At 36.3% G+C, this 144179-nt stretch overlaps 1 pseudogene; it reads left to right on the forward strand.

Annotated features, from left to right (window-relative positions):
• Positions 1-21487: 21487 nt before the first annotated feature.
• LOC116902768 lies at positions 21488-22552 on the forward strand (annotated as a pseudogene).
• Positions 22553-144179: the final 121627 nt, after the last annotated feature.

A 144179-nucleotide genomic window follows, 5' to 3' on the forward strand; every position in this document is an offset into this window, starting at 1 on the left:
TCTGTCGTTCGCTTTTGTCATGATAGCCATTTTTACAATATTAATCATACCACCCATGAGCTTCTGAGTTCTTTACTTCTTCTGAGATATTCTTTAACTTCTTTCTTTGGAGACTTCAATTTCTTGTCATACAGATTTTTCACTTGCTTGTTTAGAGTCACACTGGGCTATTTTATATTATTTATGTCTATTGTGAAGAGTATCCTTTACCTAATTTATTTCTCAGCCTGTTTATCCTTTGAATGGAAGACGAGTTATTTGTTTGAGATAATTTGGTATCTACCACTTTGCTGAAGTTATTTATCAGGTTAAGTGGTTTTCTGGTGGAACGTTTGGGGTCACTTAAGTATACTATCATATCTTCTGCAAATAGAGATATTTTGACTTCTTCATTTCCAATTTATATCCCTTTTTCTCTTTTGTTGTCTGATTCCTCTGGCTAGGATTTGAGTATGATATTGAATAAGCAGGGAGAAAGTGAGCAGCCTCATCTAGTCTGTGATTTTAGTGGGATTTCTTCAAGTTGTTCTCCATTTAGTTTGATGTCAGCTATAGATTTGCTGTACATTGCTTTTACTATGTTTAGGTATGGGTCTTGAATTCTTGATCTTTCCAAGATTTTTAACATGAAGGGGTGCTGAATTTTGTCAAATGCTTTCTCAGCATCTAATGAGATGATCACATGTTTTTTTCCCCTTTAAGTTTGTTTATTGAACTATCCCGGCATCCCTGGAATGAAGCCTACTTCATCATGATGGATGATTGTTTTGATGAGTTCTCAGATTCAGTTTGCAAGATTTTTACTGAATAATTTTGTGATGATATTCTTAAGGGAAACTGCTCTGAAGTTTTCTTTCTTTGCGTGGTTTAGGAATAAGTGTAATTGTGGCTTCATAGAAGAAATGGGTAATGTTCTTTCTGTTTCTATTTGTGGAATAGTTTGCATAGGACTGGTTTTAGGTTTGCTATGAAGGTCCAATAGAATTCTCCACTAAAGACATCTGATCCTGTGCTTTTTTTTTTTTTTTTTTTTTTTGGTTGGTTGGTTGGAAGACTTTTAACGACTGCTTCTATTTCTTTAAGAGTTATGGGACTGTTTAAATGGTTTATTTGATCCTGATTTAAATTTAGCAACTTGTATCTGTCCAAAAAATTGTCCATTTCCTCCAGAGTTTCCAGTTTTGTTGAATATAGGCTTTTGTAGTAGGATCTCATGATTTTTTTAATGTCCTCAGATTCTGTTGTTATGTCTCCCTTTTCATTTCTGATTTTGTTAATTTGGATACACTCTCTTTGCCTTCTGCTTAGTCTAGCTAAGGGTTTATTTATCTTCTTGATTTTCTCAAAAAACCTGCTCCTGATTTTGTTGATACTTTGTATAGTTCTTTTTGTTTGAACTTCATTGATTTCAGTCCTGAATTTGATTATTTCCTCCCTTCTACTCCTCTTGGGTGTACTTGACTCTTTCTGTTCTAGTGCTTTTACGTGTGCTGTCAAACTGTTAAAGTATGGTCTCTCCAGCTTCTTTTTGGAGGCACTCAGAGCTATGAGTTTTCTTCTTGGTACTGCTTTCATTGTGTCCTATATGTTTGGGTATGTTTTGCCTTTGTATTCATTAAATTCTAAAAAGCTTTAATTTCTTAATTTCTTCATTGACCAAGTTATCATTGAGTAGAGTGTTGTTCAATTTCCACGTGCATATGGGATTTTTATCATTTTGGTTATTATTGAAGAACAACCTTAGTCGGCGGTCATCTGATAGGATGCATGAGTTTATTTCAGTATTCTTGTATCTGATGAGGTCTGTTTTCTGACTGATTTTATGGTCAATTTTGGACAAGTTACCATGAGGTGCTGAGAGGAAGGTACATTCTTTTGTTTTAGGATGAACTGTTCAATAGTTATCTGTTAAATCTACATTGTTCATAACTTCTGTTATTTTCTCTGTGCCTCTGTTTAGTTTCTATTTCCATGATGTGTCTGTTGCTGAGAGTTCGATACTGAAGTCTCCCACTATTATAGTGTGAGGTCTAATGTTTGCTGTGAGCTTTAGTAAATTTCCTTTATGAATGTACTTGCCCTTGAATTTAGAGAATAGATATCAGCATTGAGAGTTCATCTTGGTGGATTTTCCCATTGATGAATACAAAGTGTTTTTCCTTATCTTTGTTTTTTGATTACTTTTGGTTGATAGATGATTTTATTAGATATTACAATGGCTATTCCAGGTTTTCACTTGGAAAGCTGTTTTCCAGCCTTTTTACTCTGAGATAGTGTCTATCTTTGTCACTGAAGTATGTTCCCTGAATGCAGCAAAAATCTGGGTCCTCTTTAAATATCCAGTCTGGTAGTCTCTGTCTTTTTATTGGAGAATTGAGCCCATTGATGTTAAGAGATATTACAGAATATTGATTTTTACTTACTGTATTTTTGTTTTTCCAGGTGGAATTATATTTATGTGGCTCTTTTCTTTTGGGTTTGTTGCAGAAGATTACTTTCTTGCTTTTTCTTAGGAGTAGTTTCGCTCATGTTGAATTTTTCCATCTAGTATCCTTTGTAGGGCTGGATATGTGAAAAGATATTGTGTAAATTTGGTTTTGTCATGGAATATCTTAGTTTCTCCATCTATGTTAATTGAGTGTTTTGCTGGATATAATAGCCTGTGCTGGCAATTGTTTTTTCATAGTGTCTGTATCTTCCCAGGATCTTCTGGCTTTCATAGTCTTTGGTGAGACAGCTAATATAATTCTGATAGGTCTGCCTTTATATGTTACTTGACCTTTTTCCTTACTGCTCTTAATATTCTTTGTTTGTTTCGTGCATTTAGTGTTTTGAATATTATGTGACAGGAGGTATTTCTCTTCTGGTCCAATCTATTTGGAGTTCTGTGGGATTCTTGTATGTTTATCAGCATCTCTTTTTTAGGTTAGGGAAGTATTCTTCTATAATTTTTTGATGATATTCATTGGCTCTTTAGTTAGGAATCTTCCTTCTCTTCTATACCTATTATCCTTAGCTTTTATCTTCTCATTGTGTCCTGGATTTCCTGGATGTTTTGGGCTAGGTGCTTTTTGTGTTTTTACATATGTTTTTTGATGGTTGTGTTGTTTTCTATGGTATCTTCTGTCTATGGGAATCTTTCTTCTATCTCTTGTATTCTGATGGTTATGCTTGAGTCTAGACTCCTGATCTCTTTCCTAGGTTTTCTATCTCCAGGGTTGTTTGTTTTTGTGCTTTATTTATTGTTTCTATTTCCATTTTTAGATCCTGTATGGTTTTGTTCAATTCCTCCATCTATTTGATTGTCTTTTCCTATAATGGTTTAAGAGATTTTTGTATTTCCTCTTTAAGACCTTCTACTTGTTTACATGTGTTGTCCTGTATTTCTTTAAAGGAGTTATTCATGTCCTTCTTAACATTGTCTATCATCATCATGAGATATGATTTTAAATCCAATCTTACTTTTCCGGTGTTTTGGGATATCCAGTAGTTTCTTTGTTGGGAGAACAGGGCTCTGATGTTGCCAAGTAGTCTTGGTTTCTGTTGTATAGTTTCCTGGGCTTTCTTCTCGCCATCAGGTTGTCTCTGTTGTTACCTGGTCTTGCTGTCTCTGACAGTGGCTTTACCCTGCTGTAAGCCTGTGGGTCTGCACTCCTGTAGTCTGGTTTACTCCTAGTAGGATCTGAGTACAGAGATCTATGTCACAGAGTAAGCTTTGAGCATAGGTGGGAGCAGGAAATATCCCGTTCCAGTCTGCTCCTTGTTTCCTGTGTTTAGAGGGCTCCAGGAAGGGTCTTCTTGGGTCAGGAAGGTGAGCAGGAGTGGTGGTCTCCCCTGAGCTCTCAGAATTGTCCACATTTCTGAGAGTCCAACTCTCTTCTCCAAGGGGTCTGAATATCTGTGGAACCCGGTCATCTTTGGGTGCAGGAAGAAACGAAAGGATCCTGTCCCAGACTGCTCCTGGGTACACGTGGCCTGAATGCACCAAGTGGATTCCTTGGAGCAGAAGTGGTAGCCTTACCTCTGCTCTCAGTTGTGTCAGTGCTCCTGGAGACTGGCTTTCAGCTCCGGGCGCAGGCAGAGACTGGAAGTATCCTCTGCCTGACTGCTGCTAGGTTCCTGTGTCCAGAGATCTCCAGGCAGATTCCCCTTGTACCAGGAATGTGAGCACTTAGGATTGATTCCCCATAGCTCTCAGGATTGTCCACATTTCTGAGAGTCCAGCTCTCTCCCCCACAAGATTTGGGTACAGAGAACTTTGGGACCGGGTCAGCTCCGGGGACAAGCAGAAACCTGAAGCTATTTACTCTTTAGGACTCATTGACATAAATACAGATGGAAAACTTTAAGTCATGCTTAAGAAGACACCATAGGTAACTCTAAATGTTCCTGCCTATCACTTACATATTCACCTGGTTTTACAGAACACACATAAATCCAGTGAATCATGAAGGGGCAGAAGTATGACCCAATTCCAACTAGAACACAAAAATAGCAAAATGTTACCAGAATGAATCTTCCTGTGAAGAAAAACTTCAGCTAGCTTACTTGAGTTTGTGATCACTGCTGTCTAGCTTTCTCCTCATGGTGTTTAAACAACTGACAGTGAGCAGGGTAAAGAAGTGGAGACAGAGTTGTCTCACAGTTTCCAGGTACCCTTCCTTCACAACTTTAAGAAGCTGGGTCATGCAAATACTCAGGAAACTGAGGACTATGAAAGCTGATATTCAGATAGTTTTTTTTTTTTATTCAGTCAATGACTGCAACTCAGGAGATGGTGACACTCACATTCCTAATTGCTCTTCCCTACGCTATAAACCCATCTAGATAGAGTCTCTGACACACCTTAAGCTGTTTCCTTAGTTATCCTAAACATACCAGAGGGATTAAAGCTGTATTCCTGAAGTTTTAAGTGACCCATATTTTATTAAATGTCAATGATTTTTCTTTTAATTGGTAAATAAATAATGTCAGGTACTTGTAGTGTAAAAGTAATCAAATATAGACAAAGCTCTCCAAATACAGAGTGTTTATTAAGATTTTAGTTTTCTGAATGTCATGTGGCAAATAATTAATAATTAAGATGCAGCCACAGTTGTTGGAAAATGCATAACATTAGGGAGAAAACATGTATGGAAGTATAAACATATTCAACACAATTAAATTGAAATTTGACAGAGTATTTCTGAACACTGATGGTTTATAAATGTTATACTTTACTTTTTATTTTGTAATTACTTTTTAATCCACTAAGATCATTTACTGTTACCTATACACACATGGACATGAAATCATTAAGGAGATGCAAGGACCAGAAGTGCAGGCATCCTGAGATGGCAGGACAGACTGCCACTTCTGCACACATCTGCCAACATCCCTGGTCCAAGGGGAAACTGCACAATGCCTCTGGACACAGGAATAAGGGAACAGTCAGCCGCTGGTACCTGCGGTCTAGTCTGAGCCAAGGAGAGAACTGAACCAGCCAAACAGCTCCCTGAACCCAAATCCCGTGGGGGAGAGAGCTGGATCCTCAGAAGTGTGGACACCCCTGAGAAGTCAGAGGAGACTACCTTCTGCCCAATATTTCAGACCCAAGAGGGAATTGCCTAGTGCCAACTGTGTCCCCTGGGTGCAAGGACCTAGGAGCAATCAGGGACAGGACCCTTCTGATTCCTGCCCATGACTAGAACTGAAAGACAGTCACCAGGAGTGCCTATGCACCTGAAATAAGAGCACCTGTTCTCAGGAAAGGCTGAAAGAAAACAGGAAAACAGTTCTACAGGAGTGCTGACACAGAGGCCTACAGGAGGGTCAAGTCATTCTCAGAAACAGCAAGACAAGCAAACACCAGAGAAAATCCAATGGCTAGAGGCAAGCACAGGAACCTAAGCAACAGAAACCATGACAACTTGGCATCATCAGAGCCCAGTTCTCCCACCAAAGAAAGTACTGGATATCCAAACACACTGCAAAAGCAAGATTTATATTTAAAAATCACATTTTATGATAAAGATGGAGGACTTTAAGAAGGATATAAAGGACTCCCTGAAAGAAATGCAAGAAAACACAAGTAAAAAAAAATAGACGCCCTTAAAGAGGTAAAAAAAAAAAAAATTCCTGAAAGAACTACAGGAAAACAGAAACAAACAGGTGAAAGAATTGAACAAAACTTGAACAAAACTGTTCAGGATTCAAAAATGGAAATAGAAAAAATAAAGAAAGCACAAAAGGAGACAACACTGGATATAGGAAACCTAAGAAAGAGACAAGGAGTTGTGGATACAAGCATCACCAATAGAAAACAAGAGACAGAAGAGAGAATCTCAGGGGCAGAAGATACCATAAAAAACATTGACACAAAAGTCAAAGATAATGATAAACGGAAAAAGTTCCTAGCTCAAATCATCCAGGAAATCCAGGACACACTGAAGAGATCAAACCTAAGGATAATAGGGATAGAAGAAAGTGAAGACTCACAACTTAAAGGGTCAGTAAATATATTTAACAAAATTATAGAAGAAAACTTCCCTAATCTAAGGAAAGGGATGCCCATAAACATACAAGAAGCCTACAGAATTCCAAATAGATTGGACCAGAAGAAATATTCCTCCTGTCACATAATAGTTAAAACACCAAATGTACAAAACAAAGAAAGAATATTAAAAGTGGTAAGGGAAAAAGGTCAAGTGACATATAAAGGCAGACTTATAAGAATTCCACCAGACTTCTCACCAGAGGATCCTGGACAGATGTCATACAGACCCTAAGAGAACACAAATGCCAGCCCAAGTTACTGTATCCAGCAAAACTCTCAATTAACATAGATGGAGAAACTAAGATATTCCATGATAAAACCAAATTTACACAATATCTTTCCACATATCCAGCCCTACAAAGGACAGTGGAGGGAAACTCCAACACAAGGAGAGAAACTGCACCATACAGAAAGCAAGAGTATAATCTCCTTGCAATGAAAGCAAAAGAGAGACACAGAAACATAATTCTACCTCTAAGAATGAAAATAACAGGAAGTAACAATCACTATTCTTTACTATCTCTCAAAATCAGTGGACTCAATTCCCAAATAAAAAGAAATAGACTAACAGAGGACCCAGCATTTTGCTGTATTCAGGCGACAGATCGTAGAGACAAAGACAGACACTACCTCACTGTAAACGACTGGAAAAAAAATCTAAGCAAATGGACTGAAGAAATAAGCTGGAGTCACCATTCTAATATTGAATAAAATTGACTTTCAACCAAAAGCCATTAAAAAAGTTAAGAAAGGACACTTCATATTCATCAAAGGGAAAATCCACCAAGATGAACTCTTAATCCTAAATATCTATGCTCCTGTGAAAGGGCACCTACATTCATAAAAGAAACCTTACTAAAGCTCAAAGCATACATTGCACCTCATACAATAATAGTATGAGATTTCAACAACCCACTCTCATCAATGGACAGATCATGGAAACAGAAATTAAACAGAGACATAGAAAAGCTAACATAATTTATGAAACGAATGGATTTAACAGGTATTACTAGAACATCCCAACCTAAAACAAAAGGTTATAATTTCTCCTCAGCACCTCATGGTACCTTCTCAAAAATTGACCATAATATGGTCACAAAACAGACCTCAATGGATTAGGAAGATAGAAATAATCCCATGCATCCTATCAGATCACCATGGACTAAGACTGGTCTTCGATAACAATAATAACAACAGAAAGCCCACATATACATGCAAAATGAACAAACTCTACTCAATGACAACTTGGTCATGGAAGAAATAAAGATCGAAATTAAAGACTTCTTAGAATTAAATGAAAATGAAGATACAACATACCCAAACTTATGGGACACAATGAAAGCAGTGCTAAGAGGAAAACTCATAGCTCTGAGTGCCTGCAAAAACATTCAGTATAGAGCATATGTCAGCAGCTTGAAAGCACACCTAAAATCTCTAACAAAAGAAGTAAATAAATGCAAGAGGAGTAGAAGGCAGGAATTAATCAAACTTGGGACTGAAATCAACTAAGTAGAAATGAAAAGGACTATACAAAGAATCAACAAAACCAAGAGCTGGTTCTTTGAGAAATCAATAAGATAGATAAACCCTTAGCCAGACTAACCAGAGGACAGAGAGTATGTATTCAAATTAACAATATCAGAAATGAAAAGGGAGACATAACAACAAAATCTGAGGACATTAAAAAAATCATCGGATCTTACTAAAAAAGACTATATTCAACAAAATGGAAAATATGGAGGAAATGGAAAATTTTCTAGATAGATACCAGGTACCAAAGTTAAAACAGGAACAAATAAACCATCTAACAAACCCATAACTCCTAAAGAAATAGAAGCAGTTATTAAAAGTCTCCCAACCAAGAAGAGCCCAGGACCAGATGAGTTTAGTGCAGAATTCTATCAGACTTTCATAGAAGAGATCATACCCATGCTGTCCAAACTATTCCACAAAATAGAAAAAGACAGAGCACTACCAAATTCCTTCTATGAAGCCACAAATACTCTTATACAGAAAGGACGCAAAGACCCAACAAAGAAAGATAACTTCAGACCAATTTCCCCTATGAATATTGATGCAAAAATACTCAATACAATTCTTGCAAACGGAATCCAAAAACACATCAAATAATCATCCATCATGATCAAGTAGGCTTCATCCCAGGGATGCAGGGATCATTTAATATACAGAAATCTATCAACGCAATCCACTATATAAACAAACAAAAAAATAAGAACCACATAATCATTTCATTAGATGCTGGGAAAGCATTTGACAAAATTCAACACCCCTTAATGATAAAAGTCCTGGAAAGATCAGGAATTCAGGGCCCTTATCTAAATATAGTAAAAGCAATATACAGCAAACCAGTAGCTAACATCAAACTAAATGGAGAGAAACTTGAAACAAGCCCATTAAAATCAGGGACAAGACAAGGCTGCCCACTCTCTCCCTACTCATTAAATATAGTTCTTGAAGTTCTAGCCAGAGCAATCAAACAATAAAAGGAGATCAAAGGGATACAGATTGGAAAAGAAGAATCACTATTTGCAGATGATATGATAGTATACTTAAGTGACCCCAAAAGTTCCACCACAGAACCACTTGACCTGATAAAAAACTCCAGCAGTCTCAGGATACAAAATTAACTCAAACAAATCAATATCTTTTCTGTACTCGAAGTATAAACAGGATGAGAAAGAAATTAAGGAAATGACACCCTTCACAATAGTCCCAATTAATATAAAATTCTTGGTGTGACTTTAATCAAGCAAGTGAAAGATCTGTATGACAAGAACTTCAAGTCTCTAAGGAAAGAAATTGAAGAAAATATCAGAAGATGGAAAGATTTCCCATTCTCATGGATTGGCAAGATTAATAGAGTAAAAATGGTCATTTTGCCATAAGCAATATATATTTCAATACAATCCCCATCAAAATTCCTACTCAATTCTTTATAGAGATAGAAAGAGCAATTTGCAAATTCATTGGGAATAACAAAAACCCCAGAATCGCGAAAACTACACTCAACAATAAAAGAACTTCGGGGGAATCACCATCCCTGATATCAAACAGTATTTCAGAGCAATAGTTTTAAAAAAATGTTTGGTATTGGTACAGAGACAGGCAGATGGATCAGTGGAACAGAATTGAAAACCCAGCAATGAATCCACACACTTATGGTCACTTAATATTCAACAAAGCATCTAAAACCATCCAACGGAAGAAAGATAGCATTTTCCACAAATGGTGCTGATTCAACTGGATGTCAGCAAAAAGATCCATTCTTATCACCCTGTACAAAGCTTAAGTCCAAGTGCATCAAGGACCTCCACATCAAACCGGATACACTCAAACTAATAGAAGAAAGAGAAGGGAAAAGTTTCCAACATATGTGCACTGGGGAAAATTTCCTAAACAAAACACCAAAGGTTTATACTCTAATATCTAAAATTGACAAATGGGACCTCATTAAACTGCAAAGCTTCTGTAAGGCCAAGGACACTGTTGTTAGGATAAATCAGCAACCAACAGATTGGGAAAAGATCTTTACCAATCCTACAACTGATTGAGGGCTAATATCCAAAATATGTAAAGAACTCAAAAAGTTAGACCCCAGAGAACCAAATAACCCCATTAAAAATGGGTACAGGGCTAAACAAAGCATTCTCAGCTGAGGAATATTGAATGGCCGAAAAAGCACCTAAAGAAATGATCAAAAACCATAGTCATCAGGGAAATGCAAATCAAAACAACCCTGAGATTCCACCTCACATCAGTCAGAGTGTCTAAGATAAAATAACCCAGGTTACAGCATATGCTGGTGAGGATGTGGAGAAAGAGGAACACTCCTCCATTGTTGGTGGGATTGCAAACTGGTACAACCACTCTGGAAAGCAGTCTGGAAGTTCCTCAGAAAATTGGACATTCCACTACCTGAGGACCCAGCTATATCTCTCCTGGGCATATGCCCAAAAGATGCTCCAACATACAACAAAACACATGCTCCACTATGTTCATAGCAGCCTTATTTATAATAAGCAGAAACTAGAAGGAAGCCAGATGCCCTTCAAGAGAGGAATGGATTCAAAAAATATGGTACATCTACACAATGGAGTTCTACTCAGCTATCTAAAACAATGACTTCATGAAATTCATAGGCAAATGGAATGAACTAGAAAATATCTTCCTGAGTGAGGTAATCCAGTCATAGAAAAACACACTTGGTATGGACTCATTGATAAGTGGATATTAGCCCAAATGCTCAAATCATCCAAGATGCAATCCACAGACCACAGCAAGCTCCAGAGTAAGGATGACCAAAATACAGATGCTCTCACTCCTTCTTAAAAGGGAAAAATAAATATCCATAGGAGGAGATATGGAACGAAAGTTTAGAGCAGCGACTGAAGGAAGAGCCGTTCAAAGCCTGCCCCACATGTGTCCCACATATACAGCCACCAAAACTAGATAAGATTGATAAAGCTAAAAGTGCATGCTAAAAGGTACTGGATATAGATCTATCCTAAGACAAACATCCAGAGCATGTCCAATACAGTGGTCAATGCTAGGAACAAATCACTGAACTGAGAACAGGAGTCTGATTAGGGGAATTAGAGGAAGGATTGAAAGAACTGAAGGGGCTTGCAATCCCATAAGAACAACAATGCCAACCAACCAGAGCTTCCAGGGATTAAATCACTCCTGAAAGACTATACATGGACTGACCCAGGGCTCCAACTGCATATGTAGCAGAGAATAGTCATGTTGTGGTCCCAATGGAAGGAGAAGCCCTTGGTCCTGCCAAGGTTGAACCCCCAGAGCTGGCGAATGTCTGGGGGCAGTGGTAAGGAATGTGGATGGGGAGAACACCCGTATTGGGGAGATGGTGGGGATGCGGGCTTATGGACAGGAAAACGGGAAAGGGAATATTATTTGAAATGTAAGTAAAGATACATATCTAATAAAAATATTTTAAAAAGGGAAGATACAAGGAACTTACTAGAGGCTCTAATTCTAAAGACAAGTGACTCTTTTTTTTTTATTAACTTGAATCTTTCTTATATACATTTGAGTGTTATTCCCTTTCCCGGTTTCGGGCAAACATCCCCTCCCCCTCCCTTCCTTATGGGTGTTCCCCTCCCACCCTCCCCCATTGCCGCCCTCCCCAAGTGACTCTTAATTTCTCATTTACCATCAGTTCTGTATCTCTTCAGTTAGATGTGTCTTAAGCAAGCCCTGTCATCTCCATGATAGAATGTTGGCATTGTGCCTGACAGGCCAGTAAGAGAGCATCTCCTTGCTCCTATAACATCGTGGTAAGGTAACTAAGAATGTGAGTTCTTGTGTGAAGCAAGTTAATCTACAAGATAGCATTTCTCAGTAGACGTTCCTGTATTCCAGTTCCTATATTTCCTTCCACCCCTTCAGCCATGATGATCTCTGAACCTTGAGAGGAATGAAAGAATTCGTGATGATATCCCATCTGAAGTAGAGAACTCGCATTTCCTGATTCTGACCACTTTGAATAGTAATGTGCCTCTGCAGTAGCAACAGCCCTCTACTGAAAAAAAGCTTCTCGGGTTAAAGTTAGAAGTCTGTAGAAATAAGCATACACGTTTAGATGATGCTTTGACGACTTGAACATTTAGTTGATCAACATCAGTAAGATTTCCCCTAGGGTCAATATTTTTTAAGTCATGTATTACTACCAGGCTTGAAACACAAGGCATGAATTTCCCTATGGGAATCAGGCCTAATTACCCTGATAAACCGTCTTGCTACTATTGTACCTGTTGGCATTGTGCCTGACAGGCCAGTAAGAGAGCATGCAGCATCCAGATCTGGTTAATACAATTGATGTCTTTTCTCCAATAGCAGCATGTAGGTACCATTTAGCATTATGAAGCTGGCAAGGAAGAAGAACAACCAACAATTAGGCAAAAAGGAATAAGCACCTTCCCCTTTTCATATAGGGTCTTTTGATATAACATAGAATAGCCATGAACTCATGGAAATTTTATCTAAGCTTCAGGATTTTAGGACTATTGGAATAGAGAAGAACAGTAATTTCTCTGTAGTCGCTTCAGTTCAATTTGTTAAGTTCAGATGCAGAGCAGAGAGCATCAGAACAGGGAGGAGGCAGTTTTACCATGACAGTTTCACAGAGACAGGTTGCTGGTAAAGAGAGAACACGAAAAAGAATGAGAAAGAGCCAAAAGATTATAACATATTGCCAGAGTTAGTTTGAGTGCAAGCAAAGCAATTCAGTCAGAAACTGGAAGAAGCCTGTTTGAATAGATCATCTTGGAGAGGAGACTGACCCACACAGCTGAGTTGAACCAGCCATCCAGCACTGAGAAAGAGCCTGAAAGGGAGAGCTTATTCAGCAATAAGTCCCATAGACTTATACATTCTAGGCCTAGATTATCAGATTAGATTTTTGGCGGCTAGAAGCTTCCAGGCCTAGGCCTAAGAATAATTTGGTAGAAATACACTGGGATCAGCTCAAGCTATGTACTCATAAAGACTGTGTATGGCTCTCATCTAACCCTTTCTTCTGTGAAAATAAAAATAAACATTTACACATATCCTACTTACAATATTCTTTTAAAATATATGTAAATATATTAAAATGTATTTGTCTGAGGGAATCAAAGTTATTTGTATCTGAAAAAGCTAGGAAAGGAGGTAGGTTCTACTAGAACTAAAATTACATATAATTGTAAGTTGCCTGATTTAAGTGCTAGGAATTAAATGCGGTCCTCTAGAAGAGCAGAAATTAATCATAACCACCTCCCCATCTACCTAGAACCATCTTAGAGAGGTTTTTGATTAAAGAAATAATTCAATGATGGCACAGAGGACTAAATAATTCTGTATGGAGACTTGGAGAATTCGTAAGTCATTGTCATGCTATGTGCACACTGTTCACGTGCATCACACTTAACATCCTGTAATGAACATTTTCTCAAGAAAGGAGACCTTTCATTTCGAGCACATTTCCAAGCACTTTCTACCTAATATATTATTCATCATCACATTACCTTGAGAACATTGTTTACTCATTTGCAAAATTTCTTTCACCAAAGGAGATTAAGAAGATATTCAAAGCTCATCCATGCTTCTTCAATAGAGAGAACACATGCTAAAATACATTATACTGCAGTATACTGAGCAGGCAATGAAATACAATGCTTGCAGTATACCGAGCAGGCAAGGAAATACAATGTTTGCAGTATACCTAGCAGGCAATGAAATAGTGCCTATTGATTTTTAAATTATTTCTTTTATTTTTGGGATTAGAGTATTATATTAATCTTACTTACTTTCCTCTAACCCAAACCTCTCATGTAATCCTCCCTGTTTTCAGCTCTTTTTCAAACCCATGGCCTTTTTATATTACTTGTTATCAGCAATTAATAATTAATTTTATTAATTATTCTAAATTTTTATTTGTAATAAAACCTTTTTAAATTGAAAATAAAAACACATATTCGACAAAGAAACCTTTAAGAAGGCTATCCAAGCTCAAGACACATGAGGGGCAACACCAAGTTCTGGTTATGTGCATATAATAATAATGCACGTAGCATGAAGCTGGCATAATATGAATATATATGTGTGTGTGTGTGTGTGTGTGTCTGTATGTTTGTGTGTCTTTCTCTCTGTGTGTGTGTGTGTGTGTATGTGTGTGTGTGTGTGTGTGTGTAAACTACAAAATGCTCCTTTCTATATGATTTCAGGGATGCAAGTACAAAGACCAGAAGAGGGTATCAAATCTGGAAATGGAGCTTCAAGTCCTTGTGAGCTCTCCAAAGTGAGTGCTAGAATCTTAATGCAGTATTACTGTAGGAAGAGTCATTTCTCCTTCAACGATGACATTCTGATACTTACATTTCTAATATTGTGGATACTTTCTACTCTTTTCCTATTTTCATAGATTATCTCTAACTATAAAATCAGACATATATGTAGTTAATTAAAAATGTGGTATTTAGACTAGAGAGATATATCCTTCATTAAAACCAATTATTGTTCTTTGAGAAAATTCACCTTTGAGTCCCAGCACTTTTGACTCACCACCTTTGCCAACTCCAGTTTTAGGGGATTCAGTGCCCTTGTCTAGTCTCTATGAGCACCAGGCATGCAGTATTATAAAGAAATACATGCAGGCCAAAGAATAATGCACATAAGTACATAATTTTAAAGTTATGCTTTCATCTATAAAAGTCATGAACTTATACTACCTTTGTTAATTTTGCATGTAATTAGCATTTTTGTGGGTGCAGAGTACTTTATGATATTCAAGAGAGTAGGGCTCCCTATGCCCCTCCTATTATTTTGGGGTTCTGGAAAGGAAACTGAGGGAGATGTTCACTGTCAAGAACTAAGTTGCAACAGGAACTAGCCAGCAGTTGAGGGCCTCTCTCTTGCCCATATGTCCTGTGGTGTGTGGCCCAGGGCTTACTCCTTGGAGGCCGTGTAGCCCTTGGGGTTTACAATCTTTTTGCTGTAGGTGCATTCATTGTCATACCAGGAAATAAGTTTTGCAAAGTTATCATTGAGAGAAATGCCAAAGTTTTCATGTTTGACCTCAGCCAGGGGTCTAATTACTTGGACGTGTTGAAAATGTTGCTGACGATTTTGAATGATTTGTCATACTTCTCATGCTTCACGTCCACCAAAAACATTAGGGTACCAGCAGAAGGGGCCAAGATGATAATTCTTTTGGCCTCATGCTTCAAGAGAGCCCCTGCCTTCTCCACTGTGGTGAAGACACCAGTAGACTTTACAATATACTCAGCACCAGCCTCCCCCTATTGGGTTTTAGAGGGATTTCCCTACAGGAAGACAGTAATGTCTTTCCTGGTGATGAAAAACTGCACATCTTCAGCATTGACTGTGCCATTGAGCTTGCCATGGGTAGGAGCATTCAGAAACATGTATACCAAGTAGTTGAGATCAATGAAGGGGTCATTGATGGCAACAATCTCCACTTTGCCAGATACAGATGAGCTGGCAGTTGTTTTAACCACAAACTTGCACACAATATGGACAAATCTATTCACTCCAACCTTCACCATCATGTCTAAGGGACAAGGCTGGCACTGCATCAGAAGATGGCAGCTGTCCCTGAAACAGGACACAACTCACTTTCATTTGAACTTTGCATGACACTTCAGTACAGGGAATCTGAATGTACCAACATGTACACAAGGTTTCACAAATCACAAATACTATGGTTTGGTTACAGAAGTAGTTTTCATTTAAAAATATTTGTTTTGCTTCATTATTAAAGACATGCTTGTTTTTACTGTATGTCAGATATCTGAGTTTTTTCTATTTTTTTTATTTTACTTATTTATATTTACTTTCAACATCCCACTCACTAGTAGCTGATATATTCATTTGACTTCTTTTCCTAACCTGAGGGTTTAAATTCTCAGAATTGTGACTTGGGAGATTACACAGTAGGTAAGAACACGTTTTGCCCTTGCAGATGATCCAGGTTCAGATTCCAGCACATGATGGCTCTCTACCATCCAGCCTTGATATGTGTCTTGTTTTGTTTGATTTTCTTTGTGTGTGTGTGTGTGTGTGTGTGTGTGTGTGTGTGTGTGTGTGTGTGTAAAAATAAAGATAATGGATTTTAAAAAAGAAAAGAAGGCATGGGCCGAATTTCAGGAATAAGAAGGAGAAAAAGAAAATGATGTAAATTAACACGCACATATGAAATGTCCAAAAACAAATAAGTTTTAAAAGATGTAAATTTGTACCCTTGACACTATGGAGTCTACTTTCCCCTTCTGTCATCTTGGCATAATATTTTTAAGCTTACATTTCATCTCCTTTGCTCCTTTACTGATTCATGATTTCAAAACTTTACCTTTATAATCTTCTGTGTACATCGTATTTCAAAATGCCATGCTCTGTTTGTAATCCAGTGTTTAAAACTTCACAGAGAATAAGATTGTAGACAAAGTAACAGTATGTTAGCAATGATACATTGCTTGATTTATTTAGAAATAAGCATATGGATCTATTACCATATTAATTTTAGATATAAAATATTATGACAAAGCAATAGATATCTCTAGCACATTTATCTGCAATAAATTTTAACTACTAGTTGGCTTGTGAATTTTAATTATACACAGATATCAAATTCAAAGATGCGAAGTTATATTAAATGATAAAATGTTCATTTTTGCTTTTAATTTTAAACTTATTTACTATATAAATTTTGTCATAATTTTCTTACTTAATATCGCTGTTAAAAAATAAAGAATACAGGCCTGAAAGATGACTCAGTGGTTAAGAGTAGTGACTGCTCTTCCTGAGACCCATTTCAATTTCCAGCAACCACATGGCAGCATACAGCTGTCTTTAACTGAAGAACACAACATGCTAATACGGACATACAGGTTAGTAAAAAACACTAATGGACATGAAATTTTAAAAAATATAAAACAAAGAAAGAATACTAAAGGACATAGGACAAGGACATAGGACACAGTTTTCTTGTATTTTTATTGATATAATCAAAATCAAATTGATATCATCTTTACTATTTAGAAATTATTTTCTCCTTTTTATTGAAGTCTTTTCTTTTGTCTTACCATATAAATTTGGTAATGAGTTATAATATATAACTCACTATATTGTTGTATAATTAATATATATATAATGTAATAATTATGTAATATTATATAATTATTATAATGATAATATCTCAAATAAACTTTGTTTTGTACATAATAAAATTATGGCAAAATAAGTCTTTCAAGACATGTTATAGAACTTTTAGTGCAAAAATATCCATAGTAATATTTCTATCAAATTAAAATGAACATCGTGGGTAATGTTGATTTTGTTCTTTTTAAATTTTTTTGTGCATGAGTAATTTTCCAGCTTAAATGTATGTATAATATGTACACATTTGATGCAAACAGAGTTAAGAAAAGGGCAGCAGAGCCCTTGAAACTGGAGTTACAGGTAGATGTGAGTCATCATGTGGATGCTGGACTTGAATAGGCAGTGGTTTGAACCAATGAGCCATCTCTACCACCCCTAAACATTATTTGTTTTTGTTTTTTAAATTCTAAATAATTTATGATGACTTTTATTTTTGAAATTATATTATTATGTCACTTCCACTCCTTTCTTTCTTCAATACCTCCTACATACCCCTGCTCTCTTTTACGTTTGCATATATCTAATAATGTTCAAAATTTCAAAAGTCGGTATATTTAAACTAAAAATTATGTGAGGGAGAGATTTTGCCTGAATGGCCCTTATTGATTGCTAGCTATTAAGGGAAATAATGGCATTTATATAATTACAGTGGAGTTTGTTCCGTGACTCATGAGAAAGCACATTCTGTTGTATTTGGATAAAACATTCTGTAAATAGCTGATAGAACTATTTGATTTATGACATTGTTTAACTAAAGCACATCTTAACAATTTTTTTTTTGTTTTGTTTTTTTTATTATTATTAACTTGAGTATTTCTTATATACATTTCGAGTGTTATTCCCTTTCCCGGTTTCCGGGCAACATGACTTTAAAAATGGAATGTTGAATCTATACACTCTCATTGTGTAAGGGTCAACATGTGATTTAAATTTTAGTAGTATTTCTTTGATGAGCCTGAGTTCCCTCAAGTTTGGTGAATAGATGTAATAAATTGCAATGTACTCTTGGTAGATGTTTTCTTTGAAGAGTATTTGGTGTCCTGTCCAATCTCTTCTGATTATCTTTGTTTGAACTTTATTCTGTCAGATATTAAAGTGGTTACACAGGCTTGCTTCTCAGGTCCATTTTCTTGGAATATTATTTTCTCTCCTTTTACCTTACAGTGATATCTATTTTGACAGTGAGGTGTGTTTCTTGGATGCATTATGTTTTCACATTCATTGTGTTAGTTTAAATTATTATTATTTTTTTTTGGTGAGGGGAGTTGAGACTATTGAAGTTGAGAGTTATCAATGAGGTTTTTTTCTTTCTGTTATTTAGTTTTGGTAGCATGACTTTATTTATTCTCCCTTCTTTTGATGTACTAATCTGGGATTATTTATTCCTGGTCTCTCTTAGGTATAGGTAATCTCTTTAGGTTGAATATTTTGTTCTAGTGCCATGTTTTTCTACTATTGTGATTTAAAGTTTTTCCAAGTAGTCTGGCCTATTGAATGTGGGCTCTTAGAATTTTAAAAGATATATATATATATATATATATATATATATTACATATTTTATATAGTTTAAAAGTTTTACATATTTTATATAGTTTTATATAGTTTTAAAAGGTATATATATACCTTTTAAAACCTTATATATAGTATCTATTACTTATACCCTGTCTTTGATGATTGAGATTCCTTACTTATTCTCTCTTTTCTTTGCTGATAAGGTATTTCTTTTATTGTCTAAAGTTTCTGTTTGTTTTGGTTTTCATTTTAGAGTTCATAACCCTTTTATTTCCAGTTTCATATGAGTTTGAGATTTCTTTAGTGATTCTAATTCTACTTTTATGCTTTTGATTGTTTTCCTCATTGCATTCCATTGTTTGTGTTCTCACAAATTTTATTAAGGGTTTTGTTTATAACCTCTTAATGGTTTTGAACATTTTTATAAAAAACTCTTTTGAAATCTTTGTCTAGTGCCTCAGCTGCATTGAATATCTCAGGGCCTAGTGTTATATGGTTGATGGCTTCTGGTGAAGTATTAATGATCATGTGTTACACTGGGGACTAGTTATCTAAGTTGGAGATGATTGTAACTCTCAGCGTTGATATCTGGTCTTTTTCAGCATGTTGTTTCCTTCTTTCCTTTCCATTTCCCTGTCTAGATTGCTAAAAAGTGTAGTGGCTGGGTTTTGCCTGATGGATAGTATTTCTGACTCCCTGCTAGGTAGGGTAACTAGAGGTCCCAGGTAGAAATATGTTTCTAGATATTAGAGGCTGCAAGGAAGAATAGGGATGCTCTTGAGTACGGTGTGGCCAGAAGGATCCACTGTGAAAGGGAAGCTAGGTGTACCATGAGGTTAGGAGGAGTTACCAGTGGAAGCAGAGAGGAAATCTCAGATTCAGAATTTGGTCTTCCACAGTTTTCAGGTGAGAATTGGATTTGGAAATCCATGGAAAAAAAGGAATGAGTATAACACGGTACTTTTGATTTGACTTTGCATCTGAAAAGGTGAGACGTTGTGTCTAAGAAGCTGTGTCATTTTCTACAGCACTGGTGCTTCTGATCTCAAAACAGTAGATGTTATAAGAAATTAAATTTTTTCTTGACATTTTATTCCAGAATGCAAGATACTACTGGAATTTTAAAAAAGTATTTAGTAATATTTGATGGGAGGTACCCTTACAGGAAGACTTCCAAACTCTGTTCACTCTTTCATTTTCTTGAGATGTAGTTTTCTGTATAAAAATGTTTTATGTAACATTAAATCAAGGTGCTTGCTTGCCTCAACCTCTCAGGGTCACAGGCAGCTGATGGATCTTTGTGAAAAATACAGTAAGAGGCTATTTGGTTTTTTGTCCCCTCATTTTTTGTGCTGTCTTCTGTGGCAAGAACAACCAAAACATAAAGGCTTCATGCATTTGAGTTTTAGACTTAGCCTCAAATATAACAGTAATACTGGAAATCTCCTGAGCAGGAAAATGATAAAGGAAGAAAAGTTGCTATATCATCTTGATACAAAACTTTCTCACTTTCTCTATTTTTCTTTTTAGGAATAACTCTTCATTCTCATTTGAAAGCACTACTAGAAGTAGGCAGCATCCCAACTAGCCAATTAGTATAGAAGATTAATGTGAAAAATGCAAAAGAAATAAAATGGAACATAGTGTGTCGCTGTCCAAAAAGGACTCTGCTTATTTTGTTCCAAGAGATTAATGGTTTTTTATCATGGTACTTATTGAGTGTTTAAAGAATTAAGATTAAGCATTACAATTTCACACTCACAAGTGCATAAACAAAAAATAAAACATCTTAATTTTTATGAAAAATGTCATGCAAGATATTCCAGGATAAATATAGTGAGGAACATAACATATTTACAATGAAATTGGGAAATAGTTAAAAATTTTAGTGTTACTTAATAAGCATCCTCTGCCTTACTCTCTTTCCTTCTCTCTCTCTTTTTTTTTACTCACTACATATAAAATCCAGAGTAAGCACCAAAGACAATATCTATTTGCTATTGATTTCTTGCTTTTTTCCAAGACTTCGTGTTCATGTTTGTTTTTCCATTAACACTTAGTTCATTATTAAGTGACTGATTTTTCTCTTTATTTTATGTTTAACTTTCATATAGTCTAGACCTAAAATTCAGAAGAAGAAAAGATAGCGTGTATATCTCCATGTTAGTTATTTCCAGGCTATTTTGCACGAAAATTCCCAGTAAGTAAGTAGTCTGAATATGTTTCATATTCCAGTATAATTGCTTTGTATTTAATTAATTATGTATGTAATTAATTTAATATGATGCAGGAATTATTTATATTTTCTATATGATGAAGAACAAATAGCAGTTAAAATAGATTTATTTTACTCTTACTCCAGATTCTCAGATTCTTGAAAATTCTTTGTCTTTTATTGGTGTTTTAAATTAGGATTTAAATAATCATTCTTACTGATGTGTCAATGATGTTAAAGCTACACATTTCTAATATATATATATATATACATATATACATATGTGTGTATGTATGTATGTATATATGCACACATTTTGAAAGGAACACCTGAAAAATATCCAGATGTCATGTATTTCTGTCCCTTAGCTAAGATTAAGTTGTCTCATACTGTCAACCTAAAGGAATGAATGTATAGGTGAAACTGGAGTCTGTGGACTCTGCACTGGCTGCTGAGCTATCAGCCCAGCAGGCTCCTAGCATGGTCTGATGCAAACACTGGCTGTGAGATAGGTTTGAAAGTCCAAGATGAATAGTCAGGGTCCTTGGGGCATTAGCCCCTTTCAGAAAATGGTGTCCTCAGGACCTGGGATTGTAGTGAAAGTCTGATTTCAATCTCAGAAAACCATGGTAGCCAGAGAATTGACACCTCCCTCCAGATTCTGGAGTCTCTCCTACACCAAGTAACCCTTGACTCTACAATCCAGAGGGAAGTGACTCTTATACTACAGTGGTGTCATGAAGTCCCTGTACCTGTGCCCAAATGGACTCGCTGTGACCCTTTGTTTCAGGATCCCATACTATTCCCTGACACCTTGGATGCCTTTGTTAAGATTGTGAGGCATGAAGGCAATAGGACCCTGTGGAGCATCCTCCCAGCCACCGTGGTGATGACTATGCCAGCTACCTCCATCTACTTCACTGCTATGGCCAACTCAAGATCTTCTCATGTGATCAATCCTTGACCTCTGACCTCTACTCATCCATGGTGGCTGATGTCCTCACCCACATGGACAATGTATGTCAGTTGCCAGCTCCTTAAAGCTTGTGCCGACCAAAGTGCCTGCTCCAATATGACATTCCATGAACTAGCTACCTGCATTCAGCTTCAGTGGCTCAGGGGAACTAAAGCTCACTGCTATTAGGCTGGGGTCCCACAGCTCTTTGAGATTTACCCTTCTCATCTGTGTACTGTTTCAAATATGAGCTGGTGAAGAAAAGGCTGAATGGGCTAAAACCAAAAGGACAGATATCTGTATGTGTCAGCTTTGTGGCTGGTGTCAATTCAGAAATGGTGCCTGTCACTCTTACCCTATACTTTGATGTGGTGAAGACAGAGCTACAAATGTCACTGGGAACAGTGGAGGCTATGAGAGTAAAACCACCAAGAGATGACTCCACCTGGCTCCTGCTTCAGAGAATCTAGGCTAAATCTGGTACCAAGGGACTCTGAAGTATTCCTCCCAAGGATCATCAAAGCTGTGCCCTTCTGCACCGTCCTGCACCATCCTGTGCCATCATGATCAGTACTTACATGAGTTTGACAAAAGTTTCTTTCAGAGGCTCAACCGGGGGCAGTCTCTGGGCCACTGAAAGTTGAGGAGCAAAGGGCTTTTACACTGGTAGGAAGAGAGGACTGAGCCAACATCCCCTGCCCTCTCAACCCAGTCACCCAGGCTGTCCTCCCATTCAGGTTCCTGCTGTTCCCCTTCCCAGGATCCTCACTCTCTCACTATCAAGTTCAAGATCAAATCTGAAGATTGCTCCTGCTTTATATCCCCTTTAAGGTTGTTATAGCTTGGCCCCAAAGAATCAAGATCTCAGACCAGGCATTATTTCTAGACCTGTTTATTCCCTATCTAAAGATGATGACCTTAAGGAACAAAGGAAAGAACAGAGCAAGACAGACAGAAATACAGACAGAAAGACAGAAGAAAGAAAAAATAAGGAAGGAAGGAAGGAAAGAAAGAGAGAAAGAAAGAAAAAGAAAGAAAGAAAGAAAGGAAGGAAGAAAGGTATGTAAACATCATTCCCAAAGGCCTCACCTTTACCTATGATACAATGTTATCTTGCTTGACCTGAAAATAATATCCCAATATACTTCCCCCTGCTAACATTTACTTATCCCTAACACTGATGATGCTACTTCGTTTGTGTAATGAGAACTTTGTTGGAGAAAGATTCTGCAAGATCAATATTAACTTTTATCATGAGCAACACACTGTGTTTTCTTTTCTTGCCATTTACTTTTGGTTTAGTTATGAACTAAATGCCTGAGTGAAATCAAAGAATCTATTGAACTCACAGTGAAATCATAGCACCTGGGTGAAAATAAACTGATCTTTGTGGATGTACATCAAAGCCTAGCAGAGACACTGATGCTTCAAGCATGGTATGTCTTTCAGAATGATAATCCAATAGCATCACTTTTAAATTTTATTCTTTTACGTTGTGTGATTCTCACCATTACTTTGTTAAGAGTTGAGCTCTTTAGTTCATCTTGTAGGAATAAATGTGCTTAAAGTAGGAAGTGGTCAAGCCCTGCATATTGTTACTTCATCTTCAATTAGGTCTAAAGAGAAGCAAATCCCAAAAAAGCACGCTGTTCCATGACTGTAATGACAAACACTTTCATTTTCTGTTTTCTTTTTTACAGAGGTTCATTACATATCCCCAGGTTGGCATTGAACTCATTCTTTATGTTTTGCCTTTGTTGTTGAAGTACTGTGAGTACAGAATTATGGACAGCATGCTTGCCTACCACACCTTTATCTATCATTGTCTTTCACATGGTGACACAGTGGCTTTGTATCACCCAAACTGGTTTAATATCTTGAACATGGTACCTCTTCTCAAAAACTTCACATGTAGTTTTGAAATACTTTTGAAATACTCCTGTTTCTTTATTTTCTTGACTTAGTCTTTGTTATTCTTGGTGTCTATCTAATGTCTTCATTTCCGTGGGGAGCTCATTCTTCCTCTTTTAATTCCCTGGTAAGGATTTCCTAGCAAGTCAATTTTGGATCTTCTTTCGAAGTCCTTACAATAACTTCAAAATGTTTCCAACATAATTAAAGGAATAGGATTTATAAAATGTCAATTACCTCCATTTCTTCACTATCTTTAAAAATTGTAACACAGTGTGATATAACTAAATGTGTGACTTACTTTCTGATAAATCCTCAACATATACAGTAAATAAGTTAAAGTCTTTAATGTTCACACATGACTTAACACGATATACCATGCCTACCTCACCTGTTCTACATAATTATACTAGGGTCACTTTTAAGCTTGACAACAATATTTATAAATAGTAAAATTTGTCTCACCATCTGTCTTAGTTTGGATTGTACTGTTGTGAACAGACAACATGACCAAGGCAAGTCTTATAAAGGACAACATTTAATTGGGGCTGGCTTATAGGTTGAGAGGTTCAGTCCATTATTATCAAAGTGGCACATGGCAGCATCTAGGCAGGCATTGTACAGGAGGAGCTGATAGATTTACATCTTGTTCTTTAGGCTGCCAGCAGAATACTCATTTCCAGGCAACTAGGATGAGGGTGTTAAAACCCACACCACATCTACTCCAACAAGGCCACACCTATTCCAACAGGGCCACACCTTCCAATAGTGCCAGTCCTTGGGCTGAGCATATACAAACCATCACATCATTTCATTTAGATATGATTGTGGAACTTCATAAATTATAGAGTAAAACGGCTATTTGGTTTCTATTAGAAAGCCTGTCAAGTTGCATGACCTTGAGTCTCTAGGAAGCCTGACATTTTTGTGTCTATCTTTCATGGTAAAAAGTGGAAGAATCATTTGAATTTTGAAGGGCTAAATTGATATATATATATATATATATATATAAATTTATATATAGATAGATAGATAGATAGATAGATAGATAGATAGATAGATAGATAGCATGGCATATATGTGATAGAACAAAACAATTCCAAAAATGGTTAAATGGGACTCTTTCAGTAGTTAAAAGCATTTGCTGTTCTCGCAGTATATCAGCATCTTGCAGAACAATGCACAGAGTAACCCACAAGCATTTGTAACTCATTATCCAGCACATCTATTAATTTCTTCTGCTTGTTCATGCAACAAGAATGTGATGCATCTGTATACATATAAACAAAACACTCACATATGTAAGTAAAATAATTGTCTTTGAAAAATGTGATACATTATTGTACCTTTGATTTCTGCTATAACACTGAAAGGGTAGTATAATTAACTACATTTTCATACTATAACTTATGTACTGGAAAAATAAATGTATAAACTAATAAATTGTATAATTGTAGCAAATTATGCACATATTGTGATTCTGGAACATATGCTTCATAAATATTACATTCATATTGATACTCAAAACTTTTATACAAAAAAGCTAACTACTATTGGTGTAAATATATAGGCTGTTCTGGTGTGATTAAAAAATACTGTCCAGAGAATCAAGTAACCTGGTGCTGACCATGGAGGCTAATGGAGAATCATTGGCCAACCAGAGAACATGAACAAGATGGATCTAGGACCTATGTATCTATGTAGTATTTGTGCAGCTGGGACTCTATGTGAGAATCCTACAAGGGAAGATACAGACCATGGAAGATGGCTCTGCTCTATCCTTCCTCATTTCATGTGCAGCAGTGCCTGGACATCCCAAGGGAAGAAGCATAAACTGGAAACACAAATATTCAGCAATAAATAATGATTCTGCCTGGAAAAACAAAACATTTAGCAAAATAAACAAACATTAGAGCCATATATGATTCTAGGTAAATATGAACAAAGATTAAAATGAGAGTATGACAGTTTGTTCCTTGACATTTTATATTATACTAAACACACATTATCAACATTTAAGAAGTTAATTGGATGATACAAATCTAAAACAATGTTACCCATAACTAAGTATCATTAAGTGGTGCATGGCTTCATGTTATATATGGTTTTATGGGTTTTTTAAAATATGTGCATATACACACAATGATAAACTTTAAGACCTGAAAGTTAACTTGGTCTTTTCAGCTGTTCTACTCTAGAGCAACATTGAAAAAGAAGTTTGCATTTATGCAACTGGATGTACTAAAGAAAGTAAGTTTAATTTTATTTTTAAACAACATTCCTGCTCCAATAATAAATTTTAATTTCACAGTAATTTTGTGTTCATGCCACTAAAGCTGTCTCAGAATGTGTGTGTGTGTGTGTTTATTACCACCTGTGACCTCTCTCTCTCTCTCTCTCTCTCTCTCTCTCTCTCTCTCTCTCTCTGTCTCTCTCTCTCTCTCTCTGTCTCTCTCTCCTCTCCCTACCGCTCCCTCTCCCTCTTCTCTGCCTCTTAGAATGCATAGGAACTGCTTTTATTCAAGCTTCCCCCAGTGGTCAGAGCCAATCTCTCAACCATCACAGCTCTGGCTATGCATCACTAAGACTGCTCAGGCATTTCTGAACAGCTGAATCTTGGTACTTAAAATACACATATTCACAATACTTGACAAACGGTGATGTGCTTCATACAGAACGTGTTAGCATCTACAAATCTGAGCAGAGCAAAACAAACCCTCCACCAGCCCCTTCTTTCTGTTACCTGGAAACCCAACACAGACAGTCTCTGTGGCCTTCAACTCATTTCCTGTGCCCTCTACTGTCTGAGCATTAGGATGGCCTAAAGAAGCAGGTTACAGACTATGGCTTGGACATCACTCTGGGTGCTGACATCAGTCAACAATAAGGCCAGCTTCCCACTTTGCTTAATAAAGAAACTTGAGAGGGTCTCATGGGATCATCAATTAATTAAAAATAGGTTTTTCTTTGGGGAAAGCATATTCTAGATTGCTTTTGATACAAATGTTAATTCTAAATGTTTTGATACAAATTAACAAGCCAACATTGCCTAACCTTTAAATCAAGGACCATCTAAATGTGCGATTTAATCTGCAGTGAGCTTTCAGGTGGAAGTAACCTTATCATCCCATTACTAGGCCAGTTTATGAACACCACTCAGTTTTTGCCCAAGGCATTTAAAAGTGATATAAACTTTTATGTTGTCCCTCTGGTTTCATAGACAACAAACACAAAAGTATAGGTTTCATAAAAATTATAATAAGAATATTACCATATATATATAATACCAAGACTTCCAAAGATAAAACCTTAGTATGTTCCACTGGTCTGTTTTGCGTTACAGTACTGAATATTCTCATGGTTTATTTTCTTACTTTTGTTTCTAGAATGTTTCATACCAATATGCAATTGAATTTTAAAAGTCTCACTATGGATACATACATTTACTGCTTTTTTCTTTTGTCTCTTAGTTTTATTACTTACTTTATTGTTCATTTCATGGTAGAAAAAGATAAATGTGTCAAATTCTACACAAATTTCTAATTTCTAGTCTTAGGTCAATGATTAGAGTGAGGCATCCTCTGTAAAATCTCCTAGGACTTTTTAAATTTGAAGTATAACACTATAAAAGATTTAACTTGAAGAAAATGAATAGACAATTAAAGAGACTCATTTTAGTACTAAGTGTAAAAATCTCTCCATTCAAATGTGTGTTGCCAATAAATTATCAGTTTTTCAGAACCTGTTCAACCATCTGAAGCTAAATTTGAGTCATTGAATGTGCCATACATTACAAAATTTTGTGTGATTGCTTATTTCTCATGTATGATAAGCGAAAACTCTAGTGAGGTTCAACCGATAGGAAATAGTAGTTGATATGGATGTCCCTTCCTAGCATATCAGTGTCCTCTGCATAAAGTCACATATGTCACAGCACATGAAATAGAGATACAGAGAGCCAAATATACTATGTAGATCTCTACACAGTAGAGCGTTTGAACACAATCACCGTGTTGTCTGTTTCTTGCTCAGGTTTATACATGGAGTGTAATTTCAAAGAGGGTCTTATTGTCTTTAAATATTTATTATTCAATATTATCTTTACTGCTTAGTGAACCACTATTTATGACACTTTTTGCAACAAATTTTGGTTTTTATTTTATTTAACAAATTGAAGTATAACAAGGTAACATAGAAACCATCACATTGAATTTGGACAAGGCAAACCAACAGAAGGGAAAAAGCCCCAAGAGAATGCACAAACATTAGAGAACTAATTTATTACATCTTCAATATTCCCATTAATATACTAAACTGAGAGCTATAGTAAAGAAGCAGGAAACACTGGGAAGACTTGTGTGGGTACTCTGCTTGCTGCTTAACACAAGCTTTGCTCCATTACTTGAGACAGCATTTCTTGCTGGTGTCTTCTGACATGGCTCTAACTCTTCTTCTGCCTCTCCTTCAACAGGGTTCCCTGAGCAGGAGGGGAGGGATTTGATGAAAACTTCGCAATTAGATCTATATGCTCCAACTTCTGTTCCTTATGTTCTCTTCTGTTCTCTTAACACCTCTCTCTCTCTCTCTCTCTCTCTCTCTCTCTCTCTCTCTCTTTCTCTCTCTCCCTCTCTGATGGTCTGCCTGTTCTCAGTTGCCACAGGATCAAACTTCTCTGTTGAAGCTGAATAAGGCAATCATCTATGAGTGTAGCAAAGTACCATGAGGACTCATTTTATTGCTATAGGCTTTTTGTTTATTTGTTTATTTGCTTTGTTCTTATTGTCCTTTATATTTTAGATTTGTGATATTTTGTTTTACCCTAGGTCTCTGAGCTATCTATTCTCTGATTCTTGATCACAGAAGGAGTTTAAGGTATGAGTTCTGTTTCATAGAGTGTGCTTTAAATTTAATAAGGCATTGATTATTTACTCTTACAAGATTTGTGCGAACATTGGCCTAGTGTATTTTTCAGGGAGGACATATTGTAAATTAGTCTTTGTGGCTGGGTTAGTTATTATATTTCTGCCTTGGTAGTCTACAGAATGCCTTCCATACACTTTAGAACATTAGTGTGAGGGTTCTGAGTATGCATCAACTCATCTTCTTCACTGTTGAAGTGTTGTATAGGTACTGCCTTCAACATTGAAATCCTGCCTGTCAGTTTGTAAAGAGCAACATCAAGTTTTGGCAATATTCTTGTTTCTTTGGGAATTTTATGGGGCCTCTTTGGCCAACAAACCAATTTGGGATAACAATATTATTTTAATAAAATGTTGTATTCTCACAAAAATTAATTGAAGAAAAAGTAGAGAAGAATCTTGAACACATAGGCACTGGAGAATTTCCTGAACAAAACATCAATGGCTTATGCTCTAAGATCAAGAACCAAAAAATGGGATCTCATAAAACTACAAAGCTTCTGTAAGGCAAAGGACACTGTGGTTAAGACAAAACGGCAACAAACAGAATGGGAAAAGCTCTTTACCAATCCTACAACTGATAGAGGCTTGTATCCAAAATATACAAAGAACTCATGAAGTTTGACTGCAGGGAGACAAATAACCCTATTAAAAATGGGGTTCAGAGCTAAACAAAGAATTCACAGGTAAGGGATGCCAAATGGCTGAGAAGCACCTAAAGAAATGTTCAACATCTTTAGTCATAAGGGAAATGCAAATCAAAACATCCCTGAGATTCCACCTCACACCGGTCAGAATGGCTAAGATCAAAATCTCCAGCGACAACAGATGCTGCCTAGGATGTGGAGAAAGAGGAACACTCCTCCATTGTTGGTGGGATTGCAGACTGGTACAACCATAAGGGAAATCAGTCTGGAGGATCTTCAGAAAATTGGACATTGCACTACCTGAGGACCCAGCATTCCTCTCTTGGGCATATACCCAAAAGATGCTCCAACATGTAACAAAGACACATGCTCCACTATGTTCACAGCAGCCTTATTTATAATATCCAGAAGCTGGAAAGAACCCAGATACCCTCCAACAGAGGAATGAATACAGAAAATGTGATATGTCTACACAATGGAATACTACTCAGCTATCAAAAACAATGACTTTATGAAATTCATAAGCAAATGGATGGAACTGGAAAATATCATCCTGAGTAAGGTAACCCAATCACAGAAAAATGCACATGGTATGCAATCATTGATAAGTGGATATTAGCTCAAATGCTCAAATTACCTTAGATGCACAGAACACATGAAACTCAAGAAGGATGACCAAAATGCAGATGCTTCACTCCTTCTTTAAAAGGGGAACAAGAATATCCTTGGGAGGGGATAGGAAGGCAAAGTTTAGGGCAGAGGCTGAAGGAAAGCCCATTCAGAGCCTGCCCCACATGTGGCCCATACATATACAGCCACCAAACTAGATAAGATGGATTAAGCAAAGAAGTGCAGGCTGACAGGAACCAGATATAGATCTCTCCTGAGAGACAGCCAGAATATGCCAAATACATAGGAGAATGCCAGCAGCAAACCACTGAACTGAGAATGGGATCCCTGTTGAATCAGAGAAAGGACTAAAAGAGCTGAAGGGGTTTGAGATCTCATATGAACAACCATGCCAACCAACCAGAGCTTCCAGGGACTAAGCCACTACCCAAAGACTATACATGGACTGACCCTGGGCTCCAACTACATAGCTCGCAATGAATAGCCTAGTAAGGGCACCAGTGGAAGGGGAAGCCCTTGGTTCTGCGAAGGCTGGACCCCCAGTGAATGGGATTCTTGAGGGGAGGCCGATAATGGAGGGAGGATAGGGAGGTGAACACCCATATAGAAGGGGAGTGGGAGGGGCTAGGGGGATGTTGGCATGGAAACCGGTAAAGGGAATAACATATGAAATGTAAGTAATAAATACCCAATTTAATAAAGATGGGGAAAAAAGTTTAAAAAAATGTTGTATTCTGGTAGTCAATGTAATATGTATGTGTGATATTTTATGGATTTGTATGATTTTTAATGTTACTATATTAACAGCACAGTCTTAAATTTTGCTAGATATTGTTTTCTTTTGGAGTTAGGTGCCTATGCTCTGAAATTTTTAGTATGCTTTTCCAAAGTGTGATGTTTTTCAATAGCTTATGAGAATATAGTAGAAATACCTTTGATTCAGTTATCAGCAATTTATGAATAATAAAATAATTTGCTTTAAATGATAAATTACTCTGTATATTTGTGTGATGAGTTAATGCTCTTTATGAAATATGTAAAAGAACATAATAATAGTTTTTACATATATGGCCAAAATACTAAATTATAGCTCTACCATTGGCTCAGTATTTTATTTGTGCAATGTTACAACACCGAATTTAACATGCTTTATAGATATTATATTTTGTCTTTCAGTAAAATGAATCTTTTTATTATTTTACATCTTTAATCATTTAAGCAGTACTTATTTGATGTTTAGAGATAAAAATTCATCAACAGTGGTATTTATTTGTGCAATACGTCCACAATTAGTAAACATCTACCCTGATTCATGAATACTTTTGTTTTTCTGTTTTCTGTTTGACTTTTGTTTTGTTTATTAAGAGAGAATTTCTCTTTGTAGAGCAGGCCAGCCTTAAAGTCATGATGCACTTGCCTATATCTATAGCTGGGATAAAGATATGTGCCATCTGCACCACCCTCACAAATCTTTTTGAAGTACTCATGATCATCAGTGAGTAATCTAGAACTTACACATATTTTCAGTGACTTACAATATTTTAAAATATTTATCTTGGGTTGTTTCAATGAAATATATATATATATATATATATATATATATTACATATAGATTGAATATGCCTTTGTATGTCTTTATAATTTAATGTTTTCTAGAGAGCAAATTAATTACATGTTTTGCCAAGAACAAGAACAATGCTTTGGAAATAAGTCAATGACTCATGTCTGTTTAAAAGTTTAGTTTTAAGATGTATTTGTAACTTTTTCATTGCTGTGACACAATATGTGACAAAACTATTTAAGGAAGGAGGAATGAAGAAAAAGAAGAAGGTAGGAAGGAAGGAGGGAAGGAAGGAAGGAATAAAGTAGGAAAGAGTGAAATGGAAACTTAAGGATTCTTTGGAAAGTCAGTTGTGTTGGATGGTGTTTTGCTGAGGCAAACATGGGAAAGAGTATTTTCCTGAGTGGACAGAGATGAAAGGCTAAAGCATACTCATGAAGGAACATTTCACTGAAGCAGACACAGGAGAAAGCATGTTCTGTTAAAGCAAAAACATGCGATGAGGCTTTCTTTGCTACTGACACACATGAATTGGTCCTTCTTACATTCCATGATAAAGCTCTATTAGTCGAGACTCCGTAAAGAGAAATGTACCAAAAACATCCAGGTGGTGCAGGAAGCTCAAGAAGAAGGATGGCCAAAATTGGATGCTCCCACTCCTTCTTAAAAGGGGAAAATATCCATAGGAGAGAATATGGAAGCCAAGTTTAGAGCAGTGAATCAAGGTAAGACCATTCAGAGCCTGCCCCACATGTGGCCCATATATATACAGCCACCAAAACTAGATAAGATTGATGAAGTTAAAAACTGCATGCTGAAAGGGACTGGATATAGATTTCTCCTGAGAGACACATCCAGAGCATGTCCAATACAGAGGTCAATGCTAGCAGCAAACCACTGAGCTGAGAACAGGACCCCATTGCAGGGAATTAGAGGAAGTATTGAAGGAGTTGAAGGAGCTTGCAACCCCATAAAAACAATGATAACCAACCGGAGCTTCCAGGGGCTAAACCACCGAAAGATTATACATGGACTGAATCAGGGCTCCAACTGCATATGTAGCAAATAGCTTTGTTGGGGCACCAGTGGAAGGGGAAGTCCTTGTTCCTGTTAAGGTTGGACTCCCAGTGCAGTGGTATAGGGGGTACAGTAAGGTGATGTATGGGGGGAATACCCATATGGGGAAAGGGGAGATATGGGGATGAGGGATTATGGACAGGAAACCAGGAAAGAGAATAACATTTGAAATGTAAGTAAAGAAATATATTTAATAAAAAATTTAAAAAAATTCAGGTGGTGTGCTGCAGTTTCTTGTTGCATCCTCATATTTGGGCTGATTGGCAGAATGATGCTAGCTGAGACAGAGGCACATGCTAAACTAATTTCTTCCTTCCATCTTACTGAGGCAAGTCATATGCTGAGGCAAAACACATGCTGACTGAAGACCCATGGAAGGACTTGACAGGACAGTGATGGAGGCCGAGCTTGGTTTGCCTACAGAGTTAGGTGTGCAATGCTTATTGGTCTTTCATCTTTGCTAATCTTCACTTTGCTGAGAGAGGCATAGCCTAGAATGTTCCTGGCATTCCTGTTGGCCCTGGTTACTCCTGCTGACTTGTGCTAATTTGGCTGAGGCTTTGCTGTCTCTGTTAGGTAAGGACATCACTGCTGATTTGTGTTTGCTATTGCAACTATTCCACACAAGACTGCTATAAAATGTTTTTGAGTAGATCAAGCTGCTAACACTGGCTCCTGTGAACTGAACTGTCAATTCCCAGACAACACAGATGAGAATTGCTGCAAAGAACCTGTCTAAACAGGTCCATTTTCTCAGTATCCGTTCCTTTCCAGTACCTCTGGTGGGTGGTGGGCTACAAGAGGGGGAGAGGTGGTTAAGGTGTTTAGGAAACATCATTAAAAGTAGACTTTGAAAGAAATAAAGTTAAAAAGGGAGAAGGAAGGAGGGGAAGGAGGAAAGAAGGAAGGGGGAAGGGAAGAAGGGAGGGAGAGAAGAAAGTAGGCAGAAGGAAGGAGGGAAGAAGAGAGGGAAGGAGGAAGGGAGAGAGCGTGGAAGAAAGGAGGGAAGTGAAAAGGGAAGGAAAGAATAAAGAAAGGAAGGAAAATGCATAAGGTAAGGAAAGAAGAAAGAAGGAAGGAGGACAGAACGAGGAATGGAAGGAAGGAAGAAGCAAGGTAGGCAGGAGAAATAAGGAAAGAAGGAAAGATGGAAAGAAGAAATTATTTTAGCTTACTGATTGAGGCTATAGTACACTGTGGTCATGAAGATAAGATAATGAAGAACACTTAGCTATGGTGGCAGGAAAATGAAACAGTTGGTCACATTATGTTCAGATTTAGGAAGCAGAAAACAAGGAATATTGATGTTCATATTTCTCTTTCTTTTTAAATATATATGTATGTACATATATACATATACATACATATACATACATATACATACATATACATACATATACATACATATACATACATATACGTACATATACATACATATACATACATATACATACATATACATACATATACATACATATACATACATATACATACATATACATACATATACATACATATACATACATATATATACATACATATATACAGTCTGTGAGCTCAGTTTCTGGCATGATTCTCTCCATGTCCTAGATGTGTTTTCCTTCATCAGTGAAACTTCTGGGAATATGCTCAAACAGACAGAAACTGTAACTTTTATGAGACTGGAAACTCAGTCAAGTTAATCATGTAGTTCATGTAAGTAGAACGGAAGTATAAATCAACTATGCTTCATTGAAACCTATACTAAAATTACTCAAGATGAAAACCCTCTTTCTATAAATGTCTCTAGATAACTGTGTAAAAGGAAGAATAATTTATATGAAGTAATAATGGTTTTGCCAAAAGAAAAACTTATCAAGACCATCTGAGACCTATGAGGGAGGAAAATGCAATTTCAAACTAAAAATACTCTCATATGTTGGAAGGGACCACTCCATAGCTAGGAGTTATATTCTTCATGCTAGAGACAGTAGAGTCATCGGGGATAATTAAGGGAGAAATGCCACCAATGATGTTTCAAAGTAACCTGTAAGACATGGTAATTCTCAGTTCATAGTCGGTTAATGACACAAGCATGGAGGTCCTGATTAAGACTGTGCAATGGAAAGTCCTGGCCTGTAATATAACAGTAGATGCAAGTATGTAAAACTAAATAAAGGTGAGAAATACTGATGGAGGATTTTCTGAGATAGGAAAGCTTTCACATAGCACGCTTTGAATGAAAACCAGTTGAGCTGAACTTAGGACACAGTAATTAATTTAATTCCATTTTATTGCCAATAAATGAGAAGTGAGTGAGTGTGTGTGTGTGTTTGTGTGTGTGTGTGTCTGTGTGTGTGTCTGTGTGTTTACAAATTAGGGCTGAGCAGTTTACCAGTGTTTGCCCAGTAGAGTTTAAAAATATTTCTAAAATACTAAATAAATAAATGTGTTTTGAAAGCTTCTGATACATTTAGGAGTAACCGAAATTTATATGAAATATTTGGGCAAAGTTATTCAAATGTACAGATAACAAGTATTCTAAGATTCCTGTGAAGAAGGAAACCATGGATTAAGACTTTTTCTGATAAAGGCTCTCAAAGGATGGGAAATATTTTATGGTCACTTTGGTATTTTTTTACCAGAAATATAGGGAAAACTAAAACTCTCATCAGGGAAATTTGTAACAAATATTATGCCCTCTGACTCATCTGATTCCACTTGCTCTTCGAGAGTAAAGAAATAATTGGATTTATATTCATGTTTAATTTATTTTATAATGACCTAAATTGCTGTATTCATTAAATTTTATTATAAATTACATTTACTTTCTTGAGGTAGTAAAAATATAAGGGCTTTCTTTACTTCCCTTTCTTATGGACAGATACAGATCATTAAAGCACTAGATTCTACCATGCACATGAAAGTGTGTCCCAAACCAGACAATCACAATAAAATAGGCATATGATTTATAGTTTAGTTCAATGACAAGGGAGTAATTTGTCTTCTATTCTGGAAAAAAATGTAAAACCGATTCTAACCCCAATTAGAACTCTTGTGTCCTGAACTCTATCAGTTATGTTAATTGTGTCTGGCATCATACCTGTGCACAGACTTGTATGTTGTCCACTTATTAAGCTACATGTACTCATCCTTACACTTTATATTAGTATCATAGAATATAATCACTGCATCATAAATACAAGGATTATCATTTCACGAATAAATTGCCACCTAGATCTGTTTCATACATTGAAATCAGGGTACATATATTTCTTCCCTTCTGCTGTTTGAATAAAACATGTTATTAATGACTATATACTTAGGGAAACTGGATGAAAGTAGTAAATTTGAAACATCTAACACATACCAAGGACATTTACTGGAATAGTCCAAACTCAATATAAGCTATCTATATGCACTTAGATCAAAAGTGAACAGAGCTCAAGCAAAGGAATTCAGGCGATAAAAGACAGAGAAGTTCAAACCTTTAATGAGAAGTTGCAGAAGCTATAGCTGTAGATTATAATATTTATTTGTTAAGGGATAGTAGAGAACAAAGACCACACCTTGGGTATATTTGTAAGTTTCAAAACAGAAAACAGTGTTCTAGATTCACACCCAGCAATACAGCATGTAATAACATAGCACTTAATGTCAGTCGTCTTTCATTATTACAAATTTCCATGTGAGTTAAAATAATTTAACATATCTAAATTAATTACTGGATGAGTCAATAGACAGTTACCTAAGGCACTTACATTAACTGTATTTGGAACTACTATAATCTAAGGTGAAAATTATTAGAGCCTTTGTCCTTTTATTTCAATTATTGAGAGGTAACTTCAAACAACAATCCTTTATTTCTAAAAACAGAGTATAATTTCAGTATATCTATTTGCCCCATATAAATCATTTCTGTATCTCTAGTTTTGCTTTATGTTTACTTATTTAAATTTATTTTCTCTCCACATATCCTTGAACTCTGTGTGTGTGTTTGTGTGTGTGTGTGTGTGTGTGTGTGTGTGTGTGTGTGTGTGTGTGTGATTATGTGTAACAATTCATGCCACAGTGAGCATGTAGATGTCAGAGAGCAACGTTCTGGAATTGGCTTTTCCCATCTATCATTTGATATCTAGTGATTGAAATTAGGTCATCAGATGTGCTGATGAACAACCTCCATACTGAACAGTCATGACACCCCAGTATTTACAATGTTAATGATAAATCTTTCATCTTAATGTATACAGACATTCTAATCATTACTTGATTAGTTAATCACTCTAGGATCTGGGTGTTAAATCAAGGATTATCGGAATTAATTAACCCTTCAATTTCTCTTAAAGACATTTGTATTAAAAGAAGAATGAAACATGTTCAAAGATGCTAGTTTCCCATAAAAATATTTTTCTACTTTATCATATGAATAAAATACACCCAGATAGCAAAAGCTATTTTCTGCAGAAAAAAAAGCATTCAGGTTAATTAGTCATTTTTAGATCATCCTGTAAAAAACTAACACAAGCAAGAGTAGAGGCAGAATAAACAATTAAATATACAGGACCATCATAATATGTGTAGCTATTGAAATATATGCATTTATCTTATGTTGTCTTTGTATATTTGGCTGTGTTATACAGTAAGACGTAAAGAACAGCTAGTTCCTCTTTGATATTTGAGGGATCTCTCTGGGTTGATGCTTATCCCCAAAACACAAACCAGACCAACCCATCAGACATACAAACAATATACCTCCCCCAGACAAAGAATGAGACACAATCATGTTCAAGACTGCTGAAGGAGGATGCTAGAGTGATGGTACCATGTCTCTCCATCACATCTGCAGCTGCAGCCTACGAATTCACATTATGCTTTAGTCAGGACTTAGTGAATGCAATAACAAACATATTGCTTCTTTTACTCAAACAAAATGAACTCTGTGGCTCTTCAACTACACTCAGTGGTTGTCTGGATACGATTATGCATAAACTTGTTTTGTGTAACTCTGGATTGCCATGTGATTGTCTAAAAGAAGCAAATGTACTTTTTGTGGTTTTGTGTCAATGTGAGGGTTTCTGAAGTGTGAAAAATATGTGTAAACAAATGTGGTATGCACCAGTAATATTGAGAAATCCTAATAACTAGTGGAGCATGTGACTTTAGAGGAGCCCCTTTTCTCTACACAGAGAAGTAGCAACATTTAAGACAGAGAATACCCTTTGGTTTAGGTACCATGATGAAACTGATATGAGAAATTCACCATAATCAGAAACATACATTTTGCTGCCAAATGCCAATGGTAGGAGGGGGTCCTGGGAGATGGCACAGCAGTTCAAAGTTCTTACTGTTCCTGCAGAACAACCTGGCTGTGTCCCCTGCCCTCATCCAACAGTTTACAAACACTCTAGCTGCCTTCTCAGCTCTCTGTGGGGCACTGCATGCACATAGTGCACATGCATATTTGACAACACATATGACATAAAAATATTTGTATTTAAAATATTAATTTTTATTTTATGATATAATCCTATATGAATATTTTAGCTGATCAGTTTCTCTCCTGTATTACTATTTTCGATTATCAATTTCTGTCCTACATTATCCTTGCTGATACAGTTATCTCTGGGAAACCATTTTGAAGTGCTTTTTACTTTGGCTATGAAGCAGTCAGACTTGTTTAGTATGAAAGTGTTGCCAACAGATACTAGACTTTGTACATTTGAATTAATTCAGGCTGAAAACAAGTTAAATACTGCATGTTCACTGCACTAACCACATTTAGAATACCCAGTAGACATATATACTACTTGTAGAGCAGCATTTGTATAGGGTTTAGCTATAGACTACCTCTATCACTAGGAAGAGAGAACACAGAGTATGACTTGGAGCCTTTTCAAGCTTTCATCACATTTTCCTTCAGATGGATTCATCCGTCTCCCTTCTCCGGGAGTAGTTAAACTTAATCACAGGAAGAGCTCCAGCTCTCTTAAGCATCTTAAATCTCTTCGGCTGTCTCTGCATTTTTATTCCTTTTTATCTAAAACCAATTGCAGTTGTCACTGGCTCATTTTATACCCCACTAATAGCCAGACCCTCTGGAATTCACTAATGCTGTTACACACCAATCGATAACAATTAGCTGCCACCACTTCAACTCGATCCCTGCCTGGTTCCAGAATTAGCAGCGCGACACCCTTGATTTAATTGAGAAGTACACTGATATCTGAAGCTTCTCAAACCAAATTGATGTAGACTTTTAAAATGACATCAAGACACTCATCCGTGTATCCCAGCCTCCAGAAACTGGATTCAATTAGTGGGCTAGAGTGAATTCAGCAAGCCAGTCAGCATCAGCACCTGATCTTGACATTCCCAATTTTGTTTTATGTTTCACTGCAAAGTGTTCTAAGGTTTCTGATTGTCCAGAGACAAAAGAATATATTCTGTTCTAAAAGACTAGTTCGCCTCAGCTTGATGTTCATACATTATTCTCCACTTGCCTTTGAAATGAATTCTTCATTTCATTATGACATTATTACCCAAAGACCTATTTGCTGTTGATATAGCCACTGATGTTGCCTTAATAAGGACCTTTTGATCTCATGTATCTGCATTTTTCCGCTTAAAGCTCATCCTCATCATCCTCACAAGTACTTTTCACCCCACTTGGACCGTTTTCTTCAGAAGTATTACTGGCACACCACTTGCTTTCTTCCTGGTAGTCCCATTTCATAACTCAACAGCAAACTGTTAAAGAGCCTATTGTGTATCATTCCCTTACCTAAGTGCTCAGGAAATATCTATCTATAAATTACACAATTAATCCGTGCCCATGGAGCCTGCATTTTAAGAGAATTTAATGCACTTTAGCCAATTCATTATCAGGTCCTCCAATCCAGGGGCTATCTATTGCTTGCATTCCCATTAGCTTTTCTCTCAGGTCCCAAAATATGTCCTGAAGTTCAGTAATGCATTAGTGAAAAGCTTGGATGAAATACTTTTTGTGGTATACTGATAAACATTATCAAATCATCTATTTTTTTTCATCTTATTAGGTTTCAAAAATATTTCTAGTTAATGATTCCATGCAAATATCTACTGGGCACATGAGATTTCTAATTTCACCATCGTGTCTAAATTGCCCTTTATTTTTTCTGCCATAAAAATAATTAAATAAATAAATAAATAGCAGATAATTATCAATTAAGGACATGTACTTGCTATTGTCCTTCTGTTTTGTCACCAGTTAAGTCAATGCTGTTCAGTGTTAAACTAGTCCACGTTCCAAAAGAGAACTGTCAGGTTATTTGACATAAAAAGGGAAAACTTCCTCTAACCAGCTGGCTGACTCTGATAAATGACTGCCTTACTCAGAAGTCATTTCCTTGTTGAATTTGTCTTATCTCAAGTCACAGATGAGTGAACCCATTCTCATGGAACACCAAATACGATTCTGATTCATACTATATTTGTGTATTATCTTAAGAAAATGGCCATGCCAAAAATACATGAGAAGCCTTAATTCATTCTTACATTGTAGCAATGTGAAGCATAAGAAGATGTAACGTTTTTCTTTACATGTGAAAGTGACAACTTTACAGATTATAAACTCCATTTCCCCCTCTCTCCTCTTCTTTTTAACACCCTTGCTCTTTTTCTTACAAATCACTGAGAAAAGCAGTCTTGAATATTCCTAACTCAACTGGGAATGCTGGGAGCTGTGCAAGTTGCATCTGGGACTACTGAGAACTCTGACTTTCTTCAAGTATCTTAAATTTTGTAACTTGTTTTTTAAAGGACCACTTTTAAAAATCCACCATGTATTTCATATTTCTACATTAACTATAATTAAAGGCATGCAACTTATTTATAGCTCATGTAAAGTCTTTGGGCAACTCAACATTTTTCTTGTATGAAAATGAAAATAGGAGATTTCATTCTAAAAAGTAATGACATTAATAAGTGTATGTGTGTGTGTGTGTGTGTGTGTGTGTGTGTGTGTGTGTGTGTGTGTGTGTTATTCAACTTCAGTGTACAATTTGATACCACTAGGAAGAAGAAACCTCAACTGAAGAATTGCCTAAAGAGAAATGGACTTTGGCTTTGCCTAATGGGGCATTTTCTTGATAACTAATATAGTAGGACCATGACTACTGGGAATACAACCATCATTAGTCAGAAGTTTTATAAGAAAAGTACCTCAAAGTATACCAAGTGAATGAAGCCATGAAGTCACATTTCTCCATGCTTTCTGTTTCAGTTTATGTGTTCAGGTTCCTGTCCTAAAATTCTGGCTTTCCTCTATGATCATGGCTTATAAGAGGAAATACTTTTGTTTGTTTTGTTTGTTTTGTTTTGTTTTGTTTGTGTATTCTTCTCTCAATGGCTCTGGGTCATGGGATTTATCACAACATCAGAAAAGAAAATAGGATTATTTGAAAATAAAAATTTGTGAAGATAACAAGTATTCAATTGATTACACCCATATTGGTTTAAAGGAGTCTATTATATCTTGTGTAAATCACTTTTACACAAAGGATACATTGTCCAAATTTCTTCTGCACACATAAATCATGCTAATTTTTTAGAAGGTTTTCAATGCTTCCTGCTTTATAATATTTCATTTTCTATTTTAATTGGTTACTTTATTCATTTACACTTCAGATGATATCCCCCTTCCCGGTTTCCCCTCCACAACCCCCCTATCCTATACCACCTCCCCCCTGCTTCTGTGAGGGTGCTCCCCACCAATTCCAGCCTCACTGCCTTAGTATTCCCTAAGCTGATGCAATGAGCCTTCACCAGACCAAGGGCCTCCCTTCCCACTGATGCCAGATAAGGCCATCTTCTGGCACTCATGCAGCTGTTGGCATGGGCCCCTCAATGAGTACTCTTTGGTTTGTGGTTTAGTCCTTGGGAGCTCTGGGGTGTTTGGTTTATTGATATTGTTATTCTTCCTATGGGGTTGCAAATACCTTCAGCTCCTTCAGTCCTTTCTCTAACTCCTCAAATGGGGTCACCTGCTCAGTCTGATGATTGGCTGCAAGCATCCTCAACTATATTGGTCAGGCTCTGCAGAGCCTCTCAGGAAACAGCTATATCAGGCTCCTATCAGCAAGCACTTCCTGGCATCAGCAATACTGTTCCGGTTAGGTGGCTACATTTTCTTATCAACAGACTCTCACAGTATAACTTCCCCAGTATCAGAAGTATAAATGCATTTGCCTTTGAAAAACTCCCTTAGCATTAAAACAAAGAGATGCATAAAAACTCAATCTGAAAATGAAGTTCAAAACTGTAGGTGTAGAGTTTATCCTATAGAGGGAGCAGATGGCTGCTCAAAGCAGTTTTAATATGACCCAGTAGTCAAGTCACACCCAATATTTTCTTTCAAAAGAGACAAGGCCACATATATCAAGAATGCCTTGAAAAGCAGGGACCACCTCTACACTGTTAATCTCATTTGTTCATTGTATCTACAATATAAATATTCTTCACTGAAATTCCTAATTCACAGAGGAAATTGTCTATTTATGAGTTATAGCTCTCTCGGGGAAAATAGATAAAAGGCTGACAGCTGAGACAGTGGAGGTCAGCAGATTGTCCTTTAAATTGAATTTCATAAGGCATTTGAAGAAAAAAATGGGTCCCCAAATACAATGGAAAAACAAACAAAAATGAAACAAAACGAAACAAATAAAAGCATATGATCTATGTCTTGAGCTCTTTTTGTGAATTTTAAACTTCTTGAGAGCCCGTTAATGGAAAACAGGAGCCATGAAAGAGATAGAAACTTTGTAAGATTAGTTCAAGGGAAACAGAGACAATTCATCCTGTTACCTGGATAATGTAACCTTCCTTCTTACGACGTCTATCAATAAATTTTAGCATGTCCTGGGAGTAGATCATCTGAGGAGAGTTCTGTACTATCCATCATTTATCTTGTTTCCTCCATTCTGTGAGATGGTCAATACGATACCATGATGTTTTCAGTCATGAACCTGAAGAGTGTAAAGTTGCAAATTTTGTTCCCAGTGAACCAGAGGAGAGGATTCAGTGCAGAGATGATGACTTCTGTTTCTTTGTTTTAGAGCCTAGATTTTATCCATCACTCTCTAACGTACCTAGAGCTATACCTAGTTCAGCAATTACACAGGATTTGAATGCCCTCTGAGACATTTGCTTGTTTGCTCTTCATGCTTTTTCTTCACAAGTTATCAGTCTAAAAACTGGGGAATATTGAACAAAATTAAGGCATCATACAAAAGTCTATTTCTGTTGTCTTACTCAATTGTGTTGTGGGAGAATATGTGAAAATTCTTCACAATTACTTATTATATCTTTATAATACATTTTTAGTTACTCTAGTTAGTGAACTAAATTACTCACAAAGGGGCAACAGCTGCATTAATCTTTCAGAAAAGTTCCAGATAACTGGAATGGAGTTAGAATTATCTTGGACTATCTGTGTCTCCATGAATTGTTATTTATTGATGTTGGTTTCAGCTCATTAATAATAAACCCAGACTCATCAATAATGCATCAGCATTGCATTAAGGATAGACATCATAGCACTACCTTTGATATAATTTGACCAAGAGCAAACATTCAATTCTCTACCTTGCTCTCTCTCCCTTTGTCTTTTATTCTTCCTTTCTATTTTTTGTATGATTCTATGCCTTGATGAAGGCTGACTTGTGAATCTCTCCCTTTTCCTTGTCTATGTTTGAGTTGTCTGTTTTGTTTAGGTGTGTCTGTCCATTGCACCTCTCCCTAACAAAAGTCTTAATTTCTCTGTCACTAAATGGGAAGGAATGAGAGATACTTTGCAGAAACTGTTAACAGAGTTTTACAAGGGATTTTGTCACCAATTCCAACAGACTTTATTTGACCCAGATGACACAGTATAACAAACACCACTGTTTATTAAGTGATATTTGCATGTTGCTTTCAGTACTTATGGTGGATTTTATTTGTAAGTTTAATTTCAGCCTATTTTCTGTTCTAGCAAATGATTACTATAACACAGGTACTTACTCTTGGGTTAAGGGCCTAGAAAAGTACATAATTTAAGATTATATATTTATGTTAGCTTAGGATATCAAAGTTGATTACATGGAAAATTCAAGGAATGTAAGGTTGATTATTAAGCTGTTCACTTAGGTGTGGGTGGAAGAAATGGGTTGATTAATAGTAAAATATTTTCTTAAGTCTCAAGTGACTCCATCATAGTCTATCACCTCTGACTGTGACATACAGCGAAAGGTCACCTCTTTCTTACTCTTATCTCGAATCTGGTACTTCCTAGTGGCTATTACCAGTTCCCAACCCCCTTCTGCTACATATTTCTACTGAAATTCCTGATCTTTTGTACTTCCCTCCTGTACCTTCCAATACCTGTTCCTGTCCCTCTTTTCTCCTTTCCAGGTCCCCCCTCCCTCTAGCTCCTGTGGTTATTTTGTTCCCTATTCCATGTAGGGCTGAAGCATCTATACTTTGATCTTCTTCTTCTTGAACTGCATGTGATTTTTGGGTTGTATGTGGGTACTCTAAGCTTTTGGTATAAAATTCACTTATCAGTGGGTACATACCATGTGTGTTCTTTTATGTCTGGGTTGTCTCACTCAGAATGATATTTTCTAGTTCCATCATGGTTTGACTAAGAATTTCATGTAGCCATTGTTTTTAATATCTATGTAGTACTCCTTTGTGAAAATACACCACAGTTTCAGTATCCATTATTTTTTGAGAGAAAATTGGATTGTTTCCATCTTCTAGCTATTATAAATAAGTCTGCTGTAATCATAGTGGAGCACATGTCTTTGTTATATTATTGAGCATACAAATTGGTTTAATATACGGAAAACCATCAATGTAATCCACTACATAAACCAACTGAAAAAAATTACAACTTTTTACAAAATTTATCAGCATATCCACCACAACTTGTTTGAAAGTCCCACATAAAATGTAAGTTAATGTTATACTAAGTTTAATTTTTATTACAGATTTCTTATTCTACTATGATTCATGCTTCACAGTTTAAATGTCTGAAGCAAACAAGATAAACAACAGTAAAGGAGAAAAGGTTTTAATTCCCATGTGTAGATTTCCATTCATGATGAGTGGGTAATGGTGTTTTCAGTCTGTGGTAAGGCAGAGTGTTCTGATGGTGATTTCTGAATGTAGAGAAACTGCTAACAGCTGTGAAGCAACGAGAAAGGAGTAGGAGGCTGGGAAACTGGTTGTTCCTCTAAGGACTGCCTTCAGTGTCACATGATCTAAAGGCACCCTCCATTTGCAATGTGCCAAAAAATTAAAAATGAAAACCATGCTTTTATAGCTGAGCCACTGTATGATACTTAACAGCCAACCTGCAACAAGAATCTATTCTGCTGTTTAAAATACAAGAAATGTGTGCATTCATAAAATCTCTTTCAGTTTATACTACATTTCCTAAATTCTCAGAAACACTTTGTTTTTTTGGATAAATGGGAGCACTCATTAACACAACTCAAAACGATGTGCCAGATGCTTCTGTTTGTAGATTTTGAATCTCACAGTTGTATTCTCCTTAATTCTACAGGATAATGTTTTCATTCATTGATACCCTAAGTTAAAAACAAACTACATTTTTAAAACAATAACTTATTTTGATGTAGTATCTTCAAGATTTTGATATCTCACTTAGAGGCAATTATGTCCATACATTTATTAAGTTAAGGAAATTTGCAATTCACTCAGATAAATCTAATCTGCAAAAGCCTCCATTATTAACCCCACCTCATGGGAGGTCACTTAGGTCTCAACTATTAGCTACTCTGATAATTTTAGAGATTCTCACTTCTTCTTTAATGCATTTTCTTAGGTATAGGAATGTGTGCAGCTGGTTCAGTCCTCCTATCCTTAAAATAAAGTCAGTTCAAACACAGATAATCACATTCTTATGATGAAGACTTGGAGACAAAAGTGACTTGTGGAATATATCTTTTTAGATCAGCTGTTTAATGAATAAATGAATAATATTTCTTATTTTTGAAAGAACAAATGAATGAGATAAATTTGAAATGTCAGTGAAAAGTTCAAATATATTTATATTACCTAATTGCAATTACTGGTTATCCTAATATTTATTTCAAGGATGTGTAGAGACTGGTGTGAAAATATGTGAATCAACAAGCATGATAGAAGGATAGAGCAGAGGTGACTATTATTAGCAAACATTCTGTAAAACTAAGAAAACATTAAAAACACAGACTACAATATAAAAGAAAGTCGCAAGAAAACTTCCAGTCACAAAATTTGCCAGATAGATTGCATTCTGGGAAAATTTACATCTTTGCTTTTAAACAAATGGTCATGAACTACAAATATACATATTTATGCAATCTATATATATATATAATCATAACTTAAGCACAAAGTTAAGTAGATTGATTATACAATAGACATTTGACTTTTTTATATGACTTAAATTTCAAAATGAGATGAGTGGGCAGCCCCATCCTCAACCAGGTGCCTTGCCTAACTTCTGGATATGGTCTCTACAGGTTCTCCATTTGTTGGGCATTTTAGCTAATTTCTTTCCCATTGGTTGCTGGTTGCCTCTTGCTTTCCTGGTGTCTGGGACTTTCTGGTAGCTACCCCCTGTTCCCCACCCCCATTGCTACATACCTCTGTTCGATTTCCTGACCCTCTGTATATCACCCCTTCTCTTCCCATAACTGAAACTTCCCTCCCTTTTCCCCTCCCCTTCCTTTGTTTCTTCCCAACCCCTCCCACCATCTACCTTCTGTGAGTATTTTGTTACCCCTTCTAAGAAGTAGAAATGCTTGCAGCCAACCATTGGACTGAATACTGGGACCCTAATGAAGGAGTTAGAAAAAGGATTGAAGGTGCTGAAGGGGTTTGCAACCCCATAGGAAGAACAACAATATCAATAATGCCTTATTTGGCATCAACGGGAGGGAAGGTCCTTGTTTTTGTGAAGACTTGATACCCAGTGTAGGGGAATGCCAAGGCAGTGAGGTGTGAGTGGGTGGGTGGGGGAGCACCCTCATAAAAGCAAGAAGATGGGGGATGGGGTAGGGAGTTTGTAGAGGGGAAACCTGGAAAGGGGATAACATTTGAAATGAAAATAAATAAAATTTCCAATTAAAACAAAATTTTAAAGTAAGACATAAAAGATTGGAACAAATTCTCCATGAGAACAAAGGAAATTGGTGTCGATTAACACTGTTTACTCAAGTATCACCTAGAAATGAAGCACTTTATATTTTAGAATCCAAATTCTTCTATTATAAGCATGAATTTACATCTAGGTAGTCCCATCCATGTAAATATTGGATGATTTTACTCACAAAAGGTCCTCAAGATTTCTTAAATATCATTTATTGTTTAGTGCTGTGTGCCTCTGTTTGCTTGTATGTGTTGTGTGACTCTGTGTGTGTGTGTGTGTGTGTGTGTGCATGTGTGCATGCGCGCATGCTCTCAAATGTACATATGTGCCCCTGCCCACATATGGCATATGTCATATTTGGAGAAAAGATGATGAATTTTGAGAGTTGGTTCAGACCTTCAAACGTAAGTCTGTTTGTCTCTGTGTATATCAGGCCTATGAGTTTCCGGTTGGCTGTGACTCTCACCTGTCCATAGGAGACCTAAATTTACAAATGTTTGCCACCACATCCATATATTTTCATAATATCTAGATATTAAACTGAAGAATTGAGCAACTAGAGCTGGTGTGTTACTGCATGCTATCCTCTGCCAAATAAATTTAATTTTTTTTTACCAGATTTGACAGTGTTGTATCATCTATTTCCTATTATTTTTACAAATGCAATTCCAGGAAGCAATTACATTAACTTAATTATATTAATACTATACAGCTCAAATAATTAGAGGAAAACAAATAAGAAAATGGATTATGTTGTGTCCCATTAGATCAAGAAGTTAATATGTATTGCTTTGTCCTATTTTTAACAAACAATAATAAATTACATGGAATAAATCTTTATATTAGAAAGCATCTCTAGTTTGTACTTAATTATGCTTTGTTTTGTCATAATGACTTCTTTGTTAATATACATAAAGCTATATTTTCCATTATGGTTTAATTATATTCTTATTAAAAGAAAAGAATTACAAGAAACCCTGCCTTAAACACAGGAGTATCATCTGCATAACCATTCATATTATACAATAATATATAAAAATCTGATTAACAAATGTCTTGAGACTTATTTTATTCTACACAACCAGAATTATTATAAATGCAATATATGTAAATAGTCTACTATAAATGTTTTCTGTGATAAATACAGGATTGAATTCAAAATCTCAGTATCTACCTTATCTGCAACCATGAATATTTTCTTTTTTTTTTTTTTTATTAACTTGAGTATTTCTTATATACATTTTGAATGTTATTCCTTTCGGTTTTCGGCAAACATCCCCTCCCCTCCCTTCCTTATGGGTGTTTCCCCTCCCAACCCTCCCCCTTGCTGCCCTCTCCCCAACAGTCTAGTTCACTGGGGTTCAGTCTTAGCAGGACCCAGGGCTTCCCCTTCCACTGGTGCTCTTACTAGGATATTCATTGCTACCTATGAGGTCAGAGTCCAGGGTCAGTCCATGTATAGTCTTTAGGTAGTGGCTTAGTCCCTGGAAGCTCTGGTTGATTTTTTGGCATTGCTGTACATATGGGGTCCCTGAGCTCCTTCAGCTCTTCCAGTTCTTTCTCTGATTCCTTCAACAGGGGTCCCGTTCTCAGTTCAGTGGTTTCCTGCTGGCATCGCCTCTGTATTTGCTGTATTCTGGCTGTGTCTCTCATGGCGATCTGCACTCACATTTTGATCATCCGTCTTGAGTTTCATTTGTTCTAGGCATCTAGGGTAACTCAAGCATTTGGGCTAATAGCCACTTATCAATAGAGTACATACCATGTATGTCTTTCTGTGATTGGTTAGCTCACTCAGGATGATATTTTCCAGTTCAACCATTTGCCTACAATTTCCAAAAGTCATTGTTTTTGATAGCTGAGTAATATTCCATTGTGTAGATGTACCACATTTTCTGTATCCATTCCTCTGTTGAAGGGCATCTGGGTTCTTTCCAGCTTCTGGCTATTATAAATAAGGCTACGATGAACATAGTGGAACGTGTCTTTTTATATGTTGGGGCATCTTTGGGTATATGCCCAAGAGAGGTATAGCTGGATCCTCAGGCAGTTCAATGTCCAATTTTCTGAGAAACCTCAGACTGATTTCCAGAATGGTTGTAGCAGTCTGCAACCCCCCAACAATGGAGGTGTTTCCTTTCTCCATCCTCGCCAGCATTTGCTGTCACCTGAGTTTTTGATCTTGCCCATGAATATTTTCTAAGATTGTACTTCCACATTCTTTTCTAAATGTAACTTGAATATAGCATATAACCATTTAGAATGCATCCTCTTTAAACTTATAGATTGTAGTATTAATCTACAATGTTTTTTAATTTCATCTACATTGAAAGAAATTATTTCTTCTAGTTTGCATGGTTTTGCTATTTGAAAATATAGAATATTGATGTGTGGGTTTACATGTCTGTGTGGTCATGTCAGATTATATTGACAAAATTCAATATCTCTTAGGATGACTAAAAATGTGTAAATAGAATCTATCAACTAAATATAATTCAACCACACATATAATACCATATATGTGATAATATTACTAAGGACATTATAAAGATAAGATTATATTGCTTTCAGGGATACAATGCTCCAAAGAGAAGGCATGAGGCAAGTATAGCAATATGTACCACACATATAAAAATTGATTGACAGAAATATTATCTAAGTGATCCTGGTTAGGCTACAAATTAACAGTCTTTGTCAAAGTCATGGAATTAAAATTATTTTAGTAGTCTAAAGAAATGAATAGACTATATTATTGTCTGACAGAGGAAAGAGCAAAAAAATATTATTTCATTAACATAAAACAATGACTCGATGTGTAAGACATAAAGGAAAAAGGATTTGAAGAACATCAATGTATAGAATTTTGATGAATACCAAAAATGTTAGGGGTTGGGGATTTAGCTCAGTGGTAAAGCGCTTGCCTAGCTAGCGCAAGGCCCTGGGTTCGGTCCCCAGCTCCGAAAAAAAAGAAAAAAAATGTTAAAATTTTTATTAGTTGATGGTAAATTCAATTTAGAATCAATATAAATACTCATTAGATTTTTAAGTTATCCCATTTGAAAGTTAAACACTGTGACTGAGATTCAAAGCAGAACATTTTATATTGAGTGCAGTTAACATATTACTTAATGGATATTGGACTCTCCTCTGCTAATGTGTGACTTCTCTGAATTCCAACATTCTTTCCTGGATAAAAGAAGGATGCTCACAAGATTCACTGAGGCAAGGGAACATGAGCCTCAGAAAAATCATAAAAATTATAAGCCTCCCAAAAGACGCCCTTGAGGTCACAGTTTTAGTAAACAAAATTTTCACAGAGATGGCCCCCTGCCTCAGCAAACTCTCTGCATGTTGTATTTGAAGCTCCAACCATGCAGCTTTCATGGGTTTTTACCTATGCTTGATTGGGTTTCTTGGCACTGTATTTACCTTCCTAACGCCCGCACAACTGTAACTAGCTCTGCCCTCATGAGCTTATCCTTATTAAACATATTGGATAACCCAGTAAAAATTAAAGTAAATTCTTTGGGTTGTCATTCTTACCCCATTTAGAGTACATAGAAATTATTCTTGTCTTCAAACAAGTCACAAATTACTAAACTTCTTTTAATGATGTCAGGTTATTCAAGATCTGAATGCTAAAGAGAAGAAAGAAAAATGAATGGGAATTAGGATATTGAATTATGTTGATATGCTAATATTTCTCCACTACAAAGCACCACTGCTGACCTGGTAACCAAGGAAGCTAAGTGATTAAAGGAACATGGTGTATACACCATGAATATACTGGATAGAGTGGAACAATATGAAATTTTATCTTAATAATCAGAGTGGCATGTAATTTAAAATATATGTATTAGTGTTAGTAGAATTTTCCATTTAATATTTTCACACTGCAGGATTTTTATACAAGATAGAAAAGCTCTTAGAGATGAGAAAATTATTGTACTTCAGTCTGTAATTATAGTTTACTCCTACATTTGATTAAGGTGTTATTTTCTTAAACATAGATTAATGATCAATAGAATCCTTTTTTCTTCTTCTCAAAAAGTAAGAGATTATTATATACATAACTCAGTTTCATGACTATATTTAATGGTATATTGATTAGAAATTCAAATGTACATTCTCTTTATATATATATATATATATATATATATTCAGATGAACATAGGTTGCTATCTTTAGACATGCCAGAAGAGAGTATCAGATTCCATTACAGATGGTTATGAGTCACCGTGTGGTTGCCGGGAATTGAACTCAGGACCTTTGGAAGAGCAGTCAGGGTTCTCTTCTACTAAATAATCTCTCGAGTACCCATCAAATGTACATTCTCATACCATATCAGTGTCTTAGTTCTATTGCTGTGACTGAACACTATGACCAAGACAACTTTGTAAAGCTAATATATTTAGTTGGTGGTCTACCTAACAGTTTTAAAGGGTAAATCTGTGACCATCCTGGTGCAGTGTAACACCAGGCAGTCAGGCATGGTGCTATAGCAGTAGCTGAAGTCTTACTTCTGATGTGCAAGACGGAAACAGGGAGACAAGAAGCACTAGATGTCCTGGAGTATGATTCATGACCTGTAAAACATGCCTCCCACCCCCGTGCCACATCTTCTCCAACAAGGTTACATCTCTGAATTTTTTCTAAACAGTCCACCAACTTTGAATCACACATTCAGACATATGAACATATGTGGGACTGTCTGATTCAGACCATCAAAATCTTCCAGTATACAATGAATCCACTGAGCCAGACTGAAGCAATCAAACAACTGTGTCTTGTGGAATAAAATTGCTGCATTACACAGGACTAGTCCAGACACTTTGTGTTATAATACAGTACATCCTTTGGTTTTCAAACCTTTTGATAAACTTTAAATTATTAAACCCTTTGATTCTCTCTTTAAATTCTTTAAGTTCATATTTGAAAACAGGTATATGTTTTCATTAACACCTATGGTTATCCCATAAAGCTAAGTTCCTTTGGAAGATACTTTAAAAATAAAGTGTAGGAATCACAAAGAAAGATACCCCCAATTTCATTAGATATATTTTATTTACATTTCAAATTATTCCCTTTCCCAGTTTCCTATCCATAAGCTCCCCATCCCCTCCCCCTCCCCATACAGGTGCCCCCCTCCATCCACCCTCTTACTGCCCCCCCAGGAATTCCTCTGCACTGGGGGGTCCAACCTTGGCAGGACCAAGGGCTTCCTCTTCCACTGGTGTCCCAACAAGGCTATTCTCTGCTGTATATGCAGTTGGATCCCTGGGTCAGTCCATGTATAGTCTTAGGTAGTGGTTGAGTCCCTGGAAGCTCTGGTTGGCATTGTTGTTCTTATGGGGATGCAAGCCCCTTCAGCTCTTTCAATACTTCCTCTAATTCCCCCCAAGGGGGTCCTGTTCTCAGTTTAGTGGTTTGCTGCTAGCATTGACCTCTGTATTGGACATGCTCTGAATGTGTCTCTCAGGAGAGATCTATATCCGGTCACTTTCAGCATGCACTTTTTAGCTTCATCAATCTTATCTAGTTTTGGTGGCTGTATGTCGGGGACCAGATGTCCAAACTAAGCAAAACTAGAGCCCTGCCCTGAGCAGATTCCTGAGAAGGGCTTGACCTTTTCAAAGAACTTGTCCCCAGAAGACTGTTGCCTCCTTGTCTAAGGAGAATGTCTTGTGGTTTAGAGATTCACCTTATGTCCTTAGGCACTTCCCAGTACTCCCCAGCCCTAAGCTTCAGTTCCTGTTTCAATTCCTGCTTCAGAGCTCTCAATAAACAGACCTTGACAAGGACATTGCTTGGTCTCGCTCCTCTTTCTCACCCATTCTCCCACATGTATGGGTCCCCCTCGACCCCCACAAATAACTGGGTGCCCGCTGGCAGGGGCAGCTGTATATATGTGCGTTACATGATGTGGGGCAGGCTCTGAATGGCTGTTCCTTCAGTCCTCTAAACTCCTCTAAATTTTGCTTCCATATCCCCTTCTATGGATATTTTTTCCCTTTTAAAAAGGAGTGGGAGAATCCGCATTTTGGTCATCTTTATTCTAGAACTTCCTGTGGTCTGCGGATTGCATATTGGGTAATTTGAACTTTTGAGCTAATATCCACTTATCAATAATTGCATACCAAGTGTTTTTTTTTTTTCTGTGATTGGGTTACCTCACTCAGGATATTTTCTAGTTCCATCCATTTGCTTATGAATTTCATGAAGTTATTGATTTTGATAGCTGAATAGTATTCCATTGTGTAGATGTACCATATTTTTTTTTAATCCATTCCTCTGTTGAAGGGCATCTGGGTTCTTTCAAGCTTCTGGCTATTATAAATTAGGCTGCTCTGAACATATTGGAGCATGTGTCTTTGTTGTATGTTGGAGCATCTTTTGGGAGAGGAATAGCTGTGTCCTCAGGTAGTGGATGTCCAGTTTTCTGAGGAACCTCCAGACTGATTTCCAGAATGGTTGTACCAGTCTGCAATCCCACCAACAATGGAGGAGTGTTCCTCTTTCTCCACATCCTTGCCAGCATCTGCTGTCACCTGAGTTTTTGATCTTAGCCATTCTGACTGGTGTGAGGTGGAATCCCAAGGGTTGTTTGATTTGCATTTCCCTGATGACTAAGGATGTTGAACATTTCTTTAGGTGCTTTTGTCCAATCAATATTCCTCAGTTGAGAATGTTTTGTTTAGCTCTGTACCCCATTTTTAATAGGGTTATTTACAGTACATCTTAAGGATGCAATTTCCAGCTATGAAGTTAAATGTGGTCACATAAGTAGAGCAAGTTAATCAAAGTGTGAGGAAAGATGGCATAAGCTCTTTTATATCAAAGTATTTTTGAATTGTCAATCCTTTGTCACTATTTCTTTCTCTGCTCATGTAAAAATGACAATTACCACAGAGATTGTGATGCAGCAAATGACTTTGAAGATTAAATGGACATTGTCTATGAAGAGCTTAAAACATAACAGTTATTTAATTATTTTTATTTTAGTACAATCAATATATGTGTTTTGATTCTTTAATGCAACAAAATCAGTTCTGTTAGACATTGCTGGACTTTGGATGGGAATATTCCCAGTAGGCTGCTGTATTTTAATACCTTTCTACTGCGTGCAATTTTGTTTGAGGAATTATAAGAAGTACAACATTGTCATAGTTAGGGTTTCTATTTCTGTGTACAAACACAATGACAGCAGCAATTCTTGTAAAGAGAAATATTTATTTGGGAGCTGGCTTACAAGCCCAAGGTTTTAGTCCATTATTGTGGTGAAATTGAGAAAAATGCAGACAAACATGGTTCTGGATAGGGGCTTAGTGTTCTACATTTGGGTCCTCTGGCATTAGGAAGGAAGAATGAACCATTAGGCCTGGCTTGATCTTCTGAAAACTCAGTGCCCAATTCCCAGTAATTCACTTTCTCCAACAAAGCCTCACCTACAGAAAGCAAGTCATACATCCTAAGACTGTCACAACCTATAATTGTATGGGAGACATTTTCATGCAAACCAACACAAGTCTAGACTGATGAAGCATAGGATGTAAAGTTTTACTCACTGTTTTTTCTCTTTTCTTCTTCCCTTCAGGTTCTTGCTTCTGAAGCCATGCCTGGGACTTCCTGCTATGTCACCTTGTCAGGATGTATCCATCACTCTGAGACGGTAAGATGTAATAATCTCTATTAAATTGCTTTAGATCTTGTTTTTTCACATTATCAGAAGAATACCTAATAAATGTGTTAATAAATACAATGCCTTCTAGTGAAATATTTTAACCTCAGTCTACATGAACAGTGGTGGCCATTCCAGAACATAATAGAACTGAGAAATTTATACCTCTTAGTAAAGCCATATACTTCATAATTCCAAACCATAAAACATAGCTCAGGTACTATTTTAACAGATGTGTTTCATCATGTCTGGTTCTAATAGTATCTTTTCCAGTACCCACAAATGAAGCATGTTAATCGTGTTTATGCTTTTATCAAGCTAAGTAAAATATGTATATTAAATCATTTTGTTAATGAATTATTAATATCCACAAAACATTTGAGAATACAGAGCCATTTCCTACACAGATATTTTTAATGTGTTCATCTCTGGCATGATAGGTCCCAATTTTGATTGTCAATGTATTAGTAAAGAATATTGGATGCTTTGGAATGGTTGAGATTGTTAACAAAAATGTCTTTTTATAGATACTCCAATGACATATCAAAATTATGAATGTAAGAAAAGTTGCCTTTGTGCCTTCAACTACATATTCTTCTATTTCTTTGTTCTGCTTTAACTTTCTGATTATTTCTACTTAGTAAGCCTTTACAGCTGCTAGGCCATATAATTAGTTCATGCATAAAGCAAGAATAATTTAATTTTATTACTAACTCAATATGCCAAAACATTTTTGTTCTCTAGTGAAGTTAGGATCAAAGAATGAAATTAAAACCAATAGGATCTTATCAACGAATTCTTCTGAATAATTAAGAGAAATGTCTGTATTGTTTCTTGAATGGAGGTGGGTTCTGGGGCCTCTCTGACTAAAATTTCCTGGGGAGGAAAATAATTTAGCATACAAAGGAATGAAATATAATTTTCAAAAAGGATATTAAAATGGGAACCACAAATTCATAATATTTATGCATACTGGGACTGGATCTATGGAAATCAAGAATTCGTAAATGTGAGTTATCATACAGGAGGAGGCTTACAAGGCTCTACCACATACCAATAATATATTGGGAACCAACACACTCTGGATGAAGAAAATGTATATAATTTAGACGTAAATACACTAGTGAACTTTCTAAGATATGATAGCTAAATCTAAATTTAAGATTACAGAAGGTGCTAGATAAAGTCTGTCCTACACTATTATCCAATCTAGTAAAAGAGGAACCGAAACTTATTTGAGAGGAGATAAAGTAGTAGAGGTTGGAAGAAATTTTAGAGATTGAGGGAAGAGTGACAAGAAGATATAATCCATATGTATGAAATCTTAAAAATTTGCCAATAAATAGGATTATGAATAAATATCATTATCCATTATAATAAAAATTACATAAATAGTATTTTTATTTTATTTTGTGCTATATCATAAGTAATAATTATTAAAAATTTTAAATTCTGTTTTCATTTTTTATTCTTTGACTACTTTATACATGCATAAAACTGTTTTAGTCACTCTCCTTCCCTATTCCCCTCTTTTAGTCTTCTTCCCACTCCATTTGAAGCTCTTCCAATTGCTCCCTGCTGCTCATTTTGTGTATGACAGAGATGAATTAAAGATGATCAGAAGAACATAAGAAAATAAATGAACAATTTAATAGTAACTACACCACTGAATAACATGACATATTTTACCCTAGTGTTAACTGCCAATAGCAAATATTTATTAATGACTTTTTACAATGTACTTTAATAAGTGTACATTATTCATAAAATATTACTGTATTATTAAGTAATGAGCTAGTAGTATAGAATACCCATGATACAACTCATAGACCATATGAAGTTTAACAAGAAGGAAGGGCCAAGTGAAGATGCTTTGTTGACACTTACAAGGGGGAACAAAATAATCCTGGGAAGCAGAGGGAGGGAGGGAACTGGGTGGTAGAGGAGAAGAAGAGGGGAAAATGGGATCAGAATCAGGGAGAGAAACCAAGAGGGAGACAGGGGAGAAGCCCAGAGGGCCATGTGAATGGATGGAAATATGCAACTGCAGGGATTACAAGATGTGGAAACCTCTAGAAAGTCCCAGAAATCTGAGATTTGAGAGGCTCCCAGGACTCAATGAGGATGATCTTAGCCAAAATGCCCAACAGCGGGCAGATGAAACCCGAAGAGACCATGTCCAGCAGATAACAAGGCACCCAGTGGAAAGATAGGCTTACCCACCCAAATTCAAAATCGTTGACCTAGAATTGTTCATGTATGACAAAAATGCAGGGACAAAATGGAGTACAGTCTGAAGGAAAGGCCATCCAGTGACTGGCCCAACTTGGGATCCATCCCATGCACAGATGCCAAACCCTGAGAGTATTACTGATGTTGTGCTTGTAGCAGTAGCCTTGAGCTGATTCGTGGCCCCACACACATATATAACAGAGGACTGCTTGTCTCGCCTCAGTATAAGAGCAGTACCTAATCCTGTAGAGACTTGGTGCCTTATAAATGGGGGATGCTCTGGGGAGAGTTGTTAGGTGAGTGGGTGGGTGGGGCAACACCCTCTTCAAGGCAAAGGGAAGGGGGAAAAGGGTGAAGAACTCTGGAATAGGGGAACCAGGAAAGGGAGGCAACATTTAAAATGTAAATAAATAAAAGAATTTAATTAAAAATAAAAAATAAAAATAAGTAAATAACAATATAATAGAAAACAGCGAGAGCCTAAGTCTTCTCACCGTATCGACAGACTACCTTAAGAATTTGGGGGGTTGGGGATTTAGCTCAGTGGTAGAGAGCTTGCCTAGCAAGTGCAAGGCCCTGGGTTCGGTCCCCAGCTCCAAAAAAAAGAAAAAAAAAGAATTTGGAAGTTATATTACTGTTTGAAGCTAGGGTCTCAGATATGCTAGGCAACTGGTCCTTCGTCCAGTGATCTGTGGCTTTACCCTTGACTTGTGGTCTTCAGTACAACTAGGTGTATTAAAGGTAATTTCACAATTAAGTTGGAGTATTAATAATCTTTAGCATAGCATTCTCACTGTATATTTTTATGGCTAGATAATGTTCAGAAAAACAAATATCTCCATTGTGCTATAATAATCTATAGTGTTCAGTGAAATAACATTACCTATGAGATTTTATTATAATATAAACATAATAAGATGTAGCATTATCTAGGTGTGAAGTTATCAATCCTAATCATACTTGTATGAATACAGCTCTCCTCTGGTTACAAAAAAAAATCTCCCACAAATATATTTTTTCAGATTGTTTCCCAATTATAAAAGAACACAGAATTGTATGTAAAACATCCACAAAATCTCTATTTAAAATTTGCAACAGATTACAGATATGTACAAAGAATCTCAATGACTAAGGGGAGGAGAAGTGAATTTAAGAGTAAATAATGAGCAAGGAAGAGTCCACAATGTACGAAGTTTACACAGTAATGTAAATAAAGATGCTAATTACATATACATTATAATATTTTATTTATGGTAATTTGAAATTCACAAAATGGTATTTTAGTAATGTGAAAATTTGGGGCTTGAATTTATAGATTGTAAAATCACAAGAGTGATTGTAAAATAGATATAACCTTCTCCAACTTTTCTAATTATAGCACCTGCCCTAGCACGGAAAATTGATTTAAAAAAAAAAAAAGAGGCAAGTAGTTTTGAGATTATTAAATTCATATGTGAATAAATAAGATGATACATTACCTGTAGGACTGTGGGTTGGAAGAAAGATATATAGAGAGAACATATCATTACACAGAGTGAAGAGGAAGGATAAAGACTGAAAAATGCCCTGTGGGATGTGTCCCAAGCTGCCGAGTGAAGGCACACAGGAAATCGGCACATGTAGCTGAATGTATCAGTCTTCAATACATGATATGTCACAATTTCAGTGGAAAAATTATAAGAGAATCACCGGGAAGAAAAGTACGAATCCCTAAATAGCTTAAACTGAATCTGGTTTGAGGGAACATATTACTCAATGATTACAGTTAACAATGGTTAAAATTGAAAATTTTATTTTTTTTAAATTATTTAAAAATCATTAAAAAATTAAATATTTTTTTCAATTGTGTCCCAGTAGGTGTACTAACCATACTTAAGGGCAAGCCCCATGCCAAACACTAGATAGCCGACAAAAAATGAACTCAATAGTATTTGTGTAAACTTTTCCTTTTGTGTTTGTTTTGTTTGGATTTTTTTTCTTATTGGTGTTTCTCTATTATGTCATAGTCCCTGATTTTGTGACTTCTTGATTATTTGTTTATTTTTTTGCATGTGGTTCATGTTGTTTTTCCCTCAATTTTAATTTGAATTTTTACAAGAAACATTACTCGTATAAGTCAGCAATTGACCTACTTTTATGAATATTAATGAAAACTGTGTATGAGTTCACTAAATTCTTAGTTTGATGTTAACATAGCCATCTGACATCTCCAAACATGTATTCACCAAAATTGAATATTCTGTAGGAAGGAGATGGCAACTGAGACTGGCCATTGGGATGAAGCATAAAGGCGAATGAATGTAGCTTAAGTGCAGACAACGTGGTTTCAACACTTAATGACTGAGATGGGAAAATAACAATAAAGACTCATCAAAGTAATTTACTGAGTACAGAGAAAAAATGCCTGTCAATTTCATTTTTGTCCTTTTAATTATCTAAGGTTTGTTTTAGGACTAGATTATCTTTCATAATTTAATCAGCCATTATGCCATTGTAAGTTGGGCACCAATGGAGGGAGAAGCCCTTGGTCTTGCCAAGGTTGGACCCCCAGTGTAGGGGAATGTTGGGGGGTATAGAAGAAGGGGCTGGGGATGGGATAGGGGGCTTATGTCTGGAAAACTGGGAAAGGGAATAACATTTGAAATGTAAATTTAAAAAATCCAATAAAATAAATAAATAAATTGGGCATGGTTCATCTACATGAAGAATTAAAAATTTGAAAATCAGAACAATTTACAAGTGAAAATGTGCACAAAAATATTTCCGTCCAATGTTTGAACTTAGTGATTTACTTTCCTAAGAAACCAGCCATCTTTTAAGAGAATCTGAAATGTTTCTAATTTCTTATCAAGTTGTTCTTTAGATCTGCCAAATCAATTTGACATTTCTGCAGCTTTTCTAAAATAAATGTGATTAGCTGTGAGTATCTGCCTGAGGGCGTCACTGGGGGAGACATCACTCCAGAGAACAGCTTTTGGATCTATTTATTCGCACCATAGATAATTACAAGTTATGCCCTTAAAACAATATTTTCTTTCCAAAAGATAATTCAGTAGAAAACGGTTGCCAGATCTTTCTGAATTTATAGTAGCAGCAATGAACTTTGTTTTCCAAATCAAGCAGAGTTAGCAGGAAACAGCACCTAGCTTCATTGTACCTGCTGTATCTGTTGATACTTTTAAATGAGATGAAATGTCAAGAAGCCACTGCAAACCCCCATGTTTGTTTGTTTGTTTGTTTGTTTGTTTGTTTAATTTAATTTAAGGTTTTTTTACACTCCAGATTTTATTCCCCTCCCGGCCCACTCTCCTGTTCCACATTCCATACCTACCCACCCGACCCCCAGCCCCCGCCTCCATGAAGATGTCCCCACACTAATCTATACCCCCTCCCCACCAGACCTCTAAACATCCTGGTGCCTCCAGACGCTTGAACGTTAGGTGCATCTTCTGACTGAACCCAGACCTGAGAGTCCACTGCTGTGCATGTGTTGCGGGCCTCATATCAGCTGGTGTATGCTGCCTGGTTGGTGATCCAGCGTCTGAGTGTCCAGGTTAAACTGAGACTGCTGGTCATACTAAAGGGTCGTCCTCCTCCTCAGCCTCCTCCACCTTTTCCCTAATTCAACCACAAGGGTTAGCCACTTCTGTTCATTGGTTGGGTGTAAATATCTGCTTGTTTGCAGATCCCCATGTTTTTTTTTTAGCTGATGAATATCATAGATGTAACAGAGAAGGACTAGGACATAATTAACCTTTTGCTTTCTCTTTAGTAGGATTGAAATGAACAAAGTTAATATCTATAAACTTCACTTTTCTTACATTTTAACATGAGCAGACAAGAGTGTTTTACAAAAACTGAGTTTATTGTCCCAATAATCAAGTATATAAATCACTTTCTAAGTTTAAAATTGTATGTTAAGAATTAAGTTTTTAAAAAGAAATGATGAATGAGAATTTTGATGATTTCAAGGGCTTGATCATGCTTTGTTTAGATTGAGAGGATTCTATCAGTGTCTGCCTACCCATGATCAGGCTGTAGAACCATGTAGCACAGTGACCCAAGTTTGAGAGAGGGCAGATATCTTTCAATCTTATGACACTTAACGAAGTATATTGAAGGGCTAATTCTTATTCATTTGTTGCTGAGAGAGTACATTAGCTGTTCTCTAATGAAATGTCTTTGAAACTACACAGTCTGGTTTTTCTTTCTGCAATTTCTATGCATCTGGGGTCAGGGACAACTGCTTTTTCTTCTGGATCTGCAAATAGCTTGCCTCCAAAACTCTAGCTCTGTTTAGGACTTTGACTTTTGTATAAGGGTCTTTTATGTACAAATGACTCATACTATGCTGTAATGTAAAAATAATATAAGTATAGTATAAGGGTATAAGTAAAATAAGAAATGTGTGTTCATCAGGATTAGCTCTGGTTATCTATGTTTCAATTTTCTATAATTTTCCCTTTCCACCTATGGATTCTTTACTGTAATTCTTTATTACCTTCAAAAATAAAAAAAATGCTTTGAAAACACAAAAATAATTATGTCTCAAATAATGAATTTATTAAGATTGACATGAACAGACATGAGCTGATTCAATGATAGACATTCTTTCAATAACAGAATTCTGTATATATGTATATATGTAACTATGTATATAACAACAATAATTACAGGGGACAAAGAACAAAGTAAAGGTTTCTTCCAAAGTTGGCTGAGTAAATAGCCTTTCTGCTCTGCCACTGACTACAGTGTAGCATCTTTGTCCTTGTCTCCCCATAAACTCATGTTTTCGTTACTCATTGCTTCCAAATGCCAGGGATGGCTTATACATAGGATCCTGGTGGCCAGATCACCAGTGCTTCCTTGCTTCTTGGGTTCTAGTCACAGAGTAAGTTGAGTAACCTCACTGAAATTTCTCGCTTTGTTTTCAGACTGACCGGCTTTTCATATTTGAGTCCAAAGTATATGTTCATAATCTAAGCAATTGAATAGAAAAATGTTCCATATTAGATTGTTTCTCTAGAAATCAAGTGTTCCAAAACTTTCATTTCTCTCCTGAAAATACAGCATGCTGGTGCTCTGCATTTCACTGTTACGGTAGTTTATATCTTTTCTTTCATGACTAGTCAGTAGCAAATATTTATGGGTCTTTGAATTACAAATGCCTTCTTACTTTCCAATAAGTGAAGTTTTTCATTTTAATAAGTGAATTTAATAATTCATCTAATAAGGACAATTTGAGATTATTTAAGAGTAATAAGCTATAGAAAGTATCATTTTTATAGACAGAAAACTGTGAACAAAAATGCACATTAATCAATAAAAAGCATACAAGTAACATACAGATGAATCATGTTCCATATATGCATTTATAAATCTCTCTCTCTCTCTTTCTCTCTCTCTCTCTCTGTGTGTGTGTGTGTGTGTATGTGTGTGTGTGTGTGTGTGTGTGTGTAACAACAGTGAAATAGGAAACATGGTTTGAATGACAGCAGAGAGTATATGGGAGCATTTAGAGCAAGTAAATAGAAGGGGAAATTTTGTAATTCTATTACAACCTCAAAAAATAAAAGAAATAATTAAAAAGAAATCAGCTAGAGATTTTAAAATCCTTATATTTACAGATAATCTGGATGAAAAAATGACACCACAACACTATTAGATATGTTAGAGGAGTCTTATTGTAGGTATGAGGGAGACCACAGGGAGAGGTGTCTGGTAGAGTCTAGTATAGATGCCAGACTGAACTGGGCTATATGGGGACACAGGAAAGGAAAGAGAAGAGAGGCAGAAGTCAAGAGACATGGAAGTAGGGACCAAGGGTGTCAGCAGCCCAGCACCCAATGGAGTTCAGAGTCCTGCAAAGCCAAACTGAAAGGGTTTTATAGGGGGGAAATACTGGTGCACAGAATTCCATCCACCCCAATCCCTTGGGTATAGAGTTTAGGGTAAGGTGTCAGGGTATGGGTAGCAAGATGACTCTATAACAGGGTAACAAGGGAGATTGGCTGCCAGAAATTGTTTGGTGTCTAAAGTAGTTAACCATTTGTCCTGGGTTTCTTTGAGACCTAACAGAATTATTGATTATTATTTCTTCTTTATATAATAAAATATCTACAGTAAAAGTACTTAATAGGTGATACAAATACATAAAATGAATGAATATTAAATGTGCATTATATTTAGATTTTTTTTCTTATTAACTGATTCTTTCTATGCAGGTCTGGCTGGATCTGGAACTCTGTGTGTAGTTCAGGCAGACCTGAAACTCATAGAGATCCACCTGTCTTTTTTTCCTAAGTACTAGGGCTAAAGGATGCTTCACCAACACCTGGCTAATATATTTACAATATCTTGCAGTCTTATTTCACTGGAAAATGAGTTTTTCAGTATTAATATATTCAAATGGTAGCCTTACTTACATTGCTAACTGTCATACTGATTACATATAATCACACCTGAATTACCCAAGAGTCTTTGTTCAATAGCGATAGAAATTATAGCAATTAACTTTTTTAAGTTCAAGGCTGAAACTGAAGCCACGCAACGGAATAGGGCCAAACAGTGAAAATGACATGTCACCTCGAGCAAAGAAAACCTAGCAGCAGAAACAGTGTTACCCATGAGACTTTATGAGTTTCAGTAATTACACACTTTAATTCAGACATGCTATTCTGAGCAATAAATTCCCAAGCATAAACCTTTTATTATGTTTCTTCATACACATAATCCAATAGGGCTGCATTGATATTTGTGAGAAATAATTATAATCTTGAAAAATTACTGGATATTGTTCACCTTTCGATCTGAGTTGCTGGTCATGAAATAAATGATGAAAAAGTTTTTGTAGATTTTTTTATTTTTATTTTTAAATTTTATTTACAGGAATTTAAATAACTAACATAAGTAACCAAATAGGGGAGACTGCCTGACTCAAGTGACAGCCAAGAAGTTACTCTGGGCTATGTGAATGCTGCTGTAATAGAGACCTGGGTAACACCTCCTGATCTACTTAGTACCAGTTCTTATGTAAGACTGATTTTTGGCAACTGATCACTGTGGCCAAAGTATTTAATCCTAGAACTCAGACAAAGTTCTGAAGACAGAATGAACTAGAAAAGGAGAAAGAGTCAGAGAGTTGGAACATATTTCCATAAATAGTATTTGGCTAGGCCGAACAATTCAGTCAAAGGCCAAAAGACACTCCATTGAATCCGTCAGAATAATGGGAATTTTAGATTATACAGAGGCCTGAAGCTTCCAGGCCAAAACATGGGAGACGTAGGAAGAGTTAGATCAGAGAAGGAAATGCTCAGGGCTCAGGCCAAGCTGTCTTTCCACAGCAGGGGTATGGTTCACATCTCATCACTTCATCTGAGGAATTAAAAGTGACATGTACATTTATGCTGATATTCAAATAAATAAAGGTCTTAAGTCTTAAGGTATATAGATTCCCAACTTTCTTTGGAACCAAAATATTGATTTCAAAAGTGGTTGTATAAGTTTGCACACCCATCAGCAACTGAGAAGTCTCCACAACATTGCCACCATGAGGTGGCACTTGTGTAACTGATCTTAGCATTCTGACTCATATAAGGTGGAATCTCAAAATAGTTTTGATTTACTAAAGGTGTTGAGCATTTATTTGTTTCTGAGCTATTTGAGTTTCCCTTTTAGAGAATTTTCTGTTTAGATATATAACCCCCCTTTAATTGGATTATGTAATTTTTGATATCGGTGTCTTTTTGTTTATTCTTTTATTCTTTATATATTTTTGATATTAGTGTTCTATTGAATGTGGAGTTGGTAAAAATCTTTTCTCATTTTGTTGGCTGATGTTTTGTTGGTTGATGACTTTTTAATTTCATTAGGTCCCTATTATTTATTGTTGACCTTAATCATTCTGCTATTGGATTTCTTTTCAGAAAAGTATTTTCCTGTGTCAGTTGGTCCAAGACCTCATTTTTCTTCTATTAGATTCAGAGTATGTGGTTTTATGTTTAGATCTTTAATGCTCTTGACTTTGGCTTTTGTGCAAGGTGGTAAATATGATCATATTTTCATTCTTTTGCATAATTACATCTAGTTAGACCCACAACATTTGTTGAAGATGCTGTCATTTTCCAGTATGTGTTTCTGGATTCTTTATTAAAAATGAGATGTTCTTAGGTTTGTGGATTTATGTCTGGGTTTCAATTCCATTGATCAATGTGTCTGTTTTTATGCCAATACCAGGATTGTTTCTTTTCTTTTTTTAAATTATTGTATCTCTATACTACATTTACAAAATGGAGTAATACTCAGCTGTTATAAAAGTGGCATCATAGAATTTACAGACAAATGGATTGAATTGAAAAAAATATCATCCCAAGTGAGGTAAAACCAGATCCAGAAAAACAAATACATTATGTACTGTGTATTTTCTAATAAATGGATATTAACCATTAGGTATACCCAAGATGTACTCCAGAGGCCTAGAGTAACCTAGAGAAAGAAGGCACTAGAGAGGATACATGGACCCTCTTAAGAAGGGGAAATAGATTTTCTGGTGGAATAGAGGTTGGATGACTTTGTAGTGCTGAATGGGAGGGAGGGAGAGAGTGCAGAAACAGCTGGAATTGAGTGACATGTGAAATGCAGTACAGGAAAGGAATTTATGACAATGATCCCAGTGAATCCTCCTAGTAATGGAGGCTAACGTATTTGAACTGGCCATCTCATGAAGCCAGAAAAGATTTCCTGTGGTGGGGTCTAGGTTTCATATGTTTGAGTTTGTGGTAGGGTTCTTGTAGTCCAAATGATCCTGGCTGATGATAGGTCAGAACATTGCTCTCTGCCAACTCAGCTTGTAGAGGGGTTCTGAGAGAAGTGGTGTCTGGGAGAGCAGCAAGAGAAGGACTCAAAGTCAAATCATGGATCAAAGCTGGCAACCTGTGCTTTACTTGATACAGCTTTTCCAGTCTGCTTCTCTCTATGTTCTGGTTTCTCTCTGAAGATTTCTCTTTCTCTCTCTCTCTCTCTCTCTCTCTCTCTCTCTATATATATATATATATATATATGTATTCATCGACATACTCCACTATTTAAGCAATCAAAGAAAAAAAACACATATTCATCTCATAAGGTGCTGAGAAAGCATCTGACAAAATTCAACACCACTTCATAATAAAAGTCTTGGAAAAATCAGGAATTCAAGGCCAATAATTAAACATAGTAAAAACAATATACAGCAAACCAGTAGCTATTGATCTGATGTCTGTAACAAGATTCTACCCTATGTTCGATAACCTCCAGACTACCGGAAGAGGAATGTGGACAGTCATAGAAACCTTTCTCCTACATCTGTCCTTCCTGCAAGATGTGCTGGGTGTACTAGTGGTATCGAACTTGTGAGATATTGGCCTACAAATATCTGATTCAAGTTAAGGCCCACAAGATTCAGCCCCTTCCCAACACTTCTTGTATAGCCAGGAACTGAAGTCTGAATAGCCTAGAGACTTAGGATAAAAAGAGAAAAAACAATCAATAAATTATTTCTTAATCATTATTTTCTATCCTCATAGAGGAATGCATAGCCCAATTGGCTTCAGAGAGACTTCCTCCAGTAGCAGATGGAAGTGGATGCAAAGACCCACACCAGGACATTATTGGAGGGTGCGGATCCAGTCCCTGTCCTTGGATATCCTGTGTAAGGGGGTGGAGATGATTGTAGATGCCAGATGCCAGAGGGGAAGTAGAATTCCAGAGGAACATGGACCATTGAATCAACTAAGCAGTGCATATATGAACGGATTCATGTAGACTGCAGTGGCAAAGATGAGCCCTGAAAGTGTTTATACCAGGTCCTCTCTACATGTTATAGCTGTTAGCTTGGTGTTTGTGTGGCACTCCTAATCATGGGAGCAGGTTTATCTTTGTCTTCTTTACCAGCTCTTGGGATTTTTTACCATTGTGCGGTTGCCATATCCAGCCTTGGTGTGATGGCTTTAGTCTTGCCTTACTGTAATTTGTTGTGTTCTATTTGGTTACTGTCTCTTGGTAGCCCTTGTTTTGAAGGAAGACAAAAGGGAGGAATTTATCTGGGGCTGAGGGGAGATGAGGAAAGAAAGTAGGAAGGAGTGAAGTTAAACTATGATCTGGATATCTTGCATGAGAGAAGATTCTATTTTCGATCTAAATGAATAAATGAATACATGAATGAATGAATAGATAAATAAATACATATAAATAAAATGACCTTTTTTTGCCACCTTTTTTTAGCAGTTGTCTTTTTAGCCACATCCTTAACTGGTGATCAGTATAACAAGAGAACATTGTATGCAAATTCAACTTGTCATTACATCTCTAGTGGTACAGTGAGAGAAATTAATTTTAAATACCAAATTATATTTGTCTCTTATAAGGTATACCTAATGGTCCCAATTTCGCTGCCTTATTATAATCTTCAACTAACTTGCAGAAATTCTGGAGGTGAGTTTATAAACTATCAAGGTACAACTCTCTAAATCTGTCTTTGCTTTTCCAGTCTAAAAATCAGTTACACACACACATACACACACACACACACACACACACACACACACACACACACACAAACACACACACACAAACGTGTTAAAAGTAAATGTTTCTTCCCTATTTTTTTCGCTTTCCTATTTTTTCTCTTTCCCTTCCATCTCTTTAGATGTTCCCAAGCCCATTGATGTTTTTTTCCATTCTTTCTTTCTAACCCAGGTTAGCCTCACTTTTGCTAAATAATTCGACCTGGTATCAAATTAATAATCCTTCTTCTTAGCTGGAATATGTCATTCTGTCAAGAATAAAATTTCTTAACAATAGCTTATCTGATGATCTCCATTTGATATTGATGACCATTTTTAGAAGTCTTACGTTAATGGTAATAATATGTTAAAGTCAATATCATAATTTTCACTTTTAAGTGTTTTTTCTTTTTTCTTTCTTGTTTTTTTTTTTTTTTTCAGAGCTGAGGACCAACCCAGGGCCTTGTGCTTTACTAGACAAGCACTATACCACTGAGCTAAATCTCCAACTGCTCTAAGTGTTTTTATATTCTATCTTTATAATATCCTTTATTTCGATTTTAATTTTAAATATGTTTGTGTTACGTATATGAGAATTTTGTCTCTATTGCATATGTACCCAACTTGAAACTTGAGGCACAAAGAAGTCACAAGAAGGTATCAGATCTCTCAAATTAGAGTACAGATAGTTGTGAACTCCATGTAGATGCTGTGAACTGCAACCCGGACCTCTGAACGAGCAGCAAGTGTTCTTAACTACTGGTTTATCTCACCAGTTCTTTCCTTTTTATTTCAATGTATTTGATGTTTATTATATTTATATAAAGTTTTACGTTAGTCACTTTTCTCAGTTAAAGCACCTGCTAAGCTAATCATCTTTGAATCACATAAACATACAACAGTCCTGCTTCTGACCACTTTACTTAACCTTTGGGATTTTAAATTGCAATGCATTGCAAAAAAAATAGCAAATGAAATTTTCTAGAACATTTTATTTGTCTATATAACCACACTTAATTAAGTGCCTCTTTTTCTTCAAAGATAGAAACTGGTAAAATTATCTTTCAACTCCTAAAATTCATTCCTAGATAGCACAGATATTTTAGACCACTGGAGACTTCTGAACACAATGCATGTTCATACTCACCTGATCCTTTTGCAGAACCACACTACTGGTGTAAATCTGATATAACCCCCAGTCCTACTACACTTTTTTTTTTTTGCTAACATTGTGCCTTTAGGTTATGAACTGACCCACAAATGCAAATTAAGACATACTGTAATGAGATATAGTTTCAAGTCTCTTTTTTTTCTTTCTTTCTTCTAAACCTATCTTTTTTAAAAGCTCTAATGACAAACACCATTAAGGAGGGCAATTGGGTTCAAGTGGAGATCATGTTCTCAATTAGAAACTTTTTTTAAGCTTCCCAATATTCTTACACCGAGTGTTTTATTAAAGGGGTAATTTTAGTTTTAATGGCTGAAATATTTCTGGGTTTCTAGAGCATACTGAGTCCTTAAGAGCTCCTTGGAGAGGATAAGTGACCTTTATCATCAAAGCACTAAGTGAGAACACCGTTGGCATAGCTGTATTATCATAAAGCAAATTTAGAAGCCAGATTTATAAAAGGGCGTGAAATTGGCCTAATGGAAAAGGCCAAGAGTGAATCCTTGTGGAATTTTCCTGTGTGTTGAAATGAATGCAGATCATCTGGAGTGAGTCCAAGTTTGTTGTAGAGAAATATGCACCAAATGAAGCATGGAGTTATGAAAATGGGACATTATTCTGAAGGCCTCTTGCTACCTATATATAGTCTGTGGCTTAAAATCACAAGCAAACGTGATGGCACAAGAGTGGCTAATTCCACTTTATACATTTCCTAATCCTTATGCAGTGACCAATAAATGTAATGCAATACAATTGGTTATAGAGCAAACAATTTAAATCACTTCCTTGTAGATATCAGGCACTAAGCTATATAAAATCAGGATAATTCCCTTGTTAGAACTGAATTGTCATTTCACTGACTTTATATATAAAAATACATATAAAGATAAGACAGTACACAAGTCAATAGTATAACAGTTGCCTTAATACTGACAGGTAAGATTCTGCTAATTTATGTAGATTTTTCATAACAACTATAATGTTGTATTGTACATACACATTCACACACACACATACACAATTAAAGGTTCATGGTTTGACTCAATCTGTATTGTTGTGTTTATTGGGATAGTATTTTGTGAATAGTAAACAATTATCATTTATCCCAAACTTCTCTTTCTTTCTTTCTTTCTTTCTTTCTTTCTTTCTTTCTTTCTTTCTTTCTTTCTTTCTTTCTTTCTGTCTTCTTAATTTTTCCTTGCTCAGTGGATTCTTTTGAAACACTGTCTTAGCATAGTGACTGGCCTCAAAATCCTGCCTTCCAATGACAGAGAATGCAGACATGTCCTGCCATGCTCATTTAAGAGTATATAGTTCACATTAAGAATTCTATAAATCCAGGTAAAACATTTATTTCCATAATACAAAAATAAATATTTATAGGAATAAAAAAAGAATTCTATAAAGTTTGATTGAATTAAAATTAGCAGTTCATATAAGTGTGTGTGTGTGTGGGGGGTGGTGTGTTGGAATACTCAAGTAACTCATTCGTATATTAAAACTGTATTACTCTTTTAAAAAGTAAAAAAGTAAAGAAATAAATAGACATATTTTAAATATTTATTATTTTATGCTTATTCATTGGTTAATCAAATTTTACTTCTATTTTCTGTTTCTGATATATAAGCATTTTCATTTGAATTTACATAAAGATCTTAAGTTAGACTTAACTTCTAATGTTTTGATTGATTTAAAGTATGTTAGAGAAGGATTAAAGGAGATGAAGGGGCTTGCAACGCCATAAGAATAACAATGCCAACCAACCAGAACTTCCAGGGACTAAACCACTACCCAAAGAGTACACATGGACAGACCCATGGCTCCAGCTGCATATATAGCAGAGGATGGCCTTGTTGGGCACCAATGGAAGGAGAAGCCCTTGATCCTGCCAAGGCTGGAACCCCCAGTGTTGGGGAATGTCATGGCAGGGAGGCAGGAAGGGGTGGGTGGTTGGGTGGGGAAAAGGGTAAAACGTTTGAAATGTAAATAAAAAATTCAATAAAAAAGTTCTAGGGAAAAATGTGCTAAAGGCTGCATTATAATTTCCTTAGTAATAAACAAAAGCATTTTTAGCTTTTTTTCAGCAATTCTCATTATTCATGACTTAACCTGTACTATTGTGTTTATTGAGAAAATATTTTATGTATATTGAACAGTTTCTATGTAGGGAAATTATGTAAATAATACTTTTACTTCATCAGAGAAAGAAACGAGAGCCATACCCAAGCTTTACAAATACATGGTTAGGGCTCAGCACAAATCTTTTTTTGGATTATTAACATTTGATAATTTCAGACAATTTCTTTTGAACAGTTGTACCTCTTTTTACCATCTACTGCAAGGTACACTCCATTCCTCACTGGCTCTGAGTCATATTAATATTTCCTATATACTCTTTAAGTGTGTGTATATTCAGTAGAGCATGCTAGACCAATCAAAGCCCACACTCTTATGGAAAATTAATAACACAACATATTTTTCAAATATTTTAAATATATAGTTGTAGGTGTGATGATTACTGTTGACAACTTAAAAAAATAGAGTTGTCTGGAAAAGAGGCCTCTGCGTTTTTAACATATATCTACACTTAAGATACAATTTGGCTAGGTGCTTCAACCTCCTGCTCCTTTGACTTCCCTGCCATTCTCTAAAACAAAACCTTCATTCCCAAAGATGATTTTGTCAAAAAAAAACAGCAACAAAAGAAAAACAAGTATCAGTGAATGTGTGAGTGGGAAGCCCCTTATCTGGAGAGCAACCAGTATATATACAAACTTAGGGTTTTGCAACTTGCTGGAAAATGACTGGTGTCCTATAGTCACTTTTGTTTGATCGCCTTTCTGATATGATATAGAGTAGATTGAGCTATAAGCCTTTCTATTTCAGGTCCAATTTCCAACTAATATTTAACATTAATAATTCATGTCCATTTAAAACAGGCCTTCCTGGTATGGTATGGCTGTTTAGCTTTTATTTATTTATTTATTTATTTATTTATTTATTTATTTATTTATTTTTCAAATATTTCCTGTCCCTAGACCTAGCTCTGGAAGCTTCTAGCCTCTGTACAACCTAATCCTCTGCTTCAGCTTCTGGCTTCCATTTGCGACCCTAGGACTAGAATGATAACAGCCTCTGAGAGTTACTGCAGAATAACTTCAAACTTTCTAGCTTTTCTCTGAACTCTGGCTAGCTAGTGCAATTCAGCTATTCTGGCCCAAATGCCTCTCCCAGCTGATTGATTCTAATTGGTTTCTCTTGGTTTCTTGCTGAATTGCTCTGCTTGGAAAAAGTGCCTCTGAACTCAATGAACTTGAACTGCATTAACTACCCTGACTGCGGGAACTGAATAAAACTGAACTGAATGGAAATGCACAAATCTAACTCCTCCAAACTGAACTGCTTTTCCCTCACTGCCCTTTAGTGAGTTAGGTGTATCCCATCTATGACTTATTCTATCAAATCGTTCTCTGATTCTTTACTTTGCTCCTTCATTAGACATCACTTGCAAACATGGCTGCTTCCTTCTATAAACTAGCCTTATCCTCATTGTTAGTGTGTACTAAGGGCATGTCTGTATTTTAGCAAGATCACACTGTAATTCAGGGCTTGTCTGAATTCTGTCTATGTCACATCTTTGTATGTGATCTCTAAGATGTGATACCTAGCCAGAACAGCCATGTTACTGGATTTAAATTCTTCATCACAGTTGTGAAGATAAGAATATCATAGAAAAGGAATTTGTAGGTATATTTAAGCTTAGTTGTTCTCAGATTAATTACATTCTACTAACTGCCAATGACTGGCTTGGATATCCATGTGATGAAAACTGAGGCAGGTAACCATTGGGGGTCAGTGCTTATTGCTGCTGACAGGTGTGAATCCAGATATCCACAACACTACTGCAAATGGCTGTCAGTGATCAGAGAAGTTACTCATCAGAATTTTCTCTGAGGGAACAAAGCTTAAGTTACTAGGGCTGGTGCTCCCTGTGCCCAGTGGAAAAACTGTGAACTCTTTTATTTCTTTGAGGTTGGAGTGAGAGAGAAGGAAAGAAAGACACAGTCACACACACACATGCACAAATGCACAAATGCACACACTCAGTGGTTGAAAGCAAAAGCAGAGTCTAATAACTTCATACATACAAATACGTACATATATGCATACATACATGTCTACATGCATACGTAACATAATATAACTACAGACAGACATACACATTGTTCCAGTACCCATTCATACATGCCTTACACATGTACATAATATACACAAAGTTGAAGGATGAAAGGAACAATGTTCTAGATCCCATCCATTCCTTATTCTTCCTTCCACAGCTTACATAGCCCAGAAACATTCAAACAGTGTAAAATTACAAAGTGATTATGTTTTTGTTTTTGCTAGTAAATGATTATCATAAAGCAGTGTGTTTCTCAATACCTTTACAAGAAATAACATTAGGTTGTACAGATAAAGAATGCAAATTATTTCTAAAAAACCCAAGTGTACATTTGTAACTAAGCAAGTTGTTACAGATTAACATGGTGTAAGCAAATAAGCATGGCTTTAACCCTTGAATTCCTTATTTTAAACTAACTTTCTTTTACAGGTGTTTTGATTTTTAATCATATTCAATAGCTTATAAGCCAACAACATATAACTAAGACATATAAAACATAGTAAATTATACATTTAAGATTGGTCAGAAATACAGATACATTAGCATATACTTTTCATATGGATAGACAATTTTTCTTACTTTCTCCAGTTGTAATATTAAGGGATGGGTAACTTGCTACTTGTTGAATCCAATTCTCATGGGCTCAGAAGTTCTGTAGCAGAATTAGACATCAGCTTCATTACCAACTAAACTGAGAAGCTGCTCTTTTTCCTTTAAGAGCACCTTGTACTTGATCAAGCACCTTCCTGCTTGGTGTCATCTTGATTCAATACCAGAAGTGGGGGGGGGTTGGTAGTGTTCATCTTCTAGCTGAAGGTGCAGGGCTTTTGAGAACAACAGCAGTTTAGAAATCTATGTGTTAAGATTGGGTTAAGCGAGCAGATTAAGTTTGGCCCATCTTTTAACCACTACAAAAAGACTATATACATGGATTGACCCAGGGCTCCAACTGCATAAGTAGCAGAGAATAGCCTTGTTGGGGCACCAGTGGAAGGGGAAGCCCTTGGTCCTGCCAAGGTTGGACCCGCAGTGCTGGGGAATATCGGGGGGAGGCAGTAAGGTAGGTGGATGGGAGGAACACCCTTATGTGGGAGGGGGTGGGCTTGCGGGCTTATAGACAGGAAACTAAGAAAGGGAATGCCATTTGAAATATAAGTAAAGAAATATAGCTAATAAAAAATTAAACAAACAAACAAAAAACAGATGCTGTCAGACCAAACTAAGACTTGAATGCTCAGGAAGTCTGAAGAAATGTCTGAAACTGCAAATAAATTAGATAGGTCACATGAGCACTTAGATGGCCAGTTTGAAAGTCTGGCCATTCAGGTTGGCAGAGCAATGGTATGGAAAAGATGGGAGTGCATGATGCTGTTGCAGGGTTGGAAATCTAAGGGCTGGTGCCATGGTAACTAGTTGGGTCTGTCATGGAGATATGCAGTGAGAACCTAAAAAAATATTAAACATACAATAACAATCAAGCAACAAAACAAAACATACAGACATGGACAGACCTGCACACACAGGCGCACACAGGCACACACACACACACACACACACACACACACACACACACACACACACTCAATAGAGTTGGGAGAAGGAAGAGAACAAGCTGTCCAATAAAAGGGACCCAGAACCAGAACCAGGCATTCCTGCAGTGGGATCCAGAGAGGAAGCAGGCCTTCTGACTTCCTCTGATTCCAGGAATTTTTGCTGCATCCAGCACTCCTCTTTCAGGTTTCCAAAAGTCTAGACTGAAGCAGAAACAAAACCAAACCAAGAAAAACAACTGTGCAGTTAACTCCTCTAACCATACATTGAAAAGAACAAGGGACAAGCAAGACAGGACAATAGACAAAAACAAAAGACATATAACATGTAGAGGCACCTCAATTCACCAATTGGTAGAGAGCTAATTGTTCCCCTAAAATCGCTCTAATATCCATTAAGGAGAGTCCCCAAGTGATCCTGGAGGAGCCCCTGAATCTAAGGGTCTAAGAATCACTGAAGATCCTAGAGTCAAATAGGATGCAAAGTATTTGTTGTGCATAAGTCCAATATGCAGGGACCAGGAGAATTATCAGAAGGAAGACAAGTGTATGTGCTTTAAAGCAGATTAGGGAAATTCCAGGGAGGGGTAGGTGAATTTCAACTTAGTTGATTGGCTCTGTTTCTAGGGGTACAGATGGCTCTGTGATGGGTTGGGGGCTCTGGGGACTTTCTACAACTATTTTTCTTGGCTCAGGCCAGATGGTGGGGCAACTCCTGATTGGCTGTCTGTGGGCTGTGGTTGTTCCTGCAACTGAAGTGTCTGCATTTGCCTAGTTCTAGGAGACAGAAACATGGGCCTAGTCTCCTGGACTGCCAGCTTGAAGCCTTTCAGAGAGCCAGCCTGGCTCAACCCGTTTACTACCTTAAGGAAATGATTGCAGGGAAGATGTTATTATAGCAAATTTGTCCATAACTTAATCTCAATCTTCCCTAAATTTCTTACTGTTGACCCTATTTTATTATTGTTAATATTTTAAAGTTTAATATTTTAAATGTTTCTCCACTTAAATTATTTTAGATATTAAGATATTTTATTAATATTTAAAATTTACAATTGCAAAACCCTCATATAAGCAAACTGAAAGCAGAGAGAGAGAAAGAGAGAGAGAGAGAGAGAGAAAGAGAGAGAGAGAGAGAGAGAGAGAGAGAGAGAGAGAGTGTTTTCATTAGATTCAGAAAAGGCCATTGACAAAATCTAACATCACTTCATGATAAAATTCCTGTAGAAATGATGGACATAGGGAAAAACCTAAACATAATAAAGGTATTTTACAACAACCCTACAGCCAGGGATTACTTGGAGAGAAAATAGAAGCAATTCTACTAAAATCAGGAAAAAAACAAAAACACCAAATTTAAAAAAGGCTGTGCATTCTAGATATATCTATTTAATATAGAATATGAAGTCTTATCTAGAGCAATAAAACACAAAAAGAATGTCAAGGGAATAAGAGCTGGAATGGAAGAAATAAGCATATTTATTTGCAGATGATATGATGGTATATGTAAGTGATCCTATGAGTTCTAACAGAGAAATCCTACAGCATATACATATACTATGGCTACATATAAGATTAAAAGCAATGACAAAAATAGCAGTTCTCCTTTATATAAATGATAAACTAACAGAGGATGAGATATCTAAGCAATTCTTTCTTAATAGCTTCAAATAATATAAAGTATATTGGAGTAATTGTAAACAAGTAACCAATGACTTGTATGATAAAATCTTCAAGTCTCTGAAGATAAAAATTTTAAAAAATATTAAGAACTGGAAAATTTTCCAAGTTTGCATATCAGTAGTATTAACATAGAAAAATGACCCCCCTACAAAAAACAATCTGCATATTGAATGAAACATCCTTAAAAATCCCAAAACAATTCTTTATAGACCTTGAAAGGGCAATTCTCAATATCATCCAAAAAAAAATCTCATGATGATCAGACATAAACAATCCTCAACCAATAGAAGAAGTTTGAAATAATAGCATGTATCTTATCAGATCACAACAACCGAAAGCCCATATCTATCTTAACAACACTCAACTCAATGTTAACTTGGTCAGAGAAAAAAATAAAGAAATTAAATACTTTCTTTTGGCATAACATACCCAAACTTATGGGACACAATGAAAGTAGTGCTAAGAGAAAAAATCTTAGCTCTGAGTGTCTCCAAAAGGAAACTGGAGAAAGCAAACACTAACAGCTTGACAGCACATCTGAAAGCTCTAGAACAAAAAGAAGCAAATTCACCCAGGAAGAGTAGAAGGCAGGAAATAATCAAACTCAAGGCTGAAATCAACCAAGTAGAAACAAAAAGAACTATGCAAAGAATCAAAAAAAAAAAAAAAAAAAACCACCAGGAGCTGATTCTTTGAGAAAATCAACAAGGTAGATAAACCCTTAGCCAGACTAGCCAAAGGGCACAGAGACAGTATCCAAATTAGCAAAAGAGACATAACAACAGAAACAGAAGAAATTCAAAAAATTATCATATACCATTACAAAAGCCTATACTCAACAAAACTGGAAAATCTAGATGAAATGGATGATTTTCTAGACAGATAACAGGTACCAAAGTTAAATAAGGATCAGATAAACTATCTAAACAGCCCCATAACCCATAAGGAAAAAGAAGTAGTCATTAACAGTCTCCCAACCAAAAAATCCCCAGGACCAGATAGTTTTAGTGCAGAATTCTACAGAATTGTACAGAAACCTACAAAAAGACCTAATACTAATACTTCTCAAACTTTTTCATAAAATGGAAGCTGAAGAAACACTACCCAGTCCATTTTATGAAGCCACAGTTACACTGATACCTAAACCACTCAAAAAACCAACAGAGAGGAGGTTGGGGATTTAGCTCCGTGTTAGAGCACTTGCCTAGCAAGCAGAAGGCCTTGGGTTCAGTCCTCAGCTCCAAGGGGAAAAAAAAAAACAACAAATAGAACTTCAGATTAATTTCCCTCATGAAGACTGAGACATAAATCTACACATGTATGTACACCTATTTCATATATAAAGCAGCCAGAAGTACATACTGAGGAAAAAGCATCTTCAACAAATGCTGTTTTCAAGCTGGATATCTGCATGTAGAAAAATACAAAAAGATCTATGCTCATCACTTGACCATCTCAAGGGATAACATGTCAAAGACCTTAGCATAAAACCAGATACGCTGAAACTGATAGAAGAGAAAGGAAGAATGGCCTTGAACTCATTGACACATTAGAAAACTGGAAAGAACACAAATAGTGTAGTCACTAAGATCAACAATTAATCATGGGACTTCGTGAAACTGAAATGCTTGTATAACACAAAGGACACCATAATTCTGAAAAAGAGGATGCCTATCATATTGGAACAGACTTTTTACCAACTCTTCAACAGAGGACTAATACCTAATATCTCTATAAAACAAAGTAAAGAAACTGAAACAAAAATACCAAATTATTCTTATACGAGGTAGAAGTCTAAAGAGAGAATTATCAGTAAGTTCAAATGTTTGAGATATACTCAAAGAAATAGTTACCATTCTTACCAAACAGGAAAATCAAAAACATTTGAAGATTGTATCTTATACATTTCAGAATGTTATACATGTGCATGTTCATGCGCATATGAAGCAAAGGGAAGTCTACTGCATTGCTGGTGGGAATACAAACTTGTGCAGTTACTATGGAAATCAGTGTGGCAGTTCCTTAGGGAACTGGAAATCAATTTATCTCAAACTCTAGCTCTATCACTCTTGACCATATAGCCAGAGGACATTGCATTCTATCTTCAGGAGACTTGTAACTGGTCTTCACTCTTTCCTACTTCCTGGGTTCTTCTTTTTTCTTTTATTTTTCTTTTCTTTTTTTCGGAGCTGGGGACTGAACCCAGGGCCTTGCGCTTGCTAGGCAAGCTCTCTACCACTGAGCTAAATCCCCAACCCCTCTTCTTTTTTCTGATGCTTTATCCTCTCAGCTTTACTCTTAACATTAGATAGAAGAAAAAGATAGATGGAGGGAAAAAAGAGAGGAAGAGAGAAAGAGAGAGAAAGAAAAGGACAAATCCATTATACTAATTTGCTGTCTTTTGTTTCCTTTTAGAGCACAACTACTAATGAACCACAACCAACCTCACTAAATGACCAGCAAACACCTACCCCACCTCTCAAGACTCTAGCTTTTATATACCCTACACCTTGAGATAAAATGAAAGCATATTCCCATAATATTGCTGTATTTTTAAAAGAACCAAAATTGCAAAATTGTCACTATGAATGCTGGCTCAACCATGCACATTGCTCCTCTATTCATAATAGCCAGAAAATGAAAACAGCATAAATGTCTGTCAACAGAAGAATGGATGACAATTATGTGGTCCATTTACACAAGCAAATGTTACTCAGCTATTTAAAACTGGCATAAAGAAATATACAGGAAAATGGATTGTAGCAGGAACAGCTGGGTTACCTCTATGTAAATGTCATGGCCCACAGAGCCACAAAAGCATCTCCTACAGGAGGACCTAATTAATTGAGGACTGCCTGAGAGATCTAGGATTGCTGGTGCAGACAATGCCAGCCAATTGGGAATTGCTGTTCAAAAGAGATGCTTTCTTGGGACCAATGGGTAGGGTATTAAAGGAGTTTGCAGCAGTGTTCAGATGAGCTTGCTGTGGCTTTTCTCACATGCTTCTGGAGTTTGTGTCTTTGACTCGACTCTATGCCACCTCACCTCCAACGTGCAAGGGCAAGTCAGGTCAGACATTGAGTAGTTCAGAGCACAGGCAGCAGTAGATGAAACTAAAAACATCATTCTCTATGAGGTAACCCATACCCAGAGATATATAGTCGCTTGTGTGTGGATATTAGCCATGACATAAATAATAAACAATCTATAATCTACAAAACTTTAGATATTAGGTGCAGAGAAAGAGACTAGGGAACACAGGGATCCCTGGGAAGGGAAAACAGAATAGATTTTGCTGGTAGACTGGGCAAGAGGAACTGGAAAATTAGGTTGCCAGGGAGAGGAATGTATCTTTGAAGTTTAGAATACTGGGGGAGATAGTTGGAATTGAATGAAATTTGAGGAAGGATATGGAAACTTAGTGCAGTGTAAGCTTCCTTAAATATGTGAAGGTGATTTTAATTTGGGAGCATATGTAGACCCAGCAAATCATCTCTTGTCTCCAAATGAGGCTTCGAGTACCAAGATTGGGTTGAATTCAATTGAATTGTTGGCCAATGGGACAGAATCCAGGCTGTAGGTAAGACAATGGGTTGCTCTCCACAAACTGACAGTGAGGTTCATTGCCTAAGACAACACCCATACAATCTGTTAAACATGGACAAGTTTAGCTACCACCTACATGGAGCCTTCCTCCTATGTTCAGCATCTTTGGTGCAGGAAAGTGCCCTGAAGGCTACAAAAGAAAACCATAAACTTCATCCCATCTGCTTTACCTTTCTCCTCCAATCTATCCTGCCTGTAACATATGCTAAGACAGTAGTGGCACAAAACTTGTGGGACAAAAAAAAAAAAAAAAAAGAGTCCACTTTGACTTAAGGTTCACTCTAGGAGTTATACTCATAACTGACACGCTTTTGCGGCCAAGAACACGAGACTAGATAGCCTAGAGTCCTTGGGAAAAACCAAGTACTATTGGTCTCTAACAAAATTGACTCTTAATGGTATTTTGCTGTGCTCATAGATTAGTACCTTTATTCAGTCATCATCGGGAAGTGTCCTCCTACAGCAGTAAGGATCATAAAAGGAATCACTGCTAGATATCTTGGAGAGAGTCCTTGGAACACACAGCTTAAGTGTGATATCACCACCAAGTCACCCACCACACCTCAGAGCTCATGGAACCCCTCAAAAGAAGAAGCTGAAAGAATGTGACAGGAAGAAGGAAGAAGGACCCCAGGAGAACAAGGCCCTCTGAATCATCTGACAATGGCTCACATGAACTCACAGAGATGAAGGCAAGAACAGGGCCTACGTGGGCCTATATTATATTATAATATAATATAATATAATATTATATTATATTATATTATATTATATTATATTATATTATAGCTTTCACCTCTGTGTATATAATCTAGCTTTCAACTTAGTATTTTTATGGAATTCCAAAGATTGGGATGCGTGGGTCTCGGGTTATTGTGCCTGTTATTTGTGCTACTTTCCTTTTGTTGTTTTGCATTGTGCAGGCTCGATGTAATTTTTCTATTGTATTACCTTATTTGGTTATTACTTTTAGAAGCCTGTTCTTTCTAATGAAAGACAAAAAGGGATTGAATCTGGAAATGAGCAAAGGTGGGGAGGAACTGGGAGGACTACATGGAGGAGAAATTGTAATCAGGATATTTTGTATGAGAACCAACTCTCCCTTATCCCCTATCTTCACTCCTTTTCTAATGAATATTCTTTTTAGTTGTTATTGTTACAATAAAAACACACAGACCATCTGCTAAGTAGGTATAATATGGCTTGGACATATATGATTTCAGGGCAGACAATTTTTTATTAGAGAACTAACTAGAAGACATTTTCCTCTCTCAGTAGTCATTTCAGACAGACTTCTATGGGTATATAATTTAATTTGAATTCAATTCAGTTGCATTACGATCCTCTATGCTCTATCTCTCAACCTTCCTACCTCCCTCTGTGTCCCTTTCTCATGTCCTTTTGCTTTGTTTTATGGGCCTCCAATTTTAATTTTAGTCGGGATCATAAGAAACCGTTTACCTGACACTGGTGCTCATCTTTTGGTACAATGACAATAACTGCTCCTCCACCCCACCCCAGGCTCCAAAACACCACATCAGTTATCAATAGTTATTCAGGGAGATAATTTTAACATTAAATATTGCATATATCTTTTATTCAATTTTATTTTTAAACATATTAATAATGTGTAACAATAATATCAAAAGCAACATATAACATATATTTATTTATAAAATATCATTACATTATAATAGTGTTTAAAGCATCATAAAATTATCAATTAAGTGCCATTATCTTAGCTGTGTGTACAATGACACTACTATTCTTCTTCACATGCATTTAAATCTGGCATTTATGACCCTCCAAAAATGTTTGCCTTGCAAACAACACAAGATATAATTTATTTTTCATAGGCATCCTGGGTCTGTAAATGTTGACTGCAATGTTGGATTTAAATAGGATCAATCACCCTTTATACTTCCTCTATAAGTTTAAATCTTCTGTATATCCCAGATACTTACTAAAATGTGTTCTGCTTCATAAATTGAACAAAGGATGAGTAAGTAACATCCTAATTACAGGAAAGAAATCCAGTCTTACAAACAAAACTTTAAAAACAGAGACAATTTTTAACCCAGTAACTTGGACCCATTTTCTGAACATTTGTTTGATTCTCCCAACTGGTTACTACACTTCTTTTCCTGTCATATCAGAGGAAGGTTGCAAATATTGTATAATAACTATGGTGTGTCTAGATAGATGCAATACATTTAAATTCTTGTTGAAAACACAAAAATTTTAATTGAGTGGGAGTGAAAGACAATGCATTCAGGAGTCAAGTGTAAGTGGTTATTCAGGGTATCAGTATTTATGACAATTATATATAATAGTATAGGAAGTTCTGAATATAACTTTCCAGTGTATGTAGAAGAGCTATGTATACTTCAAGTTTTCCTGTTGACAGCATCACGTGTCATTAGTTCTTAACTAATTCACAGAAAGGCTTTATATATCACAATTACATTAAATATTATAGAGGATATAAATCTTCCAGGAGAGTGTTTGTCTAGTGTGCACAAAGTCCTGGATCTCATTCTCATCACTGTAAAGCTATGGTAGCCACAACTGTAACCCCAGAACCTGGAATGAGCAGAAGTTCAAGGTTTTTACAGATTCATAACAAGATGCTACCAATAAAGGATAATGAAAATCTTGTCTCTAAATACATGCATACATACATACATACATACATACATACATACATACATATATAAATACTTTAGCAGAGCAATTTAACTAGTAAATTTTATTTTCTATTGTTTTGTTAGTTAACTAATGTCCTAATATTCATCAGAATTAACTATGAATTAAAATTTGAACATGTGCTCTGAAATGATTCTCTCTGATAATTTCAGCAACAAATTCTGTCAGTAACATCATATTTTAATCAGAAATTGATAATGACCCTGCAGTTCAGATTATGTTTATTAACACATACTTTATCTCTCAATGTAAATTATGAAATTATTTAAATTAAATTAACCGATTTGTAGCATCTGCCATTAGTGAAACATATATTAATATATTTTTCAAATATTAATTTAATTTTTACACAGTGAAAACAGATTTCTACAGTTCATTATTTAAAACATTTACATGAAATTACATTCATTTTTGTGTGTACATCCTATCTCCCATCCTTTCTTTCTTGACTTCTGTATTTATTGCTGCTCAGTTGCTATACAGAGACAAATGAAACTCTAAAAAAATAAATCATTAGGTTGGGGATTTAGCTCAGTGGTAGAGCGCTTGCCTAGGAAGCGCAAGGCCCTGGGTCGGGTCCCCAGCTCCGGAAAAAAAAAAAGAACCAAAAAAAAAAAAATAAATAAATCATTAAACTTCATCACAATTTTAGTTTATAGGTTAGTCCATGATGATCATGGAAGGAAGCAGATAGATACAACACTGAAGTAGAAGCTGAGAAATTTACAACCTGATCTGTAGTCGGCCAGTAGAGAGAGACACTCAGTCTGGCATGAGATATTAAAATTTCAAAAACCACCCCTAGTGGCTCACCTTCTCCAACAAGGCCAAACCTCCTAATACCTTTCAAATACTTTCACTTACGGAAGACCAAACATTCTGACAAATGAGACTGTAGGGACCATTATCACTCAAACCACAATGCCTTTGTTCCGGTGCCCTCTTTTAGTCACCTACCAATCTCTGTCTCTCTGTCTCTCTTTTCTCTCTCAGTCTGACTCTCTGTCTCTCTGTGTCTCTGTGTCTCTCTGTCTCTCTCTTTCTCTCTCTCTCTCTCTCTCTCTCTCTCTCTCTCTCTCTGTCTCTGGATAGTTTCTTAATATTTTGCTTCTTGATTTGATTCCATAAGTAAATAAATATTGTCCTCACTGCAATGTCATAGTACTTTGCATAAGCATATGCCATAAGCATCATATTATTTTCTGTTAATTAATTTATTATACAATATGTTAATGTTATTTCAGTACATTTCATTTATTACAAACTGTATAACTTATATATGTAATTGATAATTTTGGGCAGAGTATACATTGTATAACTATAAAACACAGATATCCCCGAAATATCTATAAAACATGACTGGTACTGAGAAGCCTTCACAGTTAAGAGTGTTTGATATTCTTTTTTTTTTTTCATCTTTATTAACTTGGGTATTTCTTCTTTACATTTCGATTGTTACTCCGTTTCCTGGTTTCCAGGTCAGCATCCCCCTAACCTCTCCTTATATATGGGCTTCCCCTCCCTATCCTCCCCCCATTACCGCCCTCCCCCAACAATCACAATCATGGGGGTTCAGTCTTAGCAGGACCCAGGGCTTCCCCTTCCACTGGTGCTTTTACTAGGATATTCATTGCTACCTATGAGGTTGGAGCCCAGGGTCAGTCCATGTATAGTCTTTGGGTAGTGGCTTAGTCCCTGGAAACTCTGATTGGTTGGCATTGTTGTTCATATGAGGTCTCAAGCCCCTTCAAGCTCTTTCAGTCCTTTCTAAGATTCCTTTAACAGGGGTCCCGTTCTCAGTTCAGTGGTTATATACTGGCAATCGCCTATGTATTTGTGTATTCTGGCTGTGTCTCTCAGGAGAGATCTACATCCGGTTCCTGTTGGCCTGCACTTCTTTGCTTCATCCATCTTATCTAGTTTGGTGGCTGTATATGTATGGGCCACATGTGGATTCTCGAAGAACACCCAGGTTAAATTCTTAGCCTCTACTTAGTGGCGTAATGTTTTAAAAATTAATTTACTTATTTTTACACTCCGGATTTTATTCCCCTTCCAGTCCACTTCAACTGTTCCACATCCCATACCTCCTCCCTGGGCTACACCCCCAACCAATGTACCCAGGAGGATGGCAGTTGTGGTGGTGCATGCTGGTAGGATTTGCTGAAAGAGACAGAGGCAGGAGGATCACAAGATCAAGGCCAGCCAGGGCTACAATTTTTCCATAAAATAAATGAATAAAAATCTTAAAGGGCTGGTGAGCAGTTTAGAGCACTGGCTATTCTTCCAAAGGTCATGAGTTCAATTTCCAGCAACCACATGGTGGCTCACAACCATCTGTAATTGAATTTGATGTTCTCTCTTCTGGTGCGTCAAGGACAGTGCAGTCATATAGATAAAATAAATAAATGAAAAGCTTAGTACTGTAATTTTATCTATAATTTCATTACTTCTAAGGGAACTAGGCGTTCATCTGGTAAAAGTTCACAGATGAAAGCAAAACATTTATACATGTAAAAGGAGAAAATTCCTTAAAAATGTATATAAAGCATTCTGTATACATTGTTAACTCTTTAATTTTTTTTACTATTTTCAACCATTTTTAAAACTAAATACGGGGTTCGGGATTTAGCTAAGTGGTAGAGCATTTGTCTAGCAAGCACAAGGTCCTGGGTTAGGTCCCCAGCTCTGAAAGAAAAGAAAAAAAAAACTAAATACATTTTGCAATATTCTTCCTTTTCCCTATCTTTTCAAATCCTCTCATTCTTCCTTATTTCTCTGGTTATTTTTGAAAACAAAACAAAATAAAAACCTAAAACATTATAACCCCTTTAGAACAATTAAAATAAAATAAAACAATACCCCAAAAGAAAAACAAACCAAAACAACAACTCCTTTACCACCAATAACAAAAGAAAAAATTGGAAAAAAGACAGAAAAAAGAAAAGAAGTAAAGAAAGGAAAAGAAAAGAAAAGAAAAGAAAAGAAGAAAGATACACCAAACAATAATAAAAGTACATAACAAGACTACTCCTGAACATGAGGCCTGTCCTGGAATGGTTGGTATTTTTACTATCACTGTATTACAGAAAACTGATTTCCTTCTCCCAGGAGTTATAAAGACAATTCATTCTCTCATTCATTTATTTTTTAAAAATATAAAAATATGAGATACAATAAGAAAAATCAAAATTGTCACAACAAAGTTGAACAAAGCAAAGTAACAGAGAATTGAGCCAAAAGACAGAAGTCACACAAATCAGAGACCCACTCATTCACATACAATAATTCCATAAAAACACTAATATAGAAGATTGTAACACATCAGTCAGCTTCTACCCTCCTCTCTGACTGGATTATCTTGATACATTAATACCCTTTACTAAATCAAGTAGTTTTGTAAATAATTGGATTATGATGATTAGCTGATATTTTAATATGAGTTTTTAATCAGATCATGTGATTAATGTATTTTTTCATTTTATAGGGAAATACCAATATGCTCTCAAAAATAATTATATGATTCTCAGTATCAACATATTTAATCTCTTTATATTTGGTACTATTTTTTATTTCAAAAAATTATTACTGTTTGAAATTTTTCATCAAGGTCTTCCTGTGATTTGTTTTATTTTCGCAACAGTCTTTCCCTTGGTTTCACCTACACATGAGAAGGAGTTATGTCTAAGTGTCTTAGTTATGTTAAGTGTCTTAGTTAGGTCTTCTTTTCTCTACATTTTTCTATAACTCTGATCACTCTTCCACACGTTTTATTTGATATATTTTTTCAATTGCTCTGAGCCTGGCTTGGGACTCTCAGCTGTGCTTAGCATTTCTAGTAAAAATTTTTAAATAGGTAACCAAACTTCCAGTTTTTAGTTGAGTTCTGCTCACTTATTGTTATTATAAATCTATGTCTAGATCTTAGTCGTACTTGAGTTACTATTATTTTCTCCATCTTTATTAAACTGGGTATTTCTTATTTACTTTTCAATTGTTATTACCTTTCCCTGTTTCCAGGCCAACATCCCCCTAACCCTTCCTCCTCCCCTTCTCTATGGATGTTCCCCTCCCCATCCTCCCCCCATTACGCCCTCCCCCCAACAATCATGTTCACTGGGGGTTCAGTCTTGGCAGGACCAAGGGCTTCCCCTTCTACTGGTGCTCTTACTAGACTATTCATTGCTACCTATGAGGTTGCAGCTCAGGGTCATTCTATGTGCAAGCTCTGGTTGGTTGACATTGTTGTTCATATGGGGTCTCAAGCCCCTTCAAGCTCTTTCAGTCCTTTCTCTGATTCCTTCAACGGGGGTCCCATTCTCAGTTCAGTGGTTTGCTGCTGGCATTTGCCTATGTATTTGCCATATTCTGGCTGTGTCTCTCAGGAAAGATCTACATCCAGTTCCTGTCAGCCTGCACTTCTTTGCTTCATCCATCTTAGATAGTTTGGTGGCTGTATATGTATGGGCCACATGTCAGGCAGGTTCTGAATGGGCATTCCTTCAAACTCTGTTCTAAACTTTGCCTCCCTATTCCTTCCCAAGTATATTCTTGTTTCCCTTCTAAAGAAGGAGTGAAGTGTTCGCATTTTGGTCATCCTTCTTGAATTTCACATTTTCTGTGCATCTAGGGTAATTTGAGCATTTGGGCTAATATCCACTTATCAATGAGTGCATATCATGTGTGTTTTTCTGTGATTAGGTTACCTCACTCAGGATGATATTCTCCAGTTCAATCCATTTGCCTATGAATTTCATAAAGTCATTGTTTCAATAGCGGAGTAGTATTCCATTGTGTAGATGTACCATATTTTCTGTATCCATTCCTCTGTTGAAGGGCATCTGGGTTCTTTCCAGCTTCTGGCTATTATAAATAAGGCTGTTATGAACATAGTGGAGCATGTGTCTTTGTTGTATGTTGGAGCATCGTTTGGGTATATGCCCAAGAGAGGTATAGCTGGGTCCTCAGGTAGTGCAATGTCCAATTTTCTGAGGAACCTCCAGACTGATTTCCAGAATAGCTGTACCAGTCTTCAATCCCACCAACAATGGAGGAGTGTTCCTCTTTCTCCACATCCTCACCAGCATCTGCTGTCACCGGAATTTTTGATCTTAGCCATTCTGTCTGGTGTGAAGTAGAATCTCAGGGTTGTTTTGATTTGCATTTCCCATATGACTAAAGATGTTGAACATTTCCTTAGGTGCTTCTCAGTCATTTGGCACTCCTCAGCTGTGAATTCTTTGTTTAGCTCTGAACCTCATTTTTAATAGGGTTATTTGTCTACCTGCAGTCTAACTTTGTGAGGTCTTTGTACATTTTGGATATAAGCCCTCTATCTGTTGTAGGATTTGTAAAGATCTTTTCCCAATCTTTTGGTTGCCGTTTTGGTCTAACAACAGCATCCTTTGCCTTACAGAATCTTTGTAGTTTCCAATCCAATTCTTCAGATTTAGACAGAACAATTTGCAAATTCATCTGGAAAAACAAAAACCCAGGTTAGTTAAAACTATTCTCAACAGTAAAAGGACTTCCGGGGGAATCACTATCCCTGAACTCAAGCAGTATTACAGAGCAATAGTGATAAAAAAAAACTCTGTGGTATTGGTACAAAGATAGGCAGATAGACCAGTGGAATAGAATCAAAGACCCAGAAATGAACCCACACACCTATGGTCACTTGATTTTTGACAAAGGAGCCAAAACCATCCAATGGAAAAAAACATAGCATTTTCAGCAAATGGTGCTGATTCTCCTGGAGGTCAGCATGTAAAAGAATGCAGATTAATCCATTCTTATCACCCTGTACAAAGCTTAAGTCCAAGTGGATCAAGGACCTCCACATCAAACCAGATACACTCAAACTAATAGAAGAAAAAGTGGGTAAGAATCTCGAACACATGGGCACTGGAGAAATTTTCCTGAACAAAACACCAATGGCTTATGCTCTAAGATCAAGAATTTAGTTACTATTTCTGATGGTCCCCTTACATAGGTTACCAATTATTTTGAAATGTTTATGACAGATAGCATTCCTGAAGTCTAATCTCTTTTTTTTCCAAAATGTGTATGCATGTCTAATGTGCATATTATTATACCAAATGTGTGCATGCAGAGGCCAGAAGGCACTGAGTCGACTTAGAGCTCCTTGTACAGGTAGCAGCCATGTGGATGCTAGGGAAATGATGTCTAGATTTTGTCAGAAGAGCACATGCTCTTCTCCACTCCTTAACATATTACTGTACAAATCCACATACATACTTTTTTTTTTTTTTTGGTTCTTTTTTTTCGGAGCTGGGGACTGAACCCAGGGCCTTGCGCTTCCTAGGTAAGCGCTCTACCACTGAGCTAAATCCCCAGCCCCCCACATACATATTTTATCTTGCAAATGGCATATTTACTTTCTGATTTTGCTCACTAAACAGACATATAATGTTACTTGAATAAGTGTCAAGAAATACTTTAGTTAAAATTATGTTACCAATAATTGAGAGATGATTCAGTTCAAAAAGTTCTTGCCCTATAAACAAGTAAAACTAACTTCAATTCCCAGAACTCAATGTGCCAGACATTATGTTGCCCATTTTTATTCCCCTTGTTTAGGAGAAGATGAAAAAAGTCATCTCATCCAATCTAATTACTGCATTAAACCAATGAGTCTGTCTCCAAGACAATGAACAGATTTCCTTAGTATGATATCTAAGACTATCTTCTGGGCTTTACATGTATGTATACACATACACAGAGATGCATATCTTAGATGTTATATATGTGTGTTAAATTAATATTGCAAAATTTTTAAATGTGCTACATAGGAGTCTGTAAATTAAGTTTAATACCTATGAACATGCATGCAATTAGCAAATATGTTCATTAAAATATACATGAAAAATATCCATGTATTATAATTGCAAACAAATTAATAGTGTTCAGAGTCCAGTAAGTTAGGTTTTACAGCAATTCAGTGACTGCGTTATGTATATACTTCCCTAAGTGAGGTTGGATATGTAATTATAGGCATAGTTTGCTCAGTTCTTGGAAGCCACCATCTGTTATGCTGATTACTGCCTAGGGTTATTACCACATAATTACATCAACAAATCTGATATCCATGTGAATCAAACTCTTGATTGTATTGCTTTAGCATAATACTGAGATCAATGGTTTTGTGATAAATCATATATCCATCTTAACTGACTGGGCAGACGGATAGGTGGCTTAAAATAGCTCTGTTATACCATCTGCCAATTTGCATCAATGACCAGAAACAGCCACAATAATCACTTTAAAAATCTTTCCAGTCTGATTTAAAATAGGAAACTTTTAGATACTATAAGCACACTTTTCATGTTAAAATTATACTTATTTATAATAGTTTAACACTATTTTATAGTTTTCTTGTTCTATGATAACAAGATAATCTATTTTCTTCAAAATAAATATTAAGTTGTTTAAAAATACTTGAATGTTTGAAATGTTCTTTTAAAAATTGAGTATTTTGTTTACAGCAATTTTTGCTTAGTTATAGATTCATTGTTTACAACTTAAAGCCAACAGAACATATCAGTAAAACTTATTTTCACAAAGTACAATAGACTATTGTTTGAAAGAAAGGTAATACAATGTTTTTCATTTGAAAGTGATAAAATGACAGTTTTTATCAAGTAACACATAAATAACTTCTTCAACAGAAAGGATAGAGTTCTGTATTTATTATAGGAAAAATCCATAGCACTCAAAACTCTTATGCAATACTGAAATCACAAAATGTCTTCTTTTCAAAATATTTATTTTATCTTTAATTAATAGAGTAACTGCTGTAGACTATAAATAACATTAAGTATCTGTAAACTTACCATTGATGAGATTGAATCAGGAAATTTGTAAGATCAAGTCCAGCCTGGGCTACTTACAGAGATAGTATTCCCTCAAAATCAATCATAGTACATAATATTGATAACCGTTTTTAAAAATCACATTACTTAGGTAAAATAAATAATAAATGTGAGCTATAAAAGAGATAAATAAGTACAAATGACACTAAATAAAATGTATCATCTTTCAAGGATCATTAACTTCAGATCCTCTAACCTCTAATTCCATAATTCTGTTTACTCAAGTTCAGGATGTGCCCAAGTAAAGCTAACAGACCTCAAGGAGTGCATGCTGTTTATGGGTTGGATACTGAGTACATTTGTATGGATTAGACAAGTGCTGGCATCAGATTATACCACTGTAAAGAAAAAGATTCATGTTAGTTATATTGTTTATTTTCTGTTTAATATTTTCTGTTGTCTTTTAATGATTTAATGTTTTTGATAATTTTTTGGTATACTTCAGCAGAAAAAATTCACTTGTATATTTTGATTATAAATATATCTTTAATCTCTAGAATTCCAATGCATTATTGATTGTGCTACAGAGCTACCTAATCCAAGGGAAGAAGGTGTACCTTTAACAAGTCCTGTTTTGTCAAAACATTTTAATAATATTAAATTTAAAATGCTTAACAGATGGAAATATAAAAGCCATTAAATATGTAATGTGTGTACCCAAAGCATCATTTTCATGAATACTGTAAAGATGTCATGACACTGGATAATCAGCAATCAAATATTATCTCACAATACTTGTTGATATGCTATGAACATGGATATATTATTTCAGGATCCATACTTCTTCAAATCTCCATTAGTTATCCATTTGGCACTTTATCTTGAAGTATTGCCGTCTAGGGAATTATCTAGAGATGCTATAATATGTAAGAACACTGAAATTCGTCTTAATTTTTTTTCTGTTATTTGCTTTTGTAATGTGATGATGGGGTTTTAGGTCATCACAGATATGTGGAGACTGAAAGTCAACTTTGTAATTTCTACTTTTAGCCATCTTTACTTGGTGATCAAGTTCAGGTTGCCAGCCTTGCACACCATAGCTGTTTCTCACTGAGCCTTCCCACTGATCCTCAAATAAGAGTAGGTGAGACATTCTATGAGTAAATACTGTCTTCTTTACAGATTGTAAACACATTGTCATATAAGAATGGAGGAAAACAGAACAAATTGAATGATACATGCTATTTGCAAATGAAAAAATTAAAAATAAATAAATTTGACTATATAAGTCAGTTTTCTCTTCTCTCTAGTGTGTCAAGAAAAATTGTAACAAATGTATGAATCAATAATGGGAAAACCAATATGTGATTCATTGAATTAATAGGTAACTAAAACCAGGATTATTTTTTTGCCAGCACAGTGGATATTAATAAAATTCAATGGATTATCGTTGATAAGAATATTTTCATTTCACTGTTATATCATGCAAGCATTTCTCATGATTTTAAGATAGAAAAGAGAGACTTCAAACTAATGTACAAACATGGACTAAATATTATTTAATATTGACTGTTGATTTAAAAAAATCATTCTCTTTACTGTAGGAATAGATCAGCATTTAAGAATGATTCTGCTATTCCAGAGAACCTGAGTTAAGTTTAAAGCAACTACATCAAGCAGTTCGCTATTGTTATCACCCTACTCAGAGTCCCTGTGTGCACCTACATACATCTGGCATACACAGACAGATAGATACATACACAATGTTTATAAAGGAAAACATCATATTTGTATGAAAATAAATTCATTCTCCAAATGATTTATCAACAATTTTTGTGATGGGCTATTTCACGGTGACCACCTAAGTTTTGATCTTAGCCCTTCTGATTAGTATAAGGTAGAATCTCACATTTGTTTTGATTTGCCTTCCTCTGGTGAATAAGGAATTTGGACATTTCTTTAAGTGCTTCTTGATGAGGGAGTTACTGTTCTTGTGACGGATGCTATCAGACAACAGAGTAATTCTCACACATCTTTATTCCTTCTGGACAGGATCTCATACACGGTTTTGGGATAGGTTGGATCTGACAGCAGGTGCTTCCTATTGTCTTGACCTGAACGCCTCATCTACATGAGGAGGGACTTGTGGGTGCTCTTCCTACAGGGCGGATGGCCACAATTGTCTCTATGGGAGCCTGTGGCTACCTGACAGGAGCCTTGAATCGGGAGCAGGCAAAGCTCTTACAGCCCTTCTAGGTCTCTGGGCTTGAAGCCCTACCCTGACCTCACCAGGCTTCCTTTCACAGTCCACCATGCCACAACTGCTCAGCCATCATCAGAGACCTTTTCTACTAGAGCAGACAAATTATCTACTAGTAAGACAAATTATCTCTCTTCTTTTTAAGGCTGTATCAGGCAACCCCATGTGAGGGAAATAGTCTACAAAAGTATCAGAAATAGCCTCGCCTTCACTGTTAGGAGTCTCACAAGAAGACTGAGCTACACAACTGTAATATTTGTGCAGAGTGCCTATGTCAGTCCCATACAGGTTCCCTGATTGTCAATTCAGTCTCAGAGAACCACAAAATGCCAACTAACATTATGGAAAAAGATCTTCACCAATCCCACATCTGCCAGAGGGCTACTTTTAACGAAATATAATGAACTCAAGAAACTAGACATCAAGTTGGGGATTTAGCTCAGTGGTTGCCTAGCAAGCACAAGGCCCTGGGTTTGGTCCCCAACTCCAGAAAAAAAAAGACACACACACAAAAAAAGAAACAAGACATCAACAAACAAACAAAAACAAATGATCTTAATTAAAAACGGAGTACAGATCGAAACAGAGAAATTTCCACAGATGAACCCCCAAAATGTTCAGTATACTTAGCTATCCAAAATGCAAATAAAATCAACTCTGAGATTTTATTTTACACGTGTCCAAATGGCAAAAATATTAAACAAAAGTGATAGCTTGTGCAAGACAGGATGTGGAGTAAGGGGAGCAAACTTGTATACCCATTTTGGAAATCAATATGGCAGAATATTGGAAATTTTTTTACCCCGAAATCCAGTTATACTTCTTTTGGGTATATACCTAAATGATGATCTATCATATCACAAGGACACACGCTCTTGTATATTCATAGCAGCTTTATTCATTATAGAGAGAAACTAGAAATAATATAGATGTCCCTTTACTTAAGAATGGATTAAGAAAATGTGGTATATTTACAGAGTGGAATCTACTGAGCTTTTAGAAACACAGAATTATAAAACAGACAGGTCAATAGGTGGAATTACAAAAAAATTTACAAACAGAAAACCAAACAGATAAAACAAAACAAAACAACCAGAAAAACAAAAACCAAGCAAACAACTAAAACAACATCCTTAGTGAAGGAACCCAGTTCCAGAAGGACAAAGATAGTATGTACTCACTTATAAGTATATATTAGCTGCAAGGAAAGGATAATCATGCTATACTCCATATATGCAGAGAAGCTAAGTAACAAGAAGGGCTCAAAAAGGGACACATGGATCTCTCTGTGATAGGTAGATGGAATAGAACATGAGAGGTGGAAAGGTATAACAGGAAAAGTTGGGATTGTAAAAGGAGGGAGGATGGAAGGAGATTGAGGAAGACAACTGGAATAGTGAGACATATTGGGGCAAGCTAAAAACCTAGTTCAATGGAAACTCCAGGAACCTATGAGGATGAGCTGAGGGAAAACTCGTAATTTCTGGGAATCTAAAGCCTGAACCAGCTATCTTCACTAAACCAGCAGAACATCAACCCTACAACATAATTTTGAACGCAATTTGTCCTATCAACAAGATGTTCTGGGGTAAAGGTGATGCAGATATTGATGAAGTGGCCATACAATGACTGGTACATCTTGAAATCTATGCTCCTCACTTTGACTGGATGGCTGGATCCAAACACTGGACATTTTAAAGACCTTTGATAGAACCAAACTCAATTGAAATGATTCCTAATGATATTCTGCTAGACTCATAAATTGGCGCCTAGCCTAATTGTCATCAGAGAGGCTTCATCTAGCATCTACAGTCAAATATTAGGCAGAAATTAGAAGGGAATCTCACTGAAGATGTGGAGGAAGAATTGGGGAGCCAGAAGAACCAAAGGTAGCACAAGAACATGTGCAGAATCATCTATGCTGTTTTTCACTAGTGAGAGACAGAAAGAGGGATGAATCCTGATGAGTAGAGAGGCAGGGAAGGAATTTGGATGAAGAGAAGAAGCAGTAACCATAATTAAGATAAATTAATTAATTTAAGGCAGAACTTAATTTGTTAAAAGGAAGCAAAATCAAACAGAGCCTTAGTTAAGAACTTTATGCCTGTAGAAGTGTGAAGAAGAGAAGTGTATCATTTAAATTCTAGGTAAAGAAATTTGGTAGAAACAGATTGGTATAAAGAGTAGATTTTCTTTGAATTTGAATGCTCAATAATTTATGCATAAAGTATTTTACACTGATATAAAATTATTACTATCCAGATTATTCTACTTTCAGTTCAAAATGAAACATTAGGAGAGCTATGAAGACCTTATGAAGAATATTTAATATACATGTTTTTATTGAGAAAGTCTGAATAAGATTAAAACCTAAGAGATGTTGCTATGAAAATTCTGATAACAGTAGCATATCAGAAATCATGCTCTATTATTTTCAGGTTAACAAATATAACAATATGTATTTTAAATATTGACATAACTCATTTTGAGATTTCTTTTTAACTTAAATATTTCCTTTACCTATGCTTATGAAAACACTGTTTTATGATATGTTTTTAAAGCATATTTACTGTTTTTATTTTATTTTTCCTTTAGTCTTACCAACTCATTTAGAGATATTTTCATCCAAGGGTACACAGTAGTACCAAGGTGTTCCAAGGTGTCTACATTACAAACTAGTACAACTCTTTCCTCTGCAAACTCTCCACTGTGATAAATACTTTAAGTCCCTTTGTCCAGGGCACTGAGCAGAAAATATATTCTTCCCTCTTTAGAGCTTTTCAGATTCTAAAGAAAAGTCCCCAGATGACCTGGGTCAAAAACTACGGTTTAACCAGTTCTTTTGAAGAAAAAATGTTTCAGCAAAGGACATTTTGAGACAAAATAAATTTCATAAATATATTGTTTATGAAGTAATTTTATTTATAATAGTCCGTGGTTACTTATAGAATAGTTGAACTCACTATGTTCCCAATATAGTGAAAAGATTTCAGGTAAATAATGCAATAGACTGTGAAATATGGTGAATAACTGCTAAAGAGACATGCTTAGATGTGTGACACATCAATAATTAACCAACTGTAACTGGATTCCAAACCTAAATAAATAACTGATGATTAGTAACGGATAGCAAGTAAAAATATCAGAAAACCCAATAATTTATCTCCTGTTATCTCATCAAACTCTGTCAGTCATTTTTACAGTGATCCTTTTTTTTTTTAAAAATTTGAGGTGATGGAAGAAAATTCTTCACTACATATTTTAATCACTTATTTTTTTATTTTTTATTGGTTATTTTTTTACTTACACTTCAAATGCTATCCTCCTTCCTGGTTTCCCCTCCACAAATACTCTATCCCATCCCCTCTTCTGCTTTCTTCTATGAGGGACGCCCTTTCCTTCAGTCTAAGCTTTACTCTTTGTCCCTGCATTTCCTTTAGACAGGAACAGTTCTGTGTTAATATTTTTCAAGATGGGTGGGTGGCACCATCCCTCAACTAGGGGCCATGCCTAACCTTTGGATATGCCTTCTATAGGTTTTCTCTTCCCTTTGTTGGATATTTCAGCTAATGTCATCCACGTTGGGTCCTGGGAGCCTCTTGCTTTCCTTGCCTCTGGGTCTTTCTAATAGCTACCCCAAATTCCCCATTCTCCACAGCTATACACCTTCTTTCAATTTCCTGAAACTCTGTACATATCCCCTGTCTCCTCCCACACCGGATCCTGCCACCCTTTTTTCCTCTTTCCCTCCTCTCTTCCTCTCAGGTCCCTCCCACCCTCTACCTCCCAAGATTAATTTGTTCCCCCTTCTAAGTAGGATTGAAGTGTTCACACTTTGTCTTCATTCTTCTTGAGCTTTATATGGTCTGAAAGTTGCATCTTGTGTATTCCGAGCTTTTAGGCGAATATCCACTTATCGGTGAGTGCATACCATGTGACCATGTGTGTTCTTTTGTGTCTGTGTTATATCACTCAGGATGATATTTTCTACTACCATCCCTATATCTAAAAATCTCATGAATTCATTGTTTTAAATAGCTGAGTAGTACTCTCCATTGTATAAATGTACCACATTTTCTGTATCCATTCCTCTGTTGAGGGACATCTGGGTTGTTTGCAGCTTCTGGCTATTATAAATAAGGCTGCTATTCACATAGTAGAACATGTTTCCTTGTTATATGTAGGAGCATATTTTTTTGAGTATATGACCAGGAGTGGTATAGCTGTGCCCTCAGGTAGTACAAGAACAGAATTAATCAATGTTTTAAAGAAAAACTTGTATCAGAGAGGTTTATGACTCCAAGGAAACAATGCATTCTCAGAACAGCAAGACTGATGCAGATATGAACTCTCAGAAGTAGTAGCAGCACGCAGACTGTCTACACATGTTTTTTTTGGCAAATGGGATGCCACACTGAGATGGAGGAATAAACTCAGTTTCCACCTCCTAAGCAAAAGCTGATTCTGAAAACTCTTTGGAAAGCAAAAAGTAGTTTTCTCTAGAGGAATATCAAAAGATATATATATATATATATATATATATCACTTAAGAGCAAACCCTGTCTCATGCAGAAGGTAAGCAAAATATGTAAACTCAGACTGGTTTTTTGACTCATAATGGTTTCATTGGGTATTTTTTCTCTTACTGATATATTGTTTGTATGTGATTAGTTCAGATTTTGTTTTTAATGTGTTTATTTATGCACTTTAAAAACTCTTGTTTTCTTTCTAAAGAGAAGGAAAGAGGGCATGGAGTTTGGGCATAGACAAATATGGACATAGGTGTAGTACTACCCGAGGACCCAGCTATACCACTGCTGGGCATATACCCAAAAGTTGCTTCAACATAAAACAAGGGCACATGCTCCATTATGTTCGTAGCAGACTCATTTATTATAGCCAGAAACTGGAAATGACCCAGATGTCCTTCAACAGAGGAATGGATACAGAACATGTGGTACATTTGCACGGTGGAATACTAATAATCTATTAAAAAATGACTTCGGGGTTGGGGATTTAGCTCAGTGGTAGAGCGCTTGCCTAGGAAGCGCAAGGCCCTGGGTTCGATCCCCAGCTCCGAAAAAAAGAACCAAAAAAAAAAATGACTTCATGAAATTCATAGGCTAATGGATGGAACTAGAAATTATCATCATGAGTGAGATAACCCAATCAGAAAAGAACATACATTACATACATACATTAGCCAAAAAGCTCAGGTTACTCAATATAAAATCCACAGACCTCAGGAAGCTGAAGAAGAAAGACAACAAAAGTGTGGATGCTTCAATCCTCAGAAGGAAGAACAAAAATATTCATAGGAAGGGACATGGGGACAAAGTTTGGAGCAGAGACTGAAGGAATGGCCATTCAGAGCCTGCCCCACCTGGGGATCCATCCCATATACATACAGCCACCAAACCCAGATGCTGATGCCAAGAAGTGCATGGTGACAGGAATATGATGTAGTTGTCTCCTGAGAGGCTCTGCCAGAGCATGACAAACACAGAGATGAATGCTTACAACCAACCGTTGAACTGAGAACAAGGTCCCCATTGGTTGAGTTAGAGAAAGGATTGAAAGAGCTGAAGGGGTTTGCAACCCCACAAGAATAGCAATACTAATCAACCAGAGCTCCCAGGAACTAAAACACTATCCAAAGAGTACACATGGACAGGCCCATGGCTCCAGCTGCCTAGGCAGCAGAGGATGGCCTTGTTTGGCACCAAAGGTAGGAGAAACCTTCGGTCCTGCCAAGGTTGGAACACCCAATGTAGGAGAAAGTCAGGGTGGGGAGGTGGGAAGGGGTGGGTTTTTGGGTTCAGGAAAGGTTATAACATTTGAAATATAAATAAAAACAAATATCCAATTTTAAAAAATGAGATAGGTCACCTTTTTTGAAACAGACCTCCAAATATAGCCTTCTTAGGCCTTTGAACCTATCATCATCCTATTCTAATCGCTATTTAGGCATTCTATTTTTAAATTTTCAGTTATAAGCCTGCTGTGATGGTGCATTCCTTTAATCTTAGCACCAAAAAGGTAGGGACTCACAAATCTGAATTTGGAGCCAGCATGGCCTACATATTTAGTTCTAGGACAGTTCAGTACACAGTAAGAGCCTATCTAAAATTTATTCAGAAATTTATTTGTTTTATGTTTATGACTGTTATGCTTGTATCCATGTATGTGCATCATAAGCTGATTAGTTAATATAGGGACCATTTTCAGCAATGGCTCATGAAGAGCTTTCATTACTTATTTTGTCAAATCACTTCAATGTAAATAAAAAATTCTACACACACCCCCCAAAAATATGTACAGGTAAAATGGAATTTTTACTCGAATACAAAACCTACCATTTTGCTGTGATTTATATTATACCAAGAAAATACAGAGTCAGTTCCAGATCTTATAATACCTCTAAATCACCAATGTTTGGTAACTGTAAAGGGGAAAATTAAACAATTCTGATGCCCTGCTGAGATAGTGATATTAAACAAAATATTAATATATTTTTTCACTGAGATGCTGCATTTCGGCTTCGCTAACACAGAGAAGAAAGTCCTTGGTAGTATTTAATTTTTAATTTTTACTTAAGAGAGGCACACATTCCCTAAATACATAGTCTCAGAAGCTTTAGCTGAATTCATACCTTTTACTTTTTTCTCCAGCAGTATATTATAGCATGAAACAGCATTTTGAATTCTCAAGAGTGACAAAAAATAGATTTATTCAATTTTGTACATTTATGTTCATTAAACATATATATGTGGTTATATAATCTATTTTACAGTTATATTTCTATTTTTATGAATTATATTAAAATTTATTAATCATTATAGATTTTAAGCTATTACCTGAAGTGCCTAAATAATATAAAAGAAAGAAAACCAAAGAAAATAATTAAAATTTAAATATTTATGAATTTAGATGGGAACAATACTGCATCTAAATGCAGTGTATAACTTGAAATATAAGACTACAGACCTTTTAAATTCACAATATCACCAATATTTATAGTCATAAAAGCATCCTGGTTTCACAGATTAGCCGAATAATTGACACATGAATGGTGACTGTAACCTTTCTGGAAGAAGCAAGAGACTTCAATGAGACTAACTATTCTTATGAAGACTCTCCCCAAAGCTGTTTATTTTCTACTTAACTGAGATCAATTTGCATGTCATATCATATATTTTTATGGCTTGAATTATTTAGTTTTTCCTCATTAACAAGTCTAGAACAAGATGGAGAGATGGCTCTACTATTACAATATTTCATAGATAAGCACGATGATTTACATTTCAATATCCAGAAACAAAATAATGCTATGCAGTACTTACTTATTTCAGTTCAGTGCTGATACAGTGAAGTAGTAAGAGGAACAACAATAGACTCTAGTTCACACAAGGTTGAAGATGAAGATGAATTTTTTTATTGCTTGTTTGGCCTTATCCTCTATGCCCACACTCATACTACACACACACACACACACACACACACACACACACACACACACACACACAAACACACACACACAAACACATTTAGAAAAACACACATGAAGTAAAAGCGGGGGAAATAGAATAACATCTAAATGTAATATTGATAATTTGGAGAAAATTATCAATATTTCATAGAGTGTAAAATAAATTGAAATATTCTCATTGACATTCTGAGATTTTTCTTATCAATTCAAGAATAAAATAAGTGTATGTATAGTATGTATGTGTGTATATGCATATATACAGATATGTGTTCATGTGTGTTGTGTGTATGTCTATGTGTATATATGTACATGCCATCTCACAAAACTGTTACCTGATTTATGATTTCACAAAATCTATTATATCCTGAAAAGGATGAGTAGTTACCTAGGTTTATCTTGTGTTGGTGAATTAACAGTTTGTGTCTAAGCACTGTAAGGGTTGTAACTCTTGTGATGATGTATTAATACATCATCACCAAGTGAAGAGAGGACAGATACTAGATATTTGTAAAAAGTTTGCTTTTGGCTATGAATTCATGTTCTAGGTAATTTGAATTTTTAATAATAAACCTCAGCCACACTTTTTCAGGTCTTACATGCTCCTTTTGAACAACAGACAATGAACATGATATGCTGTGGGAAATGATAAGAACATTGTTGGTGGGATTTCAGACTGGTACAACCATTCTGGAAATCATTCTGGAGGTTCTTCAGAAAATTGGACATTGCAATACCTGAGGACCCAGCTATACCTCTCTTGGGCATATACCCAAAAGATGCTACAACATACAACAAAGACACATGCTCCACTATGTTCATAGCAGCCTTATAACAGCCATAAGCTGGAAAAGAACCCAGATGCCCTTCAACAGAGGAATGGATACAGAAATGTGGTACATCTACACAATGGAATATTACTCAGCTATCAAAAACAATGACTATGAAATTCATAGGCAAATGGATGTAGCTGGAAAATATCATCCTGAGTGAGGTAACCCAATCATAGAAAAACACACAGGGTATGCACTCATTGATAAGTGGATATTAGCCCAAATGCTCAAATTATCCTAGATGCACAGAACACATGAAACTCAAGAAGGATGACCAAAATGCAGATGCTTTGAAAGGGGAACTCCTTCTTTGAAAGGGGAACAAGAATACACTTGGGAGGGGATAACGAGGCAAAGTTTAGAACAGAGACTGAAGGAACACCCATTCAGAGCCTGCCCCACATGTGGCCCATATATATATAGCCACCAAACTAGATAAGATGGATGAAGCAAAGAAGTGCAGGCTGACAGGAACTGCATGTAGATCTCTCCTGAGTGACACAGCCAGAATATTGCAAATACGTAGGCTAATGACAGCAGCAAACCACTGAACTGAGAATGGGACCCCTGTTGAAGGAATCAGAGAAAGGACTGATAAAGCTGAAGGGGCTTGAAACCCATATGAAAAACAATGCCAACCAACCAGAGCTTCCAGGGACTAAGCCACTACCCAAAGGCTATACATGGACTGACCCTGGGCTCCAATTGCATAGGTAGCAATGAATAGTCTAGTAAGAGCACCAGTGGAAGGGGAAGCCCTTGGTCCTGCCAAGCTGGACCCCCAGTGAACGGGATTCTTGGCGGGGGGAATGGGGGAAGGATGGTGAGGGGAACACCCATATAGAAGGGGATGGGAAGGGGTTACGGGGATGTTGTCGTGGAAACCGGGAAAGGGAATAACATTTGAAATGTAAATAAGAAATATCCAATTTAATAAAGATAAAAAAAAAGAATTAAGGCAATGGAAAGATAAAGTGTGTCAAAAATGTAACAAAATGACCTTTATGGAAAAACATTTCCATTTTCATCATGAAATAAGAAAGACATGAGCTTCTAAAATAATGATGACATGCAGACCACAACTCTGAGGGTCACATAAAGTAACAGTTTAAAAAAAAAAAAACAAGAGGATAGTAGTGCCTCTGAGTTGGAAAAGAATCTATGGAGAGATAAGACAGGAGGACTTGTGGGGAGTGGATGAGGAAAGGAAGTGAATACTATTCTTGCCTTAGCAAGTGTCTAAAGAAGTCAGTACAAGATCTCAAGTAAGCAGCTGGGTTTAAGGGTTAGTAATTACAGGGTATTGATAAAGGCATGAAGAATAATGCCACTACTCTGGCATTTCAACACTTAAGGTCAGATGACATTTTATTTTGAAGTAGACATCGTCTATCATGGTAGAATTGAGGCAGGTTGATTAAAGCTCCTTATGATTACGGAGCTAGAATATCACAAGATTTTTAAGGCAGAAAAATCCAAAATGGTAATAGGATAGAACCACCATTACCAGAATATAGCATCATATTGTGACATCCTGAAGACCAACTGAAAAGACTCCTATCGAGGATAAGGAAAGAATGGCCACCTAGAACTTCTGCTTAGCGTTGGAGGAAGATAGAATCTGATGCTCTTCACTGTATTGAATGTCATGTGTAGCTTCTGTTCCTGGCAAAGAAAATGTTCTGTAGCGTCAGTAGTGAAAGACAAGTTAGTAAAATGAGCTTTAAAAAAGAATAAAGAGGGTTGGGGATTTAGCTCAGTGGTAGAGCGCTTGCCTAGGGAAGCCAAGGCCCTGGGTTGGTCCCCAGCTCCAAAAAAGAACCAAAAAAAAAAAAAAAAAAAAAAAATAAAGACACAAGTCTAGGCAACCATAAAGAAGTTTAATGGGACAAAAGTAGAGAATGAGTCTCTGTGGAAATGAACACTACACTGATAAAGGTTCTTTTTGTTAAATTAGGGGAAATGTCATATTTTCAACTGTGATGGTTAATGTTATTTGAAAGCTTCAGTATATGAAGAAAAGTACCTTAAAAACTGGTCAAGCATAACTTCCATGTATTTTTGTCAATGTATCCAATAGAGATTTTAGGTGGCTGTGTACACGTAGAGAACATTGTTGTTCATGTGAATGGACATTATTGAATCTGCTGGAGGTTGGTAGAAAACACAAATGGCACATCATAACCTCTATGAGCCTGCCTGCTTCTAATGCTTTGAACGTACAAAGAGCCAAAATGGTAGCATTTGTTGTCTTCCAGGTTGTAGAGTGCTTGTAGTGGGCTGCACATTTCACTTCCATAGTTAATACCTTATATTATATATAAGGAATATATATATGTATGTATATATATGTATATATATACATATATATATACGTATATATATATATCCTTTGTTTATTTCTCCATTATCTATATATGTCTCATTTATTTACTATCAATTTTTCTATTATCAATTCTTCATCCTCTAAATCTATCTTATATATATTTTCCACCTTATATATATCATCCTTGAATATATTAACTACTTATTTACTTATTACCTATCAATAAATCTATCAAATATACATGAAATTTCCCTCTAACATTGCTTAGTCTACTATCAATTTATATCTATCTTCTATCTCTCTAGCTGTCTGTCTGTCTATATATTTAGGTATCACCTATATATTTATAACCTGTCATCTACCTATCAATTTGTCCATTTATTATAATGCTACACATAATCTATCATATCTGTATCACCTATCTCTCTACAATTTGTAACATATATATCCATTAGGTATAAACAATTTACTACCCAACCATCATCTCTATTTTCTAATCTATTGTATCGATCATCTATTTGTCTATCCTTTATATATCTATTACCCAACTATCTCCCTAACATCATCTATCTACATGTATATAAATCATTCATTGCTTTTCTGCAAAGTCCTAATATATTCTGTAAAATTCTACCTATATCGTAATTGCTCTTTACTTTTCAAAACATAGTATGTTGATTATTTGTTCCAAAAAAATCCAGCAAAGCATGAACTCATGCAAATTTTTATCTTAGACATCTGCAGAGTGGCCAATAAACATAATTTGTGTTAATATTCACTTAAGTTTTATTTGTCTATCGATCTATCATCTATCTTCTATCTACTTGTTTAGTGTATGTATGTGTGTGTTTGCATGTGCAGTATGTGTGTGAAGATGTGTGTGTGTGTGTGTGTGTGCGTGTGTGTGTGTGTGTGTGTGTGTGTGTGTGTGTGTGTATGTTTGTGTACTGCCAAGCAAGTAGAAGGCTCTCTGGATTTCACAACATACATGAATTAGTAAAAGACAAGTTGTGCTCTTTAACCCTTCAAAAGGTTTTGGCAATTGAACTAAAGCTGTTTAACATGGTAGTCTGCACCTTTCTTTATGGAGCTATCTCAATATAGTTGTTACTTATATTTTTCTTATAGAAAGGGTTAAAGTAAGTTATTTCCAATTATATTTCCTTAGCTCAAAAATATAAATGAATATATAGTAATACAATTTAGGAAATTACAGTATTTCTATATGAATACCATCTACACAGGCTCTGAACATCTTTAGTTAAAAAGTGTACAGTTCTGACAGAAACTCACAGATTCTTTGAATATGTGATTGGTCCCAATGGGACTAAGAAGAGAATGGTAAATTTGATGCAATTTACATATCTTTCTTATAATTGTCATAACAAGTATTTTTATTCTGTCAAATAAAATTTATTTCAAGAATCTTCAGCATCTACTAAGACAAATCTCAGTAATTGATTATGCCTGCTTTCCTTTATCTACATCTACAGGTTTCAGCTTTATGAAAGTCTGGAATTGCTTGTTAAAAAGACATTGCAAAGGAAATGCATGTACTGCTAATTAGTAACAAATGAATTATTTATGGACACCCACAATATTATTTAAATAACCCTTAAGTTAACAATGTGGTAGAATTAAATTTTAACTGGAGGCAGCCACAGTTTTGAGATTCAATGCAGATTTTTTATTATGCTTTGTAAATAGAGAACTATAGAAATAGCTTTCTCATCCATGTTTTATCCTTCCTTTCTTGAGTTCTATGATATTTTTATGAGAGATCTATTTCTGTTTTTACACATGGGATAATTTCAGATTGTGTATACAGACTTTGGTTCCCCAAAAAATGTTTGTTACAAGATTATATAATAGGTTTCTTTGTATAATGTGAGCTAGAGATAAAAAAGCACATTTTTTCTCTTTACTTTTTAAACTTTTAAGTATTTTAACTACATAAAGGAAAATATGTTAGAATTAAACATCATGAAAAATAAGATGTACATGAAGTATTTTAAAAATAAATAAAATTATGGGTGCTCATACAGTAAATATAATATGGCAAAAACATTGATGTCTCAGAAATGAGAGCTATGTTCCTGAAACATCTTGACTTTACCAACTGTCATTTACTCTAAAAAAAACTTGCAAGTGAACATCCTTATCATTGAGAATCTATAACTGTTCTTTTCTAAGTCCTTTAAATTTTTTTACAATGATTATCTTTGTTTAAATCCATCAAACTGTTACACTGAAGCTCACTTTCAATAGATCATCTAAGGAAAGATCACTCTTCTATCTAATCAATGTAGTAGCTGTTAGGATCTGTTATTTTTTCTATTGACTTGTTCTTCCATCTTCTAAAATGATCTAGATTTTCTTCCTATTAGCAAGTGTGCCCAGCACTCAGTTTCAAATTCTAAGTTACATAGCCTCTTCAATGAATAGTGCTAGCATTATTTTCCTTCTTATGAATTGTGTTATTCTTCTTCTGTTACCTAATGCAGATTCCTGGATGTCCTATGCACACTGCTTTATTCTCCTGTGGGTTGATCTGTGTGTTCTCACTCTGATTTGTAGGACAATATTTTCTGATGTTCTCCAATACCTCTGGATCTTTACATTCTTTCTGCCTCTTATTCCAAAGGGTTCCCTGAGTTCTTAGAGAAGAGGCTTAATGGAGATATCCCAGTTATGGGTCAGTGTTCCAAGCTATCTAATTAGCTTCATAAAGTCTAGCTGTGGGTCTCCATATTTGTATCTGATCTGTTGCAGAAACAAGATTCTTTGATGATGGCTGATCAAGGCACTGATTGTATTTGTAAACTATGTGTCTAAATAGCAAGGGTATTTCCTAGATACATTCAAAAATTTCGGGAGAATGCACCAAGCACATAAATATGTAGGCACAATATCCTCCTTCATTTTCCTCAATCATGCTGTAATTTTAGAAAAATAGAATTGATCTTGTACCTAGCAGTCAAAGCAGAGAAAACAGAATCTACTCCCTCTTTACAAAAACATGCTGCAATTTAGTCAACCAAGGAAGCAACAAAAGAGAAGAAGGAAGTAATAAAGATCAGGATTTCAACTGAACATTAACTCTGTTTCTTATTCAGTTTGTATGATTCATGAGTCTTTTCTTTTAGAGAGATTTATATTGTTTGTTCTCTCTCTCTCTCTCTCTCTCTCTCTGTATGAAGGTGTGTGTGTGTGTGTGCGTGTGTGTTTGTGTGTGTGTGTGTGTGTGTGTGTGTGTGTGTGTGTGGTGTGTGTGTGTGCATGTGAGTGCAGTGCTCCTGAAGGCCAGAGACAGAATTCCTTGGACTGGAGTTACATGTGGTTGGGAATGAGTCACATATATAAAGAGAATCTTCTTCGGGCCCTCTTCAATAGCAGTACATAATCTTAACCACTCAAATATTCCCCATCCAAAACATGCCTTCTTACCACATAATATTGTTAGGTATTATAGATATAATAATAGATGTAAAACATATTATTAAAATATAATAAGTATAGATAATGATAGTTACCAGAATGACTTAACTATTACTATTACGATGGGATTCCTGTATCAGTACTGTATTTTAATATTGTACTTTTAAAAGACAAACTGGATTTTGGAGAAATGACTCAGTAGAAAATGTGCTCATTTATAAAAATGAGAACTAAGTTTAAATACACAGAACTCATGGAAAGTGGGAAAAGTATACTTTCAGTAATTCTAATTCTTGTATGCTGAAATTGAAAGTCAAGACAGAACAATCTCTGGAAGCTCCTGAGGCTGATATCCTGGAATATTTAACATGAGAGAAAAAGAAAGAGAAAGAGAACCAACACTAAATAATGTAAAAGGAGAGGATAGCACCTGAGAATATCCTCTAACCTCTCTGCAAGAGGACCCTCCCCACATAAGTAAAAACCTTATATCATAAACACACACACACACACACACACACACACACACACACACACACACTCATGCACGCACGCGCACACACATGCACACATGCATTCACACACGTGCACACTATAAAGGCACAAAATTTTATGCATTTATGGACATTTTTCTTACAAAATACCTATAGATGTGTTCACTATATACAAATGATAATGCAATGACTGAATTTCGTAGAAGTTTATATGCTTTTTAAAGGCAGTGAAGGCACTACTTCATCACAGCAGTGAAATAAAGCCTTTTAGACTCCCAAAGACAAACATGAATTTGAGTGCTCAATGCTCAATATAGCATACTATCTGCTTCTTGTTATATAAATTCTCAAGAATGCATTTCTAGTAATCTGGTACATAGTCTCACTGCTGTAATTATAATACATATATACTGCTTCATATACATTCCAAGTAAATGCATATATGCACATATATAAGCAATATAGTTACAATCTCAGGTTCTATAGATTATGATCATAACCATAGGCTTTTGTCCATTTGAAATTAATAATTATTTATTTTGCATCCACAAAGCAGTTCCTCCCTTCTCCCAGTATCCTTTCATGTACATTCTCCTCCCATTTTCTCCTCACTTTCTCCAAGGGAAGAGGAAGCCCTGCCCCCTACATATCCACTTCTGGTCTGTAAGTCAGTGTATGACGAGGCTCATCCTCTCCCACTGAGGGCATAGATGTTGACCCAGGTAGGGGAATGGGATACATGGGTGGGTAACAGATTCAGGGACAACCTTGCTTCAGTTGTTGAGGAACCTGAATGAAGATCAAGCTGTACTTATTCTATGGGCGTGGGGCGTAACTCCATCTCATGCCAACTCTGGTTGGTTTGATTCAATTCCATTGATCAACTTGTATCTTTCTATACTAACACAATGTGGATTTTATTGCTATTGTTCTGTAATACAGATTGAAGTCAGGGAAGGTGATGGTTCCAAAGGTGTATTTATTGTATATGTTTGGTCGAGCTATCCTGCTTTCGTTTTCGTTTCATTTTGTATTTTTTCTGCATATGACACTGAGAATTATGTTTTGAAAGTCTATAAAAATTGTGTTCAAATTTCAATGGGAATATCATTGAATCTGTAGATTGCTTTTGGTGAGATGGTTATTTTTACTGTGTCAATCCTACTAATCCATGAGACTGGGAAATCTTTCCATCTTCTGATACCTTCCTTAATTTCTGTATTTTCAGGGATTTGAGGTTCTTACAAGATATTTTAAATTATCTATTGTGAAGAGTGTTGTTTCCCTAATTTCTGTCTAGGCCCAGTCATCATTTGCATAAAGGAAGGATACTGATTTTTAATTACGTATTTTCCAGCCATATTGAAGAAGATCTTTACTAGCCATAGGAGTTCTTTGGTAGAATTCTGGGGACCAGTCCTGTATACTATCAGTCATGGATTGAATATGCTTGGCCCAGGGAGTGGCACTAAGTGGAGGTGTGGCCATTTTGGAATAGATGTATCCCTGTGGGCATGTGCTGAAAACTCTCACCCTAGCTGCCTGGAAGTCTGTCTTGCACTAGCAGCCTTCGGATGAAGATGTAGAACACTCAGCTCTGCCTGCACTATGCCTGCCTGGATACTGCTATGCTCCTGCCTTGATGATAATGGACTGACCAACCCAACCTGTAAGACAGCTCTAAGTATATGTTGTCCTTTATAAGACTTGCTTTGATTATGGTGTCTGTACACAGCAGTAAAACCCTAACCAAGACTCTATCGTGTTACATTCTTTCTTTCCCATTTGTATCTCCTTGATCTCCTTTTGTTGTCTTATTGCTCTAGGAAGAGCTTCAAGTATTGTGTTGACTATAGGGAGAGAGTAGTCAGCATTTGTCCTCGATTTTGATGGAATTGATTTAAGATTCTATACACTTAATTTGCTGTTGGCTATTGGCTTGCAGCATATTACTTTTATTATGTTACAATATGGGCAATGCACCAGGGATCTATCCATAACTTGACTCATCAAGGGGTGCTAGATTGTGTCAATGGCTTTTTTAGCATATTATGAGATGATCATGTTATTTTTCCTTCATTTTGTTTATGTCATAGACCATGTTGATAGATTTTTGTATATTGAACCTTCCTATATTCCTGGGATGAAATCTGCTTAACCATGGTGAATTAAGTTTTTCATGTGTTCTTGAATTTTGTTTGCATGTATTTTATTCATAATTTCTCCATAGATGTTCATAAGAGAATTTGGTCTGAAATTCAATGTCTTTGTTGAGCCTGGGTGTTTTTTAGGTGTCAGGGCAATTCTGGCAAGTTTGGGGATGTTCTTACTGTCTGCATTTTATGAAATTGTTGGAGGAGTCAATACTTTCTTTGAAAGTATGGTAGAATAACATCTGGTTCTGGGCTATTTTGGGGGAAGGAGTGAGAGAATTTTAATAAGGGTTTCAAATTTATTAGGGGTTGCAAGATTATTTAGATAGTTTATCTGATCTTGATTTAACTTTGATACTAGGTATCTTTCTAGAAAATCATGGATTTCAGTTTGTTTTCCAATTTTGTGGAGTAAAGCCTTTTGAGGTTAGACCTAATGATCCTTTCACTTACTTACTTTCCATTGGAACATCTCCTGTTTCATTTTGGATCTTGTTCATTTGGGTTCTGTCTTTCTATATTTTAGTTAGATTGGCTAAAGTTTTATCTATCTTGTTGATTTTCTCAAACAGCTCTTGGTTTCATTGATTCTGTATTGTTCTCTTTGTTTCTAATTGATTGATTTCAGCTTCGAGTTTGTTTCCTTTGACCTACTCCTCATGGGTGAGTTTACTTCTTCTTTCTAAGTGATTTCAGGTCTACTTTTAAATCAATTATGTGAGAAATCCCTGATATTTTTATGAAGGCACTTTGCATGATGAACTTTCATTTACCTCTCAGCACCATTTTCATTGTGTTCCATAAGTTTTCCTGCTGTGCCCTCAATTTCATTGGATTCTTGAAAGTATTTCATTTCTTTATTTCTTCCCTGACCAAGAAAGTCTTTCATTTCTTATTTTTTTTCCCTGACCCAGTAATCACAGAGTAGAGAGTTCTTCAGTTTCCATGAATATGTAGAATTTCTGTTGTTTCTGTTGTTGAATTCCAGGTTTAACCCATGGTGAGCTGATAAGATACATGGAGTTATAGCAATTTTAGTTCATCAGTTGAGGGTTGCTTTACGACTGAGTATATATTCAATTTGGGAGAAGGTTCAGTGAGTTGGTGAAAACAAGGATGTATTATAGATAGCTTTTTGGACCATTTACTCAAAACCTCTGTTAGTTTTCTCTATTTTTCTGCTTGTTTTCTGTCTCAATGACCTGTCTTTGGTGAAAGTCATGTGTGGAAGTTTCCCACTATTAATTTGTTGTGTTTGATGTTTAATGTAAGCTTTAGCAATGTTAATTTTATCAATGTGGGTGCCATTGTATTTCATAAATGTTTAGAATTCAGAAGTTCTTTTGACAGATTTTTTTCCATTGCTAAGTACAAATATTCTTCCTTGAATCTTGATTACGTTCAGTTGAGAGTCCATTTTACTAGCTATTAGAATGGCTGCTCCAGTTTGTTTCTTCGATCTTTTTGCTTGTAAGATGTTTTTCCAGCCCCTTTCTCTGAGGTAATAGCTCTATCATTGTTGCTGAGACCTGTTCCTTGTTTATAGGAGAATTAATGGTCATGTTTACACATCCATTCTGTTAGGCTGTATCTTTATGTTGGAAAATTAAGTCCACTGGTGTTGAGAGAAATTAATGAGCAGTGTTTGTTAGTTTCAGTTATTTTGATTTTTGATGTGGTAGTATGTTAATGAGTGAGTGTGTGTGTGTGTGTGTGTGTGTGTGTTTTGGTTTTAATGTTGCAAAATTATTTATATCTTTTGTTTTCTTCATTATACTTAGACTCATTTGGTTAGAGCTTTCCTGCTAGTTTAAATTTTGTTTTATCTTGGTATCTCCATCTATGATGGTTGAAAGTTTAGCTGCATGTAGGAGTAGTCAAGGCTGACAACTGTAGTGTCCTGTGGCCCTTCTAGCCTGGGTCTCTGAGTTTCTGTTGAGAAATCAGGCATAATTTTTATAAGTCTGCCTTTTTTTTTTCCTGCCTTTGAACACATTTATTTTTTTTTTGTATTTTTTTTTATTAACTTGAGTATTTCTTATGTACATTTGGCAAACATCCCTTCCTCCCCCCCTTCCTTATGGGTGTTCCCCTCCCCACCCTCCCCCCATTGCCGCCCTCCCCCCGACAGTCTAGTTCACTGGGGGGGTTCAGTCTTAGCAGGACCCAGGGCTTCCCCTTCCACTGGTGCTCTTACTAGGATATTCATTGCTACCTATGAGGTCAGAGTCCAGGGTCAGTCCATGTATAGTCTTTAGGTAGTGGCTTAGTCCCTGGAAGCTCTGGTTGCTTGGCATTGTTGTACATATGGAGTCTCAAGCCCCTTCAAGCTCTTCCAGTTCATTCTCTGATTCCTTCAACGGGGGTCCCGTTCTCAGTTCAGTGGTTTGCTGCTGGCATTCGCCTCTGTATTTGCTGTATTCTGGCTGTGTCTCTCAGGTTCGATCACATCCGCTCCTGTCGGGTCTGCACTTCTTTGCTTCATCCATCTTGTCTAATTGGGTGGCTCTATATGTATGGGCCACATGTGGGGCAGGCTCTGAATGGGTGTTCCTTCAGTCTCTGTTTTAATCTTTTTGCCTCTCTCTTCCCTGCCAAGGGTATTCTTGTTCCCTTTTAAAGAAGGAGGAAGCCTTCACATTTTGATCATCCGTCTTGAGTTTCATTTGTTCTAGGCCACTAGGGTAATTCAAGCATTTGGGCTAATAGCCACTTATCAGTGAGTGCATACCATGTATGTCTTTCTGTGATTGGGTTAGCTCACTCAGAATGATATTTTCCAGTTCCAACCATTTGCCTACGAATTTCATAAAGTTGTTTTTGATAGCTGAGTAATATTCCATTGTGTAGATGTACCACATTTTCTGTATCCATTCTCTGTTGAAGGGCATCTGGGTTCTTTTCCAGCTTCATATTATAAATAAGGCTGCAATGAACATAGTGGAGCACGTGTCTTTTTTATATGTTGGGGCATCTTTTGGGTATATGCCCAGGAGAGGTATAGCTGATCCTCAGGCAGTTCAATGTCCAATTTTCTGAGGAACCTCCAGACTGATTTCCAGAATGGTTGTGGCAGTCTGCAACCCCACCAACAATGGAGGAGTGTTCTCTTTCTCCAGATCCTCGCCAGCATTTGCTGTCACCTGAGTTTTTGATCTTAGCCATTCTCACTGGTGTGAGGTGAAATCTCAGGGTTGTTTTGATTTGCATTTCCCTGATGACTAAAGATGTTGAACATTTCTTTAGGTGTTTTCAGCCATTGGCATTCCTCAGCTGTGAATTCTTTGTTTAGCTCTGAACCCCATTTTTAATAGGGTTATTTGTCTCCCCTGGTCTAACTTTTGAGTTCTTTGTATATTTTGGATATAAGGCCTCTATTCGTTGTAGGATTGGTAAAGATCTTTTCCCAATCTGTTGGTTGCTGTTTTGTCCTAAACCACAGTGTCCTTTGCCTTACAGAAGCTTTGTAGTTTTATGAGATCCCATTTGTCATTCTTGATCTTAGAGCATAAGCCATTGGTGTTTTGTTCAGGAAATTTTTTCCAGTGCCCATGTGTTCCAGATGCTTCCCTAGTTTTTCTTCTATTAGTTTGAGGTGTCTGGTTTGATGTGGAGGTCCTTGATCCACTTGGACTTAAGCTTTTGTACAGGGTGATAAGTATGGATCGATCTGCATTCTTCTACATGTTGACCTCCAGTTGAACCAGCACCATTTGCTGAAAATGCTATTTTTTTCCATTGGATGGATTTTCCTTTGTCAAAATCAAGTGACCATAGGTGTGGGTTCATTTCTGGGTCTTCAATTCTATTCCATTGGTCTATCTGTCTGTCTCTGTACCAATACCATGCAGTTTTATCACAATTGCTCTGTAATACTGCTTGAGTTCAGGGATAGCGATTCCCCAGAAGTCCTTTTTATTGTTGAGCATAGTTTTAGCTATCCTGGGTTTTTTGTTATTCCAGATGAATTTGCAAATTGTTCTGTCTAACTCTTTGAAGAATTGGATTGGTATTTTGATGGGGATTGCATTGAATCTGTAGATCGCTTTTGGCAGAATGGCCATTTTTACTATATTAATCCTGCCAATCCATGAGCATGGGAGATCTTTCCATCTTCTGAGGTCTTCTTCAATTTTTTTCTTCAGAGTCTTGAAGTTCTTATTATACAGATCTTTTACTTGGTTGGTTAAAGTCACACCGAGATACTTTATATTGTTTGAGTTTATTATGATGGTTTCATTTTCCTAATTTCTTTCTCGGCTTGTTTTCTTTTGTGTAGAGGAAGGCTACTGATTTATTTGAGTTAATTTTATACCCAGCCACTTTGCTGAAGTTGTTTATCAGCTTTAGTAGTTCTCTTCTGGTGGAACTTTTGGGATCACTTAAATATACTATCATATCATCTGCAAATAGTGATATTTTGACTTCTTCTTTTTCCGATCTGTATCCCTTGACCTCCTTTTTGTTGTCTGATTGTTGGCTAGAACTTCAAGAACTATATTGAATAAGTAGGGAGAGAGGGCAGCCTTTGTCTAGTCCCTGATTTTAGTGGGATTGCTTCAAGTTTCTTCCATTTAGTTTAATGTTAGCCACTGGTTTGCTGTATATGGTATTTTTTTTTACTATGTTTAGGTATGGGCCTTGGATTCCTATTCTTTCCAGGACTTTTATCATGAAGGGGTGTTGAATTTTGTCAAATGCTTTTTCAGCATCTAATGAAATGATCATGTGGTTTTGTTCTTTCAGTTTGTTTATATAATGGATCACGTTGATGGTTTTCCGTATATTAAACCATCCCTGCATGCCTGGGATGAAGCCTACTTGATCATGGTGGATGATTGTTTTGATGTGCTCTTGGATTCGGTTTGCCAGAATTTTGTTGAGTATTTTTGCGTCGATGTTCATAAGGGAAATTGGTCTGAAGTTCTCTTTCTTTGTTGGGTCTTTGTGTGGTTTAGGTATAAGAGTAATTGTGGCTTCATAGAAGGAGTTCGGTAGTGCTCCATCTGTTTCAATTTTGTGGAATAGTTTGGATAATATTGGTATGAGGTCTTCTATGACCTGGGCTCTTTTTGGTTGGGAGACCTTTAATGACTGCTTCTATTTCCTTAGGAGTTATGGGGTTGTTTAACTGGTTTATCTGTTCCTGATTTAACTTCGGTACCTGGTATCTGTCTAGGAAATTGTCCATTTCCTGCAGATTTTCAAGTTTTGTTGAGTATAGGCTTTTTATAGTAAGATCTGATGATATTTTTGAATTTCCTCTGAATCTGTAGTTATGTCTCCCTTTTCATTTCTGATTTTGTTAATTTGGACACACTCTCTGTGTCCTCTCGTTAGTCTGGCTAAGGGTTTATCTATCTTGTTGATTTTCTCAAAGAACCAACTTTTGGTTCTGTTGATTCTTTCTATGGTCCTTTTTGTTTCTACTTGGTTGATTTCAGCTCTGAGTTTGATTATTTCCTGCCTTCTACTCCTCCTGGGTGTATTTGCTTCTTTTTTGTTCTAGAGCTTTTAGGTGTGCTGTCAAGCTGCTGACATATGCTCTTTTCCTGTTTTCTTTCTGCAGGCACTCAGCGCTATGAGTTTTCCTCTTAGCACAGCTTTCATCGTGGTCCCATAAGTTTGGGTATGTTGTACCTTCATTTTCATTAAATTCTAAAAAGTTTTTAATTTTTTCTTTATTTCTTCCTTGACCAGGTTATCATTGAGTAGAGCATTGTTCAATTTCCACGTATATGTGGGCATTCTTCCCTTATTGTTATTGAAGACCAGCTTTAGGCCGTGGGTGGTCCGATAGCACGATGGGATTATTTCTATCTTTCTGTACCTGTTGAGGCCTGTTTTTGACCAATTATATGGTCATTTTTGGAGAAAGTACCATGAGGAGCTGAGAAGAAGGTATATCCTTTTGCATTAGGGTAGAACGTTCTATAAATATCCGTTAAGTCCATTTGGCTCATGACTTCTCTTAGTCTGTCTACGTCTCTGTTTAATTTCTGTTTCCATGATCTGTCCATTGATGAGAGTGGGGTGTTGAAGTCTCCTACTATTATTGTGTGAGGTGCAATGTGTGTTTTGAGCTTTAGTAAGGTTTCTTTTACGTATGTAGGTGCCCTTGCATTTGGGGCATAGATATTTAGGATTGAGAGTTCATCTTGGTGGATTTTTCCTTTGATAAATATAAAGTGTCCTTCCTTATCTTTTTTGATGACTTTTAGTTGAAAATTGACTTTATTTGATATTAGAATGGCTACTCCAGCTTGCTTCTTCCGACCATTTGCCTGGAAAGTTGTTTTCCAGCCTTTCACTCTGAGGTAGTGTCTGTCTTTGTCTCTGAGGTGTGTTTCCTGTAGGCAGCAGAATGCAGGGTCCTCGTTGCGTTTCCAGTTTGTTAATCTATGTCTTTTTATTGGGGAGTTGAGGCCATTGATGTTGAGAGATATTAAGGAATAGTGATTATTGCTTCCTGTTATATTCATACGTGGATGTGTTATGTTTGTGTGCTTTTCTTCTCTTTGTTTTGTTGCCAAAACGATTAGTTTCTTGCCTCTTCTTGGGTATAGCTTGCCTCCTTATGTTGGGCTTTACCATTTATTATCCTTTGTAGTGCTGGATTTGTAGAAAGATATTGTGTAAATTTGGTTTTGTCATGGAATATCTTGGTTTCTCCATCTATGTTAATTGAGAGTTTTGTAGGATACAGTAGCCTGGGCTGGCATTTGTGTTCTCTTAGGGTCTGTATGACATCAGTCCAGGATCTTCTGGCCTTCATAGTTTCTGGCGAAAAGTCTGGTGTGATTCTGATAGGTCTGCCTTTATATGTTACTTGACCTTTTTCCCTTACTGCTTTTTAATATTCTTTCCTTATTTTGTGCGTTTGGTGTTTTGACTATTATGTGACGGGAGGAGTTTCTTTTCTGGTCCAATCTATTTGGAGTTCTGTAGGCTTCTTGTATGCCTATGGGTATCTCTTTTTTTAGGTTAGGGAAGTTTTCTTCTATGATTTTGTTGAAGATATGTACTGGTCCTTTGAGCTGGGAGTCTTCACTCTCTTCTATACCTATTATCCTTAGGTTTTATCTTCTCATTGAGTCCTGGATTTCCTGTATGTTTTGGACCAGTAGCTTTTTCCGCTTTACATTATCTTTGACAGTTGAGTCAATGATTTCTATGGAATCTTCTGCTCCTGAGATTCTCTCTTCCATCTCTTTTATTCTGTTGGTAAAGCTTGTATCTACAGCTCCTTGTCTCTTCTTTTGGTTTTCTATATCCAGGGTTGTTTCCATGTGTTCTTTCTTGATTGCTTCTATTTCCATTTTTAATTCCTTCCACTGTTTGATTGTGTTTTCCTTTAATTCTTTCAGGGATTTTTGTGTCTCCTCTCTATGGGCTTCTACTTGTTTATTTATGTTTTCCTGGAATTCTTTCATGCATTTTTGCGATTCCTCTCTGTAGGCTTCTACTTGTTCTCTAAGGGAGTTCATCATGTCTTTCTTGAAGTTCTCCAGCATCATGATCAAATATGATTTTGAATCTAGATCTTGCTTTTCTGGTGTGTTTGGATATTCCATGTTTGTTTTGATGGGAGAATTGGGCTCCGATGGTGCCATGTAGTCTTGGTTTCTGTTGCTTGGGTTCCTGCGCTTGCCTCTCGCCATCAAATTATCTCTAGTGTTACTTTGTTCTGCTATTTTTGACAGTGGCTAAACTGTCCTATAGGCCTGTGTGTCAGGAGTGCTGTAGACCTGTTTTCCTCTCTTTCAGTCAGTTATGGGGACAGAGTGTTCTTCTTTCGGTCGTGTAGTTTTTCCTTTCTACAGGTCTTCAGCTGTTCCTGTGGACCTGTGCCTTGAGTTCATCAGGCAGGTCACTTGCAGCAGAAAAGTTGGTCTTACCTGTTGCCCCGAGGCTCAAGTTCACTCGCGGGGTTCTGCCCACGGGCTCTCTGTGGTGGCAGCGACCAGGAAGATCATGCAGCCTCTTCCAGGAGCCTCCAGGCACCAGGGTTCCAGATGGCCTCCGTATTTTCCTCTGGAATCAGTAATGTGTGCAGAGAGCAGTCTCTTCTGGTTTCGCAGGCGTGTCTGCCTCTCTGAAGGTTTAGCTCTCCCTCCCACGGGATTTGGGTGCAGAGAACTGTTTATCCGGTCTGTTTCCTTCAGGTTCTGGCGGTGTCTCAGGCAGGGCTCCTGCTGCTCCTGGGCCCTCCCCCACAGGAACCCAGAGGCCTTGTACAGTTTCCTCTTGGGTCAGGGATGTGGGCAGGGGTGGGCAGTGTTGGTGGTCTCTTCCGCTCTGCAGCCTCAGGAGTGCCCACCCGACCAGGCAGTAAGGTATCTCTCCCAAGGGTTCTGGGAGCAGAGAGCTGCTGCGGGCCGGGATCCGCGGGTGTGGGACTTCCGGTAAACACAGGACGTGCCTGCCTTAAATGTTACGTCCCCGTTCCCCTTGCAGTTTTTAATATTTTTTCTTTGTTCTTCACATTTAGCGTTTTTTTTTTTTTTTTTGTATGTGGCAAGTGAATCTTCTTGTCTGTTCCAATTTGTTTGTTGTTTAGTAATTTTCTTTTACATTTATAGGTACCTCATTCTTTAGATTAGGGACATTTTTTTCTATGATTTTGTTAAAAATATTTCCTGGGCCTTTGAGATGAGAAATCTTTTCCTTCTACAATTTCTATTATTATTATGGTTGATCTTTACATAATGTCCAAAATTCCTGGATATTTTGTGCCATGAACTTTTTAGCTTTAGCATTTTCTTTGACTTATATATCAATTTCTTTTATGATATCTTCTATGTATGTTATTCTCTCTTCTGGCTCTCTTATTGTGTTGGTGAGGCTTATGCCTTTATTTCAGATTCTTTTTCTTAAGTTATATTTATTTCAGTTCATGGATGGTATTATTCATATCACTCACCTCTTTGATAGTATTTTCTCATATTTCTTTATATTTATTCATTTTATCTTTAAAGGCATATAGCTGTTCAAATGCATTTTTCTATAATTTAGGGATTTATTAATTTCCCTATAAAAGCTCTCTATCATCTTTATAAGATTGGATTTCAGAATATATATATATATATATATATATATATATATATATATATATATATATATATCTCCAGGGTTTGCTGTAGTAGGATAGCTGTGCTCTGGCAGTAGCATATGGTCCTGGTTCTTGTTAGTTGTGTGCTTGTGCTGTTCTTTAGCCATCTGATTTCCCTGTTATTGGCTGGATGATCTGATGTCAGCAGGACTCACTGGGAAAGCCAGGGTGAGGGAGTCTTAGGCCAGACAATGGCGATCCTGAGGGACCTGACTCTCCTAGCTGTAACACAAGCTGACCTGACTGTCAAGGGATTATTAAGACAGTATTTCAAGCTGCTTGTTCTTTAAGCTCCTGGAAGTCACCACATGGGATTCAAATTTTCTTGGGGTCACCCATCTCCCCTCCTACAGGAAGACCAGCTCAGTGCCAGATAACAAATGTAAGTGAACCATGTGCAACTCACCTGGCAGGTACAGCTCAGGCTTTTGTCTTAAGGAAATCTAATCCTAATCACTCAAATCAATTTGATCATATTTTATATTAAATATATTATTTCTTCTTTTGAACACTTTCTATTTAATTATACACTGTTACTTCCCCTCTAAATTTTTAAGTTATTTTTGAGAACTTCATAGAAAAATACTATATTTAACATTATTTCCATTTCTCTCTGTATCCATCTTTGTCTCTGTCTCTATCTCTCTGTCTCTCTGTCTCTTACTCCTTACACATACATATATACATACAACATACATACATACACACACGCGCGCACACACACACACACACACTCACACACACACACATTCACACACACTACTGCATTCCTTTATTGTCTTTGCTTAGGACTGACTTCTTAGAATTAGATAACATATCAGCAGACCAATTCAAAATAAATTGGATTCTTCCTCTCTTAACAGTCATTAAATGGTTGAATCTCTTCACTTAAGGGAAGGACATTAAAAGATTTCCTCCATCATAGTTGACATTTCAACTGGTATGTCACTGTGCAGATTTTGTTTAGGCAGCCATATTGTTGAGATTTCATGAGTGAGATTTTTAAGTCATACATTGAAGAAACGACTCCTTTGGTTGTCACAATCTTTTCACCACTTCTTCTGTGATATTCTCTGATCCATAGGTATATGTTTTAGATTATAGGTATGATAGCAAGCTTGGTTCTCCATGATTGGTTTTTCTTTGCATTTTGGAAGCTGCTGCTGTAGTCATCTTCATCAACTTTAAAATGTTGTGATGTCAAGGTAAAGGTATACTATCTATGTTCTTAAGGATAGCTATTAAAAATACAATTTGAGATTATATTTGTTTGGGAAAATGAAAGTAGATTATCTTCTCAGTTACATAGTCTTATCAGTTACAGGCAGTTTGCTAGATTTACAGCACCAGGTATTAATTGTTTCATATTGATCTGGTTTTAAGTTCAGGTAGAAATCTCCTTGATGTGTTCCATGTATAATTCCCAGAGTTGCACTACTGGAGATATATTATGATGCTGAAAATTTTTGTCATTTATAGGCATTATAGCTTTGTGGAACTATTGATTCATTTTTTCCTTTGACAGCTTACATACCTATTTCAGATATTGTAAGAATTCTTAAGGAGTAATCTTCCAGTCAGTTACAACTGACTACCTTCAAGCCCTGTTTCTGAGCTATATGCGAATTTCAGCAATAGGATTTTATTTTAAGCTTTACAAGTTAATCAAGTTTAACAGCAATGCCCTATGCTATGTAGGGAGTCTCATTAACTTTTGAAATAACAGTTAACTGTAAGGGAGGTTTCCCATGACATGGTATGATTTTTTTATGGCTTTGTTGTTTTTTCTGTTTGTTATTGTTTTATGTCTATGGTTTTTGTAGTGACTATTGTGACAAGTGGTATAGTTTTATTCAAATGTGAGTTTATGTATCGACACATAGGTATACACATAAACATATATTCATACATATATTATATATAGTTTAAATAAGCATAATCTGTTTCATTATGGATTTTCCAAACATCTGTATCATTATTTATCATTTCTTTGTCTATCTCCCTCCATATTTTTTTTCCTAGACACATCCTAGTTAAAGCTATCCTACTCATTCTTCTCATCTCTCCTCCATAGCAGCATCAATTTTTGACTGGATTTGTTTTTATCTTTATTAGTCTGTTTCTTTTATATCCTAAATTTTAATCTTCAGTGAGATGTTTGGCTGGTAGACATTTTTTTTTTTATTCTCGTAGCAGCTTTGTTACAGGATGGATAGTTTCCAATGTTCTATGTAAACTTAAATTTAGTGAAATCCCACTTGTGAATTGTTCATCTTATTTTATGAAGCTCAGGGGTCCACTTCAGCTATTGCCTACTACTTCTTTCTATGTACTAAAGTTTATTCTCATTTTTTTTCTCTAGGAAATCCAGAGATTTGGATATTTGTTGAGGTTCTTGACCAATTCAGAGTAGATTTAGTAAAGGGTGAGAGACTCTTATCTAGCATCATGTCTAAGAGTAGAGATCTAGTTTTCTCAGCCTCTTTATCTGAAGAAATTCCTTCTCTTTAAAATTTGTTTTTCTTTTTGTATCATTGTCAAAACTTAAGTAGATTATGTTTCATGGATGGAAAAGTTAAAATGTTACCTATTATTGAAATGGGAGTTAAATGTGTATGCAATTATCTAATACCTAGGATAGATTCTGACTTATACATTTTAGGTTTGATGCTACAAGGAATACTATATAAAATATTCTTAAAAAATTTCAGAATTAATTAGATGTTACTCAATTAAGGCATCACAAACATAGGAGTTTAAGGTAAAGTATGAAAAAAGGTCAAAGATAAAGTTCTATGAGCTTTAGCAAACATGGCACAAACAAGTTTGATGATGGAACATTGTAACCCAAATATTTGGTGCTGTTGTTATCTGGGACAATATAGCTATAATAGAAAATGGAGATTGAGGAAAGTTTCTTATGATTAATTATTTTAATTTTGTGCTGAGTGTCAGTGTCAGTGTGTGTATGTGTGTGTGCGTGTGTGCGTGTGCGTGCATGCATGTGTGCATGTGTTTATGTGTGTATGTGTGTGTGCCTGTGTGTATGTGTGTGTGCCTGTGTGTATGTTTATGTTACACGTGGCATATTGAGTTATGAAGAACAGTATACTAACTTTGATGTAACGTTTCTGTGAGCCACTCAAAAGTGTTTATTAATTTGTTCTGTATACAACAGGATGAAAATATCAAAAGTTAAGGACAGGCTGAAAATAGAAGAATAATTTTTTTATTCTGTCCTTTTAGGAAATGAAAGAATGGATTATGAGATATCAAACTGTTTCTGTTTTTAGTTTACTTTGTTAATAGAAAAGATATATTCAACATTTGTAACTAACTGCCTTCATCAAAGGTTGCACTAGACAATTTTATCTCTATTTCCCATTACTATTTCAGGAGGCAGTGTTTTCATACACATGATTACATCCTTAAGGGATTGATGAATATCCAAGATGCTGATTTTGAGTTAAAACTTTGAAAGTGAATGTACCCATTCTTGTTATTTTCCTCTCTAATTTCCCATAGTGAAGATGATTTTTACTACCATATTCTTCCTTCATGTTTACCAAGTCTGCTCCGGCCTGATTATTGAGTATGTTTTATTATTATACTTCAAAACTGTACTTCCATTAGACACTGGTCCAAATCCTATGTTACCAATGCTAGATCTGGCACAGAAAATAAATCATTCCACATCCCATGCAACCCTCTAAATTAAGTGGGTTGTCTTTCATTGCCATCTATCACAACACACACACATACACACACACACACACACACACACACACACACAATTAGTAATTTGTTCTAGGAACTAAACATAATTATACCAAATGACTTTTATGTCTAAAGATTCTTAACTATAATCTTATTTGCACTCTCATTAAAGTAGCACATTTCAGACATTAGGTATTTCCTAGGCATATCTAATTTCGTAATATTTTTCCTACTTATTTACTTTATATCTCAGTAGCAGCAGAACCCTCATCTTGTCCCAGATTTACCCTTGTAACCCCCATCCCCATTACCATCTGGGTTTCTTCACAAAAAAGGGAAACCATCTCTTCCATACCACCCTACTCAGAGATGTCTAGTAGGACTAAGAACCTCCTTTCCCACTGAGGCCCAATCATGCAATCCAGGTATGGGAAGAAGATACAATGGCAACAAAGTCAGAGATAGACTCTGCTCCATTTGTTAGGGTATCCTCAAAAAGACCAACCTGTACATCTGCTACAAATGTGTAGGTGACCTAGTTCCAGCTCCTGCATGGTCTTTGGTTTGTGGTTCAGTCTCTGTGAGCCTCCCATGGGCCCAGGTTAGTTGATCTGTAGTTGTACTTGTGTTGTCCTTGATAGCTCTGATTCTCTCAATTCTACCCCACCCCCTTCCACAAGAATTCCCAAGTTCCACTTGATATTTGGCAATGGGTCTCTCTGTGTCAACCCCCTGCTAGATGAAGCCTCACAGGAGTATAGCAGAGTACCATTAATAGTTCAGGAGCTGGCTCTCTCCCATGGGTTTGGTCTCAAATTGGGCAATCATTGGCTTGCTGTGATTGGCTCAATCTTTGCTCCATCTTTATTCATGTATATCTTGTAGGCTGGACAAATTTTGGGTTGAAGGTTTTGAGGGTGATTTCGTGTCACCTTTCTTCCACTATAAGTCCTGCCTGGCAGAAAGAGTTGGCCACTTCGGTCTCTATATATCATACTAGTAGGAATCTCAGCTACTGTTACCCCAAAGACATCCCATAGTCATACCCTAGTGTTTCTGTACCTACATAATCACTGGAGTGTTGTAAGTGTGAGTTATGCATGAGTCAAAATCTGATCCAAAATAAAACCACAAAATAATTGGAATATTAAGGCTAGAGCATATCTAAGAGAATAATTCGCTTCTATAGTACTTGATATGTTTAATATTTTGGATGTGTGTGTTCTTGTAGAATGAACTTTAAAAAAAATGGATAATGAGCATTGTTTCATGCAAAAAAGAACACTCACAATCAGGTATGCATCAGGTATGTACCTTTTCTAGTGGTGAACATTACTGGGCCTTTGATCACTGTTGAAGTCTTGACAACCAGTAAGACTTAGTTTACATTCTTACTAGAGAGACTCCAATTTCTGTTTCTCGGAAAGCCGAAATAAATTGTCAGAACATGGGAAATTCTTAAAGCCTTTTATTGTAAGTATTGGAAGGAGAACCCCATCAAGTTTTCTCCTTGATTTAAATGAGTTAGTGTGGTGTACAAGAGATCATGTTTCCATTTTGAACATGGAACTCACAGATGAACAGGTCATAACACACTGAATGCTTAAAGTTTGATAGCCAGAAAAATCTGGCAATTAATAGTCCCATGAAATTTTACCACAAACTGTTCATGTTGACAAAAAGACTGAGCCACAGCAGATACCACATAAAGGAGGGCTCATTATTTTAAAGCTGATCAGGGTTGTAGTGATGTGGAAGAAAGGCTGGATTTGGATATAAACTTATTCAAACAAATCAGTAGCCTTCTTCTACTGAAAGGATAAAGAGGCTGAAAAAGAAATTAGGAAAATGACGCCCTTCACAATAGTCACAAATATCTTCTATACCTCAGCGTAACTCTAAACAAGCATGTGAAATATCTGTATGACAAGAACTTCAAGTCTCTGAGGAAAGAAATTAAAGAAGGTCTTAGAAGATAGAAAGATGTCCCATGCTCATGGATTGGCAAGATTAATATAATAAAAATGACCATTTTGCCAAAAGCAATCTACAGATTCAATGCAACCCCCATGAAAATTCCAATTCAATTCTTCACAGAGTTAGAAAGAGAATTTGCAAATTAATTTGGAATAACAAAAAAACCCAGGATAGCAAAACTATGCTCAAAAATATAAGCACTTCTGGGGAAATCACCATCCCTGATCTCAAGCAGTATTACAGAGCAATAGTGATAATAACTGCATGGTATTGTTACAGAGACAGGCAGGTAGATCAATGGAATAGAATTGAAGATCCATAAATGAACCCACACACATAAGGTCTCATGATCTTTGACAAAGGAGCTAAAACTATCCACTTGAAAAAAAGACAGCGCGTTCAAAAAAATAGTGCTGGTTCAACTGAAGGTCAGCATGTAAATGGATACAAATAGATCCATTCCTATCTCCTTGTACAAAGGCCAAGTACAATTGGATCAAGGACCACCACATAAAACCAGATACTCTTAAACTAATAGATGAAAAAGTGGTAAAGAGCCTGGAACACATGGGCACTACAGAAAATTTCCTAAACAGAACACCAATGGATTATGCTCTGAGATCAAGAAAAAACAAATGGGACCTCAAAAAATTGCAAAACTTCTGTAAGGCAAAGGACACTCTCATTAGGACAAAATAGAAACCAACAAACGAATTGGGAAAAGATTTACCAATTCTACATCCAATGTATACAACGAACACAAGAAGTTAAACTCCAGAGACACAAATAACCCTATTAAAAAGGGGTAGAGGCCAAAACAACAAATTCTCAGCTGAGGAATATGGAATGCTTGATAAGTACCTTTAAAAATCTTCAACATCATTAGTCATTAGGGAATGCAAATCAAAAGAACCTTTCGATTTTACCTCACAGCAGACAGAATGGCTGAGATCAAAAACTCAGGTGACGACAGATAGTGTCAAGGATGTGGAGAAAGAGGAACATTCCTCTATTGTTGGTGGGAATCCATGCTGCTACAACAACTCTGGAAATCAGTCAGGAGATCTCAGAAAATTGGACATAATACTACCTGAGGACCCAGCTATACCACTCCTGGCTATATACCCAAAAGATACTCCAACATATAATAAGGGCACATGCTCTACTATGTTCATAGCAGCCATATTTATAATATCCAGAAGCTGGAAAGAACCCAGATGCCCTTCAACAGAGGAATGGATACAGAAAATATGGTACATCCACACAATAGAGTACTATTCAGCTATCTAGTTTTGGAAGAAACTAGAAAATATCATCTTGAGTGAGGTAACCCAATCACAAAAAATAAAACGAACCCACACATGGGATACACGCACTGATAAGTGGATATTAGCCCAAAAGTTAAAGTTACCCAAGGTATAATCCACAACCATATGAAGGTCAAGAAGAAAGATGACCAAAGTGTGGATGTTTCAGTCCTTCTTAAAAGGGGGAACAAAACTATTCATAGGAGGGGATACAGAGACAAAGTTTGGAGCAGAGACTGAAGGAATGGCCATTCAGAGCCTGCCCCACCTGTCGAGCAATCCCATATACATACAGCCACAAAATCTAGACAATGTTGCTGAGGCCAAGAAGTGCACACTGACAGGAGCCTGATACAGCTGTTTTCTGTGAGAATCTGCCATGTCGCTTCTATCTCCATCCAGCAGAAAGGAGCGACACCACAGTGTTCTTCTCAAAGCAGTTTATTCTGGAACCTTACAGCATGCAAGCAGGAATCTTTCTTTTCTTTTCTCTCTCCCCCCCTCTCTCTCAGCCCCTGAGCACACTCCCTTATATCCTCCCTCAACTCTGCCTCCTCAGTCCAGACTGTGTAATCTCAGTTCATAGGTCCACATCACATGCCCTGATCTTGCGTCATGGTGTGGCTAGTTTCAGTTGTGTGAGGAAGTCAGGTGCTAGTCATGAGACTTAGCTGCAGTCCTGGGCGCCATCTTGGGACTGCCGCCACACCTGCTCCCCACACTGCCAGAGCATGACAAATACAGAGGGAATGCTAGCAACCAACCATTGAACTGAGATCAGAGTCCCCATTAGAGCAGTCATAGAAAGGATTGAAAAGCTGAAAGGGCTTGTATTGCCAAAAGAACAAAAATACCATCCAACTAGAACTCCTGGGGACTAAACCACCATCCAAAGAATACACATGAACTGACCATGGCTCTGGCTGCGTATGTAGCAGAGGATGGCCTTGTTTGGCACCAATAGGAGGAGAAGCTCTTTGTCCTGCCAAGGGTTGGCGCTCCAATACCGGGGAATGTCAGGGCTGGGAGGAGAGAAGGGGTAGATGGGTGGGAGAGAACACCCTCATTGAAGAATGAGAAAGGGCGATGGGATAGGGGATTTATGGATGGGAAACAGGAAAGGGATTAACATTTGAAATGAAAATAACAAAATATTCCACGAATAAATAAATAAATAATCATAACAATTTGATAACCAATTAGCATCTAAAACAAATAATAGCTCAGTTTTACTCCATTATGTAATTGTACCACATTTTCTCTAACCATTCCAGATGTTGAAGGACATCTGGGTTCTTTCTAACTTCTGATTATTATAAAGAAGGCTGCTATGAACCCAGTGGACCATGTGTCCCTGTATCTTGGCACATCTTTTGGGTGTATGCCCAGAGTACTATAGCTGGGTCCTGAGGTATAATACTTTTCTGAGGACCCTCCAGACTGATTTCCAGAGTGGTTGCAACAGCTTGCAATTCCACTAACAATGGAGGAGTGTTTCTTTTCTCCACATCCTTTCGAGAATTCATTTTCACCTGAATTTTTGATCTTAGTCATTCTGACTGGTGTAAGGTGGAATTTCAGGGTTGTTTTAATTTGCAATTTCCTGGTGACTAAGTATGTTGAACATTTCTTTAAGTAACTTCTCTCTCTCTCTCTCTCTCTCTCTCTCTCTCTCTCTCTCTCTCTCACACACACACACACACACACACACACACACATTTGGATATATTTATGTGCATTTCAAATGTAGCTCTTTCCTGGTTTCCTGGACATTAGCTCCCTATCCCATCCCCCACCACTTCTTCTATAAGTGGCTGCTGCTTCACCAACCATCCCCCATTCCTGCCTAACCTTAACCCCTGGACACTGACCTGCACTGGTGTGTCCAGCCTTAGCAGGACCAAGGGCTTCTCCTACCTTTGGTGCCCAACAAGGCCATCCTCTGGTACATATGCAGCTGGAGCCATTGGTCTGTCCATGTGTATGTAATCTTTGGATAGGGGTTTAGACTCCGGGAGCTCTGGATAGTTGGTATCGTTGTTCTTATGGGGTTCTAAACCACTTTAGCTCCTTCAATCCTTTCTCTAATTCCTCCAAAGGGGAACCCATTCTCAGTTCAATTGTTTGTTGCTAGCATTCTCCTCAGTATTTGTCATGCTCTGGCTAATGCTATCAGGAGAGAGCTATATCAGGATCCTGTCAGCATGTACTTCTTGGTTTCATGGATATTATCTAGCTGTGGAAGCTATAGTGGGCTGTATCCCCAGGTGGAGCAGCCTCTAAATGGCCATTCCTTCAGTTGCTGCTTCAAACTTTGATTTCATATTCCTTCCTATGAATATTTTTGTTCTCCCTTATAAGACTGAGTGGAGCACACACACTTTGGTCATTCTTCTTCTTGAGCTTCATGTGGTCTGTTAATTGTATCTTAGATAATTTGAGCTTTTGGGCTAATATCCACTTATCAGTGAATGCATACCATGTGTGTCTTTTTGTGATTGGGTTACCTCACTCAGGATGATATTTTCTAGTTCCATCCATTTGTCTATGAATTTCATGAAGTCATTTTTTTAATAGCTGAGTAGTACTCCATTGTGTAGATGTACCACATTTTCTGTATCATTCCTCTGTTGAAGGGCATCTGGGTTCTTTCCAGCTTCTGGAAATACAGGACTGTATGAACAGAGTGGAGCATGTGTCTTTCTTGTATGTTGGAGCATCTATTGCCACCTAAGTTTGATCTTAGCTATTCTGAGAGGTGTGAAGTGAAATCTCAGTATTATTTTGATTTGCATTTCCCCGATTACTAAGGATGTTGAACATTTCTTTAAGTACCTTCTCAATCATTCAATATTCCTCACCTGAGATTTCTTTGTTTAGCTCTGTACACTATTTTTAATAAGATTATTTGATTCTCTGGAGTTTACATTCATGAATTCTATATGTAAATATATATCCTTTGCTGTACAAAAGTTTTGTAATTTTATGAGGTTCCATTTGTTGACTCTTGATCTTAGAGTATAAGCCATTGGTGTTCTTATTTTCCCTTGTGCCTATGTGTTCGAGGCTCTTTTCCACTTTCTCTTTTATTAGTTTCTATGTATCAGTTTTTATGTGGGGGTCTTTGATCTACTTGGACATGAACTTTGTATAAGGATATAAGAATGTCTTGATTTGCATTCTTCCCCATGCCGTCCTCCAATTGAACTAGCACCATTTGTTGAAATGCTGTCTTTTTTCCATTGGATGGTTTTAGCTCCTTTATCAAAGATCAAGTGACCATAGGTGTGTGGGTTCATTTCTGGCTCTTCAACTCTATTCCATTGATCTACCTGCCTGTCTCTGTACCTGTACTAGAAAGTTTTTTTTTTTTAATAGCAATTGCTCTTTAAGAGAGCTTGATATCAGGGAGTTGTGTTTTTATATGATGGCTAGAGAGTTTTGGTCGTTGTCCAATTCTAGTATTTCTGAGAATGCAATCTGTGGTGAATCAACTAAGTATTTCACATTTTTAAAGCAAGAGCATCAAACGAAAGTGTTAAATTGGACATTTTACTACCTGAGGACCCAGCTATACCTCTCCTGGGCATATACTCAAAAGATGCTCCAACATACAACAAAGACACATGCTCCAATATGTTCATAGCAGCCTTATTTATAATAGCCAAAACCTGACAAGAATCCAGATGCCCTTCAACAGAAGAATGGATTCAAAAAATATGGTTCATCTACACAATGGAGTACTACTCAGCTATTAAAAAATGACTTCATGAAATTCATAAGCAAATGGAAGGAACTAGAAAATATCATCCTGAGTGAGGTAACCCATCACAGAAAAACACATTTCGTATGTACTCATCGATAGGATATTAGCCCAAAAGCTCGAATTACCCAAGATGCAATCCACAGACCACAGGACACTCAAGAAGAATGTTGACCAAAATGAGGATGCTCCCACTCCTTCTTAAAAGTGGAATAAATATCCATAGGAGGGAATATGGAAGCAAAATTTAGAGCAGCAACTGAAGGACCAGCCATTAAGAGCCTGCCTCACATGTGGCCCATATATATACATACAGCAACTAAAACTAGATGAAATTGATGAAGCTAAAAAGTGCATGCTGAAAGGGACCGGATATAGATTTCTCCTGAGAGACACATCCAGAACATGTCCAATACTAGAGGTCAATGCTAGCAGCAAACCACTGAACTTAGAACAGGACCCCCTTTGGGGAAATTAGAGGAAGGATTGAAAGAGCTGAAGGAGCTTCCAACCCCATAATAAGAACAATGCCAACCAACGAGAGCTTCCAGGGACTAAAGCACTACCAAAAGACTATACATGGACTGACCCAGGGCTCCAAGTGCATATGTAGCAGAGAATAGCCTTGTTGGGGCACCAGTGGAAGAGGAAGCCCTTGGTCCTGCCAAGGTTGGACCCCAATTATAGGGGAATGTCGGCGGGCACAGTAAGGGGGATGGATGGAGGGAATACCCGTATTGGGGAAGGGGTGGGGATGGGGTTATGGACAGGAAACCAGGAAAGGGAATACCATTTGAAATGAAAGTAAAGAAATATATCTAATAGAAAAAAAAAGAAGTTGGATAGAAGGCATATGAGAACTCTGTACTCTCTTGAAAACCTTTAAGTAAAATTTACTGCAAAATGACAAAAAAAAGGGGTTAGGTAATTTAAACTTAAGTTTAGCTTCTTTGATTCTACCCAAGGAACTGACTATTACAGCCCTGTTCTCTCCAAGGTCACTTTAGCATAGTCATCTAAATTTTATTCACCACAATATCTTGTGGAAGAGGAGGTCATAATTTATAGAATCTAATTTAAAATAACAGAAAAAACTCTAAAATAAATTTTATGTGAAACAAGGAAGTGGAGAAAAATCAAAACAATATTGGGTCATAAGAACAATGCTGGGTGTGTTATTCTACATGATTTCAAAAAATACTACTAAATTGTAATATTTCAATTTGCATTGTGATAGAATTATGAATGTTCTTGTGTATATGTTTGTTTGTGTGTGTGTGTGTGTGTGTGTGTGTGTGTAAGGTTTATGTATGGTCTTTAGAAATCTGGATTTCCACATTATTCACATGTAGAAGAATTAAAATTGTCCTTTTCTCACATAGTATGAAAATGTATTAAATTGTTAAACAGACGTACCCCAAAATGGAAGTTTTCTGAAAAAAATTAGCAGATTTTTCTTTCCTTTATTTGAAAGTGACTATTTTATGATAAAATATGAATGAATCATATATTAGTTATCTACATGGAATATTTGAATATTGTGAATTAGAGACATGGGTAATATATATATATATTGCAATTCTTGTCTCATGATTGAAATATATTTCAAGAACTGAAATTATCACTGCATGAAAGCTAGTTGGACAGATGAATGCTAAAATGCATAAAGCATCCAGCAACTTTGGTTTCATAATTGTGTTTTAGTCAGTTGCCAGGACCTCCTGCACTGAGTTAGATGTAAGCACATTTCACTAACAGTAACCTTTGGGGATGAGAAGCAGTTCTTTGGATCTTCTCCTGTCAGCTACTGCCAATTGGAGACTATATGTATGTAAGAACAGCATAATTGCATTCTGATCTCTGACTACTGGAGCCAGGGATGGATAGGCTGTTTTGACAAGGCCATATCTAAAATGAAATCGCTAATTGGATCCTCCACATACCACATACACTTATTTCATCATGTATAAAATCATTTAGCCTCTTCTAACCAGACTTACACAGGGTGAAAAATTAAACAGAGTAATGGTGTAACATTTTTTTCAACAATTGAGTACATTTATCTTACATTGGATGATAGAGGAAATTGTCTACTCATATTCTTCAAAGAAACACCTGAATTTGTTTAGTGTTCATTAGACAATTTCTTTTCAAAATTTTGCATCAAGATTTTTTCATTTTCCCCTAAATAGTTATGCTTACAACACTCAATTCTCAAAATATGATGAGACAAGGACATGCTTGCAAGAGGCTCAGAGGGGAACATGAAAATCAAAGAGAAAGGAGGAGCAAGTAGAAAAGATATAAATCAAAAGTTACTACTTAGAAACTTACCACTGTAGAAAAGGGGAATATAACTCTTCTAGAAACTCTGAAGAAGACAGAAAAAAAGCTTATATAATAGGCAAACTTAGGAAGCTGTGCAGGAATGTTTATCTGGGACTCATGCTCCTCAGTGGGCACTCTTGCAGGCATTATTTTATGAGAATGTCTTACATCACTTAGTAAATTCACAGGGCATCAGAGAATCAGTGTAGATAAGAGGCTTCTGAAATAGAGCATAATTTTCATAATACAGAAGACTTAGCATTAAAATGGCTATCCTCAATATGTGTTCCTGAGGGTGGGCACAAAAGTATGCTGAGAAGAATAGAAGAAAATATAAATTGTACCTTCTACAACTAACTTCCCTATCCTGCATATCATATCTCTATTTATATTCTTATATTCCAAATTTTTATTTGCTTTCTGGTGCTGCAATAGAGCATTTTGCCTAGACACAACTTATGCAAAAAAAAGATTTATATCATTTTATATCTCAGTCCATCAATTTCAGAACTGGAAGAAAATTGGAGTAGATACTATGTACATTCCCAGCTGCCTCACCACCAGGCCTTTTTTTAACTAGAAGTCTTATACTCTAAAAACCATGTGCTCAGAAAATAGACTGGCTGAGACCTCTGCATTAATAAACAATCAAGCAATTCCAATAGCATGCCTGCAGACCAATCAGACCTGAGAAATCTCTCAGGAGATATTCTCTAAGATGAGTTTAGGCTGCATTGAGTTCACAGTTAAGGTTTAACCTGGACACCAGAATCCAATTTCCAGCTTTTCAATATGCTTTTCTTAGTAATTGCAGGTTAGAGAAAAATTTAGATGCACAATTCTCTTTCATTCAGTCATAAAGAAAAAGAAGACAAGTACAGGAAATGGGTACATATGGAGATGCATATACTGAATGAAATAAGGCAGAAATAGAGGATAATTATGCTATGTACTCTATGTTTCAGAATCTAGCTTTAAAAACAAAACAGAATATGGGACTGTTTTAAAAGAGGAAGCACAGTGATGGGAGAAAAAGGAAGGAAATGAGAGGGTACATTGGAGGGAGTTTGCTGAAATAAAGTGATTGGAATAGATTATATACATGAATGATAATGTCAAAATTAAAAAAGCATTATTTTGAATAATTAATGCCTATATAAAAGGAAAAATGAATATATTAGTGACTGCTCTCTGAAATAAAGTCTTTTTATCATCGTAATATCACTGAAGCTGAGAGATATTATAGTGATATCTACAAGTGTCCTGCTGAATGTATTGACAGAATGGGAGAACCTTATATGAAGAAGTCTGATGTTTCTCACAGATTTGCCATGTAGCATCTTATAGACAAAAAATATTCTGGCAGGTCAACTGCACATTGCAATTTTACAGTCTGTATTACTGCTCAAAAGACAAAGCTTAACTATCACACAGCGCTGCATTCACTCTGTTTCTGCTGTGCTTCTGGACACAAGGTCAAGTAGCTTCGATGTTTCTCAACTCTCAGAGTGGTTCTGAATGGGGGAAATCTATAAAGTACTTCCTCTATATGAAAAAGGTATAAAAAATGAATGCCTGCAGAGAGACAAGGAGGAAAATCAGTCTACTCCAGGGATGAGCCCCTTAAATGATTACCCAATAGAAGGTTGTCAGTGTTAAGAACTCATGCATATGAGCACCATGAATAGACACTTACACAAACACAAATGTGTGTGTGTGTGTGTGTGTGTGTGTGTATGTAACAAAAATAGTAAAATAAAATAAATTGTGAATTGAAGAGGGAGCTAATGGGGGTGTTAAGATGTACTGGAGGAAGCATAAAAAGAGAGGAAATGATGTGATTATATAATACACATACATAATAGTTTTTGAAAATTAAATAAATATAAAAGTGCTCTGACTCTTGTGTTCCTTGGTGTTAGGAGCTATTTTCTGAATTAAATTTGTAAAACATATTCACCATCATGAGTATTTTTTGATATTGTATTCACAAACAATAGGAGAATATGTGGTTGATTTTATTATTTAGTAGCACCTTCTAGAACAATATTTTTGCTCTAAATCAGATATTCTTCTAGACAAATAGACAAGAAAAAGAGATGGTATTTAAATTCATATTTTATATTTTATTTTCACAACTTCATTGGAAACAGATGGTCCCTTTGTAGTCCATTAATACCAGTGATTATGGCTTGCCCTGTAAGAAGTGTTCAACAAATAATTTTTGAATAAATAAGTTTGCCTAAATAAATATACACTATTTCTATGATTAATAAATCTTAACATATTTATGTTTTTGTTCAAAATATAATAGTATCTGATGTCTGTATCTTTTTCCCCTTTGCCTTAATCAAAGCTTTAAAATAAGTCATAAGTCTAAGGTGTCCTCATATTGAAATGAATTTGATGAAAATTATCATCAGAACAAAGCTTTAAATGGCTTTTCTAGTGAAGGATGATTTGTTCTTTGTAAAACATCTGCCACTTGAGTAACAATTTAGTTTGTATTCTGAAACAAAAAATGTGAGATTATCAATAAAGAATCTTTAATAATTTTTTCTTTAAAATTACTTATGCTCTGCTTTCTGCCTTTGAATTTTCATATTTAGTTCTGCTATATATATCCATGACTTCCATAATCATATATTGCTTTAAAAACTTTATCATCAAATTCAATTCAAATTCTGATGATTTTGATAGATTTCTTCCCCTCATATTCTATGTAAAAATAACAAGTCTCAATCCCTGGAAACAGAAATTATCAACTATATTAGTTGTATGAATAATAACAATATATTCCAACATTTGTGTTTACAATTTGATAGTCTTAAAATTCCTCTGTATAATGATAATGAATCCTATTTGAAAACATACTTCTATCTATTGTATTGTGTTAATAATGCTTACTTCTGTAATTTGTGATCTCTTTCCTGGGTTTTCCATCTCAAGGGTTGCCTACTTTCACTTTTGTTTATTGTTTCTATTTCCACTTCTAGGTCTTGGACTGCGTACTGGCTGGTTTTATGTGTCAACTTGATACAAGCTGGATTTATCACAGAGAAAAGAGCATCCCTTGAAGAAATGATTATGTGAGATCCAGCTGTAAGATATTTTGTGATAAAGAGAGAGGGCTAAGCCCATTGGTTGGTGCCATCCCTGGATTCTATAAGAAAGCAAAACAAGCAAGCCAGGGGAAGCAATACAGTAAGCAGCACCCCTGCACAGCCTCGGCATCAGCTCCTGCCTCCAAGTTCCTGCCCTGTGTGAGTTCCTCTCCTGACTTCCTTTGGTGATGAACAGCAATTTGAAGTATAAGCTGAAAAAAACATTTCCTCCACAACTTGCTTCTTGGTCATGATATTTTGAGCAGCAATACAATAACTGACTAAGGCAGATCATTTTGTTCAATTTCTTCACCTTTTTGACTGTGTTTTTCTGTATTTCTTTAATGGATTTGTTTCCTTTTTAAGGGCTATGACCTGCTAACTTATGTTTTCCTCTATTTCTTTCACTGAGTTATTTATATCCTCCTCAAAGGACTCTATTATCATCATGAGGTAGAATTTTAGGGCAGCATCTGGATTTTCAGGTATGTTGGTGTATCCAGGGCTTGCCATGGTCGGAGAACTGGGTTCTGATGATGGCAAAGTATTTTGACTTCTGTTGCTTAAGGTCTTGTGCTTGCTCCTCACCATTGGTTATCTCTGGTGTTAGCCAGTCTGGAGCCTGCCTCCTATGTTATTGGGTTGCTGCAGGTCTCCTGGGAGGCCTGTGGCCCTGAATGAAGCAGACCACCTGAGGGCTTCAGACTGTAAGGTCTTCAGAGGGGCAGAAAAGCTGCTGATCTGTTTCCCTGGATGCAGCAGATCTACTGGAAGGTCTTCAGACAGTTGGGTCTTCAGGAGCAGCTGTTGGAGGCCTTTAGACTGTAGGGTCTGTTGCCCTGTGTATAACGGAACTTCACAGAAGCCTTCAGATTGTGAGGTCTTCAGAGGAGCAAACAAGTTGGTGATCTTCCACAGTAGAAGGTACAAGCTAAAGTGGAATTTGGAACGAGATGTTATGAGTGATGGGCTCCAAATCCATTTGGCTCCACAAAGTTCCCAGCCATTGATGTTTGGGATGGTTCATTAGCACTTGCTCTCTGTGCAGAGGAACTCCTGGAGGGACTTCATACTGTTGTCTTCAGAGGAGCAGACAAGCTGGTGATCAGTAACAGCAGAAGCTAAAAAATTTCCAATGGAAAAAAGAAAGCATCTTTAATAGCTGATATAAATATAAATGGCAGGATGTGCATAGAAAACTTAAACTATATCCATACCTACCACCTTGCACAAAGTTCAAATCCATGTGGATGAAGGATTTCAACATAAAAACCAAATAAATTGAATCTAAAAGAAGAGAAAGTGAGAAAGAGGATCAGATTCATGGGCATGGGGCTGGGTGTTTCTTAAAGAGAAAACCAGTGGCTCAGACTCTAAGATCAAGAATGTAAACAAATTCAAAAAACAAAAAAACAAGAAAAAGACATGATCATCTCAATAGGTGCTGAGAAAGCATTTGACAAAATTCAATATTTTTTCATGATAAAAGTCTTGGAAAGATCAAGAATTCAAGGTCCATTCCTAAAAGCAATGTACAGCAAACCAGTAGTCAACATTAAACTAAATAGAGAAAAACTTAAAGCAATCCCACTAAAATCAGGGACTAGACAAGGCTGCCCACTCTCTCCCTACTTATACAATATAGTACTCAAAGTCCTAGCCAGAGAAATCAGACAATGAAAAGAGGTCAAAGGGATTCAAATTAGAAAGGAAGAAGTGAAAATATAACTATTTGTAGATGATATGATAGTATAATTAAGTGACACCAAAAGTTCCAAGAGAGAACTCTTAAGACTGATAAACAACTTCAGCAAAGTGTCTGGGTAGAAAATTAATTCAAACAAATCAGTAACTTTTTTCTACTCAAAGGATAAACAGATTGAGAAGGAAATTAGAGAAATGACATCTTTTACAATAGTCAAAAATAACATAAAATACCTTGGTGTGATTCTAACAAAGCAAGTGAAAGATCTGTATGAAGAGAACGTCAAGTCGCTGAAGAAAGAAACTGAAGAAGATCTCAGAAGATGGAACCCTTGCTCATGGGTTGGCAGGATTAACATAGTAAAAATGTAACATAGTAAAAATGGCCATTTCACCAAAAGCAATCCACAATTCAATGTAATCCCCATCAAAATTCAAACTCAATTCTTTGTAGAGTTAGAAAGAGAAATTTGCAAATAAATTTGGAAAATTTTGGATAGCAAAAACTATGCTCAACTATAAAAGAACTTCTGGGGGAATCAACATCCCTGACCTCAAGCAGTATTACAAAGCGATAGTCATAAAATCTGTATGGTATTGGTACAGAGACAGGCAGGTAGACCAGTGGAACAGAAATGAAGACCCAGAAATGAGCACACATGCTTACGGTCACTTGATCTTTGACAAAGGAATTAAAACTGTCCAGTGGAAAAGTGATAGAATTTTAAACAAATGGTACTGGTTCAACTGGAGTTCAGCATGGAGGAGATTGCAAATCCATCCATTATTATTGCCCTGTGCAAAGCTTATGTACAAGTGGATCAAGGACCTCTACATAAATCCAGATACACTGAAACAAATAGAAGAAAACGTGGGGAAGGGTCTCAAATACATGGGCACTGGGGAAATTTTCCTGAACACAATACCAATGGCTTATGCTCTAAGATCATGAATCAACAAATTGGAACTCATAAAACTGCAAAGTTTCTGTAAGGCAAAAAAAAACACTGTCATTAGGACAAAACGACAACCAACAGATTGGGAAAATCTCTTTACCAATCTTACATCTGATAGAAGGCTAGTATCTAAAATATACAAAGAATTCAAGAAGTTAAACTACATAGAACCAAATAACCTTCTAAAATTGAGTACAGAGCTAAATAAAAAATTCTCAACTGAGGAATATCAAGTGGCTGAAAAGTAAATAGAAAATGTCTAACCTCATTGGTCATGAGAAAAATGCAAACCAAAACAACCCTGAGATTACACCTCACACTAGTCAGAATAGCAAAGATCAAAAACTCAGGTGACAGCAGATAGTGTCAAGGATGTGGAGAAGGAGGAATACTCCTCTATTTTTTGTGGGATTGCAAACTGATATAACTACTCTGGAAATCAGTCAGGAGGTTCCTCAGAAAATTGGACATTGCACTACCTAATGACCCAGCTATACCTCTCCTGGGCATACACCCAAATGATCTCTAGCATACAACATGGATACATGCTCCTCAATGTTCATAGCAGCCTTATGTATAATAGCCAGAATCTGAAAAGAACCCAGTTGCTCTTAAACAGAGGAATGGATACAGAAAATGTGGTATATCTATACAATGTTGTACTACTGAGCTATCAAAAACAATGGCTTCATGAAATTCAAAGACAAATGAATAATACTAGAAAATATAATACTCAATGAGGTAACCCACTCTCTCTCTCTCTCTCTCTCTCTCTCTCTCTCTCTCTCTCTCTCTCTCTCTCTCACACACACACACACACACACACACACACACGGTATGTACTCACTGATAATTGGATATTAGTCCAAATGCTTCAATTCTTCAATTACCCAAGATACAGTCCACAGACCACATGAAATTCAAAAGGAAGGACGACCAAAGTGCAGATGCTTCAGTCCTTAAAAGGGAGAACAAAAATATTCATAGGATGGGATATGTAGGCAAAATTTGGAGCAGAGACTGAAAGACTAGCTATTCAGAGCATGCCCCACCTGAGTATACAGCATATATATATATATATATATATATATATATATATATATATATCTGCCAAGAGTAGATAGTATTAATGAAGGCAAGAATTTCATGCTGATAGGAGCCTGATATAGTTGTCTCCTGAGAGGCTCAGCCAGAGCATGTCAAATACAGAGGCAAATGCTAGCAGAAAACCATTGAGATCCCCATTGCAGGAATTAGAGAAAGGATTGAAGGAGCTTAAAGTGCTTTCAATCCCATAAGAATGACAATACCAACCAACCAGAGCTTCCAGGAACTAAACCACTACCCAAAGAATATCCATGGACAGACCCATGGCTCCAGCTGCGGATGTAGCAGAGGATGGACTTGTTGGGCACCAATAGGAGGATTGGCTCTCTGTCCTGCCAAGCCTGGATGCCCCAGTACAGGGGAGTGTTGGGGGTAGGGGAAGGCGGGGTGTTTCAGAAGGGGGAACACCTTAATAGAAGAGGAAGGGGATTGGATAGGGGACTAATGGGGGGGGGAATGGAAGGGGAATAAGATTTGGAATGTAAATAAAAAATGTCCAATAAAAATAAATATCCAAATATAACATCAACAACAACAATAACAAGAAAAATTGATAAATGGAACCTCATGAAACTAAAAAGATTCTGTAAGGCAAAAGACATAGTCTATAGGAAAAATCTGCAACCTACAGATTCAGAAAAGTCTTCACTAAACCCACATTCATTACAGGGCTAATATCCAAAATTTATAAAGAACTCAAGAAGCTAACCACCAAAAGACAAAACAACTCAATCAAAAAATGAGGTATAGATCTAAACAGAGAATTCACAATAGAGAAATCTTGAATGGTTGAGAAGCACTTAAAGAAACTTTCAAAGTCTTTAGTGATCAGGGAAATGTAAATTAAAAGGATCCTGGAAACCTTATGGCTCAGATAAAAATCTCAGGTGACAGCACATGTTAGTGAAAAAGTGGAGAAAGAACATTCCTCCACTGCTGGTGGGATTGCAAAGTGCTAAACCACTGTGGAAATCAATCTGGAGATTCCTCCAAAAATTGGAAATAGTACACCTGAAGAACCATCTATACCACCCTTGGGCATATACCCAAAATGTCACACCATGCCACAGGGGCATGTATTCCACTATGTTCAGAGAGGCCTTATTTGTGATAGACAGAAGCTGGAAAGAGTCAGTTGTTGATACTTACACCCAAGCTTTGGAAAAAAGTTTAGGACTCCTATGGCTGAATTAGGGAAAACCTGGAAGAAGTTGAGGAGGGTAACCGCATAGGACAACCAGCTGTCTCAACTAACTTGGACTCCTCAGAGATCTCTCAGACACTGAGCCACCCACCAGGCAGCATACACCAGCAGACTTGAGGCCCCCAACATATATAGAGCAGAGGGCTGCCTGGTGTGGCCTCAGTAATAGAAGAGGCAACTAACCCTGAAGAGTCTTTAGGCCCCCTGCAAGTGGGAGGTCTGGTGAAGTAGGGTGAGGTTGTGGGATCTCCTTTTGGAGAAAGGGGTGGAGGTGTTTGATGAGGAATAATCAGAGGGCAGATTGGAAAGGGGATAATGACTGGACTATAAAATAATGATTAAAGAATAATAACAAAATATAAATCTTATTAAATATAAATTTAATATTGTATTTATTTACACCCCTCTGTAGTTGAACACAAATATCACTGTCAATATGGAAGACAGGACATTTCTACATTATGTATTAGCTCCTTCCAGCATGAGATTCTGTGGATCAAACTTTGGTCCTGAATTTGAAGTATAGCCCCTTCTCCAACCTAGCCGACTCTCTGGCCACTAATATTTTTATTATTTTGCACTTAATCATTCTACTTGTCTGCCTCACTTTCTGTTGGTAAATCACTTGACATGAGGATCAATATTTACAAAATCCATCTTTCAATTTTCCTTATAACTGGTATCCTGTATCCTATAGGACGTGTCATGACCTAGGAAAGTTTATCATAACAAAATTTTTAAATGCTACCTGAATAAAATCTTGTCACCACAGTTCTTTAAATATCATTGTCTTCTTTATGTATTTGGATTACAAAGGCATGACTCCAAGGGAACATCTCTAATAACAATGGTACATGGAAGGAAGAAAGTTTATTCTAGGGAGCCTTTTCAGAATCAGTCACTCTGTGGCAGGTGAATTAGTGTTTGAGAAAATTAGAAAGAACTAGATGTCTTCCTTTGAAATAACAGAAGTAATATACTCTGGAAGCAGTAAGGGCAGTAGAAGCATTAATAGGTGGGTAAATTCAAAGTCCTAATCACTTCAGTGTGAATAGTCTCTCTCTCTCTCTCTCTCTCTCTCTCTCTCTCTCTCTCTCTCTCTCTCTCTCTCTCTCTCTCTTTTCTCTCTCTCTATCTCTCTCTCACTGAAGAGGACATTGATATTCATATTAGGTCATGATATCATTCTGCTAAAAGCTTCTAGAATTAAGCATGACAGAGAGAAAACAATCACAGGCCGTAAGATGTTATCATAGTGGCTCTCTAGTTACATATAGAAAATTTTTCAACACCACATGAACCCTCAATTTTTAACCTTATAAGGTCACTTCAATTTTCTGAATTAATGATTCCTGTCATTAATTTCTAGAATGCTTCTCACTATCAATATTTTCCTTTCATCATGTCATTCAGGTGCGTGTTAAAATGTGTTATCATACAAGTAAAATCAACGTCCAGCACAGGGGACATGTGCTATTTGTTAATCAGTTAAATTTCTACTGTGTATCTGACAGAAAATTGAAAGTAGTGTCTCAACATTGGGAGCATCACTCCTGACACCAACTACTCAGCTAAAATAAATATAACCTGGGAATTGGGGCACTGTGTTTCATGATAGAAACTAGATAATTAAAATATATCTACTATTTGTTTACCTTATCATTGCTCCTAACTGAATCTATTCAAATGAATAAACTATGTAATTAATTACAAAGAGTCACAAATAAGAACATTGTTCAACACATTCTTACACATACACACAAAGAGAAAGAGAAATAAAGAGAGATAAGAGATGGACAGGGGAAGAGGGGTAGAAACAGAGATAAAGGTGCACATAAATACTTCCAGATAAGCCACCAAAAGATAAACTAGTAAACATATTTGTGCCAAGTATGTTCCAGACTTTCATATTTGTATGTTCCATTGGCCTTATCGGGTAGAACTATATAAGCACCAGTGAATACATTAAAATATTGTACAAGCTGATAACAGTGGTGTACCTGTAATTCCAGTGGTGAGGAGTACAACAGAAACAGATTAACCCTTGGAGGTTGTAGAAGAACTAGTCTAGCTAAATGAGTGAGCTTCATGTTCAGTAAAAGACCCTCCTTCAAAATATAGACATTGATTTTAGTCAAAGAATGACACCCCGTACTTGTGACCTAAACATATACATACACAATTTTATGTGTACACCTGCAAGAACACATGCACAAATTCACAGTAACAAACACCACACACACACACACACACACACACAAACACACACACACACACACACACACACAAAAACACACGTGCATATACATACACCATACCCCGAAGAATCTACTGTAAAATTTTGCCAATATGCATGAGCAAATAAAAGGCTTTTAGAAGAGAGAACATATTTTTAAGAAGCAACCCATTAATAAAAATAAAATCTCAAATGTAGATATTGAAAATTTCATCATCAAAAATATCGATGTACTTAAACAAATTCCTTCATTTGGGTTATAGCAATGTAAAGTAATTTAACTTTTTAATCAATTGTATCAGTAATACCTATAGAAAAATGAGCATCAGTTCAGGGGAATATTGAGAATATTAGGAATACTTATTTGCATTTTTAAATGAAAGTAAAGCAAAATTGAAGTCTAAAGGAATAGTTTCTAATTTGCTTTGAATATAGGAACCGCCAGTTCTATGGTTGTGGTGATCGAACCCTTTCAGACTGTAACTGATTTTCCTATTCCTGTATGTGCTATTATATTCTATAAAATAAATAATATTGTTATAATTTTCTTCATATCAACTCATTTACTTACATGTGCTATATATATTGTTTTTTCTTGAAGTTTATTTTGTTGATTTTATAACAATTTCAATACACAGCATATTATAACTCTCTATTTTGACATAGATGAACACAAGTTATGGGAGCCAGGAGTCTCAGTATGGCATTTAAATTAACAATGTATCATGACAGCTGATCCCCTGACACGCAAGAAGATGGGGATAGGACCAAACCTGCCTACAGCGGCTACTACTGTCAGTATAAGTTATACGATGACCTCAAAAATTACCAAAACTGCAAAATTCCAACCACCAAGAGAGAAATAGAAATGAAAATATAATTTTCAAATGACAAAGTATAGTAATCAATACATGGTTATTCTGAAGATTTTAATCATATTAAAAATTTAAATCAAAATTAGACCAGTATTTCATCTTATACAGGAATATAATGGATATTTTCAAGAAAACCAAGAATAACAATTGTGAGTACCGATGCTAGGAAAAAAATGCTTATATCTTACTGGTAGAAATGGAAAAATTTTCAGTTTCCATGGAAACCACTATAGAGATTTGTAGGAATACAAATAAAATAAACTTTGTATGTAGTTCAACAATATGTCTTTTAGGTATAAAACCTGCCCACCAAATCTCTTTTCAGTCAGTTTACTGTTGAGGTTCATGTGAACAAATTCAAAATATTCGAATTATAGAATTACCCTAGATAGGAAGCAACAGATAAGTGGATATCTAAGACATAATAAATAGGCATGGCAGAGTTTTATTCTGTTATTTCTAGTATAATTTGTTGTTAATTGAAATGAGTCACTGTCACAGACAAATATCACATGCTGCTTTCATTTATAGGTAGAAGCTAGGAATAAAAACACATGCAATAATAATAATAATAATAATAATAATAATAATAATAATAATAATAATAACAAAAAATAAGCATTAGAAATTCAGCAATTCTAGATTTATCAATTTAATGGGACATAAATTTTAAATATTGCCAAAATGCCCCCTGGATTTTAATGGCATCTGTTATAATGTTCTCTTTAGATAAGCTATTTTGTTGACCTGAGTTAACTATTAACTATTTCGAAAATCAAATATTTGTTTCCATGTTCCTATACATTTTACTTATTTGTTTTCATTTCATTACCTTGAGCTCTGATTTTTAATATTCTTATTTCTATGGATTTTATATTTAATCATTAATATTTTTAAGATCTTGAAATGCATTCAAGCATACTAATTTTTATTGTTTTAATAATTGCAACTTTTGCATTTTTTAAATTTTATAAAACTTTTAAAACAGCAACCCAGCCCTCTTAAAATTGTTCCATATCTAACTAAGTGTCAATAACTATATATTATCAAGTGAACCCCTCATGTCTTCAAAAGGTTATTTGAGAAATCTCGTTTTCTCTTCTTTCCTGAGTCTTTAGATATTCCCTGCCATCATGCACTACTCTGTTTGCACAGGCACATTAGGGTTACTTTCTTGGCTGGCCCCAAGGTTTTTCAGTAAAAGTTACACAGAATTTTATAGCATCTTTCATTGTATCTGAAATGTGATTTATAAAACTGTCATCTAGTAGCAAGAGATGTGACTTGGAGATTAAGAGTGCTTCTTGCTCCTCTAGAGGATGTAAGGTCTATTCCTTGCTTCCACGCCATGTGGTTCACACTCATTCATAACTCTAGTTTCATTGAAATTGACAGCATCTTCTGCACTTGATGTGCGAGTACACATACATGGCAAACACACAAACATACATGATGAATTTAAATTTTTAAAATAATTAAAACATATTAATTGTCACATACATATATTAACTAATAATGCATATTATATTTTCTATTAAGTTGTAATTTGCATAAGGACAATGTTCAAAATATTTTGTAACTTTGCAATACTTTTTTATATCTGGAATAAATAAAGAATGAGTTCAGTGTCATCCTACATATCACAAGGCAGCGCAATTTACATATTTATGAAGAATTAAATAACAATGATACAAAATTACAATCCAAATTTAGATTTTTACAATATTAGATCAATAATTCCCAGATATTTCATAATGAGTTGTTTTTACTGACTGTAGACCATAGCTCTCAGGATGATCTAT

The sequence above is a fragment of the Rattus rattus genome, chromosome 6 (assembly GCF_011064425.1).
Source record: "Rattus rattus isolate New Zealand chromosome 6, Rrattus_CSIRO_v1, whole genome shotgun sequence".
Classification (NCBI taxonomy): domain Eukaryota; kingdom Metazoa; phylum Chordata; class Mammalia; order Rodentia; family Muridae; genus Rattus; species Rattus rattus.